Here is a 144,179-nt window from a genome sequence, read left to right on the forward strand (position 1 = left end):
CAACATCTTTAGTCATAAGGGAAATGCAAATCAAAACAACCCTGAGATTTCACCTCACACCAGTCAGAATGGCTAAGATCAAAAACTCAGGTGACAACAAATGCTGGCGAGGATGTGGAGAAAGAGGAATACTCCTCCATTGTTGGTGGGATTGCAGACTGGTACAACCATTCTGGAAATCAGTCTGGAGGTTCCTCAGAAAATTGGACATTGAACTACCTTAGGATCCAGCTATACCTCTCTTGGGCATATACCCAAAAGATGCCCCAACATATAAAAAAGACACGTACTCCACTATGTTCATAGCAGCCTTATTTATAATAGCCAGAAGCTGGAAAGGACCCAGATGTCCTTCTATAGAGGAATGGATACAGAAAATGTGGTACATCTATACAATGGAATATTACTCAGCTATCAAAAACAATGCCTTCATGAAATTCATATGCAAATAGATGGAACTGGAAAATATCATCCTGCGTGAGGCAACCCAATCACAGAAAAACACACATGGCATGCACTCATTGATAAGTGCCTATTAGCCCAAATGCTTGAATTACCCTAGATGCCTAGAACACATGAAACTCAAGACGGATGATCAAAATGTGAATGCTTCACTCCTTGTTTAAAAGGGGAACAAGAATACCCTTGGCAGGGAATAGAGAGGCAAAGATTAAAACAGAGACAGGAGGAACACCCATTTAGAGCCTGCCCCACATATGGCCCATACATATACAGACACCCAATTAGACAAGATGGATGAAGCAAAGAAGTGCAGGCAGACAGGAGCTGGATGTAGATCTCTCCTGAGAGACACAGCCAGAATACAGCAAATACAGAGGCGAATGCCAGCAGCAAACCACTGAACTGAGAATAGGACCCCCGTTGAAGGAATCAGAGAAAGAACTGGAAGAGCTTGAAGGGGCTCGAGACCCCTTATGAACAACAATGCCAAGCAACCAGAGCTTCCAGGGACTAAGCCACTACCTAAAGACTATACATGGACTGACCCTGGACTCTGGACTCTGACCTCATAGGTAGCAATGAATATCCTAGTAAGAGCACCAGTGGAAGGGGAAGCCATTGGTCCTGCTAAGACTGAACCCCCAGTGAACGTGATTGTTGGGGGGAGGGCGGCAATGGGGGGAGGATGGGGAGGGGAACACAAATATAGAAGGGGAGGAGGAGGGGTTAGGGGGAAACCAGGAAAGGAATAACATTTGAAATGTAAATAAGAAATACCCAATTTAATAAAGATGGAGAAAAGTAAGAAAATAAAAAAAAAAGAAAAAAAATTGTGTTCAGAAACAGAATTATCAACAGAGGAACCTCGAATGGCCGAGAAGCACTTAAAGGAAATGTTCAACCTTCTTAGTCATCAGGGAAATGCAAATCAAAACAACTCCGAGATTACACCTCGCACTATTCAGAACAGCTGAGGTAAAAATCTCAAGGGCCAGGCAGACAGCACATGCTGGCGAGGGTGTAGAGAAAAGGGAACACTCCTCCAGTGCGGCTAATGCTGTTATCCACCGGCTTGCTATCGTCTCTCCAGCCCCATGCCACCTTTTCTTCAAACAGAAAAATTTAAATGCTTTTTAGTGAAAATTTAGAATTTACTAAAGCTCTTAATAGCCTAGGAAAGTTCACGTATTGAATATTTTATCATGCTAACTGGTCTCTAACTATGAAAATATTTTGGGGTCTTGGCGATTGCTCAGAGTTCCAGAGCATGTACTGTTTCCACAGACCCCTGTGCTCTGTTCTCAGCCTCCGTGCCAGACAGTTCATAACTGGCTGTGACTCAACTCCAGTGATCTGAAACCCTCTGTGGCTGCCTCTGCACTGGTGTGTGTGTGTGTGTGTGTGTGTGTGTGTGTGTGTGTGTGTGTGTGTGTTTGTGTGTGTGTGTGTGTGCGCGCGCGCAAGCACACACACATAATTAAAAATCTTAAAAAATTATTTTAATTTGATGCTCACAGTCACACATTGATACTTTCTTGGTTCATTCTGATACGTTACCTTAGAAAAGGTGTTTAATAAAACACAAAAGATTTTACCTTAACCTTACTAGGGACCATAGATTGTACCTGAAAAAAATACAGAATGGAAATTCTTTAAATTAATTAGGATTTAAACTGAGTCAACAAAAAAAATTGAACTACAAAGGGTTCAGACAGAGGAGATAAATTACAAGTTCTTAGTGTTTTTCAAATATTATTGGGTTACACTTATTATTAAACTGGTTAATACTTATTGTTAAATTAACTACTCAAGAGTTAAATAATTTGTTTCAAGCCCTGCAAAGTGACTAAACTTTAAATATTCCACAAAAATTTACAGCTGAAACAGAAAGAGAATTGGCCCGGGTACACTAGAGATCACAAGATGCCTGTGTGGACAGATTAGACCATAAGCATGACTATTTTAACCTCACTCATTCTCCTATTGGAATAATTTTGCGAAGATTTAGAATTGATTTTTTAGCATAAAAACAGACTAAAAGATTAAAAACCTATGTAGAAAAAGTTTCTGAATTATTAAATGCAGACTAAGACTTTGTCAGTTGACAGGAATTGATCCAACAGATACTGTAGTTCCATATACAAAGGCTCAAATTACAAAATTATGGATGATTGATGATAACTGTTGGGCAGTTTGCAGTAATTACTAAGGAAATATTAACAATAACTAGACTTCAGTTTATAACTAAGTATCAAGGACATAGTGCTTTTGCCTCCAGATAGCTAAAAAAAATTACCAAATCCTTTGAGCTTTAACATTTAACACTGATGAAAATAAATTAGGAATGGCAGGTTATAAATCAGGGATCATAATTAAAGTAGTTCAAAATCTCTATTCTGTTCTAAATCTGAACTATATAAAATTCTTATGATATTAGGTTTTCCTGAAACTCTCAACATAATTACTGATTCTCAGTATGAGAGGGAGTTGTTTTACATATAGAAACTGCTGAATATTTTTCTGTTAACTCAGAATTAACCTTGTAATTTATGGAATTGCAACAGACAATTAGAGAAAGGAATTACCCATTGTATATAACTCATAATCACTCTCATACTGGATTGCCCAGACTAGTAATATATATGAAGTATATCAATTTTTAATACAAAATGTATCCAAAATACCAAGATTTCATGATTTATTTAATATCATGTATTAATAGTAAAGGTTTAAATAAATGTTCTCAGTAACATGCAAAAAGCTAAAGAAATTATTTAAACCTGTTTTAATTGTTCCTTTTATAATCAAATTCCTTTACCTGCAGGCAGTAATCTTAATTGTGAACAAAGAAATGAGATTTCAGAAATGGATGTATTTAACAGAACTTGGAAAGCTAAAAATATACATTGTACTATAGATACTTATTTAGGTTTTCAATGGGAAACCGCCATAAGCTCTGAAAGGGCAGATTCTCTAATCACCCACTTATTAGAAATGATAGATATGGGGATACCATTATAAATTAAAACTAATAATGCTCCCACTTATATTTCTAGTATCAAGCTTTTACATGATATAAAACATATTGCAGTTATTCCTCATAATCCTACAGGACAAGCAACTGTGCAAAGATGAAATTAAAAGTGATGCTTTTAAAACAAAAAGGGGGAATTAAATGCCTTCTTACCTTTAAATTTTTAAATGGTAATGAAACAAAAACAACAGCTGCTAAAAGGCATTGGATTATAGAAAAAATTGCTTAATTACATGATCTTATATATTACAAGAATATCTTAAATTAGAATCGAAAGTGGGGAAGGTATTCTGACAGCATCAATGTTATGTTTTTGTTTCTACAAGAGAAGAAAATTGTGCATCCCACCAAAACTAAAATTCGACCTCAGCAAGAGAGGAGTCATGGAGGACTTGGCTGCTGACATGAATAGCATGGGAGGTATTTAGGAAGGAGGTAGCCATGGAGTTTAGGAGAGAGTTGGCTGAGAGAGAGAGAGAGAGAGAGAGAGAGAGAGAGAGAGAGAGAGAGAGAGAGAGAGAGAGAGAGAGTTGGAGAGGAGATGGCTTGACTTTGGTTATGTTTTGTAATTGTGAGTGCAGGATTTGTTCAAGGTGTATAATGTTGAGGACTACAGGACAGTTAATGAATTCATGGGAATCCATTGGAAGTGGATGTGTGGCAGTCATTTTGGCAGAAGAAAAGTAGGAATGTGAGAAGAGATATGAGATTTGTGGGGAACCATTCATCTTGAGGGAACAGGAACCAGAGGGTAAGGAAGAGTCTTAAAAGTGGGGTGGCAGTTCCACAGGCTGTCATGTTGGTGTGACTTGTCTTTGCTGATAATGGGGGGGCTCTGTTGATGTCCAGGTTCTGTGGGATCATCTAATGCTAGGGAAAAAAATTAAGATTTTTTAAGCAGACGGTTGATCCTCCTACATGGGACAGCTTAAGAAATTGGCTGAGGAAGGAGAACAGTAGTTTGTCTGGAAAATCTGTGAACACTCCTTGTTTCTCACCACGATGCCTGTAATAACTGTACTGGTCATATGGACAAATCATACTAACTGGGATTGTATTGCTAATCCTCCAATTAACGGAGGAGTAAGTTGGGGATACATGGCTATTTTTGTGGTGACCAATAACTCTTCTTGGCTACCTTGTCGTTATGACCATCGTGGATCTTCTCAACCTGCACAGGAGGGTAAGGAAATGTAAATTATACTGTGAGAATAAAAGGAATTCCTTATTTTGGAAACGAAATTTATTGCTTAAGTATAACTTCTCAATTTGGTTATCTAGAATTGATCGTGGTACTACCCAGAATTCTTACAGAAAACTACATATACTACAAGCTTTTAGAGTTGAGGGACAAAAGATTAATGCCATTGGTTCCATAAATTTACTACTTGCAAACTGTGGATTACTAACAAGTAATCTGATTGGCTATATTGGCAGCCATGTTAAATAAGAAGTCATTGATTGATTGGAGCCCTTATGAATCCCCTTGATGACTGCGCTCTCAATCAGAATTGAAATGGCGATGGTCCAATCAAATAAAATGGTGGAAGTTGTCTCTGCTTTTAGAGACTCTATTGAGTGGTTATGTCAGACCCTCTATCACAATTTTGTAATTCTATTCAGACTAATTTGTGGAAATTAGCATGTTATTTTCACCAATTTGAAGCATGGGATGGAAAGTTGGAATTTTAATAACGATAAATCTCATTCGTCCTTTAATTTGGAACAAAATCACACTCTTATGGCTTGTATGCCATCACCTTGTTACTGAAAGGACCTGTGCAATGGCTCCCTGATGGTTACAGCATCACTGTGCAGGCTGCACTGTCTATACCTGTGTCGATTCTAATATGTCCTTGCATGTTATCTTTGAAAGCTTATGTATCTTTAGAGCAAGGCCAGCAATCTGGATACCAATGAGGTTGTCAAGGCCATGGCAAGACTCACCTGTGAAGGTGCTAATACGGAAGTTTGCTGGAAGAAAATATTAAGAATTCAGATGGTTGGGCTGATAATTTCTGTGGTCCTGGGAATCATCACATTAACTGCTATGACTACGGCAGCTGGAGTTGCTCTTCGCACAGAAGTTCGAGCTGCTGATTTTGTAAAAGATTGGCATATGCATTCTCATGAACTTTACACACACACACATACACACACACACACACACACACACACACACGCATGCGCGCGTGTGTGCGCATGCGCACACGCAAGGAAATAGTTGAAATAACTGAATTGAAACAAGCTCTAATGCTCTTTTGAGATCAGTTAGAACTATTGAGTGTGCAAATGAAATTGAAATACAATTAGAATATTACTTATTATATTACGCCTTTAAGATTCAATGAGAGCAAATGTGATAGGGAAAAGGTAAAAATGCATTTGTGAGGTCATCCCAATTCGTCTCAGGCGATTCATGGTTTACAGCAAGAAATTACAGAAATATTTCCAAAGAAGCCGCCTGATTTTCAAAGAAGGTCTTGAAGATGATGTAGCTTCATTTATTCCCATGAATACGTTTTAATACGTTTCTTGCTCTTGTGATTTTTATAATCTTTTTGTGGTGATAGCTTTATACATGTATGTATGCTGATCTATTTACCCAAAACTGTTACACGACTAGGTAGACCAAAGGCCATATTTACAACTCCATAAACTCCAACATTGTTATCCAGAAAGAAAGGGGGTGGTGTAGTGATGTGTGTAGTAAAGCCTTTGTGTCTGACATTGAGTGAAATGCTTTAGCAGTGCTTTGCTGGGTTTAGACCAATCAGTGGAGGCTGTGAAATTGTTCTGAGACTGTCTGAACCTTGAAGAAATAAATGGTGTCTCCCTGGGGAGTCTGCATAATGTACATATGTGATCTACACACAGTATATTTTATGTCCCCCTATAAGGGAAGTTTAGGATAACAAAACCAATAAGAATAGAGGTCATATCTACTTATTCAAGTAGTGAATTGTCAGCTTGAATTTCTATGCAATACCTGGGGTCCCCTCAACTAGTGTGAGTCTCTCTCACCTGAACTGAAATACCGTGATTGCCTGAACTGTTCGCAAGTCTTGATACCAGGCACCTCTATGAGTTTTGTTTGTTTTTAGTTTGTTTTCGCCATTTGTCCTAAGGAATGAAGAGCTCTCATAACATCAGACATATTTTAATACCCAGTGGATCTTTACCGTTTTGACAACATAAACAAGAAGAGTTTGTGACATGGCTTGTATAAATATGAAACATACATAAAATTGCTAGATTAAGAAATGAACTATAAAGTATTTCAAAAACACTTCTTACATAAAATGATTTAATGATAAAAATGCCTAGATTAAGAGATCCTACCTAGGGGAAAGTTATTAGTCTTTTAATTTACTAATTAAGACTTTCACACTATCATTGAAAGAAATACACTGAGACTGGGATGTAGTTGTTCTGGTGTACTGTTTGCCTAGCATTCACAAGGCCCTGGATTCAATCCCTGGCAACCCCATAAATTAGACATGAAAGCACACCACAGATAATCCCAGTACCTTTGAGGTGGAGGCAGGGGGATCGATCAGTTTAGGTCATCCTTCACTACATGGTGACTTGCAGGCCAGTCTGAGCTACCTGAGATGCTACCTCAAAACAATATTAACAAAGAAACAATAAAGCAAATTCTTATATTTAGTGTAGGTTGTTTCTTATGCCATCAATAGCTCAAATAAATAGTATGAGTCTACCTCCTATTTTCTAGGTTTTCCTTCATTGCAAATATAAAACTAGTATATTTACTAGTTGGGGTATTTTATAATAAACATACAAAGTACACAAAATCTCTGAATATAACAGCTAAAGGGTAAATGGATTATGTGTATTCATGTAGACATTTTGCATACCGATTATTGTATTTTATTTTGTACTGAATCAAAATTCTAACATGCTACTTTATAGATTATTGAGGAACTTACAAAAACAAAACAGAACAAATACTAAGAACGAAACCATACTAAGCTTTAAATCACATTAGTGTAGAAGACATTTTCTTTGCATAGGATTTACAGAGACCAGCACCTACATAAGTATACTATACTGACATTTTGAGCATTGAGTGCCATCTCACCATGAAGATGTTATAATAGGAGACCAAATCATCTCTGAGAAATTTCTGGTTTGTTACCAGGGAACAGGCAAATGATAATGAGTGGTTACTCCTAACAATGTCAACACTGATGCTGGTCGAAGTGGGCTGGGGGCTTGGTGGGTCTTTCCTGATGCTTGGTCTTAGTGCTTAAAACAGGCATTACTCAAGTACCAATGATGTAACAGTTGGTGTGTCAAGTCCAGCCACGTATAAAAAATAAGCCTACTTAAAAAACAAAATTGAAAATGGAAAGCAGAAAAAGGTGACTTATGCAATGTGATCGTATAGGGAAGAGGAACCCCTTACCCCACCGCCGCCCTTGTCTGTGTTTGGGGTCCTAATGAGATCTGTGGTCCCTGGGACTAACTGGACATCATCATCCGGGTTCATCTCATTCTGTTAGAAGCTGCTTTGACATTTTAAGACTGTTGGAAATCTCTTTCCAAAAGACAAGTTTCCCTTATGGACGTCCTCCTTTCCTTCCCTCCGCCTGATACTCCAGGGGAAACTCCCTTTTTTTTTTTTTTTTTATTTCAGAGGCTGATGCTGACAGACAAGCCATCTCTGGAAATACCTCCATACCTGTCGGGCTGCTAACAAAATATGCTAACGGCCAGCTCTCAGCATATGCCCTGGAGTCTCTGTTGAGAGCTCTAGTCGACATTTCAATGTAACATTTAACGCTTCCCATTTTGAAGGTACATCACCTCCGGCAATTCTAAGGGAAGGGGTGATTTAATCTTTTTACCGCTCTTCTCAACCCGAGGCTCCGTATTGTAAATTAGCTATGCCTCTGGCTATAAAGCACTGACTAATAGTGATTCGGGTCTTTTTTCGAGCCCATGGGCTGAGAGACGCGAAAGGTAACGCTGCAAACGCAAACTGGTTCTTTAGCTGGGGAAAGCACTCTAGCCGTTGTGGAGCAAGCCCACAGCTTCCGCTCCGCCTCTCGCGAAACCAGAGTCTCCGGCGAGATTTCGCTAACTACAATCTCGCGAGAACGGAAACAGGAAATGTCAGGCAGCCGTGGCCTCCAAGCAGGACCCGGAAGTGTGGCGTTTCTTTGTGTTCTTCGGCGAACTCTTAAGGAATAACTGTAGCTTGCGAGCTCAGGCGGGACCATGCTGACTCGGGTGAGGACTTCGGCGGTCGAGCGTCCAGGACTGAAGCCGCCGAGAGACAGGGCTGACTGGGATGGGGCCCACACTGCCCAAAGCCCGGAACCATGCTGAGTGTGGTCCTGGTGTTTCTCCTGTCCGTCCGCTTTCACTGCAGGATCTGGCCCCGGGGCTGGCGCTGAAATGCGGGTGACATTGTTCTCGGCCCTAGGTGCACCCGAGTGATGAAGGGAGATCCAGAAAGTCAGGGCGATGCTTATTTCCGTAACTAATATTTTTTTACGTTGACGGCAAGGTTGCCGAGGTGATATATATCTATAGTGTTACTTAAAACAAAACTTTTATGACTTCTGAATTCTTAGGATACATTCCCATCTAACCTGTGCCTTACTCTTGGGTAATTGCCACTTTGAGAAACACCAGTTTCATAAGTAGGTAGACTATGGATGAAGTAATTTTGTTACAAGTAAAGAATTGCTTCCATGGCAGGAACTGACATTTTAGAAAACATTTCTTTAAAAGCAGGAAGCCCCACTCCTGATTACCTAATGGCAGTAGCTTGCTGAGGCCGCAGGAGGGTTAGTTTATAGTATGGCTTTAGGGTATGGCTCCACGCACCCCTGTGTGTAGTAACAGCACTAATTGGTCCAGAGTGGATTTTTTAAAAGGATGTGAAGTTGGAAGGGGAACTTACAGGGAGTCTGGGCGGAGTTAGAGTGGTGTGGGAGCGTGGTTATCAAAATATGTTGTCTACATGAATGAAATCCTCAAGGAATAAATACAGATATAAAAAATTTAAGGGCATGTAAATGTCAAATTTCAATAAACGTGTGATATCACAGTGTGTTGTCAGCAATTTTTTTCTTATCGTAGCTGAAAGCAAAATCAGAGGGGAAGCTTGCAAAACAGCTATGCAGAGTTGTGCTGGATCAGTTTGACAAACAGTATTCGAAAGAACTTGGGGATTGCTGGAGTAAAGTAAGGTCAGTATGATTCATCCCTTGATATTTTGTGAGAGACCAGTGGAAGTATGAGGTAAATACCTCCTTGGTGAGAGCGGTCCAGCAAGAGCGTGGTATATATTTTACAGGTAAAGGAATCCCTCTCCTGCTTGAGCTGTAGAAATGAGGGACAAATCAAAAACAGAAGACATAGTGAAAGTAAGGTTGAATACCTTCTCAATTTTATCTGTAAAATGGGAATGTGCTATATTTTAAAACAATGCTGTAATAAAAATCCTAACTTTGGAGAATTCTAACGTTGTGAAATTCAGAAGATAACAAGTCCTTAAAGTCAGTGTTCTCTCTCTTGGCTAAAAGTCAGGCTTTATTGGGCAATTATGATCACCATTACATCTGTATCTGGAACAGGTGCACATGGACAGACCAATCTAAAAGCTAAGTGGCCTTCATGATGGCTGTGGTTCAAATGGTGGGGAGGGAAGGCAGTTGACGTTAGGTTGGTAGATTGTGGGTTGTCTTTTGACCTCCATGCTTAGCCATACTCTATCCCTGAAATAAATTCAACAATTTCTAAAGTGACAAATATGACTTGTGTTTCGGTGAGTTTTTGTTTTCGATCAGAATGGTAGTGAAGAGGGTTTTGTATGGGATGCATGATTGGTATATATGATACCCTCTAGAATACAAAGACAATATAGTCCTGTCTAGTTTACATAAGTCTGTTCATGGGAGAGGTACAAGGGAGGGGTACCTTAAACATTCCAGAAACATGCATCAATAATAGGGCATTTTATTTATTGCAGTGTGTGGGTGCCAGTGAAAGCCACTGGTGACTTTGGAATTAACTTGGCAAAAGGACCAGATATTCAGGGCTGAGAGAAGGTTGCCAATCTGTTTTGTACAGCTGAGATGAAAAAGTGGGATGACTGGATAGTCTGGAACTTAGACAATAATGTTTCAATTATACCATCTCTTCTGAGATGAACTCAGTAGGTATGTCTTTTCATAGAACAACTTAAGCATATTTTGGAACAAAGATGAAGTCTTAATAAACTCAAGTGGGTCAAAGATGATTTTAGGACATTAAGATATTTAGGGGGGTTGGGGATTTAGCTCAGTGGTAGAGCGCTTGCCTAGCAAGCGGAAGGCCCTGGGTTCAGTCCTCAGATCTGGGGAGGAAAAAAAAAAGATATTTAGGAAATAAAATGAAATGGCAACTATTATTTCAGCAATGCTACGTTTTCTATCGAACCGTGAATAGTGACATATATAATGAATTCATGAGGATTTTAATATGCAAAGGTATTCATTCATATGAAATATCTAAAGAACCACACACTTTCCATTTTTAGGTTTTTACGTTCAAATGATACCTACTTAAGTACTGTGTTTCTGGTTTTTCTTCTGGGGCTGTAGCATAGAGTTAAAGTAATCTGCCTAAATTTATTTAGCTGGTTAGTAAGTAGAGTTGGAAGTTCTGCCCACTCTGAGTCCCGATCTCCACTGCTGACGGTACTATGCCTCATACCTGGCATGTAATTAAGCATACTTGGGTGATTTAAAACAAAAGATTTACAAGAAGTATTTTTGTCTGGTCTTTTCAGTCACTTGGCTATTCATAACCTGTGATGAGTTGATTTTTCTACTTCATATACCCAGAAAGGTTTATAAATTACTATATGACCCTGAACAAAATGACCAGTGAACCTTAAAGCCATGTAATTAGCTGTGCCTTCTGCTCTACCTTTTTGGTAGGATTTCATGGTAATGTTTGCATAAGCATGTACTAAATTTGCCATAGGCAAAATAAAACTTTCTCAGAAACACAAACCATGGAAGGTAGCCTAGGGGAAATAGGAACAGAATTACATGTTTGTTTTATAGCTATTTGCAAACCTAATGTTATACTTCATTTAAGTACTTTTACTATCAGCATTCTTCTCCTCCCCCTCATCTAGAAGGAATTCACATTTCTCAGATTTTTGCAGCAGTGGGCAAGGCTTGGTTTCACGGTTTCCGTAATTGAGCATTTGCTGTACTTGCTTCCAGCGTGGTCCCTTCAGGGAAGAGTGTAGCAAACCTTGGCGTTTGCAGCCATGTGATATCATGTTACACTATGCAGTTCTTTTCGGACTGAGTGCATTGCTTCTGTTTTTGAGCAGTTACTCTTAGTTCTCCTGTTCAGGATTCTCTAGTGCATGTTATTACTGTCTGGTAAACCCATGCTGCTTTCAGGATTTACTTGGGTTCTCTCCTATGGCGGCATCACTGTGAGTCTCGTTTCTTCGCTCCATTATCTCTTTAGTATCTTTGTAATAAAGAAACTTCATTGGGAAGTAGGTCTGGGGTTTTCTCTTACCTCTTCAGAGGTGATCTCGGAGTCCTTGAAAATGTACTGATAATGATAAGAGTCAGACGTTTACCTGGGGATTTGTGCCACACCTGCTAGTCTAACAAGGGAGATGTCGACCACAAATAAGGGAATAACCTGCAGAAGGGTTGGCATCTAAGTAAAGGTGACTGGTCTGGATGGACAGTCAGTTAAGTCTCTGTGACAGAATCTCCAAAAAGAGCTGGGTACTTAGGTTTTGTGAGCATCCTTGGTTGGCATTATTACCTCACCCTGCTGTTACAGCGCTGTGTTCCCTCCCTTCATGGCATTGTGTCTAGGAGATTCTTCATTTTAAAACCAACACCACCCCTCTGAGCAGCCCTGTGAGGTACAGTCGTTTCCACTCACAGATAGTCAGATGGAGACACAGAAGTCAAATAACTCGTGAATGGGTACATATCGTATATCTGGAGAGGGAAAGCTTGTATGTTATTCTTAGTCATTCTGTTATGCTGCTTCTCAGTGCTGTCGTGCTTTACTGTGTTATCCTGTCCACCCTAGGCCACCTTCCATGGTCTGCCTTTCTATGGAACCTTCACTATGACGTGTTACACCTGAACCAAGAGTCTTAGAGTGAAGAGGAAGGATCCTCTGTGCCTTTGGTACTTGATGTTCTGCCCCCTCCTTCCGTATGCAGTTAAAGAGTCGGTACAAATCTCTCAGCACCTTGTAGCATGTAACCTAAATAAGGTATTGAAGATCTCTACCACACTGTCCTGGTCTGTAAAACAAGCAAAATAGTATATATTCCATATAGTTATTTCAGAAGAGAATTTAAATTTCCATAAATACACCAGTGATTCTTAACCTTCCTAATGTTGTTATCTTCTTAATACAGGTTCTCATGTTGTAATGAGCCCTAACCATAAAGTTATTTTTGTTGCTACTTCCTAACTATAGTTTTGCTATTGTTATGGATAGTAATGTAAATATCTCTGTTTTCCAGTGGTCTGAGGTAACCCTTGTGAAGCATTGCCAGGAAAAGGTGAGAAGCAGTTATCCCTTTGTTAAAATCTCTGAAGAAAACAGACGAAATGCCTTTGAAACAACCTCAGAATGTTTCCATGAATCCATTGTTTCTGAGCCAATCCTTAAAATGGTCCAGTGAACACCCTCTAGTGGACAGGGAGGGCATTAGTGTAGGGATTGGTTATTTTTGTCAACCCTAGAAATTCAAACTAATAGCTACTGTCACCTATGAGAAGGTTTGGTAGGGACCAGAATAACAGGAGAAAGAGTGTCACAGAAAAGCTAAAGATTGTATTACCAAATATGTCCAAATACGTAATTTTTCAACATTTTCATGTTTCAAGTGCTAGACTTATTAAAATAGTAATTACAGGGTTTAAGATATAACTCCGTGTTAGCATTCATAGTCAGTGTCTATAAGACCCTAGGTTTCGTCATGGATACCAGAAATAGAGTGAGAGGAATAGGGATGGAATCTGTGACTGATTCCTTTACATTATCCAGAAGCTTCAGCGAATAGTAGTTATTGCTAATGTTATGAACCCCGTACAACAGTCAAGCTGACGTAATGGCTGCTGCTCATGTGACATCACTGACTTTCTCAAAGATCAGTCATTCCTGTGTACAAGTTTAGTTTACTGTCTTTTAAAGTCACTTTACATAAAATTTAAACATAAAAAATCATATTGTAAATAGGTAATAGCTTATGGCTCAAGCAGAGTATTTCTTTAGAGAATGAATGAATAAAGCTTAGCAGGAAGACAATAATGACTTGTCATGTTGTAGTAAGAATAAGAAATGTGAGTCACAAAAACTTTCATAGGACAGGCAGTCACAGCAAGTCCCAACTGTCTCTGAGCCCTTTCAGAAGAATGCCCACCCAGCTCCCTAAATGCTCCCATCTCAACTTGCCTTTCTCTGGTTCTCCTGGAGTCAGAAAGAAACAAAAAAGGCAACAAAACAAAATGCACAGTTACACAATGTACCTTTTGGACTTCTAAAAAGCACTTCTTTTTTCTCTTTTAATATGTTTTATATTTATTTGTTTTTCTTGTATCAGCATTGCTAGCATTTGTGTTTATATATACCATGTGAATGCTTCCTGCCTGAGGATGTCAGAAGAAGGGACATCAGATCCCTGGAACTGTAGTTACAGGTCATTGTGAGCCACCATGTGGATGCTGGGAACCAAGCCTAGGTCCTCTGTAAGAACAAGAGATGCTTGAGAGCTCTTGAGCCATTTATAAAATATTTCCCTAGAATGTCAAACCCCACAGATGCCCAAGGCATGGGATATCAGTGCCAAGGCTTAGATAGGAATGGAGAATTGACAACTAAGTTTCCAGTGTGCATCTCCACACAGCCAGAGAGCTGCAGCTGACAGCTCTTTAATGTGCTTGGGTGATGAATCAGTAACAGTTCGGGAGATGCTGGAGACATAATTCAGAAGAACTCAAGGTGGGAAACATGAAAACTGTATTGAATTTAACAAAACATGTTGACTTTTAACTGACTTAAGTGGTAATTCCTGTTTTATAAAAGTGCAACATAGGTATAAAATTGATATTAAAGCCTGAATCATTCTAGGAAAAAGTAATCATGTATGGAAACAAAAGCTCCTTTCAATATGAGTTTCCTAATGAATCTTACTCTTTAATAAATATCAAAATTCAAGTAAATTTACTAAGATTATTGATAATGGAATCTAGAATTTACCATTTTTACACATACAGCTTTAAGAACACAGGGAAAGAAAACATAATAGTTATGTGCAGTGCAGGTATGAGTGTGCATGCCAGGGAATTGTGAATAAGATGGTGAACAAAAATGGTAAAAAGAATGGTTCCCAAGCATAAAAATATATTGAAGAAGTATTAGTACATGAGCGTTGAGTGGACAATGACAGATGTGGAGTCACTCCAATACTCATGTTCCTCAGGTGCATTTATTTATATTTGTTTCTGTTGTAGGGACTTTTTTTGGAGACAGGGTCTTGCTGTGTAGCACAGGCTATCTCAGACTTTGTAGTGTTGCATTTAAAGGAGTCATATTCCATATCTGCTCACAGATGCATTTAAAAATATTTGAAATTAGCATATATTAATTATAATAGGCTATAATATAGCATTTCCATACACATACATAATATATTTTGATCATATTCATACCCTTTGTTACCTACTGTCTCTTGTTCCCCTTTCCACTCCTGATAATAGAATTTTCTTCTCAACTCTGCCCACTTCTACTTTCATGTCCTATATGTATCTGTGTGTTTGTATGTGTGTGTGTGACCTGTGTGTGACCTAGTCAGTATCATTAAGGGTGACTATTGGAGCATGGGTTACAATTTACAGAAGCTTGGGCAGCTTACCAGTGGCTACAAAAATGAAGAAAGTGTTTATACCCACTAACCATTAGCTGTGTATAAGTCTTATGAGTCCCTTCTCCTTTAATACCAAGGTTCTGACTAGCCTGATCTTGTGCAGATCATGTGCATGTAATAACATTGCTCTGAGGCCAGGAATGCAACAGCCTTACCATGCCGAGAAGTCAGCAATCCACACTTTCTCTCTCTTCAATGTCTTCTTCCCAAACGCTCCTTGAGTCTTGGGAAGAGTGAAGTAAAGAAGTGCTATTTGTAGTGGACACCCACCAGTCATTTCTTCTCAGTACTCTGGCTCGTTGTATATGACTTTCGATATTTACGATGACCACCGAAAAGATTCAGCCTCTGACGGAAGATGGTAGCAACACTATTCTGGGTCTAGGTCATTGATTTTGAAGGTGCCAGTCATACTGGCTTCAGATACATTTTTTTTTCTCCTGACCTTAGATTATTGTTCTAGTCTTCTTCAGACTACATAGTTGTGAATCTTGGGAGGAGGCTTGGAACCCTGCTGTGTCAGTCTCCTTGAACTTTCTAATCCTACCTGTCCATCCATCAAAGCTGAGTTCTAGAAATAGTAACAGTTCTTGGGCTCTGAAGGAGCAGCATGTTCAGTGTTTTCTTGATGTGTGTGTTTGGTGGTGGTGGGGTCGATGTATGTGCCATGACCCCTGGATTACAATTTTTTTTTTTAAGATTTACTTATTTATTTTACATATATGAGTACACTCATTGTCTTCAGACACACCAGAAGAGGGCATTGGATCACATTACAGATGGTTATGAGCCACCATGTGGTTGCTGGGAATTGAACTCAGGACCTCTGGAAGAGCAGTCAGTGCTTTTTTTTCCTCCATCTTTATTAAATTGGGTATTTCTTATTTACATTACAATTGTAATTCCCTTTCCCAGTTTCCAGGGCAACTTCACCCTAACGCCTCCTCCTCCCCTTCTATATGGCTGTTCCCCTCCCAATCCTCCCCCCATTACCGCCCTGCCCCCAACAATCACGTTCACTGGGGGTTCAGTCTTGGCGGGACCAAGGGCTTCCCCTTCCACTGGTGCTCTTACTAGGATATTCATTGCTACCTATGAGGTTGGAGCCCATGGTCAGTCCATGTATAGTCTTTGGGTAGTGGCTTAGTCCATGGAAGCCCTGGTTGGTTGATATTGTTGTTCATATGGGGTCTCAAGCCCCTTCAAGTTCTTTCAGCCCTTTCTCTGATTCCTTCAATGGGGGTCCCATTCTCAGTTCAGTGGTTTGCTGCTGGCATTCGCCTATGTATTTGCTGTATTCTGGCTGTGTCTCTCAGGGGAGATCTACATGGGATTCCTGGGAGCCTGCACTTCTTTTCTTCATCCATCTTACCTAGTTTGGTGGCTGTATATGTATGGGCCAAATGTGGGGCAGGCTCTGAATGGGCGTTCCTTCAGTCTCTGTTCTAAACATTGCCTCCCTATCGCCTCCCAAGGGTATTCATGGTCCCCTTTTAAAGGAGGAGTGAAAGATCCGCATTTTGGTCATCCGTCTTGAATTTCATGTGTTCTGTACATTTAAGTTAATTCGAGCATTTGGGCTAATACCCACTTAGTAATGAGTGCATACCATGTGTGTTTTTCTGTGATTTGGTTACCTCACTCAGGATGATATTTTCCAGTTCCATCCATTTGCCTATGAATTTCATAAAGTCATTGTTTTTTTTTTTTTTTGTTCTTTTTTTTTTTTTTTCGGAGCTGGGGACCGAACCCAGGGCCTTGTGCTTCCTAGGCAAGCGCTCTACCACTGAGCTAAATCCCCAACCCCAAAGTCATTGTTTTTGATAACTGAGTAATACTCCATTGTGTGGATGTACCACATTTTCTGTATCCATTCCTCTGATGAAGGGCATCTGGGTTCTTTCCAGCTTCTGCCTATTATAAATAAGGCTGCTATGAACATAATGGAGGATGTGTCTTTATTATATGTTGGGGCATCTTTTGGGTATGTGCCCAAGAGAGGTATAGCTGAGTCCTCAGGTAGTTCAATGTCCAATTTTCTGAGGATCCTCCAGACTGATTTCCAGAATGGTTGTACCAGTCTGCAATCCCACCAACAATGGAGGAGTGTTCCTCTTTCTCCACATCCTCGCCAGCATCTGCTGTCACCTGAGTTTTTGATTTTAGCCATTCTGACTGGTGTGAGGTGGAATCTCAGGGTTGTTTTGATTTGCATTTCCCTTATGACTACAGATGTTGAACATTTCTTTAGGTGCTTCTCAGCCATTTGGCATTCCTCAGCTGTGAATTCTTTGTTTAGCTCAGAACTCCATTTTTTAATAGGGTTATTTGTCTCCCTGCAGTCTAACTTCATGAGTTCTTTGTATATTTTGGACATGAGCCCTCTATCGGTTGTAGGATTGGTAAAGATCTTTTCCCAATCTGTTGGTTGCCGTTTTGTCCTAACCACAGTGTCCTTTGCCTTACAGAAGCTTTGCAGTTTTATGAGATCCCATTTGTCGATTCTTGATCTTAGAGCATAAGCCATTGGTGTTTTGTTTAGGAAATTTTCTCCAGTGCCCATGTGTTCAAGATTCTTCCCCACTTTTTCTTCTATTAGTTTGAGTGTGTCTGGTTTGATGTGGAGGTCCTTGATCCACTGGGACTTAATCTTTGTACAGGGTGATAAGCATGGATCGATCTGCATTCTTCTACATGTTGCCCTCCAGTTGAACCAGCACATTTTTTCCATTGGATGGTTTTGGCTTCTTTGTCAAAAATCAAGTGCCCATAGGTGTGTGGGTTCATTTCTGGGTCTTCAATTCTATTCCATTGGTCTATCTGTCTGTCTCTGTACCAACACCATGCCGTTTTTATCACTATTGCTCTGTAATACTGCTTTAGTTCAGGGATAGTGATTCCCCCAGAAGTCCTTTTATTGTTGTGGATAGTTTTAGCTATCCTGGGTTTTTTTGTTATTCCAGATGAATTTGAAATTGTTCTGTTTAACTCTCTGAAGAATTGGATTGGTATTTTACTGGGGATTGCACTGAATCTGTAGATCGCTTTTGGCAAAATGGCCATTTTTACTATATTAATCCTGCCAATCCATGAGCGTTGGAGATCTTTCCATCTTCTGAGATTTTCTTCAATTTCTTTCTTCAGAGGCTTGAAGTTCTTATCATACAGATCTTTCACTTGCTTGGTTAAAGTCACACCGAGGTATTTTATATTATTTGGGACTATTATGAAGTGTATCGTTTCCCTAATTTCTTTCTCGACTTGTTTCTCTTTTGTGCAGAGGAAGGCTACTGGTTATTTGAGTTAATTTTATACCCAGCCACTTTGCTGAAGGAGTTTATCAGGTTTAGTAGTTCTCTGGTGGAACTTTTGGGATCACTTAAATATACTATCATATCATCTGCAGATAGTGATATTTTGACTTCTTCCTTTTCAATCTCCTTTTGTTGTCTGATTGCTCTGATTAGGACTTTGAGAACTATATTGAATAAGTAGGGAGAGAGTGGGCAGCCTTGTCTAGTCCCTGATTTTAGTGGGATTGCTTCAAGTTTCTCTCCATTTAGTTTAATATTAGCTACTGGTTTGGTGTATATGACTTTTACAATGTTTAGGTATGGGCCTTGAGTTCCTGTTCTTTCCAGGACTTTTATCAGGAAGGGGTGTTGAATTTTGTTAAATGCTTTCTCAGCATCTAATGAAATGATCATGTGATTTTTATCTTTCAGTTTGTTTATATAGTGGATTACGTTGATGGTTTTCCTTATATTAACCCATCTCTGCATACCTGGAATGAAGCCTACTTGATCATGATGGATGATTGTTTTGATGTTCTCTTGGATTAGGTTTGCAAGAATTTTATTGAGTATTTTTCTGTCGATATTCATAAGGGAAATTGGTCTGAAGTTCTCTTTCTTTGTTGGGTCTTTGTGTGGTTTAGGTATAAGAGTAATTGTGGCTTCATAGAAGGAGTTCGGTAGTGATCCATCTGTTTCAATTTTGTGGAATAGTTTGGATAATATTGGTATGAGGCCTTCTATGAAGGTCTGATAGAATTCTGCACTAAATCCGTCTGGACCTGGGCTCTTTTTGGTTGGGAGACCTTTAATGACTGCTTCTATTTCCTTAGGAGTTATGGGGTTGTTTAACTGGTTTATCTGTTCCTGATTTAACTTCAGTACCTGGTATCTGTCTAGGAAATTGTCCATTTCCTGAAGATTTTTAAGTTTTGTTGAATATAGGCTTTTGTATTAGGCTCTGATGATGTTTTGAGTTTCCTCTGATTCTGTAGTTATGTCTCCCTTTTCATTTCTGATTTTGTTAATTTGGACACACTCTCTGTGTCCTCTGGTTAGTCTGGCTAAGGGTTTATCTATCTTGTTGATTTTCTCAAAGAACCAGCTTTTGGTTCTGTTGATTCTTTGTATGGTCCTTTTTGTTTCTACTTGGTTGATTTCAGCTCTGAGTTTGATTATTTCCTGTCTTCTACTCCTTCTGGGTGTATTTACTTCTTTTTGTTCTAGAGCTTTTAGGTGTGCTGTCAAGCTGCTGATATATGCTCTTTCCTGTTTCTTTCTGCAGGCACTCAGAGCTATGAGTTTTCCTCTTAGCACAGCTTTCATTGTGTCCCATAAATTTGGTTATGTTGTACCTTCATTTTCATTAAATTATAAGAAGTCTTTGATTTCTTTCTTATTTCTTCCTTAACCAGGTTATCATTAAGTAGAGCATTGTTCAACTTCCATGTATATGTGGGCCTTCTTTCCTTATTGTTATTGAAGACCAGTTTTGAAGGCCTTTGGTGGTCTGATAGGACGCATGGGATTATTTCTGTCTGTCTGTATCTGTTGGGGCTTGTTTTATGACCGATTATATGGCCAATTTTGGAGAAAATACCATGAGGTGGTGAGAAGAAGTTATATACTTTTGCTTTAGGGTAGAATGTTCCATAAATATCTGTTAAGGCCATTTGTTTCATAACTTCTGTTAGTCTGTCTATGTCTTTGTTTAATTTCTGTTTCCATGATCTGTCCATTGATGAGAGTGGGGTGTTGAAATCTCCCACTATTATTGTGTGAGGTGCAATGTGTGTTTTGAGCTTTAGTAAGGTTTCTTTTACGTATGTAGGTGCCCTTGTATTTGGGGCATAGATATTTAGGATTGAGAGTTCATCTTGGTGATTTTTCCTTTGATGAATATGAAGTGACCTTCCTCATCTTTTTTGATTACTTTTGGTTCAAAATCGATTTTATTCGATATTAGAATGGCTACTCAAGTTTGCTTCTTCAGATCATTTTCTTGGAAAGTTGTTTTCCAACCTTTTACTCTGAGGTAGTAGTATCTGTCCTTGTCTCTGAGGTGTGTTTCCTGCAGGCAGCAAAATGCCGGGTCCTCATTCTGTATCCATTTTGTTAATCTGTGTCTTTTTATTGAGGAATTGAGTCCATTGATGTTGAGAGATATTAAGGAATAGTGATTGTTGCTCCTTTTATCTTCGTATTTGGAGGTGAGATTATGTTCGTGTGCTTGTCTTCTCTTTGTTTTGTTGCAAAATGATTAGTTTCTTGTTCTAGGGTGTAGCTTGCCTCCTTGTGTTGGGCTTTACCATATATTATCCTTCGTAGGGCTGGATTTGTAGAAAGATATTGTATATATTTGGTTTTGTCATGGAATATTTTGGTTTGTCCATCAATGTTAATTGAGAGTTTTGGTGGATACAGTAATCTGGGCTGACATTTGTATTCTCCTAGGATCTGTATGACATCTGTCCAGGAACTTCTGGCTTTCATAGTCTCTGGTGAGGAGTCTGGTATAATTCTGATAGCTATGCCTTTATATGTTACTTGACCTTTTCCCCTTACTGCTTTTAATATTTCTTTCTTTGTTTGGTGCATTTGGTGTTTTGACTATTTTGTGAAAGGAGGAGTTTGTTTTCTGATCCAATCTATTTGGAGTTTTGTAGGCTTCTTGTATGCTTATGGGTATCTCTTTCTTTAGGTTAGGGAAGTTTTTTCTATGATTTTGTTGAAGATATTTACTGGTCCTTTGAGCTGGGAGTCTTCACTCTCTTCTATACCTATTATCCTTAGGTTTGATTTTCTCATTGTGTCCTGGATTTCCTGTATGTTTTGGGCCAGTAGCTTTTTATGTTTTACGTTATCTTTGACAGTTGTGTCGATGATTTCTATGGAATCTTCTGCTCCTGAGATTCTCTCTTCTATATCTTGTATTCTGTTGGTGATGCTTGTATCTACGGCTCCTTGTCTCTTCCTTTGGTTTTCTATATCCAGGGTTGTCTCCCTTTGTGCTTTCTTGATTGCTTCTATTTCCATTTTTAATTCCTTCTCCTGTTTGATTGTGTTTTCCTGTAATTCTTTCAGGAATTTTTGCATTTCCTCTCTATAGTCTTCCGATTGTTTATTTGTATTTTCCTGCATTTCTCTAAGGGGGTTCTTTATGTCTTTCTTGAAGTCCTCCATCATCGTGATCAAATGTGATTTTAAATCTAGATCTTGCTTTATTGGTATGTTTTGATATTCAGTGTTTACTTTTGTTGGAGAATTGGGCTCCGATGATGCCATGTAGTCTTGGTGTCTGTTGCTTGGATTCCAGCGCTTGCCTCTCGCTATCAGATTGTCTCTGGTGTTACCTTGTTCTGCTATTTCTGACAGTGGCTAGACCGTCTTATAGGCCTGTGTGTCCGGAGTGCTGCAGACCTGTTTTCTTGTTTTCTTTCAGACAGTTATGGGAACAGAGTGTTCTGCTTTCGGGTGTGTAGTCTTTCCTGTCTACTGGTCTTCAGCTGTTCCTGTGGGTATGTGTCCTGAGTCCACCAGGCAGGTCACTTATAATAGAAAAGTTGGTCTTACCTCTGGTCTCGGACCTAAAGTTGCTCCTCGGGTCTGCATTTCAGCTCTCCTTGAGGGCAGCAACCAGGAGGGCCTGTGCTGCCTCCTCTGGGGTCCCTGTGTACAGGAGGCCCAGATGGCGCTAGGCGTTTTCCTCTAGAGTCAGAAATGTGGGCAGAGAGTATTCTCCTCTGGCTTCCCAGGCGTGTCTTCCCCTCTGAAGGTCTAGGGTCCAGGGAGCTGTTTGACCAGGTCCTTCAGATCCTGACAAGGTCTGGAACGCATCGTTCCTGCAGTTTGAGTGCCCCTAGCTTTCTGTTCCCGCAGTCAGTGCTCTTAACCTCTGAGCCATCTCTCCAGCCCCTACAAATTCTTTTTACCTGATCAATTGATTCCTAAAACTTCCTTATAATAATAAAAATCCAAGAATATCTTGATAAGTTCTGAAGAAAAGAAATACTGTGCCCGAGGCAGAATAGCAGACAAGTACCCCTGGTTTTGTTAAGAGATGCATGGTTGATATAAGCCGAGCTAATCCAGACTGTTGCACATGACTGTGAATACTGACCAAATTCCCATCTACTTTGGGGCACATGAGTGGTATACACATCCAGAATACTTATAATGACTTCCTCAATTTCAGTTTGGGACTCACGTTAAAGCTGTAGTTTCCAAAGTGTGGTCCTAGAGAACAGAGGTCTTTGTACCACCTGGAAACTAGTTAGAAACTTGAATTTCTGTCACTGGGTGGGATAGATAATAGGTCCAAGTGCTTGTTAAGCAAGCTTAACCTCAGCTCAGATCCACTGAATGCTACTGCACACATGTACAATCTCAGTAGTGCTAGAGCAAGATGGAGGAAGAATTGCTTGAAAACCGGAGGGCTGACTGGCATGGGGTACTAAATGCAGCTGCACAAACAAGAGAGACCCTGCCTCCAGTATGATAGAACAGGAGTGAACTAGTCCTCTGGCCTCCACAGAGGCAATGAAGTAAGTATATGTACACTTTCACTTATGCACATGCACACCATATATCCACACACATATAAATAACTCACCAGTTTTCTTTAAAAGAAACAAAAATTCCAGGCCCTATCCTCCTGAAGCAGTAACTCCAGGCAGCATCCACTGGCAAAGTAAATGAAATGGATGCACCGCCCATAGTAGTAAGCGGGAGACAGCAAAAGGGGAAGGCACTCCACATCACCGGAGTAATTGAAATTCACATGGCAGGGAGGAGTCACAGGTGTTACATTTCAATGCAGCCATTTCTCACTTAAGCAACTTCAGGGTGAGTAGCAGCTGAAATTTATTTAATTGACCATGGTTAATGAGGCTCCCAAAAACCTGAGCTGGAAAGGTCAGCTAGTAAATAAATGAAATGTTTCCTGCTGCATCATCTGTCATTTGATGTGAGCTTGTGATCCTCAAGAGAGCTAATTGTTGGATAGAATGCAAAACTCGGAAGGTGGGGAAGCGTGCATCATTAATCCGTAGCAATGTTTAAATCATCCTTGAATCTGTATCATCTGAGCCTCTTGTCAACTCATTAATTCTATTACTGCAGAGTTCCCCAAAGTTAACTTTGTAAACCCCAGTCGTTGTTGGAGAAGAGCTTAATGTTCATCCCTTCAAACACATTATTTTGGTGATAGTATTCTCTTCTATAAAGAATCCTTGGCTTCAAATTTCATAACTAAGGAAAACCCTTCTTTGTGCAAGTACTGACACACAAAACCACCTTTTCTGGATCTTGTTCTTTGAAAGATTGATTATTATTAATTAAATTTGAGCCTGCCTAGGTTATGCACATCACCTGTGTGCAGGAGCATTCGGGGACCAAAAAGGGACACTGGATTCACTTTTCGAATGGACTGTTGTGAGCTGTCATGTGAGTGCTGAAAATTGTATGTGTGTCCTCTGAAGACCAGGCAGCACTTGCAACCATTACTGAACCATCTCTCCATCTCCAATAAAAATACTTTCTGACAGATACAAACCTATGTAAATTCTAGGCATGTTGCTTCCAGAGGGCAAGACTTAAGTGATATGAGAGCTAAAGTAAGTGAGGCATTCCTCTATGGTGTACATTTAAGGCACCATAGAATACTGTGTGTGCGCGTATGTGTGTGTGTGTGTGTGTGTGTGTGTGTGTGTGTGTGTGTGTGTGTGATATCTTCGGTACATGCGTGAGAGTATGTGGTTGCACATGCTTGCACAGGTATGTGTATGAGTACACATATATGTGGAGATTAGAGCAGAATGTCAGGTGCATTCAGTTTTACAGGCTTGAGAAGGGCTCTCTCATTGAGCTTGCTGTTAAGTGCCAGGGAACTCAACTCCGTGTCCCTTCAAGGCTGGAGTTAAGGGATGCATAGGTTCCCTGACTTTATATCTGGCTGCTGGGTACCATGTTCGAAAAGCAACTTCTCACCCTCTTCCTTCTTCCCAGCCTCTTTGAAAACCTAATACATCAATCAAAAGTAATTTTACAATAAGCTAAGATGAATAAAATCATATTTTTAAATAAAGCCAGCGTGAACATCACAGCCTTATGAGACAAAAAGAAAAGTCAGGAAGACCAGTCCTGAATTAGTCAGATTTTTGTCTTGCTGTTACAGAGTTAGTTATGAAAATGATAAGTGATAGATGTATTTTGCTCATAGATTCAGATTCATCATGTCAGTTCATGATGAGCGGGGAGAATTTAGTGGAACAAAGTCACCCACATTGTCAGGGCCTGCGGATAGGAAAGGAAATGGGAGGGGCTGAGGCAAAATTTACTTCCCCAGGGCACAGCCCTATTGTGTACTGTCCCCCAGCAAGGCCCCACATCTGACTTTTCATCATGCCCACCCACGGTACAGTATATGAACCTGCCAGGGATTAATCTATTGATTAGGCAAAAGCCTCAGAAACTGGTCATCTCAGAGGAAAAGCCAGAGGTCTGCAGAAATGAATGCAGCTGTTCTCATCCCAGTCACAGCAGCAGTCCAGATTCACCATTACAGATCCTGTCTGAAAAATCGCAGGTAAATGAAGTGTAAACCTATGGCCACATGCACCCTCTTCATCTTCAAAATGTACTCGTTCCCGATGCTAACACTCATTTATTGCTCATTTTCTGTCCCAGGGATGTTCTGATATCTCCATCGCTGTGGCAATATGCTGTCCTCTTCAACCGATTCAGTTATCCCTCTGAACTGGAAAAGACCTTGCTCTTGCGGGGCTATCACACAGTCCTTCAGGACGCTTTGCCACATTATCCCAAGTCAATGAAGTGTTACCTCAGCCGAACTGCAGACCGAATGCCTTCAGAACGACATCAGCCGGGACGTTTGAAGACATACTACCTGCTTAATGCTGCTTCTCTTCTTCCAGTCCTGGCTCTGGAAGTGAAGGATGGGGAGACAGTCCTGGACTTGTGTGCCGCTCCTGGAGGCAAATCCATAGCTCTGCTTCAGTGCGCTTATCCAGGTACTGTCTGCTCTGTCCTCACCCACATTGTTCCACGATTCAGTGTTTCAGATACCTGGAAGGCAGATGAAAAGAGGTGTGAGAACGAGGGTGCAGGGTTAGGAATCCTCAGTAACAGGAGGACAGCGTGAGTCAGAGTGAAAACCACAGCTGAGGAGGGATGGGAAAGACCCCTGTCTGATGCAGAACTCCATTCTGGGAGCCCACACCTCCCAGAGAATGTGACTGAGTTCTCGGAAGCGAATTGAGGAGGGTTTTGAGATTTTCATTTGCTTTTTGTGTTTAGTTTCACTGGGGATGACACTCGGGGCTTCTCCGTCTGAGTAAGTGTTCTGCCACTGAGCTCCTTACATTAGAGAGGTTTGTCTGCGTGTTATTGTCATTGCTCTTTGTAAAATACACAAAAATCCACTTAAAACTGTTTCATTGTGCTCTTCCTTAGAGTGTACTGTTCTGTTCAGTAGAGGTATGCTAGGTAACACATACAGTTTCAAATTTTTTAATATTCTCATTTGAAAAAAGTAATAAATGGTGAAATTAATTTTTCAGAATACTAAGATAATGTCCCTAACTAAGGCACGTAATCATAACAGAGGTGCTAGATGAAGTATTTTATACTCTCGTTTTTTTAGAGGTCTTTACGTTATTTTCTTCCTAAAGCACTTGTCAAGTCCTCATGATCACATGTGGCAAGGGAAGATAGGATTAAGCAATGCAGTAAGTTCTTCTAGAGTGACAATGTTATGGTTAGTACTGGTGTAAAGTGTAGGGGCTGGGATGTGTGTCAGTCAGTACAGTGTTTGCCGCGAGCTTGAGGACCGAATAAGCTTGTATTCAGAGCAGTGCGTTTCAAAGACAGTACTGGGCAGATTGCTTTGTGTCTATCAGTGTGCTGCCTGAGGAGGTAGAGACACAGGGTGCTCTGTGGAGTATGCTGGAGAGCTGCGAACAAAGACAGATACCCCAAATCAACCTCTTCCCCCTCTACATGCTTGTTCAACTGAAATCTCTCTCTCTCTCTCTCTCTCTCTCTCTCTCTCTCTCACACACACACACACACACACACACAGACACACACACACACACACACACACACACACACCACTTCATTGTACAATTATATTGATAGAGGTGATCATTTTACACAAGAGCTCTTGCTAGCTGAGCCTTGTGTCCAGTCTCTTCATGGTTTAAATTAACTTTTTTGAAGTACTCAGGCTTCTAAACTGTAACACATTTTTCTTAAGATTAGGGGTGAGTGAAAAGCTAGTTTTTATTTGCACCTTGGCGAATGGCCATGTGGAAGGAGATGTTTTTAGGAAGTGGATGATCTAAAAAGTGATTGGTTAGATTCCCCAAGCTTTCCTGTCTCTTAGAAAGGCATTATTTTCCCCAGGACGTACATACAGCACTTTGTAGACTGCTAATTTATTTCTTCCTTTGAAAACCTGTGCTGTTGAAGTAAGCTTTTGGAAACATTCAATATGTTAAGTTACATTTTCGCTTGATACAGATATATTTGGCTCTGGTACAGATATATTGATATTTAGAGGAAAAAAACACCTAAACACCTAATATGTTTTACATCTTGGATATGATTTTGAAAATGAGGTTTTCTGTATTTTGACATAAGAACTAAAAATAAATAGGCTAGAATTTAGAATACATTATTATTTTTATAATCTGAGCTGTGCTTTTTGGAAGCATTTAAGGAGTATTTGTTTTTTATTCACTCTCTTATGTGTTCCTTGATGATGATCTTATATTAACTCTTACAAGATTATTAATTTTAGGTATAGAATTTTGAATATTGTAAGAGATGGAAGAGAAATATCTGAGTCCATTTCCATTTTGACAAGTGGTGTTTAATCTTAACCCACGTCATAGGTTATAGTACTTTACACATTTGTAGTGAGGACGATGACTGGCTCTGGAACTCAAAGGTAACTGATAACATTCTGGACCTGCAAGATGGGGAGAGCCTTCCATCAAGGGCCGTGAACTACCATCAGTGTTCCCAATAAAGGAACTTTCCATCTAAGTGGGACTATAGTAAAGGTTCCCTACAGGTGCTGCTGTCGTTATGTTGCTGTTTAAAGCCCAAATTAAGTTAGCCATGGTGTTCACATGCGGATGCAGAAGCAATGCTAGTTGCTGCTTATAGAGAAGCAAAATTTAAAACGATGGTAATACTAAGTGTGCAGTTTATACAGTGGTTTTGTTTGTTTGTTTGTTTTTTTTACATCCACACTGGATCTTATCCTGGGCAACAAGGTTGTGTCTTTGATTGATGAAAGGGTTTAAAATGATTAAAGAATTAGGCTACTTTTCTTTTTTTTTTTTTTTATAATTATAGTTTCTAAGGTCAGAGTTTAATACATTGACGAGAATGCTTAAATCGGTTCTTTGTAACAATTACAAGAACAAAAACACATGCCTAATCAAAGTCTATTTAAAAGTGGTTTGCTCAAACTTTATCTAAATATTATGTGTTAGTTAAAAGTACTTGACTGATGGGGCTAGAGAGGGGGCTCAGTGGTTAAGAGCACAACTGGCTATTCTTCCAGAGGACCCGGGGTTCAATTCTTGGCACCCACATGGCAGCTCACAACTGTCTAGCTCCAATTCCAGGGCCTCTGGCACCTTCACAGGCATACATGTAAGCAAAACACCAATGAACATAAAATAAAATAAATTTAAAAACAAATACCTGACTCACAACTAATTTGGGTGTTTAGTAACCATACTTGGAAGCCTATACTCATATGGTCAGAGAAAGAAAATCTTCCTTTGACATCCAAGGTCAACTAGGTTCCAGGAGAATATTAAGCATCTCTGGAAATGTTCGGTAACTGTGAAATGTCCTTTAGCTAGGATGTTATCTGTTCTCTTGTTCAGGAATGCCACGGAGACACACACTATCTGGTGAATTCTAACCAATGTCCAATCCACAAAGGAGGTTGGGGCTGGAGAGATGGTTCAGCAGTTAAGAGCTCCAACTGCTCTTTCATATATCCCAAGTTCAATTCTGAGGAACCACATGGTGGCTCACAACCATCTGTAATGGTATCTGATGCCCTCTTCTGGTGTGTCTGAAGACAGCTATAGTGTACTCACATATAAAATAAACAAAATCTTTTTTTTTTTTTTATTATTAACTTGAGTATTTCTTATATACATTTCGAGTGTTATTCCCTTTCCCAGTTTCCGGGCAAACATCCCCCTCCCCCCTCCCCTTTCTTATCGGAGTTCCTCTCCCCACCCTCCCCCCATTGTCCCCCTCCCCCCAACAGTCTAGTTCACTGGGGGTTCAGTCTTAGCAGGACCCAGGGCTTCCCCTTCCACTGGTGCTCTTACTAGGATATTCATTGCTACCTATGAGGTCAGAGTCCAGGGTCAGTCCATGTATAGTCTTTGGGTAGTGGCTTAGTCCCTGGAAGCTCTGGTTGCTTGGCATTGTTGTACATATGGGGTCTGGAGCCCCTTCAAGCTCTTCCAGTTCTTTCTCTGATTCCTTCAACGGGGGTCCTATGCTCAGTTCAGTGGTTTGCTGCTGGTATTCGCCTCTGTATTTGCTGTATTCTGGCTGTGTCTCTCAGGAGCGATCTACATCCGGCTCCTGTCAGCCTGCACTTCTTTGCTTCATCCATCTTGTCTAATTGGGTGGCTGTATATGTATGGGCCACATGTGGGGCAGGCTCTGAATGGGTGTTCCTTCTGTGTCTGTTTTAATCTTTGCCTCTCTCTTCCCTGCCAAGGGTATTCTTGTTCCCCTTTTAAAGAAGGAGTGAAGCATTCACATTTTGATCATCCGTCTTGAGTTTCATTTGTTTTAGGCATCTAGGGTAATTCAAGCATTTGGGCTAATAGCCACTTATCAATGAGTGCATACCATGTGTGTTTTTCTGTGATTGGGTTAGCTCACTCAGGATGATGTTTTCCAGTTCCAACCATTTGCCTACGAATTTCATAAAGTCGTTGTTTTTGATAGCTGAGTAATAATCCATTGTGTAGATGTACCACATTTTCTGTATCCATTCCTCTGTTGAAGGGCATCTGGGTTCTTTCCAGCTTCTGGCTATTATAAATAAGGCCGCTATGAACATAGTGGAGCACGTGTCTTTTTTATATGTTGGGGCATCTTTTGGGTATATGCCCAAGAGAGGTATAGCTGGATCCTCAGGCAGTTCAATGTCCAATTTTCTGAGGAACCTCCAGACTGATTTCCAGAGTGGTTTTACCAGTCTGCAATCCCACCAACAATGGAGGAGTGTTCCTCTTTCTCCACATCCTCGCCAGCATCTGCTGTCACCTGAGTTTTTGATCTTAGCCAATCGCACTGGTGTGAGGTGAAATCTCAGGGTTGTTTTGATTTGCATTTCCCTTATGACTAAAGATGTTGAACATTTCTTTAGGTGTTTCTCAGCCATTCGGCATTCCTCAGCTGTGAATTCTTTGTTTAGCTCTGAATCCCATTTTTTAATAGGGTTATTTGTTTCCCTGCGGTCTAACTTCTTGAGTTCTTTGTATATTTTGGATATAAGGCCTCTATCTGTTGTAGGATTGGTAAAGATCTTTTCCCAATCTGTTGGTTGCCGTTTTGTCCTAACCACAGTGTCTTTTGCCTTACAGAAGCTTTGCAGTTTTATGAGATCCCATTTGTCGATTCTTGATCTTAGAGCATAAGCCATTGGTGTTTTGTTCAGGAAATTTTTTCCAGTGCCCATGTGTTCCAGATGCTTCCCTAGTTTTTCTTCTATTAGTTTGAGTGTGTCTGGTTTGATGTGGAGGTCCTTGATCCACTTGGACTTAAGCTTTGTACAGGGTGATAAGCATGGATCGATCTGCATTCTTCTACATGTTGACCTCCAGTTGAACCAGCACCATTTGCTGAAAATGCTATCTTTTTTCCATTGGATGGTTTTGGCTCCTTTGTCAAAAATCAAGTGACCATAGGTGTGTGGGTTCATTTCTGGGTCTTCAATTCTATTCCATTGGTCTATCTGTCTGTCTCTGTACCAATACCATGCAGTTTTTATCACTATTGCTCTGTAATACTGCTTGAGTTCAGGGATAGTGATTCCCCCTGAAGTCCTTTCATTGTTGAGGATAGCTTTAGCTATCCTGGGTTTTTTGTTATTCCAGATGAATTTGCAAATTGTTCTGTCTAACTCTTTGAAGAATTGGATTGGTATTTTGATGGGGATTGCATTGAATCTGTAGATTGCTTTTGGTAAAATGGCCATTTTTACTATATTAATCCTGCCAATCCATGAGCATGGGAGATCTTTCCATCTTCTGAGGTCTTCTTCAATTTCCTTCTTCAGTGTCTTGAAGTTCTTATTGTACAGATCTTTTACTTGCTTTGTTAAAGTCACTCCGAGGTACTTTATATTATTTGGGTCTATTATGAAGGGTGTCATTTCCCTAATTTCTTTCTCGGCTTGTTTCTCTTTTGTATAGAGGAAGGCAACTGATTTATTTGAGTTAATTTTATACCCAGCCACTTTGCTGAAGTTGTTTATCAGCTTTAGTAGTTCTCTGGTGGAACTTTTGGGATCACTTAAATATACTATCATATCATCTGCAAATAGTGATATTTTGACTTCTTCTTTTCCGATCTGTATCCCCTTGACATCCTTTTGTTGTCTGATTGCTCTGGCTAGAACTTCAAGAACTACATTGAATAAGTAGGGAGAGAGTGGGCAGCCTTGTCTAGTCCCTGATTTTAGTGGGATTGCTTCAAGTTTCTCTCCATTTAGTTTAATGTTAGCAACTGGTTTGCTGTATATGGCTTTTACCATGTTCAGGTATGGGCCTTGAATTCCTATTCTTTCCAGGACTTTTATCATGAAGGGGTGTTGAATTTTGTCAAATGCTTTCTCAGCATCTAATGAAATGATCATGTGGTTTTGTTCTTTCAGTTTGTTTATATAATGGATCACGTTGATGCTTTTCCGTATATTAAACCATCCCTGCATGCCTGGGATGAAGCCTACTTGATCATGGTGGATGATTGTTTTGATGTGCTCTTGGATTCGGTTTGCCAGAATTTTGTTGAGTATTTTTGCGTCGATATTCATAAGGGAAATTGGTCTGAAGTTCTCTTTCTTTGTTGTGTCTTTGTGTGGTTTAGGTATAAGAGTAATTGTGGCTTCGTAGAAGGTATTCGGTAGTGATCCATCCGTTTCAATTTTGTGGAATAGTTTGGATAATATTGGTATGAGGTCTTCTATGAAGGTTTGATAGAATTCTGCACTAAACCCGTCTGGACCTGGGCTCTTTTTGGTTGGGAGACCTTTAATGACTGCTTCTATTTCCTTAGGAGTTATGGGGTTGTTTAACTGGTTTATCTGTTTTTGATTTAACTTCGGTACCTGGTATCTGTCTAGGAAATTGTCCATTTCCTGAAGATTTTCAAGTTTTGTTGAATATAGGTTTTTGTAGTAAGATCTGATGATTTTTTGAATTTCCTCTGAATCTGTTGTTATGTCTCCCTTTTCATTTCTGATTTTGTTAATTTGGACGCACTCTCTGTGTCCTCTGGTTAGTCTGGCTAAGGGTTTATCTATCTTGTTGATTTTCTCAAAGAACCAACTTTTGGTTCTGTTGATTCTTTCTATGGTCCTTTTTGTTTCTACTTGGTTGATTTCAGCTCTGAGTTTGATTATTTCCTGCCTTCTACTCCTCCTGGGTGTATTTGCTTCTTTTTGTTCTAGATCTTTTAGGTGTGCTGTCAAGCTGCTGACATATGCTCTTTCCTGTTTCTTTCTGCAGGTACTCAGCGCTATGAGTTTTCCTCTTAGCACAGCTTTCATTGTGTCCCATAAGTTTGGGTATGTTGTACCTTCATTTTCATTAAATTCTAAAAAGTTTTTAATTTCTTTCTTTATTTCTTCCTTGACCAGGTTATCATTGAGTAGAGCATTGTTCAATTTCCAAGTATATGTGGACATTCTTCCTTGATTGTTATTGAAGACCAGTTTTAGGCCGTGGTGGTCCGATAGCACGCATGGGATTATCTCTATCTTTCTGTACCTGTTGAGGCCTGTTTTTTGACCAATTATATGGTCAATTTTGGAGAAAGTACCATGAGGAGCTGAGAAGAAGGTATATCCTTTTGCTTTAGGATAGAATGTTCTATAAATATCCGTTAGGTCCATTTGGCTCATGACTTCTCTTAGTCTGTCTACATCTCTGGTTAATTTCTGTTTCCATGATCTGTCCATTGATGAGAGTGGGGTGTTGAAATCTCCCACTATTATTGTGTGAGGTGCAATGTGTGTTTTGAGCTTTAGTAAGGTTTCTTTTACATATGTAGGTGCCCTTGTATTTGGGGCATAGATATTTAGGATTGAGAGTTCATCTTGGTGGATTTTTCCTTTGATGAATATGAAGTGTCCTTCCTTATCTTTTTTGATGACTTTTAGTTGGAAATTGATTTTATTTGATATTAGAATGGCTACTCCAGCTTGCTTCTTCTGACCATTTGCTTGGAAAGTTGTTTTCCAGCCTTTCACTCTGAGGTAGTGTCTGTCTTTGTCTCTGAGGTGTGTTTCCTGTAGGCAGCAGAATGCAGGGTCCTCGTTGCGTATCCAGTTTGTTAATCTATTTCTTTTTATTGGGGAGTTGAGGCCATTGATGTTGAGAGATATTAAGGAATAGTGGTTATTGCTTCCCGTTATATTCATATTTGGATGTGAGGTTATGTTTGTGTGCTTTCATTCTCTTTGTTTTGTTGCCAAGACGATTAGTTTCTTGCTTCTTCTAGGGTATAGCTTGCCTCCTTATGTTGGGCTTTACCATTTATTATCCTTTGTAGTGCTGGATTTGTAGAAAGATATTGTGTAAATTTGGTTTTGTCATGGAATATCTTGGTTTCTCCATCTATGTTAATTGAGAGTTTTGCAGGATCCAGTAACCTGGGCTGGCATTTGTGTTCTCTTAGGGTCTGTATGACATCAGTCCAGGATCTTCTGGCCTTCATAGTTTCTGGCGAGAAGTCTGGTGTGATTCTGATAGGTCTGCCTTTATATGTTACTTGACCTTTTTCCCTTACTGCTTTTAATATTCTTTCTTTATTTTGTGCATTTGGTGTTTTGACTATTATGTGACAGGAGGTGTTTCTTTTCTGGTCCAATCTATTTGGAGTTCTGTAGGCTTCTTGTATGCCTATGGGTATCTCTTTTTTTAGGTTAGGGAAGTTTTCTTCTATGATTTTGTTGAAGATATTTACTGTTCCTTTGAGCTGGGAGTCTTCACTCTCTTCTATACCTATTATCCTTAGGTTTGATCTTCTCATTGAGTCCTGGATTTCCTGTATGTTTTGGACCAGTAGCTTTTTCCGCTTTACATTATCTTTGACAGTTGAGTCAATGATTTCTATGGAATCTTCTGCTCCTGAGATTCTCTCTTCCATCTCTTGAATTCTGTTGGTGAGGCTTGTATCTACAGCTCCTTGTCTCTTCTTTTGGTTTTCTATATCCAGGGTTGTTTCCATGTGTTCTTTCTTGATTGCTTCTATTTCCATTTTTAATTCCTTCAACTGTTTGATTGTGTTTTCCTGGAATTCTTTCAGGGATTTTTGCGATTCCTCTCTGTAGGCTTCTACTTGTTTATTAATGTTTTCCTGTGTTTCCCTAAGTGTGTTCATGTCTTTCTTGAAGTCCTCCAGCATCATGATCAAATATGATTTTGAAACTAGATCTTGCTTTTCTGGTGTGTTTGGATATTCCATGTTTGTTTTGATGGGAGAATTGGGCTCCGATGATGCCATGTAGTCTTGGTTTCTGTTGCTTGGGTTCCTGCGCTTGCCTCTCGCCATCAGATTATCTCTAGTGTTACTTTGTTCTGCTATTTCTGACAGTGGCTAGACTGTCCTATAAGCCTGTGTGTCAGGAGTGCTGTAGACCTGTTTTCCTCTCTTTCAGTCAGTTATGGGGACAGAGTGTTCTGCTTTCGGGCGTGTAGTTTTTCCTCTCTACAGGTCTTCAGCTGTTCCTGTGGGCCTGTGTCTTGAGTTCACCAGGCAGCTTTCTTGCAGCAGACAAGTTGGTCTTACCTGTGGTCCCGAGGCTCAAGTTTGCTCGCGGGGTGCTGCCAAAGGGCTGTCTTCGGCGGCAGCAACCAGGAAGACCTGTGCCGCCCCTTCCGGGAGCTTCAGTGCACCAGGGTTCCAGATGGCCTTTGGTGTTTTCCTCTGGCGTCCGAGATGTATGTACAGAGAGCACTCTCTTCTGGTTTCCCAGGCTTGTCTGCCTCTCTGAAGGTTCAGCTCTCCCTCCCACGGGATTTGGGTGTAGAGAACTGTTTATCCGGTCTGTTTCCCTCAGGTTCCGGTGGTGTCTCAGGCAGGGGTCCTGCCGCTCCTGGGCCCTCCCCCACGGGAGCCCAGAGGCCTTATACAGTTTCCTCTTGGGCCAGGGATGTGGGCAGGGGTGGGCAGTGTTGGTGGTCTCTTCCGCTCTGCAGCCTCAGGAGTGCGCACCTGATCAGGCGGTGAGGTCTCTTTCCCACAGGGTCTGGGAGCAGAGAGCTGCTGCGGGCCCGGGATCCTCGGGCGTGGGACCTCCGGCAAACACAGGACGTGCCCGGTCCTAGATGAACTCTGCCTCTGTGTGTCCCGATCTCACCAGGCAGCTCTCTTGCAGCAGACAAGTTGGTCTTACCTGTGGTCCCGAGGCTCAAGTTTGCTCGCGGGGTGCTGCCCAAGGGCTCTCTGCGGCGGCAGCAACCAGGATAGGCTACTTTTCTATCTGGTGATCCAGCTGCCTTCACCAGTACTCCAGTTATAGAGTGCCTTTCTTCCTCCTCCTCTTCCTCTTCCTCATCTTCCTCCTCCTTTTTCCTTCTTCCTCTTCTTCCTCCTCTTCCTCTTCTTATTCTTTTAAATTAAAAGAGCTATTGCGGGTTGGAAAGATGGCTCAGTGCTTAAGGGTACTGACTGCTCTTCCAGAGGTCCTGAGTTTAATTCCCAGCAACCACATGGTGGCTCACAACCATCTGTTATGGGATCTAGTATCCTCTTCTGGCCTGCAGGTGTACATGCAGAGAGAGCACTAGTATACATAAAAATACACAAATCTTAAAAAAACAAAACAAAACAGCTATTGCAGTATTCTAGTTTTTACTGAAAAAGAGCAAACAGTTGTGATTCTAATGTAAAACATGAACTGCTAACCAGAAACCATGCAATTTAGTAGAGTGTCATGGTCAAACTTCTCCACAATGGCTGTAACCCTTCTACAGTGAAATTCTCTTACTGCCAGTAGTGCAATTTAGACATCTGGTTGGCATTTGGTAGCAGGAAATATTAGAATTTCTAGTCATGTTTGCCCTTTAAGCTATGCCTTCATATCTGTAGGCAGTTTTCACATTTCTGTTGTTTTTAGTATTGTGTCTTTATTTAACTTTTCAGTACTTGGTCATAATGTACTTAAAGGTAAATCTGGTTGTGTTGGGTATGATGTGACCATTGCCATCTCTGTGGCTGGATTCTTAAATCTTGCTCTAGATTTAGGGAGACTTGTAGTGAAGTCTATTCTACCCCATTGGCATTTTCACTTCCTTCTCGAACCCCTGCAACTCATATAATTGCTTTTTTGATGGTGACATCAAATTCCCACAGGCTATCTTTATCCCTACCCCCTACTTTTATTTACTTCTTTTTTTCTCCAAGAGAATATTTTTAAATAATGCGTTTTCAAGGCAACTAGCATTTTTGTTGTTATCTGATCTGTTCTGCTGTTCCCGTCTTCTATTGCGTTTAAGCATTTGTTAGATGTTTTTAAGAGTAGCTTTAACGCTGGAGAGCTGGCTCAGTGGTTAAGAGCACTGACTGCTCTTCCAAAGGTCCTGAGTTCAATTCCCAGCAACCACGTGGTGGCTCACAACCATCTGTAATGGGATCCGATGCCCTCTTCTGGTGTGTCTGAAGACAGCGACAGTGTATTTATGCATAATAAATAAATACATCTTAAAAAGAATAGCTTTACTTTGATGTTTCTCTATTTAGGTATTAAGTTGCCTCTCTACACTTTCTTGAATCTTACCAAATTTCCCCAAAAGTACTACTTTACCTCTTTTCATCATGCTGCCTGTTTATATTGTTTTTGTCAGTTTTTGTCTTATTTTATCCATTAGATGTAGTCATGATTCTGTGAAGATTTCTTGTACCTGATATATGAAATAGTCTGTGCATAAACATTAGGTATTTCTCCCAGGTTTTATTCTGTGTCTGTGTCTACTGTTTAAGAAATTCTAAGGGGCCGGGGATTTAGCTCAGTGGTAGAGCGCTTACCTAGGAAGCGCAAGGCCCTGGGTTCGGTCCCCAGCTCCGAAAAAAGAAACAAAAAAAAAAAAAAAAAAAAAAAAAGAAATTCTAAGGTTTGCATGAATCTGTGGGCCTTTCTGGTGCTTCACCACTAGATGGCATCCTAAGTCTGGCTTTATTACAGTTCTGCTGTTGATTTTGTTGTTGCTGCTGCTGCTGGTGGTTCAGCTCCCTGATTCCCTAAGCCACATTTTGTCACTTATCTTTTGTAGGTATGTAGTTCACAATGAACTAGAGAAATGCCTCAATGTATAATTTGTCATTACAAACGTTACTCCAAGGTTCAAGTCAGCCCATGTGGCTCACCTCCAGTCACTGGTCTGTGGTCAGGTACTAGAGCTAAACCTGGTTTTGAGCCACACAGGAAAGGACTAAGCCAGGCTCTTACTTGGTGGCTTGATGCATCTTGGTACATAGTTCCCTTCTCTTTGCTTAAAGCTCAGCACCCCATTTACATCCATTTTCGAGTACGTGTGTATGGGAAGTGCACGAATCCACTTGGCAGGCACACTTGTGGATGTCAAACTATGACTAGCAGTAATAGCGATCTCCTTCCAGCATGCACATCCTGCCGGTCAACTTTCAGGTGTTAGTTGTGTCCTCCCTCAATGCCTCTATGGCTCAAACTCATGTTGTCAGGCTTTTGGGACATACTCCTTTACCCATTGACCATTTCAACAACCCAGTTCCTCTCTTTACTTGCCTTGAAGTAGATAGCTGTTCCCTCTTGATTTGTCAGGGAGGAAATAGAATTGGTAGTTTCATGGTTAAAAATACTGAAAATCAAGATTATACCCAGAGCCCACAGCCTACTGAGACCATCATAGCTTAGGGACACTGAGACCTACATTGTTATATACTGTCTGTTCCTTAATGGATTTATTTCCACCCATGGTTCTGAACATCTATAACCATCCACAAGAGATATTGGCAAGGTTAGAAGCTTAGCTGATGGTGGCATTAAGGCAGGTATAGGACCTCGATTCATAGGGCACTGGCCTATGGATTGGGATGGTTAGAATGTGCTCACTTAACAGCCTGGCACTGAGTTCTTGCATCAGTTTTAAAATGATATTAACAACCTCAGCATTCCTCAAATGCATTAAATAAAAGAAATCTAAACCCTGCCCTGGGAGCAGTTTTACCAAGAGCGAGCCCAGATTTGAACTCTCTCTTCTCTCTGTGTGTGTCTTCCATCATTTCCCCTGTCTGTAATCTGTCTGGGTCTAAACCTGTGCTTGCCTAACCATTTCCTGTCTTGTCTCTTCTGTGCTTGTGTCCAGGTCTGTGCCCCTAGTAAAGAATGTTGTTCTGTATTTATTTGAACAGCGCAGAAAACGCATGGGAAGGGAGGGGAATACAGAAATTTGAACAGGGTTTTACAAGGGATGACCCTTTACAATTGCAGCTGACCCCACTAAACAGTGCTGCAACCATTGTTGCAAACATGGTTGGCAGCCCACATCCAGGACACTTCCAGGATTCATTGGGAACAATTGCTTTCTAAGGTTGCTTTCAGCCTATTTCTATGTTTCCTCATTTATATAATACACACACACATGTGTTACTTGTAGGTGGGGGACATGGATGTCATATATTTTAAGATTGAAGCTATATATTTGCTTAGATTATAAAAGATGATCACATAGGAAGGCTACAAAACAGTTAAGACTAGTCATTACCCTTTTTGTGTTTTTCTTTTTTAAAATTTTTTAATTGCGGTTCTAATTTACATTTTAAATCAACTTTCCCAGTTTTCCCTACAGTAATCCGATATCTGTCCCCCTGCCCTGCTTCTATGAAGGTTCTCCCTCACCCACCCACGCACTTCTTTCCACCTCACCTCCTCACCCTGACATTCCCTACACTGGGACATCGAGCCTTGACAGGACCAAGGGCCTCTCTTCCAATTGATGCCTGACAAGGCCATCCTCTGCTACATATGCAGATGGAGCCATAGGTCCATCCCTGTGTTCTCTTGGGATGGTAGCTTAGTCTCTGGGAGCAGTGGGGCATCTGGTTGGTTGGTATTGTTCTTCTTATGCAGTGGCAAATCCCTTGAGCTACTTCAGTCCTTTCTCTAAGTCCTCCATTGGGGACTCAGTTCTTAGTTCAGTGGTTGGCAGCGAGCATCCACCTCTGTATTTGTCAGGCTCTGGCAGAGTCTATCAGGAGACAGCTATATCATTCTACTTGTCAGCGTGCACATCTTGGCATCCCCAGTATTGGCTGGGTTTGGTGACTGCATGTGGGATGGATCCCCAGGTGGGGCAGTCTCTGGATGGCCTTTCCTTCAGAGTCTGGTCCACAGTTTGTTTCTGAATTTCCTCCTGTGAGTATTTTGTTCCTCCTCCTAAGAAGGAGGGAAGCATCTACACTTTTATCTTTGTTCTTCTTGAGCTTCATGTAGTCGGGAATTTATCTTGGTTATTCCGAGCTTTTTATCCACTTATCAATGAGTGCATACCATGTGTGTTCTTTTGTAATTGAGTTATCTCACTCAGGATGGTATTTTCTGGTTCTATCCATTTGCCTGTGAATTTCTTGAAGTCATTCTTTTTAATAGCTGAGTAGTACTCCATTGTGTAGATGTTCCATATTTTCTGTCTCCATTCCTCTGTTGAAGGACATCTGGGTTCTTTCTAGCTTCTGGTTATTATAAATAAGGCTGCTATGAACATAGTGGAGCATGTGTCTTTGTTATATGTTGAAGCATCGTTTGGGTATATGCCCAAGATGGGTATAGCTGGGTCCTCAGGTAGTTCAATGTCCAATTTTCTAAGGAACCTCCGGACTGATTTCCAGATTGCTTGTACCAGCTTGCAATCCCACCAACAATGGAGGAGTGTTCCTCTTTCTCCACATCCTCACGAGCATCTGCTGTCACCGGAGATTTTGATCTTAGCCAGTGTCATTTGAGCTTTTGATCTTAGCCATTCTGACTGGTGTGAGATGGAATATTTTTTACTTATTTATATGAGTACATTGAAGCTGTCTTCAGACACAGCAGAAGAGGGCATCAGATCCCATTACAGACAGTTGTGAGTCACCATGTGGTTGCTGGAATTGAACTCAGGACCTCTGGAAGAGCAGTCAGTGCTCTTAACCACTGAGCCATCTCTCCACCCCTACTTTTTATTTTCTTAAATGCAAGTCAAACAGACAGGCTCAGTACCTTGTACTGAGTGTTAAGAACTTACCTTAAGTTACCAGTCTTAAGTAACCTCCAAGTGTATTGTTAGCGTTGTCTGTGGCTTAGCAAAAGGTAGTCTATTTTGCTGTGGGAGATTTGTTCACAGTAATGTATTGTCACAGTTCTAAGGCAAAGACCTTTGCCCCCTTTTTTGTCTTACCTCCTAGTGGGAGGGCCCTGTTTTTTGTGTGTTTGTTTATTTGCCCGCTAAGGGTGTATGTAGAAGGAGTGTAGTTAGTCTCTGGACTCTCAGGCAGTTTCAACACTGCCCCAAGGCAAAGTCCTGTGCTCAGTTTTCTGCTTGATTTCCAGGTGCTTAGAGCCTCATGTCTCCAGCTCTGCTTCCCAAGGGTGGAGAAGTGGTGCCTGCCTTGCTATCCCAAGTAGTAGCCTAGGTGTGAGGGCTGCAAGACTGAGTTTCTGGTGCATGGCTTCACTGGGGCAGGCCATGCTACTGGATGTCAGGTCAAAGTCTGGACTTTCTTCCTTTCCACTGCTCCAATGGGAGTCTCTCCTCACACTGTCTAGAATTGGAGGGATGTTGACAAGGACATCTCTTCTTTTTTCTGTTTCTTTGGTGCATCTTCTCATACTATGCGAAAATCAGACACTCTCTCCCCTGGCTCTCCAAGCCCTTCAGAGCAGTGTCTCTTTGGGAAGCCCACCATAGAAGAGTCTTCTTCAGCCACCATCCTGTCCTCAGTTTTCGTCACACTTAATCACAACAGCTATGCAGGTATGATCCCTATTTTACCAATCCCCATGAAGACACCAACACCAACACCAACACTGTCACAGAGCTAAGTAGCCTTCCTAGGCTCAGTTCTCTGACTGGGAGCTGGTGTCCTTACTCTTTTCTTTAAATATACACTGTATTACCTTTGTTCATTTAAAATGGATGCCTTCTACCAGCAAGGAACTTAACATACCTAACAGAATTCATTGCTTACTGTCAACAGCTGGTACTTCAGGGGAAAACTATGTGAGCTTCGGTTGTTCTGCATCTCTAGGAATCTGTACGTTTACAAATTAAACTTGACTGAATAAATGCAAGAGCTTCTAGGAGGGTGTGAGGCACAACATTGCACGAATATTTTATAAAGTATGTATTTATTTTTGTTTTTAAAGTTATCATAATGTTTACCTCTGAGCCATATCTCTGAAACATTGATTTTTCTGAAGTTTATTTGCTAAAGAGTAGAATTTGCCAATGACATTGCCTTGGAGTACTTCGGAACTTTTTAATCCTTCATATTTAGGTTATCTTCTCTGTAACGAGTATGATCGCCTGAGAGGAAGATGGCTGAGACAGACGTTGGAATCTTTCATCCCACAGCCTTTGAGAAATGTAATTAAAGTGTCTGAATTGGATGGCAGAGAAGTGGGGGATGCCCAGCCTGCGACGTTTGACAAGGTACTTTTATTGTATGTGGAAGCTGACAGACTCCTAGTGATCCGGCATTGTGCTGCTCTGTTGTTCTTCTCCTTCTGCTTCCCCATCGTACACTTTCTCAGGCTCTGGGAGATTCGATAAAGTGGATGTGCAGGCATTTTTCATTTGATGGTTACTATGGTTCAGTGGAAACAGTGATGTTGGGTTTGGGGATTATGGAAAGTTATTTTCTGGACCTCAAAGTCACTCTGGAAATGAGTTACCTTTTGAACCATTATAAGGAAAAAAATTGTACTTTTTACTTTAATTCATTAACATTTTATATATTACGGTATGATAGGTGAAGAAAGGTCATTTCAGTAAATTAAAATTGAATTTTTAATTCTTAAAAATAAACACTGACCCTGGGTTCAGTCCCCAACAGTGTAAAATTTACTAGGGCAGAAAAAAAAATACAGTCTCAGTTTCTGAAGATTGGTAACTTTTGTCAGTTTCATCTGTAGTCATGCAGAATATTAAGTACAGCCGGGGGTGATGGCACATGTCTGTAATCCCAGCACACAGAAGGGCAGAGTCAGGCGGATCTCTGAGTTCTAGGTCAGCCTGGCCAAGGCAACACAGAGAAATCCTCCCTTGAAGAACCGAAATAAATGAATAAACAAATAAATAAAATAAAAAAGAATGTCATTGCATTCCGTTAATAGCACCAGTAGGTGTTTAGTCTGCTCAATTCTGTCTCTCCACTGAGACAAACACTGAAATTGCAGAGTTTTCTGTATCGGGGACAAATACATAAAAGGACTTAGCACGTCCTATCCCGGGTCCCTACGGTGCTGGTTTCATTTACACACTGTTTGTCATATGGCAGCTCCACATACCTCCCCTAAGAATGTTTGCACTCTTTTTTCTCTAGGTGTTAGTTGATGCTCCGTGTTCAAATGATCGAAGCTGGCTGTTCTCCTCAGACTCTCAGAAAGCTACCTATAGGATTTGTCAAAGGAACAATTTGCCTGCCCTCCAAGTAGGACTCTTAAGGTGAGGACTGTTTATTCAAACGTGTATGTGGGTTCCCCATATAATTTAAATACCTGCAGTCAAGCGTGTCAGGAGGGCAAATGGAAAACTTCCTGGTTCTGATTAATTCTCCAAAAGATGCAAACAACAAACTCCAGGCGTCTGTTTAAGCTGTCACCCTGCACTGCCTTCTTTCTCAGTGTGTCTACAAAAACAGGAAGGGTTTGGCTGTGACTCAGTTGTTTTTCTGTCTAGGTTTGTCCCAGGCCAGGGGCTTAGCCTGCTGTTTAACCAAACTGGAGTAGTCTTCCATGGAAGTAGTATTGGACCACATCATAGTTCGGTAATTTCCTGGAGAATGAATCTCCTAGGAAGACATAAATACTTGTTCACATTTGTCTCCCTCAAGTTTTTCTTCATTTTTTCCTATGCTGTAAGCAGTGAGGTTTCCAGGGAATATTTTATTTCACCTCTCATGAAATTTCCTTCACTATGTTTTTTTACATATATATTTATTTATTTTATGTATATGAGTACACTGTAGCTGTCTTCAGACACACCAGAAGAGGGCATCAGATCCTGTTACACATGGTTGTGAGCCACCATGTGGTTGCTGGGATTTGAACTCACCACCTCTGGAAGAGCAGTCAGTGATCTTACCACTGAGCCATCTGTCTAGCCCCCACTATTTTTTTAAATTGTTTTATTTATTTACATTCTAAGTGTTGTCCTTCTTCCTGGTCTCAGCTCGAAGAGTTCTCCACCCCATTCCCCCTTGTCTTTGCCTTTGAGAGGGTGCTGTCCCACCCATTCTCCTCACCCACCCAGAGACTAAACCACCAACCAAAGAGCATTCACAGGCTAGTCTGTGGCCCCCGCCGTGTATGTAGCAGAGGGCTGCCTTTACTAATTTTCATTTCTGCCATTACCTAATCTCTTTGGATTTTCTACTTTATTTAATGCGTTTCTTCTCACTTTGTCTCAATTTATTGTTTTCTGTTTGCTTCAGTTTTACAAACTTTTTCTTATTAAAGCTCTAAAATATCCACTAATTGTTAAATGAATACTTTTTTATCTTAGTTTTACTCAACTCCCTCTACTTTTGAAATAAATTTGTCTGGAATTTGAATTTTTATTTCTTCTTGTGTGTGTGTGTGTGTGTGTGTGTGTTTAGGCATGCACATCGTGATGCATGGTATGTGTATGGAGGTCCCTGCAAGTCAGTTCTTTCTTTCCACCATAGGTTCTAGGTATTGAACACAAGTCATCAGGCTCGCATGGCAAATGCTTGTCAGACACCTCACCTGCTGAGATGCGATAGGATATTAAGGTTCCTTCTTTTGTTTCTTCCTTTCTTTGCTTTCTCACGGTTTGTTTGTTTTCCGCACTGTGTTGCTATGTAACCCAGCCTGGCCTCCACTTTTCAACCCAGTGCTTCAGGCTTTCCAGTGTTCAGATTATAGCCATGAGTCATCATGTCCAGCTAAAATGTGCTTTTAAGTATAATTATAATATCTGGAAATACCAATATTCTAAGACGATGATGTTAATGGTATAAGCCTCTTGGGCACACATCCAAGCACATACCAGGTTTCTTTAAGCCAGGTCTAACCACTGGACTTAAGTTTGTTTTAAGTGCCTGTAAACTTTCTGCATCAATCTCTGTGTATGTAAGTATATATAAAAATACATTAAAACTAGCCGGTGTTGTTGTGTGCATACGTACTGTAACTTGTAGTCTTATATGTAGTATTTCAGAGCCTCTGCATATATCTACTTTCTCAACTTCTGTGGACTAGAGGAACAGTCCATTGATTCTGCTTTCTTTTTCTTTCAAAAGAGTTTCTTTCTGCATACTGTCTTTAGTCGCCGTGGACTGCTATCATAGTATTTTTCTTGATTGAGTTTGAATTTTCTTCCAAAGTATATGGTGCCAGCCCATAGTCTTACTTACGGTTACTTTGGTGACTGCTTCCTCCGTCTTGAAATATTCTCTTCTCTTGACGTTTGTGATTATGGTTTCTTCTTACTTGTGGTTGTGTCCTCTCTATATTTTACCTTTCTCCTCTCACAAAACTTTGTTCCTTTAATCTGCTAATATCATTTTTGTCTGATAGTTTCAAATGATATAAAGTGCTCTATTGCAAATATATATCTAAATTGACATTTCTTCCTAGCTGTGCACTTGTGCACTCAGTAACCTACCAGATGCTCTAGAAACATTTGCCTCAGTTAAAACTCATATTTCTAATGCTTTATTAGTCCCACTGCCAATGGCAAGAAAATAAAAAATGAAAGCAGTCTTATCTGTCTGTTTTCTTTCTTAGTGCCGTTCTGCCATGTCTTTGCCTAAGTCTGAAGCCATCCTCAGCCCCTCCATTTCTCCATGTCCAATCAATCACTAAGACATTTCAGTTGTAACTGTCACACGTCTGTCAATTCTGTCCAGTTCTCTCAATTCTTCACAGCCTCTCCTAGATACAGCCAGTATCCATCACGGAAGTGACTTTAGCTGGCTTCTGACAGTCCTCCAGTGTGTGCTCTACCACTTCCTGGTGCAGAGAAGCCAAAGTGTTGCACCTGACATGGAACCTGAGCCCTTCCGTCCATCCGGGTAGTCTTCAGTACCTCCCCTGAGCCCTCCCCGTCCATCCGGGTAATCTTCAGCACCTCCCCTGAGCCCTCCCGTCCATCCGGGTAATCTTCAGCACCTCCCCTGAGCCCTCCCGTCCATCCGGGTAGTCTTCAGTACCTCCCCTGAGCCCTCCCGTCCATCCGGGTAGTCTTCAGTACCTCCCCTGAGCCCTCCATCCGGGTAGTCTTCCGTACCTCCCCTGAGCAGCAGGACTTCCAGCTCCTCAACACAGTAATCAAGGACACTCTTCATCACCCTTCAGGGTCTTAGGACTCCATGTAATGGACTCTGGAAAGCCACACCTCACGTGCAGCTCTCAGGGCTGAGGTCTTCATTCCCTGTTTATTTTGTGTTCTGGTTCTAACTTTTCCTTCCACCTACTGGTCTTCAGAAATCGGCTTTACTATGGCTTAAGCAACTCACGAAGACTAGGACTGATATCTCATGGTATCTTCACTTATTTGAAAAAAGATTGTGTGTGTGTGTGTGTGTGTGTGTGTGTGTGTGTGTGTGGTTGCTCTCCACTAGACCTTTACCTCTGCCTATCTCATTCTTTCAATAAGATTTACCTCTGCCTATCTCATTCTTTCAATAAGACTTTAAGTGTCTTGGAGAACAGAGTTTTATTCTCAACATAGTGGCCAACATATAAAGTAGCTCAGTTAATAATTGTTTAAAAACAAGTAAATTGTAAAATCTGAATATTTGAAATCCATAGGTATAATTACTCTGGCCAAAGTCAATCTGGTCAAAATAATCTTGTAATCATTATTGCGCTTCTAGGTAGGCATAGTAAATCATTTTACATAATATATTGATTATTATAGCTTTTATCTAGGCATGCACGCCTTTGCTTTGATTTTAATGTCAGTTTTTCCATGTACTGGATGTTGTGATGCTGTATCATTTCAGTCATTATGAAGATCATTCCATAATGCCAGTCACCTCCTGTGACACAAGAGCTGAAGCTCGTCCTTAGGTAGCAAACCACTCTCTGTCTTCTTAACTCTTTGAACAAGATGGCTTATGCTAAAATAGATTGACAGCGCACAAACGGAATGTCAGTTTTCAGGTCCTCATATGTCGCTGAGAAAGACCATCACTGCAGCTGTCATCCACGCTCTGCTCTGGGCACAGGCGTGCGGGTTTGTAGCCTTGCCTCCGATTCCTAAGCTGCTCTGGGGATAGACTGACTGGAAGCTGCTGATGTTGGTATCTGACTAAGTGATGATGACGGAAAGGGCAGAGAGACATAAACCATAGACACTTTCTTAAAAGGGTCTGATTTACTGATACAGAAAAGTCTTGGGGTTAAAAAGATAAAGCATACCACACACTCTTTCCTTATCTCATTTTCCACTTCAGAAAAGAAAAGGATTATGGTAATTTTTTATATCACAGATACCACTATCATTTGCAAAGGAGGGTCTTTGGCCACTGTTTTTAATTTTTTTTTCATTTTTATTTTTTAAAGAAAGTATAATCATTTTCTCCTGTAATACGAGATGAATGGATTTCTTTTTTTTCAAGCAAAAAAGCAAAAATGGTATTTATTCAGCCTTCAGGAAATTAAATAACAAAAGCCATAACATGACATGTGACTGAGCATGTCCAAGCACAATAGCACTTATTAATCGATATAAAAATAGAATTTATTATTCCTAGTTTCTCTTTTCCCAACTTTTACTGCATGGATGTTATTAGAAGCCTGAGCTACCCAGCCCTACCATGAGATTACGGTTCCACAGGGAAAAAGTTTCTATTCTTGGAGGCCTCATACGACTGGATCCCTCAGGACTTTTGCACTGGCACTTTCATGAGGAAAACAGGCGCTGTCTGTCAGAGCACAAGGTAACCTGGCTCTGGAACTCTTCAAGTTTTCTAAGCTCTCCACAGGACAACAGTTCTAAGCCATCAGTGATCCTGGCAGCCACGGCCCCATCGACCTCAGTAGTAGCTTCCTACACTGCACCAAAACTGGGACTAACACAACTCGGTCCGTTGGTGTGGGAAGATAAGGAGCAGCAGCTGCTAACTCTGCTCAGTGAACACCTTCGAGGAGTAGCCAAGTGTGCTGCCTGTCCTCACCCAGCAGCATACAACAGACCTGGAGCAAATGAGCAGGCCACAATGAACCAAGCCCCCAAAACAGAGGCAGATTTTAGTGAGCCAGGGCCACAGGTAGGCCCTTTCTGGGAGAATCTTATGAATCTCCTGAGGTACCCCTGCCCAGGGCAGAGAACAAAAGAAGCAGGCTTTCCAGCTACAACAATGTTGCATAGAGTTTAAGCTGTGCAGAAGACTACAGCTGAGAAGACAGCATCTCCAATATCTAGAGGGGCAGTGCTTGCCCGCTGGACCACACTCCTGGAGGACTTAATGCAGCTGTATGAGAGTTGCCCAGATGTCATTGCTGGGGAGCTGAGAAAGGACCCATCCTTGGGGAATGGAATTGCCTTTAGGATGATAAGACAGCACCAGGTACTGATCCCAGTCATGCCTTATCTGAATGAGCACAGGCAAGGAATGCTCAGCCTGAGGTAATATCGACTTTCAGAATGGCTGCAAGAGGTGAGCGAGTGGGAACTCATCTGGATTCCGGAATAACTTGGACTCGATTTCACGTTTCCGAAGTAGAAGTTTCTCTTTCTCTTTTCTCTGTTTCTTTTCCAGTTTTCTTCTCCTCTCTTCCTCCTGTTCTCCTTCTAGCATAACTCGGAGGGCTCTCTCTTCGGCTTCATACAGTTCAGAGCGCTTTTTAATGAGCTTTCTCAGCCACTGAAGATGGTGCTCAAAGTCTCATCTGATGCAGGAGGACAGACCCCTTTCCTTGCTGCAGTTTCTTTTCTCAGTTTTCTCAATTTCTCCAACGCGCGCGGAATGTCCACCATTCTTTTGGTGTCTGATTCCTTTTTCCTTACTTCAGCTAAGACCCCATCAGCAGCTGCTTTGAGTTCCTGTTCCTGCTTCCTTTCCTCCACTTCCTGCACGCACTTCATCCTCCAGTGGTCAATCTCCTGCTCTAGTTCCAGGGCCTGCGCGGCCATTGCCTCTGCTCAACCTCACTTTCCAGGGCCCTCTCTCAAAGATGCAGCCAGAAGGGGAGGCTGGGGGGGGTGGGATCTATGCAATTTACAAGAGAGTAAACGGACAGGATGAGTGTTGGCCATGCATAAGTCCTTGATTGCATATGTAAAGAGCAGTTAGGGCAAAAGGAAGCATTTGTACTATGGAGATAGTGCACTTGCCCTGTGCCTCAGGCTGGGATTCCATAAATAAAGAGGGCTGAAGCAGGAGGATGATACTTGAACTATCCATGGATCTTCCCAGAACTTTAAAAACTGATTCCTTAGATTTGCAATATTCATAGGGTGTAGAATTTTAGCTTTTGAGAGTTAATAGTCTACAGTCATATATTACCATTCTTTGATGTTGTACATAAATGAAAAGCGATCTTTTACTTAGTGGAAGATTTTTATCTTAATTTCTAAAGGGAACTATTAGTAGATGTGCAAGGCTTTTGGTGTTTTGTTTTGGTTTTTTTGTTTTGTTTTGTTTTTTATGTGGTGAAGATATCTTTTGGTGCTAAGATCAAACCCAGAACATGGATGACATGATACATTACTGCAATAAGATACCTATATTTTTGTGATAAATCATACTCTTCCATTAGCAGTTTCCCAACCCCAAATCATGTAAACTTCTCCTGCACAAATATCAGAACCACTTTCTAAAAAGATGTCATGCTTATCACTTTCAGCTATTTCCCCACTCCAGACTCTTCTGAATACACTGACAAGGGCTAGGCAAACCCTTTACAACTGAAGCGCTGTCTTCAGTTCTAATATTCTCTTATAAAATCTTTTGAAAGCAATTCTATATGCATTATATAGATGCAGTGTTATATGTAGTCATGACAATTTAATGTACTGTTTCTAGCATTGATAGCCAAGAGCATAAAAAGCCCAGTGATGGCAGAAGTCAGGTCCCAGAGCATGAGCTCACTGCAGACTGAGAAGGGACCCTGGCTTACATGAAAATCTCTGTTGGAATTTTCAAGGATGATGATCCAAGGTATACAAAATTCCACCACACAAACATCCCCTAAGCTATTCTTAGATTATCAGAGTGAAGAGCAGGAATTAAAGGAATAATTGAACATAATTCAATTTTAAAGTGTACCTCAAAATCATTTCTGAACCAGTAATTGCCAGTGTGTGCCATGTGTTGTACATCTATATGATAGAATTCTGTCACTCCAAGTACATGTCAGTGTATTCAGAAGAGTCTGGAGTGGAGAAATATGCTGAAAGTGATAAGCATGACATCTTTTTAGAAAGTGGTTCTGATATTTGTGCAGGAGAAGTTTACATGATTTGGGGTTGGGAAACTGCTAATGGAAGAGTATGATTTATCACAAAAATATAGGTATCTTATTGCAGTAATGTATCATGTCATCCATTTCCTAGAAGAAAATCAATCACACATAAAATACTGACCCCTTCTGGTTTTCTTTTCTTACTACTTGACAAGTAAAATTGAATTTAAGAACTCATTGAAAGAGGAAGCTTAGATTATTGGGTAATGTTTTGAAAATTTGTATAAATCATCCAGGTAACAAGTCTTAAAAACTGGTACACTGACAGCAAGAATTGTTTTAAAAGAAGCAATAAAAAATCACTAACGTTTATTCTCTGATGCCCTTTAGCTGGGCGGTGGGACTCCTCGGGACTCCTCATGACTTGGGAGTACAGGTCTTTATCATTTATCAACAGGGAAACCAAAAGTGCCAATCCAGATATTGGAAGAAGAATAATAGTCGTAGGCAGTATGGTTACATCAGTGTGGGAGGATTCTTTCACTGTTCCTGTTATGAGTTCCTATTCATCCACTTTGTGTGTTGTCAACACATGCTTGTTCATACATGTTTAGAACAGAAAATGGAAGCAGAGTATTCTGCCAATAACAGTAACACTGAGTTTCTCCTGTGTTCTGTTTTTTTCCTCCTCCTTTCTCTTTTAATTTTATAAGTTAGAGACCAGAGGTTCTGAGGTTGATCATCTATGATTTGACAAAGTGAACTTTGTTTTTCTTTTTGGACCTGAGTTCTAAGGTTCAGGCTCAGGAAGATATACCTTCTCGGTTCCTGCACTGCTCCTGATCCCTACACCCACATGCCCAGCCCTTGCATTTGCCCTTTTTACTGGAAGCTATCAGAATTCCATAGTAAATGGAATTATAGAAAGTTCAGGATCCCTATCCTTATGTTGCTCTTATGTTTCACTCACAAATGACAACTTTCTGTGGATTTTGTTACTTAAAGTGTCTGTAGTGCTATTAAATGCAATCTTAGTACGGACTTTATCAGTATTTATTAATTTATCAAGTATTTATTAAATATCTACATTGTATGGCACATTTGTAAACAGTAAAACATGTACTTCTAATGTCATGAGGGAAACGATGGAAAATGTAATAAAGATTGTACTAGAGAAAATAGCTAGAGAGCAGATGAGGCAAGTAAAGTAGTCCCACACACATACAAATGTGTGTGCACAGACACTCACACACATGCATGTGCAAATAAGTATAATTTTAAAAAGAAAAATGGGGCTGTAGCAGTGTTTACTATTAGTTTATTCTTTTCCCCCTTTGCTTGCGTTGTGCCACACGTGCAGGTATGGGGCAGATTATAAAGCTTTGGGTTGTAAGATAGAACTGAGGTTATCAGGCTTGATGGCAATAACTTTGCCTAGAGAGCAATCTTACTGACCTAATGCTTGATTACTCTTTGCCAAACTGTTTGTTCTACTCAGACTGCATACAGTTTTTTCTATTGTTAAGGATTAAACCCAGGACCTTGCACATCCCAGGCAAGTGTTCAACTACTGGCCCTTACCCTGAGCCTCTACTTATTTAAGTTAACTGCACCTTTGACTCATATTTAGTTTAAAAGTTGTATTATGTAACTGAAAATAACTCATTATTAGGAAACTCCTGAAGTAATCTTTTTCAGTAATGTGATTTCATTTTATAAAAATATTTTGTTAATTCATTCAGAATTTCATGCATTATATTTTGAGCATATTCAATCCCAGTTCTCTCTCTTATCTTCTCCCAGACACACCCCCACCTCCTTCCTTCTAAGAACTTCATGCCTCCTTTTTTAATTCGTAACATTCTGACTTCAGTTGGTGCTGCCCATTTACTTCTGAGGCCATCCACTGTAGCTTGGTTGACCTACGAGAAGCCATAACCTTAAGTAAAAGCTATCACTCTGCAGAAGCCATCAGGAGTCCATAGCTCCTTATTTAGGGGTCGGGATTCATGAATCCCTTCCTATACCACAATAGAATGTTAACTAGCTTGATTTGTGTGCAATTTCCTGCAAGCACCCACACTTTGTTTTATGTTTGGTTTTTGGGTTATTGTATTGTTTTATGAGAGACAGGATTTCTCAGTCTGGAACTTGATGTCCTAGAACTTGTCCTATAGACCAGGCTGGCCTAGAACTCAAGTATCTGCCTGCCTCTGCCTCCTGAGTTCTGGGATTAAAGGAATGTGCCGCCAGGCAGCAAGAGCTTGTTGTTGTGCATTCAAGAGTGCAGTGGTCATATCAGGACCAGAAGGTATAGTTTAGCGCTGGTCCTTCCCAAACTCTGGCTCTTACACTGTTGTGCATCTCTTCCTCCATGATGACCCCTGAGCCTTGGGAGAGCACATGTATTCATGGTTGAGCACTGTCTAGCACTTACGTACTTACTCTGTGGCCTTTGACCAGTCAGTTTCCGCATTCCCCATTCACTGGTGATGTCTGAGAGACATGCCAGTACATGGATATAGAAAAGGAAAGTTAGAGGCAGCAGATGCTGACAAGGATGGTTGCAAATAGGAGACCTTCATTACTTTTGGTGGGAGTAGAAATGAGTGCAGCTACTGTGGAAATCAGTGCGGTGGGTTCTCAGAAATGAGAAATTGGTCTATCACGTGGCCTAATTATAACTCTTTTGGGCATATCTAATGGACTCTGTTTCTTACTATAGGACTTAAATGCATCCATGCTCACAGCTGCTCTATTCACAATAACTAGTACATGCCTGCATATCTATCAATTGATGAATGGATAATAAAAATGTATAAATACAGTGCAATTTTAATTAGGTAGAAAGAAAAGCAAAATTATGAAATTTGGAGGTAAATGGATAGATCTGGAAATATTTATTATACAGAGGTAATCTAGACCCAGAAAGATAAATGTCATGTTTTCATTAATATTTAGATATTGTCATCTAACCTTTGTCAGTGTCTATGCTTAATTTGGAATATCTGTTAAACAGAGGAAAACTGAAAAAGATGGGGAATGGAAAAAAAATCTTGTTTGTTTTTGTTTTTTTTGTTTGTTTTTGTTTTTTGTAGTAAGGGGAGAATAACTAACATTAAAGATGTTTGAAACCTATTATTTTATAGACTGTGTGTGTGTTTGTTTCTCTGTGTCTGTCTCTAATTCTCTGTCTCTGTCTCTCTGTCTCCCTTCCCCCCGCTCTGTGTGTGTACTTTTCGTATAGAAAAATTTAATTGAGATAACCCAGAATAGGGGATTATGCTAATCCCAGAATCATAGGTTGCCAAGTAAAAATTTCAGTGATAAGTGTGAGATGCCTCCTCTTGAGATTTTTCGTCATCGGTATCCAAGAGAACCCCATAATAGAACAGGCTATTCCCATTGCTCTTAGTCATCTGCCAAAACTTGATATTAAAACCATATTGCTGAAGACCACGTATACTAGTCACAAGATATGGAAATATCAAATATGTACTGACCAGAAAATTTTCTCCCTCGTGGCTACCTCTCATAGGACTGGAAAATGCTATGTAGGCAGCTGGGGAGGGAGATGTCAATACTCTTATCTAACTATGAACTCCATGAACTACAATAAAGACCAACATGACAAGATATTATGCCCATGGTTATAGTAGTTGTACAAATGTTGTATGAGTGGCTACTATTAAGCTTCTTGATAGAATTTAAAGCACAGAAGGAACCACATGCCTTGTAGAGTAAATCTGTCTATGGATTCATGGTTGGGACCCTCAAAGGCCCCATGGGTGAATTTTAGAAAGATTTGTTCTTCCATGTAGAGGATAGATACTCAGGAGAAAACAGAGGAAAGTTAATTAGGAAGTATGGAAACTTTCAAAATGAGTGAAGATGATCAAGCAATTCAGTAAGGGACATAGGTCTTGTGTGCTCATCTATACTTGTGAATGTACATGCACCTATATGTCCTTATATGTAGAGGCCAGTGGTTAACATCAAGTAACTCTATTCTCTTCACTTTATTTTGGTACAGAATTACTAAACATAGGCTTTATCAATTCAGTTAGGGTGACTAACCATTGAGCTCTGGGGATTTACCCAGCACTTTTCCTTCAGCATTGAGGTCACAGAGCCATGCTACCATGGCTTTCACATGGGTGCTGGGGATCAAACTCTGGTCTTTATGCATATATGGCAAGCATCTCCGATTTCCACAAAGATTTTCCAAGTAGAATAGTAACTATGTAGCTCACCTTAATTTATGAAGCTTGTAAGATACTATTCGTATCAACAGAAGTTTAAGTTATGTTTCCATAGTGATTTGAATGCAGATTTGAACTTGAAGTCCTGACTCAGCCTTCTGTGTACCTGGGAGTACTGGTCTGAATTATCAGTATATGCTTGCCTTTTTCTGAGCATTCTTCTACTTCACTCCAGCTCTGGCTCTTGTATCCTCCATCCATTTGATTTTTAGACAAGGCCTTTCTGAGTTGCCTAAGCAACTGACCATTCTACGTGTGCTTCTCACGGGGCTGGAGAGGTGGCTCAGTGGTTAAGAGCATCGACCACTGCTTCCAGAGGTCTTGAGTTCAATTCCCGGCAAGTACATAGTGCCTCACAACCATCTGTAATGGGATCTGATGCCCTCTTCTGGTGTGTCTGAAGAGAGCAACAGTGTACTCATAACATAAAAGAATAAATTGAAAAGAAAGAAGCGTTGTCATAACTGTGCTGTACTGTGCCAGGCTTTGAATATTCTCAAGTGCAACTTGGTGTGCCATATTCTTCTTGAAAGATCTCTTTACTAGGAACACCTTTCTTTACCTGAGGGATGTGAGCAGATTAGTGCGCCCTGCTAATCACAGCTCCCTGAAATGCTTCTTCTGTCAGAGTCAGGCTTGGCACTTGACCCTATTCCACCCTTCACTATGGATACCTGACTTTTCCATGCTGTTGACCTAAATGGGTTCACTAAGATTCCATCACTAAAGTTTGCAGGCTTTTAATTATCTTATAATCTGGCCACTGCAGGAGTCAAATGACTTCTTTCTTTAAGAGGAGATCAAAGTTTTTCTCTAAAGAATTATTCAGGTCAATGTGACTCTCTGTTCTGTAAAGACATAGGGATTTCTACAGCATCGATTCAGGGAATGTCTTTAAAGACAGTGTTCTACATATTGGTTCAGGGAATATCTGTAAAGACAGGAATTCTGCATCACTGTGTGAGGGTATATCTATAAAGACATTGGGTTCTACAGCACTGATTCAGGAAACATTATATAAAGACAGGGTACTACAGTATTGTTTTAGAAAGTCTTAAACGAGTATGTAAGATGACCTTGAAAGCTCCTTAATCTGTGTAAATATTTCTGCCCGGATGGAAGCATATCCTGGGACTCAGAAGACCATTTCTTATTTGAAAAATAAAATTGGAAAAATAGTATTTCAAAATCATTGCTAAACAGTTCTGTTAACCAACATGTTTTGTCATGAATCCATTAGTTCTGATTGTTTTCTTATTTTAGAATGTTATACCTGTTTAAGAAATGCATTGATCAAATCTATACCTTTGTCTCCTCTACCGAACTCCTTCCAGAAACACAGATGCACACACAGAGACCTTCCCAGAAAAACTGTACAGTCACACACTCAAACACACACAATTAACTTTCTCAGATATACCCTATAGTCACACACACACACACACACACACACACACACACACACACACACACACACCCTCCCAGAAATACTGCACAGTCACACACTCCAATACACACACAATTAAATATCTCAGATATACCCTGCAGTCACACACACCCACCCACACAGAGGCACACACATACACACTCTTAATTTGCATACTTTAAAAAAATTTGCCTTTTTTGAGCACGTGAGATTTCATTTGGTAGATCAAAGACCCTATCTTGGAGTTCGGCAGATTTAATGGTGTCCTGCCACATTTAGATAATTTAGGCAGCGTAATCTTACATTTATTATATTTAGTTTTAAGCAGTGAAGTTTTAATACTTACCCCTTCCCCATACACATATTAATGAAGTAATTAGCTTTGCAAGAAATACACAAAATGAGATCTTCAAGTGGAAATTGGTAAGAAGTGTGCGAAAGTATGTCCTTTGTGATCTGCTTCAGGAATAGCTGATGCCATTGCTCTGTTCTACTAGCACTGTGTAAGAAATATCCCTTCTTCAAGGTAAAAAATTCCTGCCAGAAGAGATATGGGAATTATCTGTGTTTTCGTTTCTTATACTAACAAAAGTCTGGCCAGTGGGCATGGTGCTTTTGAAAATAGCAAGCTTGGTCGTGTTTCTTTCTCTTTCATAATAAACAGTTTCCTATGTAGAAATTTGATGAGTTACTATGAGCACAGGGAAGGGTACCCTCAAGACTTGTAAAATAATACTTTTAAAACTGATGATAGCACTGAATAGCTATCAACCTAGAAATTTCTGTGCTCTGATGTTTACAGTACCTGACACTTAATTTCAAATCTGCATTTATTTGACAGATTGCACATGAGCCCCAACTTTTCACCTTAATGCTTCTGTGGTAGCAGCGTATAATCACACAAGGGCATTCGACTTGCTTTCTTGCCTAGATGCTGTTTTCAGGCGGCAGCAGTAAACTGGTAGACAGGGAATGGGGGTGATGAGAAACAGGCAGTAGGGAAGGAAAAACCTGAGAGCCTGTGCAAAAGGACAAAAGCAGGAAGACTGGAAAGGAAAACTAGAGGCAAAGTGTATACAGACCCAGGCTAGAAAGGGAAAAATAAAGGAAAGAGCTCCTCCCCCAGTCCCAGGGTAAAACAGAGATGGGTGCAGATGAATTAGACACTTGGGCTGGAGGAATGAAAGGCACAAAACAGAGATTTAAAAGGGCTCATGAGAATCAGTTCTATAGTTTGACAGTTTTTCAAATTATAGAATAGTGATTAAATTGATTCTGTTATTCCATCAACTTAGGTATAGTCCTTGAAAATGAATTTATTTTCTCCCTTTTAGACCAAATTGCCCTCTCCACTATTTTTAAATATATTCTCTTAGATATCTCTTTTCTTTTTTTTTTTTTAAAAAACATTATATATATTTAGTATATATACACTGTAGCTGTCTTCAGACACATCAGAAGAGGGCATCAGGTCTCATTACAGATGGTTATCAGTTACCATGTGGTTGCTGGGATTTGAACTCAGGACCTCTGGAAGAGCAGTCGGTCTTCTTAACCGCTGAGTCTCCAGCCCCAGATGTCTCTTTTCTTAATAAAAAAACAAGACCTAAGATAATTGGTATTGAGTAATTTAATTGTATTTTCGGTACCACAGATCTCATTTTTAAAGCAATAATAATTTTTTTTAAATGGGGTCCAGTTACTTAAAAGAAGTTACCAAGTAGAGACTGGAGGGATTTCTCAGTAGTTAGGAATGAGCGCTGCTCTTGAAGAGGACTAGAGTTTGATTCTTCCCACCCATGGCAGATGGCTTACAACTCCTGATAACTCTAGCTACAAAGGATCTACCGCTCTCCCCAGGCCTCCACAGGTCCTGCTCATATATATTCAAATCTACAGAAAGTCAACCACTTAAACACATGATTAAAAGTAAATCTTTCAGAACAGCCACAATACCACTTTACCAGGAAAGAGGCCACGTTGCTTTAAGTAGTCCCCCCACCCTATTACTGGTTGTGTTACTTACTGTGGTACTCAACATTTTTCAGTTCATATAAATTGTTAGAAAAACCATTTTTTTTTCTCCAGGTGAAGCTTCTGGACTTTCTTAGAGGCTGCTTGAGCTGTGCTTTACTCTGACTTTTATGAATGGTTTACTGAAATTAAATTCATTCTTATGGTTGATGTTGAATATTTTCCTCATGGTCTCCCTCTTACAATTCATTCATATTGGGTTATATTTTAAAATTACAAGCTAAGTTTAGTGGCTTGCATGGAATCTATACCAGCCTGAATACCAAGGCAGATATAGTTTTTTAAAACAAGATGCTGTCTTGTAATAGAAGCAAAACAAATGCATGGGCACATGCAGAATGATTATAACATGAGGGGAAACACTGTTAATTAAGGTCTTATTGTACCATGATCACACAGGATCACTCCTCTGAGCTCGGCATAAAATGGAAGATTCCCTTTACCAGCAAGGCCTCCTGTTCTTTGACCTTGTCTGGGGAACACTACCCAGCCCCATACCCTCTACAAGAGAAAGGCCAAGTAGTCCTTGGCCAATTTACAAGTTCAACTTCCTCTTTCCCACCTAGCAAGTACCTGGAATTCTGGAATTTCTGGAATGTCTCTCCATACAATTGAGGCATTCATAGTACTTTAAACTCCAGCCATAGATTTCATTCCCTGTGAAAACTCCTTCCCACTTTCCAAACTTCATATATAGTCTTTCCCACAACTGTTCCAGCCTCCACTTCATCCTTCCAACTTCGTTTACAGCGGTGCCTGGACAAGGACATGGAACCACAAATGGTCCCCAACACACACACACACACATACACACACACACACACACACACACACACCACATTAACATAGTCATTATTGTTTGGAGAAAATATACTAGAGGATTTCATGGACAATACGTTAAGCTTTCACAGACTGCACATTTTGCAGTGGTTTATGACCGATGAATCAGTGTTCACCTAATTTAAAAAAATCCATGTTTTGGGGGAGAGGGTCTTACATATTCCTTAGAACTAAGCATATAATAAAAGCAAAGAAGTGTAATGTATATAGTTGTGGGACAGTATCTGTCTGGCTGCCTGGAAACATAGAAATTCTATGTTTGGTTAGAAAATATCTCCCCAAGTGTTTCTACAGATATAGTCCGAGATTTAAGTCTCATCCAGCTACAAAAGGTGGTTACATAGCCTCAAGCTGAGCAGCCTGACAGCACGTGAGATGGAAGATCCTATGTTGGTGAAGAAGGAGACTTCCGTCTTACTTATGGTTTCCATTGCTATGAAGAGAAACCATGACCACAGCAATGCTTATGAAGGAAAACATGTTATTGGGGATGGCTTACAGTTTCAGAGCTTATAGTTTATCATCATGCCAGAAAACATGGTGGCATACAGGCAGACATGGTGCTAGAGAATGAGCTGAGAGTTCTACATCTTCATATGTAGATAGAAGAAGGAGACTGTGTGTCACAGTGCATATAGCTTGAGCATAGGAGACCTCAGAGTCCCAACAATAACTTACGCCAACAAGGTCACACATCCTAATAGTGCCAATTCCTATGATTCCACTTCCTATGGGCCAAGCATTCAAACATATGAGTTCATGTGGGTCATATATGATCAAACCAACACACCTTCTCTGTGTTTCCAAATGGTGTATAGATCTATTGTTACTCTTAAGCTTCTACCTTTAATGGTGTTGGAGACCTATCGAGAATCTCTCTATACATATTGGATCCCTCCTTCAGTTAAATGGTTCAGAATTAGAAGTTGATATCTGTGATTCCAAGAGGGAGTATCCTAGAGGAAGTATGCACAGGCGCTGTCTTCTGCATACAGGCTGAACTAGTAGATCAGTAAATATGTGTGCATTCTAAGGAATCATGCCAATCAGATAAGTCTGTCAAGAGGTAGAGAATGATTTTTTAAAATAAAATTGTGATGGTATAGTCCAGGTCATTTGCCATATTAGCTAGGGTTCTCCAGAGAAACTATATGCAATTATGGAGGTTAATAAGTCCATAATTCACAAGGTAGACCAGCAGGCTGGAGACCAAGGGAAGAGTCCATACTGCATTTTCAGTCCAACACAATCTGCTGTAGTTTTTCTTTTTTAAGTGAGGTCAATATTTTGTTCAACTTAGTATTTCAACTAATTGTTCAAGTCCCACCATATTATGAAGTGCAGCCTGCTTTACTTGTCTCTCAATTCAAATGCTAATTTTATTTAACCTCTTTACCCTCACCAATATGCTCAGAATAATATTTAACCAAATATCAGAGCATAGTGATCCTATGACGTTTTAAAAAGTCACCAGTTATCCACGCTAGCATTGGGACTTGTAGTTTTGTAAACTTGTTCCTTAATACCTGCTTATTATACTGTTATTGCATTTTAGATTCTGCTATAGCAACTCCAGCGTGATACCTAACTCAGTATTAGTCAAGGTATCTTTTTCCTTATGTAACAGAGAAAAGACAGTTTATATAATAATGACTTAAATAATATCATTAAAAAAGCATAAAAAAGTAGTTCTGACAATCAATAGACAGCTAGGTTCCACAGTCGTAAGGACCGGAGCCTACCAGTGCAGTCAGTCCAGTTCTTACTGTTTAATTAGAATTCCACTTGTAGGAAGGTGTTAACAAGCATAACTAACATTGTGTACACTCTGGTTCTCAGGTCATTGCCTCAAACCTGCCAGCTCCTGGCTTCTCTATGTTAAAGTGCTTGAAGGCCTGCAGTTTTTCCTTTCCTTCCATAAGCTTTTGGTATGATAAAATGAATGTCTGTTGCATCCTGGGTCTTGTTGCCCTAGATTCCATACTTAGTTTAGCTGTTTTAAAAGAGCTCTTTGCTCTAAAAAGCAGTGGTGAGCTTTTGGCCCTGCACCCGTTTTAGCTTAGGTTGGCAGTCTGTGCATCTCTAATTAGCAGTGTGACTTAGTCAGAGTTTGTGATCCTTCATTTGATAAATGGAGTAAGACCTTTTACCCTATAGACTTTATGAGGTCTTATTAAGACTGCATATGTAGTGCTCTTTAGGCATCAAATAAAAAATAGTGTTACTACACAGACAGATCAGATGTCCTTTGCACAGTTTAGTTTGATACTGCTGATTGGCACTTGGGGTTCAGACTGCATGTTTCCAGGTTCTTGGCATCTTAAGAATGAAATGAAAGTGCACACAGACTATAGAAGAGCAAAAATACTTTATTCAGTTGATGGTTTGCATATGCTTGGCTCGGGGAGTGGAATGTGATGGTTTGCATGTGCTTGGCCCACAGAGTGGCACTATTAGAAGGTGTGGCCTTGTTGGAGGGAGTGTGTCACTGTTGGGATGGGGGAGGGTTGGACTCCCTCCTCCTACTTCCTCCTAGGATGCTGAGGCTGTTCCTGGTTTCCTTCTGGTGAGGTTGTAGAACTCAGCTCCTCTTGCACCTTGCCTGCCAAGATGCAGCCATGCTCCCACCTTGATGATAATGGATTGAACCTCTGAACCAGCCCCAATTAAATGTTGTCCTTTATAAAACTTACATTGATCATGGTGTCTGTTCATAGAAATAAAACTCTAACTAAGACAGAAGTTGGTACCAGGGACTAGGGAATTGCTGTGATAGGACTGATCATGGATTTGTTTGGAAGAATATGGACTTTGGGACTTTGGATTTGGAAAGCAGTAGAATGCTTTAAATGGGGCTTAATGGGCTATCTTATTAGCAATGCAGAAGTCTTAGTTACTGAGAATGATTTGAATTGTGCAGGCCTGGCCCAAGAGGTTTCAGAGGAAAAGAATTGCAGTATGTGCTATAAAGGCTGCTTTTGTGGTATTCTGGTAAAGAATGTGGCTGCTTTTTGCCATTGTCTGAAGAGTCTGCCTGAGGCTAAAGTGAAAAGACTCAGATTAATTGCATTGGCAAAGGAAGTCTCAGAAATGCCCATCATAGACTTTGTTCTCTGGTTAAGTCTCATGAAGAGCATTTTAATGAAAATAGGGAAGTTGAGAAAGGAAAAACAAAATTCATGGCTCGAGTATTAAAGGGACACCCAGAAGTGAAATGGAGCTGAATTCTGTGTTGAAGAATATTATATTGAATTAAGGGAGTAATGACTTTGGGGCAAGATCCCACCCAGCTCATTCAAGATCAATCTACAGAGCAAGATCCAGGACAGCCAAGTTTAGGCAGTGAAGGAGTTAGAAAAGAGGAAGCTAGTAATAATGTAATAGAACAGGGGAGTCATGTTCCAGATCCTGCAAGCAACAGAACTCTCTGGCTTTATATATAAGAGCAGAAGGAAACAATTGATCCTGGTTAGCTGGAGCTAAGAAAGAGATCAGCATCACTGAGGTGAATCTTCTCAGAAGTGTTTTTTGAGAACTGTGTTCCAAAGATGCCAAGGTCGTACTGAAAGATCCCCGAAGAGAGACCCTTACTCAAAATCGCGGACCCCAGACACAGAGAGACCATTTTGGATGTAATAAGCAAAGGCGAGGTTTATTATGGAGATCTATTATGGAGATCTCCGGGCCGACACGTATCCCACGCAGGAGACAGAGGTGTCGACCCGGACTTTTAGAAGCAAGGGGTTTTTATAGGGTGAGGAACAGGGGGATGGGGAGAGTTGGCATGGCTATAAGTGATTGGCTCATTCAAACATAGCAGTGAGATTACAACACAGCAGAAGAGTACATGCTGACTGGGGCGTTCAGGATTTTAGAAGCCAGGAGCTTATCAGGGTTTGAAGGACATCTGGTTAAAGTGTGACTCTGAGTAAGCTGGGGGAGATGCCCTCCTGTCAGATGGTTTGGGTCAGTCCTGATAACTCGGGCTGGTTCCTGCATTCCTTTTCTTTATCTTTATGATGTTAGTCCTAGCGGCAGGGCGGGCCCCGTCATGTCTGGACTTGCCTGGGCTTGTTTTTCACAGTGTCTAGCCCTGAGTCTGTGAATTTTGAAACTTACTCTTTTAATTTTACATTTTTAAACCTTAAATCTGTATAATTTTCCTTTCATTACCTCATGCTATGGCTGGACTTGGTAGAATGTAAGTGTCACCCAGGTGGTACTGGTTTTGAAGGCATGAAACGGTCATGAAGAACAGCTGAGGCTGGGCACTGTGAGAGGCCTTAGAAGGCCTTTGGTGAAGGTGCAGCCTTAGTTGTAATTGATGGCCCAGGACTGAAGGGATCATACAAAGGAGTTGAAGCTTGGCACCGTGAAGGGAGACTGTGAGAGGCTACTAGTGAAGTCTAGCTGTAACGGAAGACCCCAGTGTATTGGAGATGCCAGTACCATGGGATGATCCCCAAGAACAGCTAAGGCAGTGGAGTGGATCAACCTTAGTGCTATAGAGGACAGAGCTGGAGAAGTGAAGCCAGCCCTTTGGAGGATCATGTGTTGATCCAAGACATTGAAACAAGCTGTAACATTGAAGCTGCCTTGGAGACCCAAAGATGTTAAAGATGCCAGAGCCACAGGCTATCTGCTGAGGAAAGCTGCTAACAGGGAGTGGAACCAACTCAGGAGAAGGATGTTTGTTGCAGTCAACAAAGATGAAAAAGGAGTTTAAGATCTGAAGGCCGCTTTGACATCAGACATGGAGATGGCAGAGTTGGAGTTTGCCCAGCTGCTTGCCTGACTTCGGGGATTACAGTTAAGTGATTGGATGGATTTCAGAAGAGACTGAACTTTGGACTTTTAACATTTTTGATATTTCTATAGACTATGGGGACTTTGAGTTGGACTAAATGTACCTTTTTTATTATATCATGTTTAGGTATAGCTTCCATAGATTCATGTGTTTAAACAAGCCTATGGAGGCCAGGGAGTGGAATGTGATGGTTTGCATATGCTTGGTCCAGGGAGAGGAATTCAGAAAAAGCAATAGCACAGGTCATATTTGCTTCAAGAGAGCAGAGTGCCACCTGAATGAAGATGTGCCAAGGTCCTCATTATTCTGCGGGACACCCCAGAGAGTTTTGTTTGCAAGATCCAAGTTATTAAGAGCCAAATCTACATTTTCTTTGAATCAGGAATATTCTATTTTTTCCCAAAGAGTGAAATTGTCTTCTTGGGATGATATATACTAAGTGCTTGTTGTCCTCTGGAACGAGCTGTCGTAGCATTACATTTTAGCTGTTATCTGGGCAGCAGGACTAGGAGGCTTCTAGTTTTCACACTATCCTGGCCCATCTTCTTTTCAGCACAAGTTGCAAGTGCTGTAAAGTATAGGAATCCGGAATCTGAAGTAATGGTTAACCTTGACACAATTGGCTCATGTTTACTTTAAATGCTTAAAATAATTATACTTTTAATCCGGAATCTGAAGTAATGGTTAACATTGACACAATTGGCTCATGTTTACTTTAAGTGCTTAAAATAATTATACTTTTATTTGATTCTTTTTGTGTTTCTTTTTGTTTTTGGAGACATGGTTTCTCTGTATAGCCTTGGCTGTCCTGGAAATTGCATGATGGCCTTGAGTTCACACAGATTGACCTGGCTCTGCTGGAGGTCTGGGGTTAAAGGGGTGCACCACCACTGCCACTTTTACTTCATTGTTAGAAAGGATTTATATTTATGTTGAAAGATAAAAGTTTTAAAGTTGCCCCCCTAGACACAAAGTTTAGAGCAGAAAAAAAAAACAACAACAAAAAAAACCAAACAGGTTAGGCCCCAGAATTGTATGTTCCAAGAAGCCTCTCCTAGGGCTATAGAATGGATAATTACATTGGCCAGCTCAACAGCTTTCTCCCAGAAGCTAGCTGACCATAAATCTTAGAGAACAATCTTGAGAAGCAGGAAACAACTTCTCCTAGGAACTAGCGGACCATGAAGTTAAACAATCTGAGAAGTAGGAGACAGCTTCTCCTAGGAAACAATCTTGGGGGACAGAGTTCTTCCTTGTGATTTTTCACTGTTATTCTATGACGCCATCCCTGCCCCCTCGGGTTGTGGTTTCTCCCTTTAAATACCTCTTCTCCCAGCCTCTCGGGGTCGAACTCCACTGCCCCTGCGTGGGATACGAGTCTCGACCCCAGTGCACTGGTTGCTATCGATAAACCTCATGCGATTACAACAAGGACGGTCTTGTGTGAGTTCTTGGGGGGTTGCGTCATCCCGAGACTTGAGTGAGGGTCTCCCCAACTCCGGGGGTCTTTCAGTGTCTAAGTGTGTGTCTCTATCCCACATGGACAGTGGCATCAGAAATCCCTGAGCTGAAGCTGTAGATGATTGAGAGCTGCCCAGTGTGTGTACTTGGAACCAAACAAACCAATTTTGGAAGCTGCAAGTAACCACTGACTCTTCCTGACATGATTTTTTTAAGTTTAATTCTAAAGTATCTAAGGTGCTGTCTTAGTTAGGGATTTATTGCTGTGAGCAGACACCATGACCAAGTCAACTCTTACAAAAGCAAACCTTTAATTGGGGCTGGCTTACAATTTTAGAGGTCTAGGCAGATAGGCTGCTAGAGGAGAGAATTCTTAATTTTGATCTAAAGGCAGAGAGGAGAAGAAACTCCAACAATGACACACCGACTCCAACAAGGCCACGTCTCCTAATAGTGATATCCACTTCCAGATACCACATTATACATCTTGGCATCCCATGGGCTTGTTAAAACATGTAAGTCTATGGGGCCATATCTATCCATAGCATAATACAGAATACATTTAGTCCAACTTACAAAGTCCCCATAGTCTATCACAGTCTCAAAGTTCACCTCTTCTGAGATTCATGCAATCTCTTACCTTCAATCCCCTGTAAAATCAAAATCAAAAAGCAGATCCATAATTCAGACATCACACGATATATATTACCTTTCCAAAACATTCTAGCAAGAAAATTCTAGATCAAAGCAAGAACCAAAAGCAGCAGGGCAAACTCTATACTCTGTATCTCCGTATCTGATGTCCGACTCCTTTTAGCTTTCAGTGTGTGTTAAACCACACACTTCTTTGTCTTGGGCTGGTTCCACCTCCTGTTAGCAGCTTTGCTTGGCAGTTACCCCATGACTCTGGCATCTCGAACATCTTGGGGTCTCCAAGGCAACTCCAGCTTTATAGCTTCTTGTGCCAATGTCTGGGATCCCCACATGATTCTTTCAGACACCTTGGGTTACTTTTCCTGCTCTGTCCTCTGTAGCAATGTAGGGTCTAGTTGACTCTACTCCACTGCGCTGCTGTTCTTGGTGATCATCCCACGGTAGTGGAATCTTCAATTTGCTGGTGTTTCCCACTATACCTATGCTTCACTAATAGCCTCTCATAGGCGCCCTTCATGGAGCCAAGCCCCAACTTCTTTTGCATGACTTCTTTTTTTTTTTTTTTTAAAGTTTTAAGTATTTTTATTTTCTTTAGAGTCAATTCCTTTGATCAATCTTTCTTTTTTATTGGATATTTTATTTACATTTCAAATGTTATCTCCTTTCCTGATTTCCCATCCATAAACCCCATATCCCATCCTCCTCCCACTTCTTCTATGAGGTTGTTCCTTCATCAATCTCCCCACATCTTTCTGTCTCCCCACCCTGACATTCCCCTACACTGGGGCATCGAGCCTTGGTTAGACAAAGGGCTTCTCCTCCCACTGATGCCCAATAAGTCCATTCTCTGCTACACTGGAGCCATGGGTTTGTTTGTCCATGTGTACTCTTTGGATGGTCGTTTAGTCCCAAGTTGGACTGGTTATGGTCTGCCTTTCCTTAAGTCTCTTCTCCATCTTTGTCCCTGCAGTTCTTTTAATAGAAGAACAATTCTGGGTCATAGTTTTTGACTGTAGGATGGCAACCTCATCCCTCCACTTGACGCCGATCTTTCTACTGGAGGTGGACTCTACAACTTCCCTCTCCCTACCCTTACGCATTTCATCTAAAGGACTTTCCTTTGAGTATTGAGATCGTCTTATCTCTCAGGTCTCTGGTACTTTTAAGAGGGTCCTTCCACCTCCCACCCTACCTTCAGATTTCATATTTCCATTTATTCTGCTGACCCTCGGAGCTTCTCTCCTTTCTCTGCCCACAACTAGTCATGTTCCCCCTTTACCCTTCCCGCCTCACCCATGTCCCTTCCTCCCTCTGCTTCCCTTGAATGCTTTCTTCTCCCTCCTAAGTGTGATAGGAACATCCTCACTTGGGCCCTTCTGCTTGCTAACCTTCTCGAGTTTTGTGAATTGTATCCTAGGTATTCTAAACCTTTTTGGCTAATACCCACTTGTTAGTGAGTACTTAGGATGCATGTCCTTTGGGTCTGAGTTACCACATGACTTCTTTAGTTGTAGGCCATCAACTGCCACTGAGGCTGCACCTTCACCAGTGGCCTTTCCTGGCCTCCCATGGTGCCCAACCTTAGTGACCCTCCATAACCCCTTCATACTCTCAAAACCTGTACCACCTAAGTGATTCTTACATATTTCCATTTACAGCTGCCAGCAGGATGTTTATTTCTGGGACATGGTTTCTTTGTGCTCCAGAAAACATTTCCCAAAAGATTTTACCTCAGTGATGCTGGCTTATTCTTAATCACTGATAACTTCTTAGCTGTGATTTCTAACCAGCATCCAGGTAACCCTTTCTAATCTTGACTCTAAAGCCAGAGCCACATGGCTAAGCTGCTGAATTCTGATGCTTTCTGGGGCTAGAACACGGCCCCTTTGTTCTAGAATATCCTTCACAGACTAGGCTTGGCTGTCCTAGAATTTGCTTTGCAAACTAACCTTGAACTCAGAGAACTGCATACCTCTGTCTCCTGGGATTAAAGATATATACCACCATTCCTGGACTTAATCTTTTAATGGCCACTATGGCTCAGAATTCAGGTCAAAAGCCTGTGTCTTCCAGCCTCAAGATTTAGAGCACAAGTGTGCATTCCATTTCTGAATTGTAGTTCATTTCAGATTAAAAGTCCAAATGAAAACAATAACCAGGCAATAATAATACCTAACATGTTATAACTGCCCTTTGTTCACCTGCAAATGCATAAACAATTAACTATGTGGATCTTGCCCTGAGGTCACCACACCCTTATTTCCATTTAATATCTTTGAACACTGGGTTTAGCTTTATTCCACATTCTGGTGTCTCTTTACTCTTTGAAAAATACACTTTTTTTATTTTTTTCTTTGTCAGCTGGCTACACTTGGTCAAAAAGCTCTTCCTAAGAGTAAGGCAGAGGTCATAATAGACTAAACTAGACTTTTTAAAAACTTCCCTGGTCAGTACAATTAATCTAAGTCCCTTCACCTTAGCCTTGGGTAGACTCTTCAGACAAGGGCAAAATCAGCCACATTGTTCACCAAAAGATGACAAAACAGTCTCTAGGCTACATACTAACATTCTTCTGCTCTGTATCCTCCTGAGCCTGGCCACCAGGGTTCAAATCACCCTCAGCATCACTCTCTCGCACGTTTCTACTCTCGTACTCCATTAAGCCCCACTTACATTCCTCCAAATAAAAGCATCATCGTGCCTATCACAGCAATACGGTCCCTGGTACCAACTTCTGTCTTAGGGCTTCTTTGCTGTGAAGAGACACCATGACCAAGTCAACTCTCATAAAGACAAACATTTAATTGGGGCTGGCATAAATTTTGGGGATTTAGTCCATTATCATTATGTCAGGAAGCAAGGCAGCAGACATGGTGCTGGAGATGCTGAGAGTTCTACATCTTGATATGAAGGTAGAGGGAGCCAGGGGGAGGCTCTCAAAGTCCACACCCACAGTAACACACTTCTTCCAACAAGGACACACCTAACAGTGCCACTTTTCATGGGCAGACATATTCAAACTACCAAGGGTGGATAAGATTGTGTTCTGTCTGCTTAGTTGAATACGTGAGTTTCATTTATTTGTTTGCTCTTTGTTTATACTTACGTCCAGTGATATGGTATAGTTGCTTTAAAGCTATAGTGACAGTAGAAAGACATAAATAATATGAAAAACAGTTACAGTATTTTTCAGTCATCATCTACATTTTCAAGAGTAGTCTATTATTTCATTATCTATGCATCAGAAACTGGAGGTGAAGCAGGATATGTATCTTAACATACATTATATTATAGTGATGTCCTAAAAGGAAGTCACTTAGCTCCTAGCAAGTCTTGAGCAATTACTGAAAGAGGAAGTAAAACCATTTCCTTCTTTACCTTCTCTAGTCAAAAGATGGCACTGTTGCTGTGCTGACTGCTCTTTGTTTTGTTTTGTTTTTCCCCTATAATGTGATTTTTTGGTCCCTTTTAAATGCAGAAAACAGTTAAACGTACTGATATAATTAACAGTGACCCTCTCCACTGAATGCCAAGTTTTCTAATCAGGCATTAGAAGAATAGATGAGAAGGGGGAATTTATAGCTTTTAAATATTAGGTGGACTTAACAGTATTTACATATAGAACATTCTCTGAGACTGAGATTGGCCAAAGGGAAGACAAGACAGGACATCCTGTGTCATGTGTTAAATCTTGGCTGAGGCGTCCACTGTTTTTCTATTGTTTTGCTTTCCTAGCTGTCAGGGTTCTCAGTCTTCCTTGGTTTTCTAGTTCATTTTAGCTTTCCAAGTTCATGATGCGTGTGCTGTTATCAAAGCATATGTTTTTTCTTCAAGGATTTAAATTGAGCTTGCCTTTTGCCTTTGCTCTTTGTTCTCTGTAAATCATGTGTTGGTAGTTGGAATTCTGTGAGCCCAGCTAGTAACTTATTGATGAACTCTCTTGTGCTGAGAAGCACATTCTCATCTTGTTTTTGAGTCAGTATCTCAAAAACTGAGATACTGATGGTTTAAGCTGTTCTCTTAGTAGAGCCTTGAAGGATGATCAGCTTCAATGAAAAGCAGAGAATTTAGTTTTGGAAAGAAAAAGGGAATGCCTTGCCACTTGACTTCATTTAGTACCTTTAGGAAAAGTTCTGGTGGTTTGTTTTTGTTTCTTTTGTCGTTCAGTTCTTTCTTTTTTAATGCAAACACACAAATTAAAACACTTCGATGCCAAGGAGATGGAACCCTTGATCACTTGCAAAAACAAAACAAAACAAAAATGTAGTTTTTCTCCTTATGTTAGGATGGGAAACCACTGGTGAGCATCACAGGCTGCTTATTAGTACCTTGGTCAGTCTGATGATTCTTTAATTCGCCCGTGCTGACTGGGGATTGAACCAGGCATGCGTGCTGTGTGAGTCAGTGTGCTATTGCCGAGTCACATGCATCCACCCTTCTGATGCCTTTCAGAATTAACATTTCAGTTGTCTGCTCAGTGCATATATGTGTGGTTATTTGCAGATACATTACAGATTCTATTTTATAAAACTTCAATGAAGTTTATTTGAATATAAGGCAGAAGCTCAAAATCTGACTCAAGACACTTGAGGTATGGTGTTGTTTTCAGAACTCCTAGATTTTGATGGATGTTGAAAAAGAATACAGCCCATATTTGGCTGTATAACCATTTCTTCCTTGCAGAGTTTAGAGAGGCACTGTGTAATCTAACCGAACATGTTAACACTCAGAAAAACATGGAAATAGTTACACCATATGTCCGAGGTCTTGACCGTAAATAAATTTGTATGAATTTATTGCTTTTAGAGTAAAGAAAAGTTTAAAAACAAAAACATGTATGTTTCACTGCTTTTTGGCTTTCGTGGTAAAGTGCAAGGGAGGAGTCTAATTCAAATATACTTTATAAGTTTCCAAAGATACCAGAAGGATTTTGTTACATTAAGAATCCAAAAATCTTTTTCTGTGTAATGGCTTCCACAGTAGTAATATGTCTGGCTTTGTTTTCAGATGCATCATTAACTAGATGCTTAGGCATCAGATACACTTCAGCTTTTTCCAGAAGGCACTAAAAAGCAATCAAAGATTTGAAGAGAGCTAGATATTCTAGATCTGCAGTAAAGCACCCGGGCAAGTGGAATGCTGTTTGTGACTAAGTGACCATACTTTTCTGCTAGCAGTTTATATAAGGCATTTCCTACTGTGTTTTGTTCTATTACCATTAACCATGAGTGGCTTTGTTTGCTGTAACACTGCTCTGAGATAAAATTTTATTTTAATAAGCCTGATGAACATTTATATAGGAAGCTTCTGGAAGGCTATAGAAGCTTTAGGAAAATGAGAGAAAGATTATATTGTGGAACATTCTGCTTCTTTCAACAGGACTTCCCCAAATTTTATGTTATACTTGGACATCGTGTGTGTGTGTGTGTGTGTGTGTGTGTGTATACATTTATGTATATGTATCAGTTTTTATTTTAGAAATGGAGACTCATAACAGTTTTGAGTATTGGGTAAACACCTTTGATTCTATTGTAGTTAGCATGGTACTATGATGTCTTTTTCCTTCTTACTTTAGCTTGTAAGTAAGCCTTCCTCTTCTACTTCTCAGTGGTGAGTAATGTGTGTTAATGCAACATTATTTAGGATAATTTCATACATTTTGGTTAGTGGTTATTGTACAGGTAAATAATGTTACATTTGCCAAGATCTCGTTAACCTAGAAAACTTAGGATTGTTGAGAATGCAAGGTCATTGCTCCTTTGAGAAAGTTAGCATGGTAATTTAGTTTTCTTTCCTCTTAACAAAAACAGAAAAGAAAAACTATATATACCACAGAGATCATGTTGGAGGAAGAATGGAGGGAGAAGGCTGTTAATTTCACTCAGGGTCTTTTTGTTTGTTTGTTTTTAATCTGTTATTCTTTTGTCTTTTTATGTGCCCAACATCATACTGATTTGCCCCAATCCATTATTCAACTCTCTGGTCTTTAAATGCCTTTGCATCCAAAATTTTACCTTTGTAGTGCATCTGTTACAGCTCACCAAACTACATTGCTTAAAATCATACCTAAGGGTTGCCTGCATTGGAGGGCCTCCTTATGCTTCAAAAATGCTGTCTGTTCCTGAAAATTGTTTATCCATATTTTCTTTCTGCACTGAGTACACGTAAAGTGTTTGGGAGGTCTTCATATTTGATATCAGAGATGGGAATTATCAACAAGTTAACACCCGTGTGGTAAGAACAGTTGTGACTTGTATCCTAACACCAGAATAGTGGGAAAGTATTTTAGATTTGAACAAAGTATGATTCTGACACGAGGAGATTGTCCTGTATATCTCAGTGGGCCAGAGTTACCACATAGTTCTTTACACCTATGAGAAGGAAGCATAGAGGTAGACTAGAGGCTGTGATGACTTCAGGTTGGAATGACCTCATCACCTGGTGAAGGTACATAGATGTTAAAAAACAAAACAAACAAAAAAGCCAGGATTTCTCATGCAGAGTTCCCAGGGATAACGTTGCATAGAAACATATTGATAGGATTAATAGAGCCTGTTATAAGGGTTTATAAACCATTGGCTCCAGAGACCTGAAGGAGATTTGGCTCCAATACTTTAAGCTACTAATTGTGTTTTCATTTTACCAAAAATTTTCACAAATACTTATTTGTGATCATTTTTTATCGACTATGGCTGTAGGAGTACACTTTAAAAAAAATCCATTAGATAGTCATTGTGCACAAGATATATATAGTATTGAATGTAGATATCTTCAAACTCCCATTAGAAGGACTATTTCAGTCTTTTTTCTTTTCATCTTTATTAACTTGAGTATTTCTTTTTTTTTTTTATTAACTTGAGTATTTCTTATATACATTTCGAGGGTTATTCCCTTTCCCGGTTTCCGGGCAAACATCCCCCTCCCCCCTCCCCTTCCTTATGGGTGTTCCCCTCTCCATCCTCCCCCCATTGCCGTCCTCCCCCCAACAGTCTAGTTCACTGGGGGTTCAGTCTTAGCAGGACCCATGGCTTCCCCTTCCACTGGTGCTCTTACTAGGATATTCATTGCTACCTATGAGGTCAGAGTCCAAGGTCAGTCCATGTATAGTCTTTAGGTAGTGGCTTAGTCCCTGGAAGCTCTGGTTGCTTGGCATTGTTGTTCATATGGGGTCTCGAGCCCCTTCAAGCTCTTCCAGTTCTTTCTCTGATTCCTTCAACGGGGGTCCTATTCTCAGTTCAGTGGTTTGCTGCTGGCATTCGCCTCTGTATTTGCTGTATTCTGGCTGTGTCTCTCAGGAGAGATCTACATCCGGCTCCTGTCGGTCTGCACTTCTTTGCTTCATCCATCTTGTCTAATTGGGTGGCTGTATATGTATGGGCCACATGTGGGGCAGGCTCTGAATGGGTGTTCCTTCAGTCTCTGTTTTAATCTTTGCCTTTCTATTCCCTGCCAGGGGTATTCTTGTTCCCCTTTTAAAGAAGGAGTGAAGCATTCACATTTTGATCATCTGTCTTGAGTTTCATTTGTTTTAGGCATCTAGGGTAATTCAAGCATTTGGGCTAATAGCCACTTATCAATGAGTGCATACCATGTGTGTCTTTCTGTGATTGGGTTAGCTCACTCAGGATGATATTTTCCAGTTCCAACCATTTGCCTACGAATTTCATAAAGTCATTGTTTTTGATAGCTGAGTAATATTCCATTGTGTAGATGTACCACATTTTCTGTATCCATTCCTCTGTTGAAGGGCATCTGGGTTCTTTCCAGCTTCTGGCTATTATAAATAAGGCTGCGATGAACATAGTGGAGCACGTGTCTTTTTTATATGTTGGGGCATCTTTTGGGTATATGCCCAAGAGAGGTATAGCTGGATCCTCAGGCAGTTCAATGTCCAATTTTCTGAGGAACCTCCAGACTGATTTCCAGAATGGTTGTATCAGTCTGCAACCCCACCAACAACGGAGGAGTGTTCCTCTTTCTCCACATCCTCGCCAGCATCTGCTGTCACCTGAGTTTTTGATCTTAGCCATTCTCACTGGTGTGAGGTGAAATCTCAGGGTTGTTTTGATTTGCATTTCCCTTATGACTAAAGATGTTGAACATTTCTTTAGATGTTTCTCAGCCATTCGGCATTCCTCAGCTGTGAATTCTTTGTTTAGCTCTGAGCCCCATTTTTTAATAGGGTTATTTGTCTCCCTGCGGTCTAACTTCTTGAGTTCTTTGTATATTTTGGATATAAGGCCTCTATCTGTTGTAGGATTGGTAAAGATCTTTTCCCAATCTGTTGGTTGCCGTTTTGTCCTAACCACAGTGTCCTTTGCCTTACAGAAGCTTTGCAGTTTTATGAGATCCCATTTGTTGATTCTTGATCTTAGAGCATAAGCCATTGGTGTTTTGTTCAGGAAATTTTTTCCAGTGCCCATGTGTTCCAGATGCTTCCCTAGTTTTTCTTCTATTAGTTTGAGTGTGTCTGGTTTGATGTGGAGGTCCTTGATCCACTTGGACTTAAGCTTTGTACAGGGTGATAAGCATGCATCAATCTGCATTCTTCTACATGTTGACCTCCAGTTGAACCAGCACCATTTGCTGAAAATGCTATCTTTTTTCCATTTGATGGTTTTGGCTCCTTTGTCAAAAATCAAGTGACCATAGGTGTGTGGGTTCATTTCTGGGTCTTCAATTCTATTCCATTGGTCTATCTGCCTGTCTCTGTACCAATACCATGCAGTTTTTATCACTATTGCTCTGTAATACTGCTTGAGTTCAGGGATAGTGATTCCCCCTGAAGTCCTTTTATTGTTGAGGATAGTTTTAGCTATCCTGGGTTTTTTGTTATTCCAGATGAATTTGCAAATCGTTCTGTCTAACTCTTTGAAGAATTGGATTGGTATTTTGATGGGGATTGCTTTGAATCCGTAGATGGCTTTTGGTAAAATGGCCATTTTTACTATATTAATCCTGCCTATCCATGAGCATGGGAGATCTTTCCATCTTCTGAGGACTTCTTCAATTTCTTTCTTCAGAGTCTTGAAGTTCTTATTGTACACATCTTTTACTTGCTTGGTTAAAGTCACACCGAGGTACTTTATATTATTTGGGTCTATTATGAAGGGTGTCGTTTCCCTAATTTCTTTCTCGGCTTGTTTCTCTTTTGTGTAGAGGAAGGCTACTGATTTTTTTGAGTTAATTTTATACCCAGCCACTTTGTAGTTCTCTGGTGGAACTTTTGGGATCACTTAAATATACTATCATATCATCTGCAAAAAGTGATATTTTGACTTCTTCTTTTCCGATCTGTATCCCCTTGACCTCCTTTTGTTGTCTGACTGCTCTGGCTAGAACTTCAAGAACTATATTGAATAAGTAGGGAGAGAGTGGGCAGCCTTGTCTAGTCCCTGATTTTAGTGGGATTGCTTCAAGTTTCTCTCTATTTAGTTTAATGTTAGCCACTGGTTTGCTGTATATGGCTTTTACTATGTTCAGGTATGGGCCTTGAATTCCTATTCTTTCCAGGACTTTTATCATGAAGGGGTGTTGAATTTTGTCAAATGCTTTCTCAGCATCTAATGAAATGATCATGTGGTTTTGTTCTTTCAGTTTGTTTATATAATGGATCACGTTGATGGTTTTCCGTATATTAAACCATCCCTGCATGCCTGGGATGAAGCCTACTTGATCATGGTGAATGATTGTTTTGATGTGCTCTTGGATTCGGTTTGCCAGAATTTTATTGAGTATTTTTGCGTCGATATTCATAAGGGAAATTGGTCTGAAGTTCTCTTTCTTTGTTGGGTCTTTGTGTGGTTTAGGTATAAGAGTAATTGTGGCTTCATAGAAGGAGTTCGGGAGTGCTCCATCTGTTTCAATTTTGTGGAATAGTTTGGATAATATTGGTATGAGGTCTTCTATGAAGGTCTGATAGAATTCTGCACTAAACCCGTCTGGACCTGGGCTCTTTTTGGTTGGGAGACCTTTAATGACTGCTTCTATTTCCTTAGGAGTTATGGGGTTAACTGGTTTATCTGTTCCTGATTTAACTTCGGTACGTGTTATCTGTCTGGGAAATTGTCCATTTCCTGCAGATTTTCAAGTTTTGTTGAATATAGGCTTTTATAGCAAGACCTGATGATTTTTTGAATTTCCTCTGAATCTGTAGTTATGTCTCCCTTTTCATTTCTGATTTTGTTAATTTGGACACACTCTCTGTGTCCTCTGGTTAGTCTGGCTAAGGGTTTATCTATCTTGTTGATTTTCTCAAAGAACCAACTTTTGGTTCTGTTGATTCTTTCTATGGTCCTTTTTGTTTCTACTTGGTTGATTTCAGCTCTGAGTTTGATTATTTCCTGTCTTCTACTCCTCCTGGGTGTATTTACTTCTTTTTGTTCTAGAGCTTTTACGTGTTTTGTCAAGCTGCTGATATATGCTCTCTCCTGTTTCTCTCTACAGGCACTCAGAGCTGTGAGTTTTCCTCTTAGCACAGGTTTAATTTTGTCCCATATGATTGGGTATGTTGTACATTCATTTTCATTAACGTCTGTGAAGTGTTTAATTTCTTTAATTCTTCCTTGACCAGGTTGTCATTGTTCAACTTTCGTGTATATGTGGGCATTCTTTCCTCATTGTTATTGAAGATCAGTTTTATCCTGTGGTGGTCTGATAGGACGCATGGGATTATTTCTATCTTTCTGTATCTGTTGTGGCGTGTTTTATGACCGATTCTATCATCAATTTTGGAGGAAAATATGATGAGGTGTGAGAAGAAGGTATATCCTTTTAATTTAGGACAGAATGTTCTGTTAAGTCCATTTGGTTCATGACTACTGTTAGTCTGTCTATGTCTCTGTTTAATTTCTGTTTCCCTGATCTGTCCATTGATGAGAGTGGGGTGTTGAAATCTCCTACTATTATTGTGTGAGGTGCAATGTGTGCTTTGAGTTCTAGTAAGGTTTCTTTTATGTATGTAGGTGCCCTTGTATTTGGAGAAATTTTATTTAGGGTTGAGAGTTCATCTTGGTGGATTTTTCCCTTGATGAATGTGAAATGTCCTTCCTTATCTTTTTTGATGACTTTTCATTGAAAATTGATTTTATTCAATATTAGAATGGCTACTCCAGCTTGCTTCTTCAGATCATTTGCTTGGAAAGTTGTTTTCCAGCTTTTTACTCAGAGGTAGTATCTGTCTTTGTCTCTGAGGTGTGTTTCCTGTAGGCAGCAAAATGCTGGGTCCTCGTTGCGTATCCAGTTTGTTAATCTGTATCCTTTTATTGGGGAATTGAGTCCATTGATTTTGAGAGATATTAAGGAATAGTGATTGTTGCTTCCTGTTATCTTCGTATTTGGAGGTGAGATTATGTTTGTGTGCTTGTCTTCTCTTCGTTGCAAAACGACTAGTTTCTTGCTTTTTCCAGGGTGTAGCTTGCCTCCTTGTGTTCGGCTTTACCATTTCTTATCCTTTCTAGGGCTGGGATTTTAGAAAGATAATGTGTCAATTTGTTTTTTTTTCATGGAATATCTTGGTTTCTCCTTCAATGTTAAGAGTTTTGCTGGATACAGTATCCTGGGCTGGCATTTCTGTTCCCTTAGGGTCTGTATGATATCTATCCAGGATCTTCTGGGTTTCATAGTGTCTGGTCAGAAGTCTGGTGTAATTCTGATAGGTCTGCCTTTATATGTTACTTGACCTTTTTCTCTTACTGTTTTTAATAATATTTCTTTGTTTGGTGTATTTGGTGTTTTGACTATTATGTGACTGGAGGACTTTCTTTTCTGGTCCGATGTATTTGGAGTTCTGTAGGCTCCATATAAGTTTATGGGCATCTCTTAAGGTTAGGGAAGTTTTCATCTATTATTTTGTTGAAGATATATACTGGTCCTTTGAGTTGGGAGTCTTCACTCTCTTCTATACCTATTTGTCGCGTGCCCAATGTCCCGCCAGCAAGAACGACGCGCGGCAACAGGATTCTTCTGCGAACAAGCCTTTACTGTGTTACAGCTCTTCTTAGTGTTACAGCTCTCTTGAACAGGGACCCCGAGCAGCAAAATCGCTCGGCTTATATAGACAATAGTATGCTAATTATCTCTCAGGGATTGGTGGGGCTTGGATCACCCCATACTTGTCCTCCAGGGATTGGCGGAGAATGAATCACCTCTTTAGCATATTAATGGTCAACTAACACCTGGTGCATAAACAGCACATGTGCAGTACCGCTGTTCACCACTAGAGGGAGCCCTAGCAAGGGGACAAGCCTGCACATGCGCAGTAAGTCGTTTATATCCAGACAAGGCTGGATGTCGGCGCTATCTTTGTTTCGCCGCGCCGCTCTCTACACCTATTATCCTTAGGTTTGATGTTTTCATGGTGTCCTGGATTTTCTGTATGTTTTGGACCAGTAGCTTTTTCCGTTTTACATTATCTTTGACAGTTGTGTCGACGATTTCTATGGATTCTTCTGCTTCTGATATTCTCTCTTCTATCTCTTGGATTCTGTTGGTGATGCTTGTATCTACAGCTCCTTGTCTCTTCCTTTGGTTTTCTATATCCAGGGTTGTCTCCCTTTGTGCTTTCTTTATTGCTTCCATTTCCATTTTTAATTCCTTCACCTGTTTGATTGTGTTTTCCTGTAAATATTTCAGGGATTTTCGTGTTTCCTCTCTATAGGCTTCTATTTGTTTATTTGTGTTTTCCTGCATTTCTCTAAGGGAGTTCTTTATGTCTTTCTTGAAGTTCTCCATCATCGTGATCAAATGTGATTTTAAATCTAGATCTTGCTTTATTGGCATGTTTGGATATTCAGTTTTTGCTTTTGTGGGAGAATTGGGCTCTGATGATGCCATGCAGTCTTGGTTTCTCTTGATTGGGTTCCTGCGCTTGCCTCTCACCACCAGGTTGTCTCTGGTGTTACCTTGTTCTGCTATTTTTGACGGTGGCTTGTCTGTCTGATAGGCCTGTGTGTCAGGAGTGCTGTAGACCTGTTTTCCTGTTTTCTTTTGCCAGTTATGGGAACTGAGTGTTCTGCTTTCAGGCGTGTAGTCATTTCTGTCTACCGCTTTTCAGCTGTTCCTGTGGGCATGTGTCCTGCGTCCACCAGGCAGGTCACTTGTAGCAGAAAAGTTGGTCTTATCTCTGGTCTCGGGCCTGAAGTAGCTCCTTGGGGCTGTGTTTCAGCTTTCCATGAGGGTAGCCACTAGAAGGTCCTGCCCCACCTTCTCCCGGGTCCTTGTGCACAGGGGCCCCACATGGTGCTAGGTGTTTTCCTCTAGATTTAGAAATGTGGGCAGAGTAATCTCTGGCTTCCCAGGTGTGTCTCCCCCTCTGAAGGTTTAGCTCTTCCTCCCACGGGATTTGGGTGCTGGGAGCTGTTTGACCTCATCCCTTCAGATCTGGGCTCAGTCTGGACCGCACCGCTCCTGCAGCTTGAGTGCCCCTATCTTCCTGTTCCCAGAGGCCCTATACAGTTTCCTCTTGGGCAGGGATGTGGGCAAGAGTGGGCAGTTGCGGTGGTCTCTCTTGCCCTGCAGTCTCAGGAGTGCCCACCTGTCTGGACGATGAGCTCTCTTTCCCACGGGCTTTGGGAGCAGGGAGCTGTGGGCTGGGATCAGCGAGGTTCGGTCTCCAGCTGAAACTGGAAGTTTCTGTCTCCAGAGGAATTTTGCCTTTGTGTGTCCTGAGTGCACTAGGCAGGTCTCTTGGAGCAGAAAAGTTGGTTGTACCTCTGGTGTGGGGCCTGAAGTTGCTCCTTGGGGCTGTGTTTCAGCTCTCCGTGAGGGCAGCAAGTAGAAGGGCCTTAGAGACTTTTTAATGGGTATTTCTACACTGTAGAATGTGTATCTATCACACATCTGCTTGGTCCAGTTGTTATTTAATCTTAAAGTTACATTTCCCACAGTGGTACACCATGGCACAGTGTACTTGAGTGACAGGTGACAGACAGGCTGCACATCTGCCAGAGACACTGATAGGACTGGGTTAGACCTCACTCCATGATTGCAGAACTTCTTTTCCTGTTGCTTACATGTGCTTTCTCTGTAACTCTGTATCTAATTTTTTCCAATAATAATATCAGATAAATTTTATTAGTGTATCCTCTCCAATATTGGGTTTCAATTCAATAATCTCATTAAAGAGTCCATTTCCAAACTCAGTTCCATGGAAAAACACTGTGTGTTTACACACCTACACACCCCTGTAAAATGGACTCAGTCTGTTCATTGGCCTAGTCAGCTTTCCATAGACAGTCTCCCTGAGACAATTTTGAGAATATGTTATTTGTGAAAACAACAACAACAACAACAACAACAACAACAACAACACACACACACACACACACACACACACACACACACACACACACACACGCCGGTCTCTTATTTTTTGATAAATTTTTAAAAGTTCTTCTCTCCAGAGAACCAATTAATCCTATTAAACAATGGGATACAGAGCTAAACAAAGAATTCTCTACTGAGGAATATTGAATGGCTGAGAAATAACTAAAGAAATATTCAACATCCTTAGTTATCAGGGAAGTGCAAATCAAAACAACCCTGAGATTCCACCTCACACCACTCAGAATAGCTGAGATCAAAAACTCAGGTGACAGCAGATGCTGGTGAGAATGTGGAGGAAGAGAAACACTCCTCCATTGTTGGTGGGATTGTAGGCTGTTACAATTACTCTGGAAATCATTCTGGAGATTCCTCAGAAAATTGGACATAGTGCTACCTGAGGATCCAGCTATACCACTCCTGGGCATATACCCAAAAGAACCTCTAGCATGTAAAAAGGATACTTGGTCCACTATGTTCATAGCAGCCTTATTTATAGAAGTCAGAAACTGGGAAGAACCCAGATGTACTTCAACAGAACAATGAATACAGAAAATGTGGTACATTTACAACATGGAGTACTACTCACCTATTAAAAACGATGACTTCGTGAAATTCTTAGGCAATAGGATGGAACTAGAAAGTATCATCCTGAGTGGGTTAACCCAGTCACAAAAGAACACACATGGTTTCACTGATAAGTGGATATTAGCCCAAAAGCTCAGAATACCCAAGATACAATCAACAGATCATCTGAAGCTCAAGAAGAAGGAAGACCAAAATGTGGATGCTTCACTCCTTCTTAGAAAGAGGAACAAAATACTCACAGGAGAAAATACAGGGACAAAGAGTGAAACAGAGACTGAAGGAAAGGTCATCCAGAGACTGCCACACCTGGGGATTTATCCCTTATGTAGGCATCAAACCCAGTCACTATTCCTGATGTCAAGAAGTGCTTGCTGACAGGAGCCTGATATGGATGTCTCCTGAGAGGCTGTGCCAAAGCCCTACTGATACAGATGAGGATGCTTGCAGCTAACCATCAGACTGAGTATGGGGACCCTAATGGAGGAGTTAGAGAAAGGACTGAAGGAGCTCAAGGAGTTTGCAATCCAATAGGAAGAACAATAATATCAAGCAACAAGAACACCCAGGGCTCCCAGGAACTAAAGCACCAACCGAAGAGTTCATATGGAGGGACCCATGGCTCCAGTGGCATATGTAGTAGAGGATGGCATTGTCTGGCATCAATAGGAGGAGAAACCCTTGGTCCTGTGAAGCCTCAATGCCCCAGTGTAGGGGAAGGGCAGGGTGTTGAGGTAGGAGTGAGTGGGTGGGAGTGGGAGCTTCCTCACAGAAGCAGGGGAAGTGGTGGAAAGGGGATGTGAGAGGGGCAAAAGGGGGCAACATTGAAATGTAAATAAATAAAATATCTAATAAAAAAAGAAAAAATTCTTCTCTAATATATTACATCTCAACTGCAGTTTCCCCTCTTTCCTCTGAGAGATGTGGACAAAAGGGAAATATTTTAAATTATTTTGAGACTAATATAATGATAATATATATATATATATATATATATATATATATATATATATATATATATAATAGACTAATATAATGACATTATCCCTTCCCTTTTCTTCCCATAGCCCTACCTTGCTCTCTTTCAAATACAAGGCCTCTTTCTTTAGTTGTTTTTATATATCTCTATGTTCCTAAATTTAAAACATAACCTGTTCAGACTATACAGTGTTATTTGTTTATGTTTGTTTTCAGGGCAGAACATTTGTTATTGGATATAGTGTATTTTTTTCCCCTGGAGCTTTTTGAAACATGGTAGCCTGTCTGTGTAAACCTGGCCTGCTTGGTACTCACTATGTAACCAAGGCTGTGTGTGTATAAACCTGGCTTGCTTGGTACTTATTATGTAGCCAAGGCTAACCTCAAACTCACAGTAATTCTCTTAAGAGTTTCCAGTGCTAGAATTAGAGGGATAAGACATCCTGGTAGGTGTTTTAAATTGTTAGTGCTTAGGTTGTATATTATTCATTGATACATGTCCAATCCCTAGACAGTAACAGCATATAATTGGTATTACATGAATAATAATGAATGTGGTAGCCTCATGGATGAGTCTTTTCCCTGTCCCACTTCTGGAAAGTTATCTTTGTATTGTATCATTCAACTCCTCTTGTCAAAATTTTGTACATTATTTTCCCAATTTTGTTAATTTGGACAAACTTGATTGATCTTATTTTGACTTTACCTTTTGATGTACTTTGAAGATGAGGGGTCAGGGCTATGTTGACCTTTAACTTCCAAATGCTCCTACAGAATCTTCTTTATTTGGACAAACATATTAAATGCCTGTGAGCTGTATTCTTCCTGTTTTCCGTGATATTGAGTGATGCATCTTTGCTGATCCTTGTGTTCATTGTGTCATTTTGTTGCCTGAATTGAATTGTCAGTTTACTTCTAGACCATATTTTTACTGTTTTTCTGTTTTTTCTTATATATTGATTAATCATTTCTTGAGTATCTTTGGTTATTCCTTTTTAGTTTAGAATAAAACAACACTGTATTGTAAGGGTGGGAGCTTTTTCCTGCTAATATCACATTATGGTAAGCTGAGACCTTACTCTAAAGCAGTGGTTTTCAGCCTGTGCATCATGACCCCCCCCCTTGGCAAACCCTCTACCTCCAAAAATATTTATATTATGATTCATAATGGTAGCAAAATTACAGTTATAAAGTAGCAATAAAAATAGTTTTATGATTTGGGATCACCACAACATGAGGAACTGAATTAACAGGTTGCAACATTAGGAAGGTTGAGAACCACTGCTCCAGAGGATCACTTTAAAGTAGAGTGCAGAGGTCTTTGGTTTAAGGACTGGTCCACCACAGTGTCTTTATATCCTCACAAATTATTTATCCCTTCTTTCTAGGTGAATACCTTCTGATTTTACCTGATAGGCCAACCTGGAGTATATAGAGTAATATCAGTGATTTACTCTGTCTGTTTTCAATTAGAATCTTTGCTTCCTATTTTATTTCCATGACTCAAAAGGCACATTATCCATTTTCTTTCCCCTTCTCCCTATCCACAGAAGAACAAACAGTCAGCCAAACTCACTTCCTCTGCCTTTTCTATCTTGATTTATCTGGTTGCCATTTCCCAGTGATCAATGCAAACACACTATGACTAGGGTCAGAAAGCCACCAGCTACAGTATCCTGAGCCAGAGTGAGGCTGGTATGCAGTTTCCTTGAGTTGGATCCCTTACTTTGCTGCTTGTACCTAACTCATCTCTCCATTTCCCCATTACACACAGGTCTGCAATTAAAGCCTTACGTCCTGGAGGACTACTCATATATTCTACATGCACGCTTTCCAAGGCTGAAAATCAAGATGTGATCAGTGAGATCTTGACTTCCGACAGTAACATCGTACCCATGGATATTAGTGGGATAGCAAGGACTTTCTCCCAAGACTTTACATTTGCTCCCACTGACCAGAAATGCAGCCTTTTGGTGATTCCTGAAAAGGGCAAAGCTTGGGGTCCAATGTATATAGCCAAACTGAAAAAAGGCATGAGTACAAGAAAGTGGCAGGGCGAACTTTGTAAGCCATGCTGATGTGTAATTATATGCATATTTTCTGAGCTCACCACGTTAGTTGTTATGTATAACTTTTTGCTAGTCTGCCTTTGTTCCAGGAACAGGCTATGCTACCAGCCCCCACCCAGCTTCCCTTGTATCCACAGATAAAACGCACATGCACACACACACACACACACACACACACACACACACGCACGCACGCACACACGCACGCACGCACAGAGAGAGAGAGAGAGAGAGAGAGAGAGAGAGAGAGAGATCTCCTTTTTTTTTTAAAATTCATTTTATTTAAGAAAAAATATGAAGATGTGAGTAAGCTTATAACTGGCCTATGAGAAGTCACAGGATTCACAGAAACAAGTTCTGCACACCAGCTGCCCTCTGGCCTTTCCAAACAGGCCAGAATCCATTGTAGGAATCAAATCAGGAAGGCTGGCTGGTTCCCAAGGCTACTTCTATGGAAATGACCAGGTCTGGGCAGAAGGTCAAGCTCTCAAGGAGATAGGTAGGTCACTCAGCCTGCATTTATCATTTTGTTTGCGAATGTCTCCATAGGCAGGTGACCTCTGCCACTCTCTTCTTCCTTCAGGCAGGGTTAGGGGGAGTAGGAGGGATTTGAGACTTCTCAAGCTCAACCCCCCCCACATCCATAGTCTCTACTTCAGAGATCAGCCCTAGAGGCATCTTTTCCTCCTATCTCTGGGCACGCATCTCCTGGAGTTAGGGACCGCTGACAGAGGAGAGTTCAGTCTTTGATGGCTAAGATGTAGTGGCTTGCGAGTGAGTCTTGTTTGCTGCCCTGATCATCTTATCTAGTAGGTCCAGGGACTGCAGCTTTCCTGAGGGGCTGCATCCTGCCCGGAGCAGCACTGGAGGTCCTGCCTCAACCAGCACTGGTGGTTGGAAGATTTGTTTGCTGGGAAACAGGAGCTCTGTGCCCTATGGCACTTGGTTGCCCTTTCTGAGATGAGAGAGGATCTGGAGCCAGGGCACCTTTGCCAGGTGGTATACCCCACCCAGTGAGTGGCATTCGGGTGACAGGCTTGAGGATGGCTGAGAGAATGGGTGACTAGAACACTTGGCGGCTGCTCCCTATAGTGAGGGTGAACACTGGGAACTGCTAGCTGAGGCCTGTGGAGCTGGTCTGACAGGGATTGGCAGGCTTGCTGTTGTCTGTGTGCCGGACCCAGTTTTCTTCCGAGGTGGAAGAGTCGGTTTGCAAGAGGAGAGCGCCCTGGGATTTTGGATGCAGAGAACAGATTGCAAGTGGGTGATTCCTTCTTTATGCTGGAGGCTTCTTTCCAGCTGCCACCAGAACAGCTCTGGCTGACCCCTTTTTATCACTGCTCCGGAACTCAGGTTGGTTGGAGGTAGGGTGCTCCAAGAACTCACAGTGGGCAGCAAATCTCGAACAGGGCTGTTCTCCCGCCGGGGGCTGGGCTTCCCTCTGGGGCTGGGCCTTCCAGGTCCTGCACCAGCTCTGTCCTGATCTTTCAGGACATACTCCTATAGCTGAGGTGCCAGGCAGTAGGCTTCATCAAGGCTCTCCTCCAGCTTCTCTGGGCTGAGTGATTCAAGCTGCACCTCACACCCTGGAGGGCAGGGTCTACTTACTGCATTTGGGTTACTCCAATGGGAGAGGCCCTGTCAAAGCAGTTTCTCTGGACTAATACTGTTATGTCTTCTTCCTCATGATTGTCAGATGGGGACAGCCCTCAAGTCCAAGGTCTCATCCATGATGAACTTGCTATCCTCTTTCAAATCCTCCATGTCCAGCCAGCACAAGCGAGTCAGCTTAGAACTCCAGCGCATACTCTTTCCACTTCCCACCTCACCTCACGGGCTATGCTGGAAGCTTTTCTGGTTGTTCCTTTTCAACTTGCCTTCTTTCAACAATTACTTGGTGCTACTATCTCTACCTGGAAAAGCGTGTCCCTATCACTACTCTTCCCTCCACATCTTCCACCTGCCCTAAACTTCAGTTGCTCAACTCCCCTAACCACTGTCTTTAGGAGCAGCCTGTGTAGTTACTCAATTTTGAGAACTCACATGGCTGGTCAACTTTTCTCCATCAGAAGAAACTCTGTCTCTCCTCTTTGCATCTGTCTCTTTTCCTCCAGAGACCTGGAAGTCCCTCCTGTTCCTTCTGCCCAGCAATTGGTCTGTGGCTTCTTTACTGCACATCAAGAACCAATTGCAGAACAGGACCATTCCTACTATTAATATTTAAATACTTGCAAAGCCACTTTCCCTAGGACCATTTGGATCCTATTTAGTTAGTATTTCGGCCTCACTGAGCATAGGCTTAAGAAATTTTCAGGTATAATTTTGCTCCTCAAAATATATTTATAGTGATGATTTAAAGTTGGACAGATGGTGTTGGTTCAGTATAATAATTTTTGCTTTTTAATTGGGATTTTATAGTTAAATTAACTAGAATACTGAGTTCTATGCATAAAATGTTTAGGATCATATTCTATAACATGGGCGTTTTAAATCTTTCCCTTAAAAAATGTGTATTTGTCGACACTTTACTCTTTCTTCATCAAATCTTCAGATTCTTTTTGTAAGAATAATTGGTATTCCAAGGCGAATTTCTTAAGCAGCACAATTTCTAGTTCTAACAAAATAGGTTTCTTATTTGCAAAGTTGTTTGTGTTAAGGACTGTCTTCTGTTTACTGCAAAGGTCAGTGACTCTATTGACACCAGCTTTATTTCTCCCCATTTTCTTTTATTCACAAATACAAATTGAAAGGCTAAATTATGTTGAAAGGCCTTTAGAACAACAGATTCACACGCACGCATTTGACTTTCGACATTCAGCTTGTAGAATAATGGAGTCTATCCAGCAGGCTATAAAGCAAACACTTGAAACAAAACCAGAATGATTAATAACGGCAATAACTGAACTATATTTGGAGTGTTTTGTTACATAATTGCAGTCATAATGAGTACTACAGAATCTGATTATCTTACAGTTGCAATCTGGAGGGGCTCTTTATTTCACTTGGTTATAAAATGTTATATGAGAGTGTGATGTCCCATATTAATATAGAAGGGGAAGATGCCTAGTAAGAGTCATTTATTCATTACCAAAACCCCAAAACATTCAGAGTGGTCTCTATTTACACATATCCCAAAAACTTTTCTGTGTCTCACACACACACACACACACACACACACACACACACACACACACACTCTTAGGATTTTTTAAAACAATAAATTTTCTTTAGAAAATTTCAACTATTTTCAACTATTAAGAAAATTCATAGTGGCAGACATAACAATGCACACCTGTAATCACAGCATTTTTGAGACTGAGGTGGAAGAATTGTAAATTCAAGTCAGCCTTGGCTGCTTAGCAAAACCCTCCTTCAGGACAATGTAGGGAGGACAGAGGAAAGGAGGGAAGGCTAGAGCAGGAGAGGAAATTACAAGGGAACTTGGAAATTAGCCTTTTATTGTATTAAGATTTATTTATTTTTATCGTATTTATATGTATGAATGTCTTGCCAGCATGTATGTCTATGTACCAGGTGCATACCTGTTGCGTGAGGAAGTCAGAAGAGGGCCTCGGACCCTCCAGAATCGAGATGCATATGGTTGTGAACTACCATATAGGTGCTTGGAATCAAACCCTGGTCTTCCGCAAAAGCAATAAGTGCTGTTAACTGCTGAGCCATCTCTCAAGCCCAAAATTAGCTTTAAAATAATCAACTGTGGAAGCACAAAATTCCACTGACAGAAAATGGTATTATTCTGTTCTCTTCATTAAGCTCTTCGTGATATACTTTTTGTTTTGCAAACCTGTGTAACTGGAGTCAAATGAATGGACAGTCTAGGAAAAATCGTCCTCCTACTTTTGTTCTCTATAATATTTTAAAATATATCTGACCAATGTGTTTATAGTAAATGTTTATCTCTTGGACACATCAAATGTATTCAGTTAATACAGCAGATTAATGACAGAAAAGGGGTTTGTTTGTTAAAGTTTGACACAGTGGTTTGTTTTTCTGTTTTAATTCCTGTCTTTGGATTCTGTAGTTTTAAAAGTGCTTTTGTATAAGTTAACCATCATGTAAAATTTTATAATACAAGTGCTGAATGTGTTGAATGTCATTTTTCCAGTATAATGTCATGAAACTTCAAATGAACACTAGGTGTGGTATTGGACTTGTCTTGGGATTGATGGAAATATATGTACTTATTACATATATTCATCGACTTTATTGATATGATTATAACACAAGAGCAAACATTTATTGAGCATTAAATGCTTGATTGAAGTCTTTATGATGCCTTGTTTGATCTTTATAACTATAGCCAGGAATGGTGGTAATGGGCCGAGGACTCCCAGTGGCTGGTCACAAAGGGAGACACTGTCTCAAGCAAGCAACCAAATGAACAGTCACTGGTAATGAGTTTGAATTCCTCTCTGTAAACGAGGGAAGCAAAGCCCAGTGTTATCTGTTTGTCAAGGACACTGCCAACATAAGAAGGGAGCCCGGAGGTGAGCTGGCTCCATTGCCAGGCTCTGTCCTGTCACTGGGCTGTCACAGGCAGTGTGGATTGTACGATCTTCAAGATTAGTGGCTGCCCTTTGTGCCTGTTCTCCACTAGTCTGTTTCCTGGTTATGCACACTTCCCTATTCCCAGAGCTTCAAAGGCTTGATGAGTACTTGGGAAAGAAAAGTCTTTGAAATATTTCAGTCCTATTCCAAGGAAGTATGCCTTGTGCCTGTAATACTTACTCTAAGGAATCTCCCATGGAGTTGTTTGTGCCTCCCTCTCTATTACAGATGATGTGCTCAAGAATAGATATTTCAGCAGCCTTGCAATGTCAACCCAAAATTGAGGAACAATGGATGCTGCTTCCTATGGCATAAAGTCACTTTCAAAACAGCTTCATAAAATTTAGGTCACTTACCAATGCATTAACTGCACCCTGCCATCAGCACCCTGAACAGCCACTATATAGTTTTGCAAATAGACTAAGAATAAATGTAATGCATTTAAATGGTTTGTATTGAATTTTTAAAGCGTAAGATACTATTTGTGGTTTGGAGTCAAGGTGGCCTACTACTCTTTATCCTATTACATATATCCATTTAGCCTTATACTTAAAATACATATTATTCCCTTCATGGTACTGTAAAAAATATGCCTTCATATGTAGGTAGGTATAAAAAATGGCTACCTGAATACATGAATATGAATAAATAATCCAGGCCTAATAGACCTTTCTTCAGGAATCCTGCATGCCTGGTGAGAAGCTCAGGTCATCTGCATAGGCTAATGCAACTTACCTGCAATACAGGAGAAAATCGGAATGAATGGTGAGAATTGTATTACATGCCAAGAAGTCCTTTGATGCAATCGAATGGGACTACTTTCATTATGTGGTAGGTAAATTTGACTTTGGGGACAAATAGAGCCGATAGCACAATTTGTTTTCAACTCGTTTATATGGTTCAAATCAATGGTTTACAATCTCCCTTTCCCAGCTTATTACTGCACTGGGGTTGGGAGCAAAGATGAGGCCCATTTGTGATGTTCCTCTCCAGCCTGGCAATGGTACTTATGATATCACCCTATCCCAGGGGCACCTACAGAGCACCCAGAGGGAGGCTCCCAACGCAAATACTACATGCTGATTGTGTACTAGTGCTGAGAGGCCTAACACCTTCTGTCCTGAAAGCATTAACTGGAATGCCAGCATTTGCAGTGGTATCAGGCTGCAAAGCCAGCGAGAGAGTCAGAAACACCTCTTGACACAACAGATTCTACAAACATTACACGTGACATCTTATAATAAAATCTCAACTAAGAAAGTCTTGATTTGGGATTCTCATAAGGAACTCAAGCAACCAAGTAAAACTTAACACTCAAAAATGGACTTGTAATTCGGTGCTGATTTTTAAAAAAATTTTTTTCAAGTGAGTTTCATTAAATCTAAGGAAAATTAAGGCTTAGTAGAACATGTACCTCTTTAAAATTTAATTCAGTAACTCTAATATTAAACTTCATACCTCTGTAACTTTTTATAAATGGAGAAATTCATTTCCTTAGGCATGTAAGACCACACAGTCACCATGAAACCCTAGGATAGCATTTACTACCTCAGGGAAAGGATTCTTTGCCTCATTGGAAGCCATTTAATGGACTATGTCATGACTCAATTAAGCTTGCCATGGCTTGTCAAAAGGAATTTTCCACTGCATATTGCTACAGAAGAGCCTATTACATGTGACTAACTGCATCCCACAACAGGATAAACAGAGGCCAAAATGTATAGTTCACTAAAGCATAAGAAACAGGACCATAGCACCCAGCTCAATCTAGTTTTTAAAAGCAGAAGGGAATAAAATTGCAGTAGGCAAATGCCAGAGGCATTAGTGAGTCTAGGAGGGGAAAAAAAGAGGGACTAATCTTGTATTAGTTTGTAATTGTTTTTATAGAGAATTTCTTCATTTATCTATCCAGACAAGGTATTAACCACTTTTCCAAAATGCTACATGAGGATGAGGGCCAGAGAGTTGAGATGGCTAGAGGCTGTGGGCTGACTTATGACATGATACTGTTACCAGATTGCAGAGTTTACTGCACTGACTCACAAAAAGAGAAGCATAGGGGTATGGTGATGACAGTGGTGATGACCATTATCTCTCGTGTCATTAGAACGTACTCTGTGAGACATTTTTAGTCACGAATATGCAATATAATTGTATCATATGGCACAAGATAGATACTCTTTAATTGATCATAAAAAATGAGCTTGATTTCAAACCCTAGACTGTACCAAATGTGTTTCAAAAATGTGTATTTAAGTGAAGGTGTTCATGGAGGTGAGAGATATGGGATCGCCTGGAATTAGAGTTACAGGTGGCTGTCAGCTGCTGAATGTAGTTGCTGGGAACAAAACTTGGATTCTATGGAAGAGCAAGTTAAGTACACTTCACGACAGCACTGTCTCTCCAGACATGCATGTGCTCTTTCGAGCTACCTGGTTAACCTGTAGCTCAAATATACATTTACATATACAGCTAACTCGGTAGGTTCCTTCTCTATCCATGTTATTGAGTTGACAGAAGCAATTTGCCAGATGTAATGGGTGAAGAGTTGATGGCTGAAACAAGTTGAGGATCTGACTGTAGGTCTGTGGCAGAGTCTTACCTTGAGTTGGTAAAATGAGGTCTCAGCAGCAAGGGAAGCTGCAATAAAACAGGACTGATACACTACCAGAAGGTGATTATAGTTTCTAGTGCAAGTTAGGTGTTCTCTTAGCATTTGCATTGCTGTGAAGTGACACCATGACCAAGGCAACTCTTATAAGGACAACATTTAGTTGGGTCTGGCTTATAGGTTCCAAGGTTCAGTTTGTTATCATCAAGGCAGAAGCATGGCAGCATTTAGGCAGGCATGGTGCAGGAGGAGCTGAGAGCTCTACATCTTCATGGAGGCCACTAGAAGACTGGCACCCATGTGGTTAGGAGGAGGGTCCCATTGTCTACCCCCACATCGACACACTTGCTCCAATAGACCACACCTACTCTAATAAAGTCACACCTCCTAGTAATGCCACTTCCTGGGTCAAGCATATTCAAACCATCACAGGTGTGTATCTGTCTGGGCTCCTGTATTCACTGAGGGTTTTATTGTCGATCTAAAATCTTCTGAAAGCTCTTGGATTTAACATTTCTCTAGAAATGCTTTGAATATTCTACCTTCCTGATTCCTTGGTCTCATCTGGCTTCTATCTCCATTATACTCTGTGAATCGTGTCTGGGAATCCCTAGAACTTGGCATTATCTAAGTCATACTGTCCAGTGGCCCTTTCTGCATTCTTAACCTCTCACCTTTCTATCTGCTGTCTTACACCTCACAATTTACCATTTTCTTTTGCTGTGGTCAATGTGTCCTTTCTACAACAACATTCTTTTTCTTAAGTCTTTTTCAGTGTTTTGAGATTTTTTCCCTTCTTTTATTGGGTATTTTCTTTATTTACATTTCAAATGTTATCCCCTTTCTTGATGCCCCCTCTGGAAACTACCATCCATTTCTGCCACCCCTGTCCTCCATGAGGTGCTCCTCCACCCACCCACCCATTCCTCACAGCCTCCACACCCGTCATTCCCTACACTGGGGCATTGAGCCTTCACAGGACCAAGGGCCTCTCCTCTCATTGATGCCTGACAAGGCCCATCCTCTGCTACAAATGTGGCTGGAGCCATGTGTCGCTCTCTCCATGTATACTTTTTGGTTGGTGATTTAGTCCCTGGGAGCTCGGTGGGGGGGTCTGGTTGGTTGATATTGTTGTTCTTCCTGTGGGTTGCAGAGCCCCTCAGCTACCTCAGTCCTTTCTCTAACTCCTCCACTGGGTACCCCATTCTCAGTTCAATGGTTGGCTGTGAGCATCTGCTTCGTCAGGCTCTAGCAGAGCCTCTCAGGAGACAGCTATATCAGGCTCTTCGCAGCATCGACCTCTTGGCATCTCCAATAATGACTGGGCTTGGTGACTACATGTAGGATGATCCCAATGTGTGCCAGTCTCTGGGTGGCCTTTCCTTAAGTCTGTGCTCCATACTTTGTCTCCATATTTCCTCCTGTGAGTATTTTTGTTCCCTCCTCCAAGAAGGATTGAAGCATCCACACTTTGGTCTTTCTTCTTCTGGAGCTCCATGTGGTCTTGTAAATTTTATCTTGGATATTCCAAGCTTTTGGGCTAATATTCACTTAACAGTGAGTACATATCATGTATGTTCTTTTCTGATCAGGTTACCTCACTCAGGATGATATTTTCTAGTTCTATCCATTTGCCTAAGAATTTCATGAAGTCATTGTTAGATGGCCTGTGATTGATAGGTAAGCTAAATGAACCCTCTCCTCCCTAAGTTGCTTTTGGTGATTTGTGTAAGTGTTTTGTTACAGGAATGGAAAGCAAATGAGGACATCCCCTCCAACACACACACACACACACACACACACACACACACACACACACACACACACACACATTGCATTCTTTTACTTCCATTATCAAAATTTGAATAATTCTTCTGAACGTACTGAATTATTATGATGTTTAGTGTCCCTGCTCATTGACTGTGTTGCCCTTTAGACAATTTGCCATGTCCTCTGTATATATTAGCTAGACTCTCATAGGAAGCTTGATGTTATTTTTGCAAAAGGGTCTAGATATTTTTCTTTTTGTTGTTTCAATAAAACTAAATAATTATATATTTTCATATGCTATATCCTGACTATCATTTTTATCCCCTACTCCTCCAGGTTCTTCGTCACCTCCTCTCCCCCGGACACACTCCCATTCGGTCTCACGTCGGAAAAGAACAGGCTTCTTAAAGACAACCAGACATGTCAAAATAAAATATGACGAGGCAACAAATACCAAAAAATCTGTCATATCAGAGTTGGACGTGGTAAACCATCAAGAGGAAAAGAACCCCAAGAGCAGGCACAAGAGTCAGAAACCCACTTGTTTTCACAGCCAGGAGTCCCATAAAAATACCAAACTATTATCTATGATAAGTATGCAGAGGACCTGGTATAGACTCGTGTAGGCCCTGTGCTGCTTGTTTCAGGCTCTGTGAGCTCAAGGGGAAAGGGACCTCTTGTAATCAACTCAAAATATATACAAGCACTATCTAAGGACTTCAACCTGCTATCACCCTTGATGAGTGTCTTTTCCTGTTGCCCTCCATCCCTCTACCTTTCGAAATCTTTCCACTATTCTTCAGGAACCCTTTAGCTCTGAAGGGAGGGATTTGACAGAGACTTCCAGTCTAGATTTTTCTCACCATAATGTCTGGCTGAAGGTCTATGCAGGTTCAAATATTTTCGAATACATTTGTTTTATAATGTTAATGCTCCTGTGTGCCAATGATCCAAGTATCAATATTTAATTTTCCCACAATGAGTTAAAAGAATAGACTGCTTTCACAATTGTGTTCACTGGTCTGAGAGATGCAAATTCAATAAAAGAATCTAATCTATTAAGGACAAGCTTCGGCATGTATTCAGTGTGCTAAGGTTTCAACGTGAAATATGTTCAGTGATAAGACTGGAATGCCAGTGGATAAATCCATAATGTCTTCTGGATGATCCTTCAAACCTTCTAGGAATATCCAAGGATATTAGCTGTTTCAAAATAGAAAAGAGCTATTCCCAGCAATCAAGGACAGTGAGAAAAACAGGTCTTAAAGTACCATATGAAGAGGCTATAGAAAAGTCTTATTTTTTAATAAACAACTGTTTATAAAAACAACTGTTAATAAACAAATGTTTTTTTTAATGAAAACCACTATGATCATGAACTTCATTTATCTTTACATTTTTGTCTCCAAACTAACTGAACTTTAGTTGCCTAATCTTTAAAGTAAAACAGAATATATTTTGAGGTTGTTCCTATGTTCCAGGCCATTTGATAGATACTTGTGTTGGCTACTTTATTTAATCTGGTGTCTTCTTGGGACTGTTTTCTGAACTATACCTCAACCTGAGGCAGGTGGCTAGTGCTATATACAAAAGTCAGGAGAGCAGGGATATAGGTCAGCAGCAGGGGAATCAAAATAGCTCCAGGATTTGATAAATCATTCTACTGCAGTCTGAACAGGTAGTCAGGTTGACAGGAGCCAGTACAGGGACTAGTGTGAGGAGTGCCATCTATGCTAGGTCACCTTGGCAAAAATAGTCCTCTGGTTAAAAGGATGTTCCATTACTTCATGGAGGTAGAAAGCTTAGTTGATTTCATCTTTGTTTCCTTTCTGCAGTCGCAGCAAACCAGACTTTGTTTTCAAACATGAGGTTGTTTTTTTGTAGCCCTCTTTTGTAGCTAAATCTTTGGTTATATAAACCAGTCCATTTTTAAAAGCAGAACATTCTCCAGCCCCTCTCCTATATTTTGTTATATTACTTCTTTTACAATGTGTGTAAAATGTCATATGCATTGTCATTTTGTATGGCCCTAAAGTACACAAAGGTCTATAGAAAAGTTTTAAAGCCTAAATAATAAAATATAAATGAATAGTGTTAGATCATCCTAGTGTGCTGTTGAAAGGATATGGCCACGTGAAGTTGGAGAGTGGTTTTGTTAATTGGCTTTTTAAAAAGTCCTACCGTATGTTTAGGTTATATTCTTTTCCCTCCCCCTAGCTCCTCCTAGATCTTCTCCCTCTCAACCCACGCAACTTCATGTTCTGTCTCTCAAAAAGGAAAAGCAACACCAAAACACACTCATGTTCACACACACTCACACACACACACACACACACACACACACACATGCACACACATACACACACAAGCAATAAAACCATGGAGTCCATTTTGTATTGGCCAATTACTCTGAGGAAACCTGGAGAGTGGTTGATGTACCTACTGCCCCTTGGGGACAACTAATTTCCCTGCTGCTACTTTTTTCTAGCAGTATCAATTGCAACTAGCTTCTTGGTTAGGAGCAAGAGTTTGTGCTGAGCATGTTTTTAAACAAGTAAGAAACAAAACTTTGTAGATCAGCTGCCTCACCTATTCATCCTAGAGTGTCTCAGTTATTTCATTAGTGTTCCTATGGCTTGTTTGTTTTTTTCTAATACCTATCACATCATTTTGTTTCTAAACTAATCACATTACAGGATTTAATATTTTGTTTTCTTTTTCTTTTCCTTTTTGGGTATTTTCTTTATTTACGTTTTAAATGTTATCCCCTTTCTTGGTTTCCCCTCCAGAAATCCCCTATTCCATCCCCCTCCCCCTGCTTGTATGAGGGTGCTCCCCCACCTACCTACCCAATCTTTCCTGCCTTCCCGCCCTGGCATTCTCCTATACTGGGACATTAAGCCTTCACAGGACAAAGGCCTCTCCTCCCATTGATGCCCAACAAGGCCATCCTCTGCTACATATGCAGCTGAAGCCATGAGTCATGCCATGTGTACTCTGGTTGATGGTTTTGAACCTGGGAGCTCTTGGGGGGGGGTCTGGTTGGTTGACATTATTGTTCTTCCTATGGGGATGAAAAGCCCTTCATATCCTTCAGACCTTTCTCTAACTTCTCCATTGGGGACCCCATGCTCAGTCCAATGGTTGGCTGTGAGTATCTGCCTCTGTATTTGTCAGACTCTAGCAGAGCCTCTCAGGAGACAGCTCTATCAGGCTCCTTTCAGCATGTACTTCTTGGCATCCACAATAGTGTCTGGGTATTTTTATTTTCAAGTTCCTCCACAGACATTAAAAGTATGAGTCTGTTATGTTCAATAACAGAAACACTTGATTCTCTAGTGATCATTGAAAAGATCCAGATTACACCAGCATTCTGTACTTTAAGATGTAAAATAAGTACAATGATAAATCGTGCAGCACACAAATGTGCATTGGAAGCTCAGTCAGTGGAGAATCCTTGGGGACTTTGTAAGTCCATGAGGTTTATCTTCCCAGCACTGCACTGTTGTTTTCTAACACTCTTGAATATGAAAGCACAGTCTTTCTTCTAATAAGTGCATCTTGGTGGTATCTCAGCAGAAACCAAGTACTTGGAAACAATTTGGAAAAGACAAACATAGGAGATCCTTGGTATATAGCCCTGCCCTACAGATTTCTCTCTAGGTCAGGGAATGCTTTTATCCTCACTATGGAAAGAGTGATCATGTAATTTATTGTCCAACACCATATTTTTTAGAATAAAGGGGCAGGTTATTAATACCCAGACCTGGACAGGGTATACTATATGACCAGGGTAACTATATGACTAGGATGGGTTATGGAGAGGAGAACAGGGCCTTGTGCATCTAAAGAGATCAAACAAAAGTCATATATCAAATGGAACTCATCCCTGAGAAATGCTTTTGTCCTTCCTATACACTTTCTTTAGTTTGTCTTCTCAGAAACCTCAGCCCAAATAAATTTCCATTTACAAAATAGAAATACAAAATAGATTGCCTTTCCCAGTTATCTGCCTCAACTGCAGAAGGGAAAGGGGCCCCTTGCAATCAACTCAAAATATATATGAGCACTATCTAAGGACTTCAACCTGCTATCACCCTTGATGGGTGTTTTTGACAAGGTCCTAGCTGCAGTAAGATTGTGTACCATGGGTGATCTGAGACTGACATTCTCTTATTGCAAGCCATTGTTACTGTGAACCTCTTACCACTCTGTGACTGGTACTCACATGTAAATTATCCTAATTTGATTTCCTGTTACTGTGATAAAATGCAGACCAAAAGCAACTTGTGGAGGGAAGGTTTTATTTCCTCATATAGAATACATCTCAGTATTGACAGATGCCAATGCAGGAGGGACTTGAAGCCAAAGGTATTGAGAGATGTTGTTTACTGGTTCAGTCCCTCTTACTTCCTCCACTATTTTTCTTTCACAGCCTAGGCCCACCTGTCTAGGGATGACAGAGCCCACAGTAGAACGAGTCCTCCTGTATCACATAGAATTATGCAAATACTTCTCAGACAGGCCAACAGGCCAGTCTGAAAGGCAATTCCTCAAATGGGGTTCTCACATCCAATGTGACTTTAGTCATATGAAGTTGTCAGAAACTAAGCAGCATGGCCAGAGGGACCTTCCTACACCAATTATCATATATGCCCCTACAGACATGTTCAGAGCCTAATCCAAGCAATACAGTCCCTGCAACTATGTCTCTCTTATAGGGCCCTGTTGGGGGTAGCCCACACCTTTAATTCAAGCACTTGGGAGGCAAAGGGAGTTCGAGGACAGCCAAGGTTACACAGAGAAACCTTGTCTGGAAAAGCTAAATCCCCTCTAACCCATAAAAACACTCTCTTATGCAATCCTTGGTTGTATTAAGACGAGAGCTGAAAATAACTAGACATCTCTATCCCTTGCCAATTTGATACATAAACCTATATCACTTTAAATCAGAACCTTGTCTTTCTTGTCTTAAGGAAGCTAAAAGCAAGTTATGATGGTTGGAGGAAGTTGTAAGTTGGTAGTTTATGTAGGTAGTACAAGTTAGGATAAAAATTGAGTTAGATATAAAATTCTTAACTCATCAAGATAGGATAGATAGGACTTTCTCCAAAGATTACTAAATACAAATGGACTAGACATTGTGAGTATAATTCTTACTTGATAGTTCTTATAATTATTTTTATTGTTAAGAGAAAGAGTCTTTATTGGACTAAAAGGGAGAGGTGTTGGAGTACACTGTATGAAGTTGTGTCTCTGTCCTTTCTTACCTACGTAAGGCTTTCTCTGATTGGCTTTAATAAAATCTAAGGGCCAATTAGCTGGGCAGGAAGCAGAAGGTGGGACTTCCTGGGAGGGATAAGGGAACTCTAGGAAGAACAAAAGGGAAGGCCCCTTTGCTAGGAGATATGAGAGGAGATGGACATGCTGTGAGCCAGGAAGGTATAGTTAGTCACATGGCTGGATGGGGCTAGGTGGTCAGGTTAGTTTAGATGAGCGAGTTGAGAGTCTGCCCAGCTAACACCTAAGCTTTGAGATATTCAAATACTGTTGTGGTTATTTGGGAGAACTAGCTGGTTAAGGAATAACTGTTGTATTAATTTCCAGTATTACTTCATAGATACAGAATATTAATAATCTTTTTACACCTTGGCAACCATCTTTGTCTCTGTTTAATTCCTGTCTCCATGATCTGTCCATTGCTGAGAGTGGGGTGTTGAGGTCTCCCACTATTATTGTGTCATGAGAGAACTGGGTTCTGAAGATGCCAGGTGGCCTTGGTTTCTGTTGCCTAGGTTCTTGCTCTTGCCTCTTGCCATCTGGTTACCTCTGGTGTTAGCTGGTTTTCCTGTCTCTGACAGTGGCTTGACCCTCCTGTAAGTCTGTGTGTCAGCATTCCTGGGAGACCAGCTGTCTCCCAGCAGGATCCTGGCACATAGAGCTGTGGCACAGGGTCAGCTCAAGTACCAAGGGAAATCGGAAGGATCCCATCCCAGACTGCTCCTCAGCTCCTGCGTCCTGAGGGCTCTGGGCAGGTCTCTGAGTAAAAAATGGTGTTCTCACCTGTGATTTCAAATGTGTCAGCACTCCTGGGAAACCAACTCTCTCCCGGCGGGATCTGGGAACAGAGAGCTGTGGTACACCATCAGCTCCGGGTGCAGATGAAAACTGGAAGGATCGTGGCACATATTCTATTACCATTTTTTTTTATAAACACAAATGTGACTGTTTTCAATGAATCATTTGTATCTCAACATTGTTCTCATCATTAATATTTGTTTTTTCATTAATATTTTAATATGTAATTTCAGACCTATACAACTCCAAAATTATTGTTTGTTTTGCTTTACTCTTATGGCTCACTCATTTGTCTAGCCAGCCGTGTTTTAGCGAGCCCTTACCTAAACCAATTGAGAAGGTATTTGTACTTGAATTTACTCTGTAAATAAATGTGCTCTGCTCCATAATACCAATGTATTTATGATGATGAGGGATGCCTGATAAAAACCTCCTAGCACAGGCTTAACTCTTTAACACATTTGCAGTAACCCTCATAGGTAATCAAATAGACAAGGCAGGATACCAACAGAGATGAGAAAGTTAGAATGGGTGACACACATTCAAAACATGTTGCTATTCCAATATTCATAAACCAACTTCCTTCAATTCCCATCCAGCTCCAGAGGTCTGGATAAGGGATGCTGAAAATTTTGATGGAGGAAGTAAATAAATAGTTGGTTTTTGTATATGCTGAGTTTCAGGAGTGGGGAGCCGATCCTCAAACTGCTTTTCAGTCAATTGGACACATTTAACCAGAATTTCAGGCATATGACAATGGTGTATATCTAAATGAAACTTCATCGTAAGTAGGAATGAGTCACAGAGACAGAAAACGGAGGAGCAGTGATGGCTAATACTTGAGGCATACATGACTGACCAAGAAGCCCAGCACAGTTCTCAGGGAGCTTAGAGTTGTAAATAAGGCTGTAGGAATAGGCTGAGATGGGTGAGAAGCAGCCAGACACAGTGCTTAGGTAAGTGTTTGAAGGAAGAGTTGATCATTAGAATTAAATACTCCAGAGAGCTCAGGGTAACACCAGTAACAGAAAGAGATTGGGTTGAGTCATTCTAGCAATTGAGAGATAAAGAATGAATGGTAAGCTGCTCTCATAGCGGCAAGGGAAGTGAAAAAGATGCTATGGAAATCTTACAAGGGATGGCTGCAGACTTTGGTGGGTGTACTCATTTCTAGTTGATTCAAAGGAGAAGCAGCTAAGTATCATAGAACTTTGCAGCTAATCTGATCGTGCATTTTATCCACTTTGATTTGCCATTCAGAAAATTGATGTCTCTAAAGTGTTTAAGACTCTGAGAGTGGCCAGAGTTTAAGTGAGATCGTGAGAATGAGACATCCCTATTTAGTGCTTTTTCAGCTCTGAATACACAAAAGGGTCTGTAATGTGTTGTTGGGATGGTAACTGTTGTTGTTCTGGTGATGTTCTTTAAACAGAAGACAAGTTCCCAACCAACTCAAGAATAAAATGTCTCTGTCTCTGTCTCTGTCTCTGTCTCTGTCTCTCTTTCTCTCTCTCTGTGTTAGTGTATGTATGTGTATATAAATGTTTTCATAAAAACATATCTTTGTTTCTCATACATATTCTATGAAATATTCCTTATTCTATGGAAAATTGCACATTTGTGTATTGAAACTTTCAGTTAACCCAGTGAAATACCTCATTGTATCAGTATCTATGGCTCTTTCTATAAACTTTCAGTAGTTTTTCCATGTAATAGGACAATGAAGGAAGGTCATGAAAAAAGTGACAAAAGGAATTGATCCTGGCCCTTGGTTTTATATATTTTTGTATTATTTGAATTGTCTATTCAGGGGCAAAGGAATATACCAGAATTGCTACACTGATTCCAAATTCCAGTTCATAATATACCAGTCCTTAGCATGGCTCTAAATGTAATATACAAATATGTGTTATTTCAAGGCACATGCATAGGACTGTTATGGAATTCACCCTATATTATGAGAATCAACCAAATTCTCTCTTTCTCTTGCTCTCTTTATCAGCTCATAGCATGTAATGTCATGAGTTCCTAGTACTGCCCGATTGGGGCACTCTCAGTGGATTCTCTCACGCTTGATAGTGCTGTGTAAGCAGGTATGTTGCTGAAGGAACCTAATGGAGCACACTAAGTTGAATGACACAGCTGTCTCACTGCTGAGTCACCTTGACACATGAGGCTGTCAACAGCACTTTCTTCCCTTAAAGCCCTTTCCATTCTCCACTCTCCTCCCCTCTCCTTTTGTAAGTTTAAATTTCTGGAGCAGCAATCATGGAGCTCCTAGCTCCTATCTCAAGGTATCTACCTAAGGTAGCTTACACACCTTCATTAGTAGAAAACTCATCTCCCTGACTTGCCTTGTAAGCTACCCTGAGAGCACTCTGGCTTTGTTCTGTCTTTTGAAGATCAGGAAACGAGTTTTTGTACCTTTCTGCGAAAGTGTTTACACACACACACACACACACACACACACACACACACACACACACACGGGGGGGGGTAGGGAGAGGGAGAGGGAGAGGGAGAGGGAGAGGGAGAGGGAGAGGGAGAGGGAGAGGGAGAGGGAGAAGGAGAGAGAGAAGTCAGCCTGGCAAAACAAAGCTGAATAAGTGTGGAATAAACACAGTCTTCTTTCTTTTTTTCTTCACAGTGAAGAAGCGAGAAGAACAAAGGTCTTGGCCAAAGGGACAGGACAATGAAGGATGGCACCTGTCAACAGTGTGGCTGGAGGAGTGTGGCCTCCATCTACATGGTGTAGCTTGGGACTTAGAAACTGGAGAAATGCTTTTCACTTCTCCCTTTGGTTTGATGGGCTGGCCTAGGCCTGCTGGCACAGAGACAAGACTTGCATAGCCTACATGAAATTAAACTGAAGGTGAGGTTTTGTTTAAGCAAAAATGTCATCGTTCTCTTTTAGCTATCTAAAGAGAAAAGATTGGTGTCAGATTGTGAGGATGCATTTAGTAGGTAGTATATTTAGGTCATTATCACTTTCTAGGGTAGTAATCATGGAGTAACTATAAATGCAAATAAATAATTTTTTGATAAAGAATAACATGTGTTGAAATACCATTTATTAGGCAGTTTATCCCACTCATTCCTTCTGCCAAAGTTATGGATCATTTTTACATGATACATTTTCTGTTTGTTCATTTCTTGGGAGCATAGTTGATCATTTGCCACATCCTTTTGTCACACTCCCCTTTAGAAAAATCGCTTCAGGGACTTCTACTGCTCAGGTACAAGCCACAACAGTGAGAACAGATGAGTGATGCTCCTGTCAGTTGAACTGCCTCACTCCCTAGATTTAGTTCCCAAAGACCCATTCCACTGCCCCCCACCATCCTTCCCCACCACCCACTCTGATGATAATACCTCTGTTTCCGGCTCCTGCAGACTTCAGCTGTCAAGGTGCAGGCCACACCAAGCAAGAGAACTAGAGTAGGCGACTACAGTTTGAAGAACAGGTGGAAGCCAAGCAGGTAGGTGAACTCTCTGCTGGATCAGAGATCACACAGAAGGTCAGAACCCAGATAGAAAAGGACCAGTGGATGTCCTCCACTCACTCAGTGCCCCTCATGCCCACTCCTCAACTTGGAGAGAACCTCCCCCATGACTGTACTAATGACCAAGTTAGCCACCAAAAATCTAGTCCCCAACTTAGAAAGATACTCCCCTACCAGATCAGAGGACACAGAGGCCACCAGAAATCCAGGCTACAAAGATCATAAGACCAAAGAGGAAACAGAAACCAAGGGACAAAGCACCATCTAGTAGAGACAAACTAAGAAATCAGCACCTAGACTTGTGGTCATCCCAAACCCAAATGCCTAAATGCCGGTGTAAGAACACAATCAACAATAGCCAGGGCAACATGGCACCACCAGAGCCCAGCCATCCTCTGACAGCAGGACCTGAATATTCCATCATAGCTGAACTAGAAGAAAATGACCTTAAAACCAACTTTATGGAGATGATAAAAGTCTTTGTCTTAGGGTTTCCATTGCTGTGAACTAACACCATGACCAAGGCAACTCTTATAAGGGACACCATTTAATTGGGGCTAGCTTACAGGTTCAGAGGTTCAGTCCATTATCATCATGGCAGGAATCATGACAGTGTTCAGGCTGGCATGGTGCTAAAGAAGGAGCCAAGAGTTCTACATCTTGATCCAAAGGCAGTTAGAAGATTCACATCCTCAGGCAGCCAGGAGGAAACCCTCTTTGCCCACCCCCACAGTGACACACTTCCACAACTTCTAACAATGCTACTTTCTGGGCCAAACATATTCAAACCACCCTAGTATCTAAAGAGGAAATGAAAAACTACCACTTAAAGAAATCAAGGAAGAGGAAAACAAATTGGAGGAACAGTCCTGTGTCAAAAAGAAAAGAAAATAAACAAACAAAATCCCAACAACAACAAAACAGGTGAAGGAAAAAACTGTTGAAGACATGAAAATGGAAATACAAACAATAAAGAAATCACAAATGAAGGGAATTCTGGAAATGGAAAAATTTAGGTAAGTGAACAGGAATTACAGACACAAGCATCACCAACAGAATATAAGAGATTGGAGAGAGAGAGAATCCAATAAAAGAAATGGGTTAATTGCTCAAAGAAAATGTTAAATATAAAATGTTACTAACACAAAAATCCAGGAAAGTAAAACACTATGATCAGACAAAACCTAAGAAAAACAGAAATAGAAGGAGAAAAAGTTCCAGCTCAAAATCCTAGAAATTGTATTTAATAAAATCACAGAAGAAAAATTTCCTATTCTAAAGAAGGACATGCAACTTACAGAACCATTTTTGCTATGTTAATCCTACCAATCCATTAGTATGGGAGGTTTTTAATTTTTTCTTAAAAAGACTTGAAATTCTTGTCATATGGGTCTTTCACTTCCTTGGTTAGAGTTATACTGAGATATTTTATATTATTTGTGGCTATTGTGAAGGGTGTTATTTTCCTGATTTCTTTCTCAGAGGGCTACTGACTTTTTTTAGTTAATTTTATTTTCAGGCACTTTGTGGAAGGTGGTTATTGCTGTAGGAGTTCTCTGTTGGAATGCTCAGGATTGCTTATGTATACTATCATATCTACAAATAATGATACTTTGACTTCCTCCTTTTCCATTTGTATCCCCTGTGCTGGGGACAGCATACCATGATAGGGACTGCCAGCAGTAGGCTGGGGTGGAGACATCTCAGAAGCCAGAAGCAGCTCCTTTTAAAAAAGGGTGGCCTTTGGGACCCTGAGAAGCAGGAGACACATACCTCTAGGGGACTGCCATCTCAAATAAGAGGCTGCCAGAGTAGGCTGGGTTGGAGACATCTCAGTAGCCCACAGCAGCTCTTTGTAAAAATCAGTTGTTCCCATTTCTCCTAACCTTAGCCCTGGACAACGGCTGTATAGATTTCATTTGTGCGTGACTGCTTTTCAGTTGACCTTGCTGTGTATAATTATTCTATTATATCTGACTTTCCTACTTCTTTCTCCTTTTACTCTGATGAATTCTGTGAAACTAGATGTGTCTTGATGTAATGATTCTTTTTTTTTAAGACCTTACATATTTAATACAGTGTGTTACCCCTGTACAAATGGGAAAAACTTAAGTTCAACATTTCTAGACCAATATGGCTGTTAATTTCTGTACAGTGCCAACTCAACACAGTAAACGGGGATACTTTTTTCCAAAGTTGACAGCACAGGTAAAGTTTCAAAAAATTCAAATTATATATCTGTATGTATATATTTATATTTATATAAAAAGACCAATAATAGCAGTGTGTTATGCATCAACAGCAGCAACAGCTTTTCCAGGTTCTGCAGTCATCTGAACAAAACTGTAGAGACATCCAGCACACTCCATTAAAAAAAAAAAAGTAAAAAAACAAAACCCGAGAAAACAGCACAGTTCTGTTACTCTTGTGGTACCTGGCACCATTTTTTTTTTTAAATTAGCTTCTCAATCATCATCTGGAAAGAAAACATTCTGAGCAACATCATTAAAAACAGCTCTGATAAAGCACGGTCACTACTACGTATCATAAAGCAGGTACAAGCTATTTTACATCCACAGAGGTATGATACAGTACTGTCCTACATCTATAATACTAGAGGATACAATTTAAAAGGCATTATTTGAGACTTGATTCTACTTTTCCAGCAGAGGGCCCAAAGGATGGTGTGACACAGCTTTGTAAAGAAACATACTCTAGACAGGATTTCCTTTCACTAGTGGCACACTTCTAAGGATTCATTCTCTCCATGAATGTCAGCTAAAACCGTTATTAAAAAAATGAAATATCCCTAGAACAAAACCGTATAACCACCGGATTCACATGAAGATGACCTAGTGGAGACAAGCTGGACCTCACCTTACCAACAAGCTATCAAATCTGTTATGTTTAAACAGTGAGACCTCCAAGGAAGGAGATGCCAAGTAGTGCTTCAAAGCTTCGGACCGCAATCAAACACAGCATCCTTTTCAACAGAAGCAGAAGCTCATCTGAATATGCTCAAGGATGCTGACATCAACATTTAATCATCTCCTCACTCATCCAGGAAGAAGGGGAGATCAGTTACTACTGTACTTTATTGTGTTCAACCAAATCACCATGTTACAAAAATAGCAAGCTGCCATAATAAAAAAAAGGCTGCTCTATCCAGCACCAGATAGCATCATTTTACTTTCAAGCCTAGAAATTGCACACTTGTATATAAACCAACCGAAGATGAGGATTGAGAGTTCATCTTGGTGCATTTTTCCTTTGATGAATATGAAGTGTCCTTCCTATCTTTTTTGATGACTTTTAATTGAAAATTGATTTTATTTGATATTAGAATGGCTACTCCAGCTTGCTGCTTCTGACCATTTGCTTGGAAAGTTGTTTTCCAGCCTTTCACTCTGAGGTAGTGTCTGTCTTTGTCTCTGAGCTGTGTTTCCTGTAGGCAGCAGAATGTAGGGTCCTCATTGCGTATCCAGTTTGTTAATCTATGTCTTTTTATTGGGGAGTTGAGGCCATTGATGTTGAGAGATATTAAGGAATAGTGATTATTGCTTCCTGTTATATTCATATTTGGATGTGAGGTTATGTTTGTGTGCTTTTCTTCTCTTTGTTTTGTTGCCAAGATGATTAGTTTCTTGCTTCTTCTAGGGTATAGCTTGCCTCCTTATGTTGGGCTTTACCCTTTATTATCCTTTGTAGTGCTGGATTTGTAGAAAGATATTGTGTAAATTTGGTTTTGTCATGGAATATCTTGGTTTCTCCATCTATGGTAATTGAGAGTTTTGCAGGATACAGTAACCTGGGCTGGCATTTGTGTTCTCTTAGGGTCTGTATGACATCTGTCCAGGATCTTCTGGCCTTCATAGTTTCTGGCGAAAAGTCTGGTGTGATTCTGATAGGTCTGCCTTTATATGTTACTTGACCTTTTTCCCTTACTGCTTTTAATATTCTTTCTTTATTTTGTGCGTTTGGTGTTTTGACAATTATGTGACGGGAGGTGTTTCTTTTCTGGTCCAATCTATTTGGAGTTCTGTAGGCTTCTTGTATGCCTATGGGTATCTCTTTTTTTAGGTTAGGGAAGTTTTCTTCTATGATTTTGTTGAAGATATTTACTGGTCCTTTGAGCTGGGAGTTTTCACTCTCTTCTATACCTATTATCCTTAGGTTTGATCTTCTCATTGAGTCCTGGATTTCTTGTATGTTTTGGAGCAGTAACTTTTTCTGCTTTACATTATCTTTGACAGTTGAGTCAATGATTTCTATGGAATCTTCTGCTCCCGAGATTCTCTCTTCCATCTCTTGTATTCTGTTGGTGAAGCTTGTATCTACAGCTCCTTGTCTCTTCTTTTGGTTTTCTATATCCAGGGTTGTTTCCATGTGTTCTTTCTTGATTGCTTCTATTTCCATTTTTAATTCCTTCAACTGTTTGATTGTGTTTTCCTGGAATTCTTTCAGGGATTTTTGCGATTCCTCTCTGTAGGCTTCTACTTGTTCTCTAAGGGAGTCCTTTATGTCTTTCTTGAAGTCCTCCAGCATCATGATCAAATATGATGTTGAAACTAGATCTTGCTTTTCTGGTGTGTTTGGATATTCCGTGTTTGTTTTGGTGGGAGAATTGGGCTCCGATGATGCCATGTAGTCTTGGTTTCTGTTGCTTGGGTTCCTGCGCTTGCCTCTCGCCATCAGATTATCTCTAGTGTTACTTTGTTCTGCTATTTCTGACCGTGGCTAGACTGTCCTATAAGCCTGTGTGTCAGGAGTGCTGTAGACCTGTTTTCCTGTTTTCTTTCAGCCAGTTATGGGGACAGAGTGTTCTGCTTTCGGGCGTGTAGTTTTTCCTCTCTACAGGTCTTCAGCTGTTCCTGTGGGCCTGTGTCTTGAGTTCACCAGGCAGGTTTCCTGCAGGGGAAAAGTTGGTCCTACCTGCGGTTCCAAGGCTCAAGTTTGCTCGTGGGGTACTGCCCAAGTCCTCTCCGCTGTGGCAGCAACCGGGAAGATCTGCGCCGCACTTTCCAGGAGCCTCCGTGCACCAGGGTTCCAGATGGCGTTTGGTGTTTTCCTCTGGCATCTGGACGTGCACAGAGTGCAGCCTCCTCTGGTCTCCCAGGCGTGTCTGCCTCTCTGAAGGTTCAGCTCTCCCTCCCACGGGATTTGGGTGCAGAGAACTGTTTATCCGGTCTGTTTCCTTCAGGTTCCGGCAGTGTCTCAGGCGCAGGGGTCCTGCCGCTCCTGGGCCCTCCCCTATGGGAACCCAGAGGCCTTATACAGTTGCCTCTTGGGCCAGGGATGTGGGCAGGGGTGGGCAGTGTTGGTGGTCTCCTCCTCTCTGCAGCCTCAGGAGTGCCCACCTGATCAGGCGGTGAGGTCTCTCTCCCATGGGGTTTGGGAGCAGAGAGCTGCTGCGGGCCAGGATCCATGCGTAATGATTCTTTTTTTTTAATCTTTATTAACTTGAGTATTTCTTATTTACATTTTGATTGTTATTCCCCTTCCCGGTTTCCAGGCCAACATCCCCCTAGCCCCTCCCCCTCCCCTTCTATATGGGCTTCCCCTCCCCATCCTTCCCCCATTACCACCCTCCCCCCAACAATCACGTTCACTAGGTGTTCAGTCTTGGCAGGACCAAGGGCTTCCCCTTCCACTGGTGCTCTTACTAGGCTATTCATTGCTACCTATGAGGTTGGAGCCCAGGGTCAGTCCATGTATAGTCTTTGGGTAGTGGCTTAGTCCCTGGAAGCTCTGGTTGGTTGGCATTGTTGTTCATATGGGGTCTCGAGCCCCTTCAAGTTCTTCCAGTCCTTTCTCTGATTCCTTCAATGGGAGTCCCATTCTCAGTTCAGTGGTTTGCTGCTGGCATTCGCTATGTATTTGCTGTATTCTTGCTGTGTCTCTCAGTTCCTGTCGGCCTGCACTTCTTTGCTTGACGTAATGATTCTTAAACAATTGGAAATTGAGACATAGGGGCACAGCACAGCACAGCCCTAATGGCCCAGGTGCATGCTATGTGTTCTCATCTTGGAAACAATGTAATAACTGCACAATAGTAGTTCCAGATTAATGTTGACTTGCAAAGAAAGTTTGAAGAAATTATTAGAAAATGAATTAGAGCCAACATTGGGACCCCAAGAAAGGAAAAAGTTATTGAAGTTATGAAATAAATTTTGCATAACATTTGAGAGTGATTCCAGGATAAGGAAGTAGAGAATGCATGAAATTATATAATAGGAAAACTAAGTCAAAACACTGGGACTCTGAGGAGAGTCATTGTGACCAATGTAAAGGAACAGAAAGCTAGAGGAACTACTGAGTTAAGGGTTAACTTGATTCTTTCTGGCCACTGCCTGGCAGTTTTACCCATGTCATTTATCATTAGAGCTTCACAGGAAAGTGCAAGTAACTGACTTAACTCAGAGTTCTGATCTCTGAAGTATAATAAGTCAAAATTCAAAGTTTAAATAGTGATAAGTTTGCAATTATTATTTTGGCCACAGGACTGGGAATAGGGGAAACTTGAAACTTTGGGGGACAATTGTGATTCTTAATTCTTTGTAGGATGTGATTATTCTTTTGAATTTGATTTGGCAATGATTATACAATGTCTTTTATTCTACCTGCTTTTGGATTATCAATAAAAGACTGGGGCAAGAGAAAAGCTACAGAGTGAGTGAGAGAGGGGGAGAGAGAAAGTGAGGGAGGCATGAGAAGAGCATGTGAAGAGTGAGTGAAGAGCGAATGTGAGGTGTGTGAGAAGACTGCGTGTGTGAGGGAGAGTGCATGTGGTATGTGCGAGATATGTGTGAGGTGTGTATGAAGAGTGTATGTGACAGTGAAAGAGGAATGAACAGAGGTGTGTATGAGTGTGGGAGTTCTAGAAAAGGAAAGCACAAAGGAGAAAAGCAGATTGTGCAAGAGAATGCAGAGTGTGTGCAACCTCAAGCTGCAGACAAGCAAGCGAGATAGAAAAAGAACAGAGAAAGAGAGAAGAGAGAGTAACTTAAGCCTTGAAAACTTGCCTGTCAGTTTGTACCAAAAAAGTTGTCTGTGTATATTTATTATGCGCCTTCCAGATATCCCTGCTTCCAGCTGAGAACTTTGATCCTGTTTTGAGGCTGGACCCCGACACCCTTGATCCCCTTTGGTTGTCTTATTGCTCTGCAACATCAAGAACTATATTGACTAGCCATGGAAAGAGTGGAATGTTTTGTCTTGTTTGTAATTTTAGTGAAGTTGCTTTAATTTTTTTCTCTATTTTATTTGATGTTGGCTATTGGCTTTGTTATATTTATGTATTTGTCTTATATTCCTTATTTCTCCAAGATGTTTATTATGATGGTGTGTTGGATTTTGTCAAAGGCTTTTTTGTAGCATCTAATGAGGCGATCATGTGGTCTTTTTTCATTCAGTTTGTTTATATTGTGGATTACATTGACATAATTTTCATATGTTGAACCATCCCTATATGTCTGAGATGAAGCCTACTTCATCATGGTGGATAATCTTTTTGATATGTTCTTAGATTATCTTTGTGAGTATTTATTGAGTATTTTTGCATCAATATTCATAAAAGAAATTGGTCTGTAATTCTCTTTCTTTGTGAATCTTTGAGTGCAAACTAGTACAGTCACTTTGGAAATCAATATGGTTGTTTCTCAGAAAATTAGAATTTTATCTACCTCAAGACCCAGCTACACCACTCCTGGGTATATAGCCAAAGGGTGCCTCATTCTACCACAAGGACATTTGTTCATAGTAGCTTTATTCATAATAGCCAGAAACTAGAACCAAGCTAGATATTCCTTAACTGAAGAAGGAATAAAGAAAAATTTACATTTATACAATGGAGTATTACTCAGCTGTTGAAAACAATAACATCATGAAATTTGTAGGCAAATGGATGGAACTAGAAAAGATTATCCTGAGTGAGGTAACATAGACCCAGACAGACAAATGTGGTATGTACTTACTTTTAAATGGATATTATTTGCAAAGTTAAAGATAACCATGCTATAATCCACAGACCCAGAAAGGGTAAGTAACAAGGAGTGCTTAAGCAGGAGATGCAGGAATCTCCCTGGGAAAGGAAAAGAGAACAGATTTTGTAGGTGGACTCAGAGTGAGAAGGACTAGGAAAAGGAGGAATCATGTTGACGGGTGAGGGAGAAAATACTGAGTGAAGGGATTAGGGGTATTTGGGGGATAAGATTGAAACCTAGGGAAATGGAAATTCCATGGACTCTATGATAGTAACCCTAGCAAAGACTTCAAGTAATGGGGAAGAAGGAGCCTGAACCAGTCATTTTCTGTAACTAGGCAAGTCTCCAATGGAGTGCTTGGGATGTCAAACCAGCCACTAAACCTTCGACCTGCAATTTTTCCTACTTGCCCAGGGTTTTGGGACTGGAGCCTAGCAGAAGAGTCATCAAAGAGAACAGAGAGACTTCACCCAACAACTGAAGGAAGCAGATTCAGAGTACTGCAGCCATATATTGGGAGAGCTCATGGAGAACTAAAGAGGAAGGATTGGAGTAAGCAGGTAGATCATGAATACTACAAGAATATAAGGACACACACAGAGTCAACTGACTGGTACTCATGGGGACTCAGAGAGATCAGGTAGCCTATGTGGGTCTGACCTAGGTCCTCTTTTGGTATGTTATGGCTGAGTAGTTTGGTATTCTTGTGGAATTTTTAACAGTTGGGGCTGTCTCTGACACCTTTGCCTGCTTGTGGGATTCTAGACCTTCTACTGGGTTGCCCAATTTGAAAGCACCATAAGAAAAATGGAAGCTCATTCAATTCCATGAGTTGTAGATGTCTTCCTATGTGAGTGTCCCTATCACCAGCACCACTACCACCACCATTATTTCTTAGTATGTAGTCTCCAAGAGGGATCCTAATGCTCCTTGCTTTCCAACATTGATATGCTGTATAGTTGAGTAAGGAAGACCTGTGTAAGCAGTAGGGTATTATGATGATAATTATGTGGTGCTTCAGGTAGTGATGTACCTTGTTATACAGCAGCAGATAGCTATCACAATCATCACCATTCTCCTTGGGTGCCTCTCAGATACAAACAAGTTTTTTTAATTTATTTATTTATTTATTTATTTATTTATTTATTTATTTATTTTTATTAACTTGAGTATTTCTTATATACATTTCAAGTGTTATTCCCTTTCCCGGTATCTGGGCAAACATCCCCCTCCCCCCTCCCCTTCGTTATGGGTGATCCCCTCCCAACCCTCCCCCCATTGCCTCCCTCCCCCCACCAGTCTAGTTCACTGGGGGTTCAGTCTTAGCAGGACCCAGGGCTTCCCCTTCCACTGGTGCTCTTACTAGGATATTCATTGCTACCTATGAGGTCAGAGTCCAGGGTCAGTCCATGTATAGTCTTTGGGTAGGGGCTTAGTCCCTGGAAGCTCTGGTTGCTTGGCATTGTTGTACATATGGAGTCTCGAGCCCCTTCAAGCTCTTCCAGTTTTTTCTCTGATTCCTTCAACGGGGGTCCTATTCTCAGTTCAGTGGTTTGCTGCTGGCATTCACCTCTGTATTTGCTGTATTCTGGCTGTGTCTCTTAGGAGCGATCTACATCCGGCTCCTGTCGGTCTGCACTTCTTTGCTTCATCCATCTTGTCTAATTCGGTGGCTATATATGTATGGGCCACATGTGGGGCAGACTCTGAATGGGTGTTCCTTCAGTCTCTGTTTTAATCTTTGCCTCTCTCTTCCCTGCCAAGGGTATTCTTGTTCCCCTTTTAAAGAAGGAGTGAAGCATTCACATTTTGATCATCCGTCTTGAGTTTCATTTGCTCTAGGCATCTAGGATAATTCAAGCATTTGGGCTAATAGCCACTTATCAATGAGTGCATACCATGTATGTCTTTCTGTGATTGGGTTAGCTCACTCAGGATGATGTTTTCCAGTTCCAACCATTTGCCTACGAATTTCATAAAGTCGTTGTTTTTGATAGCTGAGTAATATTCCATTGTGTAGATGTACCACATTTTCTGTATCCATTCCTCTGTTGAAGGGCATCTGGGTTCTTTCCAGCTTCTGGCTATTATAAATAAGGCTGCAATGAACATAGTGGAGCACGTGTCTTTTTTATATGTTGGGGCATCTTTTGGGTATATGCCCAAGAGAGGTATAGCTGGATCCTCAGGCAGTTCAATGTCCAATTTTCTGAGGATTCTCCAGACTGATTTCCAGAATGGTTGTACCAGTTTGCAATCCCACCAACAATGGAGGAGTGTTCCTCTTCCTCCACATCCTCGCCAGCATCTGTTGTCCCCTAACAAGTTTTATAAGTGTTTATAACCCAGCTAGTTCCCAAATAATTGAAACTGATCTGTTATACTAACAACCTTTAAGGGCACAACAACTGAGCAGTATTACTCTATTTTAATCTTCTAAATTAATCTACCTCCAAGACAAAAATCCCTGAAATATTCACATTTTTTGGCTTTCTCTGCTCCAGATGTTTTCTGTGTTGTTTCCTGGACTCTCTCTGAGGCAAATCCCCACTTCTTCTCTTTTTTCTCCCTCTCCCCAGGCTGAGAGGAAGTCCAACCCTATTCTCTTCCCTACTTAGTCATTGGTTGATGAGTTATCCTTATTGACCAATCAGGGAATAATTCGAGAGCAATGTTTACACAACACTGAGACAAGTACAGAAATCATCATTTAAATATTACATGGATAATCTTTTTAACCATGCACAATAACATGGTGTCTACAAAACAGTATATAATTTCAATCTCATGCCAGACTTCTGAAGTGATAGTCACATCCTCATTATTGAAAAGAGAAAATGGGCACTTAAAGAGGTTGATTTACTTGTCTAGGGAATGGAGGATCTAGAATCTGAATGCTTTATTTTTATTTGATTTTACTATTAAGCACATTGTTTTCTTAATTGGTTAGAACTTCATACTGCATATGATGTGTTTTGATCAAATTCACTCCAATTTCCTCCTCTCCAGGTCCTATCACAACTCTATTACTTGTCCTTCCCAACTTTATGTCTTCTTCTTCTATAGTTGGTTCATTGAATCCACTTAGTGTTTTCTGTATATGCGTGGATGTAGGACCAACCATTAAAGCTTGTGAACACTTTATTTTAAAGACCGTAATACTAATGGTACTTTTAGCAGTAATCAAACACAGTATCTGAGAAACTTGGCTATCATGAGTCACTTTTCAAGAAATTTTTAAGATACAACATAGGAATTTTTCTATAGTTTCTTAAGATAAATGCAGTCTTTAACATAAAATAACAATCCTTAGCTTTTATGTTTTTGATTTAGCTAGTTTATAAACTAACTGACTCCTGGTTAAACACAAGGAACAAATACATAGAAAAACATCAGGAATGATGATCGTAAGAGAAATACAAAAAAGCATGATTGAAATTATAAAAAATAACCTTCATACTTTCACAAATACTTCAGGTCTTATCTGCAAAGGAAGGAATGGTTTCTTTAAAGGTAGGTGACAAACAACTTTGTTTTTCTAGATCAGTTTCTATAGCGTTCTGTCCTAAAAATTGGTTCTGCTCAGTAGCACAGGAGAGGATGTAATAATCACACAAGAATGTAAGAAACCCCTGGCCTGACTGTGATCCACGTCCATTTTCCTGTCATACTAGAATGCCTACCCAATTGGATCGAATATAATTATTCTCCCAGAAGCACCCCACCAGTGACATAGTCATATATTGTGACTGCTTAAAGTGCTTCCATGAGAACCAGCCACATTTCTGTCTGTTAGAAGAGACAGTTCTCTGTGAAACAGGTGCACGATTAAAATCTAACTGATGAGTGCTTAATGAGGACAGCCCAATTTGCTCAAATTTATAAACCACCTTATATTGCTGTTTTTTGAGCTCAATACTCCCATTGTCCTTTGTGTATTAAATCCTTTTGCTGACTCCCTTCCTGTGTCAGTTTCCCACAGTCAGCAGTCTTTAAAATTGGCTTATGATTCTGCTAGAGAAAATGCTGAAAAATCCCTTGCTGATTGTATGTGGCATGGACCCACATAAAAGTAGACCACATCACATTTTATTTTTGAACAGTGTTTCTCATAAGCATGAAATTACACTGGACTTGGGAAAACTATCTAGAGATGAACCAATTTGGGGGTGAGTAGTACATTCTTTTCTATGGGCACCAACACCTTGAACCTGACTCCATAAAAGAAGGACACAAATGTAGAAAAGAGGAGGCTGGGTGTCAGCACAACTGGCCAAATGGGATGTACATTCAGCAGGAAACTTAATGAACCAAACAGAGGGTTGTGGCAGCCAATAAAAGTAATGGGCACTAACAGAAGGATGCTGTCTAGAATGAGGAAGGTGACGGCCATCATCCACCAAGACATCTGGTAGGAAACTGTATTATATTCTACATAAAAAAATTGTTGAAGGAATAGAGGAAAGTAAGAAAGTTTAAGACAACAGACTGTTTTAAATCTATGCCTAGAGATATAATCAAGTAATTAATGAATTCTGTCAACTCAGGTTCATATTTTAGTTAAAATTTTAAAATAGGAAGGCTGAGGAGATGGCTAATTGGGTTAAAGCACTCCTGAGCAAGCATGATACCCTGAGTTCAAACTCCCAGGACCTATGCAAATAATCCGGTTAGTGTGTAGGTCTGTAATCCTGGCCTTGTGAGAGACAGAGACACAATGACCAAATCACTGAGACATGCTGGCTGCTAGCTTAGCTACAGGTTCAGTGAGAGACCCCGCCTAATGGCTAGAAAGCACAGTGAGGTAGAAGATAGACAACTGAAGTCCTCTTCTACAAGTGAGTGTGTGTAGACACTACACCCACACAAACACAAGTAAATACAGTCAGAGAAACAAAGGTTTCAAATTATGGGTTTAGAAACGCACACACGGACAAAGTCAGTGGGAACAACTTCTGTGGTGTGTTCATCTGGGGCAGGGGACGTGTAGTTTCTGTAGAGGTGTTGACACAGGGTGTGTAGATGATACAGGGGTGAGTGTGCCTGCTGTTGCATGATGATCCATGTGCATATGATCACCGGAGTCTACGAATAATGCAGAGAAGATTCATAGGTGTTCTTGATATGTTTACTGCCCAGTTCCCTTTCATTGCTATGTTTTGTCCAACCAACATCAGGGTGAAGATCAGCCAAATTAACAAGGTCTCAGTTCTCAGGTAAGATGTTACCTTGGTGTTCTGCAGAGGAGCGGAACTATAGAGCGAAGCCAGTTGCTAAATACTTCATGTCCTTCTTGATGTACAGTTGGTCAATTTTGTCTAGGAGAGACTTGGATAACTCAGTAAGTACTAAGAGCATTAAAACTGATGTCTAATGTTGACCCAACAGTTTCACTTTGAACAGTATGAAAGAAAGAATTTAAACCACAGAACGATCTAGTACAAGATTATTTCTAGTAGTAAGAATTCAAGCAATGCTTTTCAAGTCAGCTTCGTTCCTACAGCATTTACTCTGTAACAAGGTTTGGAGGAATCAACAAACAAATCATTGTCCAGCCCCCATGCAACCACAGTCCATGGGGAAGGATAAAACAATGTAAGTGTCATAAATGGTTGATTACACAACACAGTTTGCTAGCAGGTAATGTGTGCTATCAAGGAAAGTTGAAAAGCAGGATGAAAGGAAGGGGGTTGGAGTTCACAGCTGTGGAGTGAAGGGACGGTGCTTTGTGAAGATCATGGGACCAAAGATTTGGTGAGGACCTTTGCCATGCAAACCAGCTGAAAGGAAGTTAGCATGTGAATGAAAGCTGTCAGTCAGTAGAGAATAACAAATGATGATATAGGAATTATTTTTAATGTGCAAAAATTTTAACAGTATAATATTCAGTGTAACAAAAGAACTGGCAAGGAAGTAGACACAAATATATTTCTGTACAACAATTCTGGAATGAAATTTGCGAAATGTCCACATTGATTTTCCTTTTTTTGATAAGAATTATAGATAACATTGTTTTCCATGCATTTTGATGAGATGAGCATTTTCTAGAATACAGCCATACCTGAAAAGAGTTGATTTGTATGGTGCCTTTCTTTCAAGTGCTTATAAAAATAAGAATATAAACATGGGGTTTATTTCACTTGTGTAAACACACTTTTTTGGTATTTATTTCCTTCTTCTCAGTGATCCTGGGAGCTTAATAAACAGTCTAATGTGTAGAAGAAAAACGTCTGGAAGCAAGGCTCTGGTCCTACCTGTGAGACTAAAATGGTCTTTACCTCACGATGTGTGGTTAAACCAATCCACACTTTAGGCTTTTCTAAAATTAGGTGATGAGATTAGTTGATATATAATGCTTCTGTCTCTGGTTTTCTGTGGTTCTTTGGAAATTATATTGTCTTCTCTTAAAAGACAGATAATTCAGAAACAGACATTAAATTATCAATTCATTAGCTTATAGGGAAACTCATTGAAATCTGTTATTAATTCATAGTCTTAATGTAGTCACAGTAGGAATACCTTATTTCACACATCTTGGTGTGAAAAGACACCATGACCACAGCAACTCTTATAAAGGAAAATATTTAATTGGTGCTGGTTTATAATTTAGAGGTTTAGTCCATAGCATGACTGGAAGCATGGCAGAGTGCAGGCAGACATGATGCTGGAGGAGGATCTAAGAGTCCTTCATCTGAATTGGCAGGCAGCAGAAAGTGAACCGAGAAGCACCTCCTCAAACAAAGCTGCACCTACTCCCACAATGCCATACATTCCAATAGTGCCACTCCCCGTGAGCCTTTGGGGGCCATTTTTATCCGAACCACTACACACTCATTTGTAACTCTAGTTCTAAAGGATATGACTCCTCTCCTGGCTTCTATGGCACCAGAAATGCTCCTAGTGCACAGACATGCTTGCAGGAATAATACCCGTAGACATCAAATAGAAATAGAATGTTAAGGAATGAGTAAGTGAAGTGATTCATGGAAACCCCAATAACATTTTTGGAGCAGCATACAGCTATTGGGTCTAGGCTGAGCAACTTTTCCTCAAAATCTAAGTATGAGAACAAATAAAATTCACATGCAAAAGCAGTCAGGCATCTGGGCAGGACTTCTTCACAAAGATGTTATTTGTTATTACTGCCCCTAAAGAAAAAAAAATAACACCAAATACAAACACCAATCAGCTCCATAATTCACAGATGGGCATTATTAACAATGTGCACCATCTGGCATTTTCCCTCTTTTTGACTAATTTGTCTTGCTAACTAGGTGCAGTTATGGTTCATGCTGCTGAGAAGATGTTATGTGCTGTCAACATGTATATACACTGCATTTGAATACCACATGGCCTTGGCATCGCTACTTGAAAAGTTTCTTCTTCTAGGTTTCAGTTGCCCAGCCCTGGGTTTCATTTTGCTTTTACTCATGTACCCTCTCCATCTTCATGTTGGCAGGGAATTGAGGGGTTGTTTCATTTTTAAATGACCATTAGACATATCAATGGGATGCTAACACATTAAATATTGGAAAGACACAAAAGGCCCAAATTTCAAATAGCCTACTAGTTAGGTAGTTCTACAAGCTGCTATATGAAAGGCATGGGAGAGTTCGGGGTGATGTGGGCACATACCTGCTTGACCTTTCCAATCCGATTATTTTGCACAAGTTTAGAAGAATCTCTAGAGAGGCCTGAGTATCTCTTACTACAGTATGTGCTGACGATTCTGAAGGTAGCCCCATGCCATTAATCACCCCTTGCTTGCTGTTCAGTATCTCTTTCAGTTTAACTAGGAAGGAGAAATTATATCATCCTCCAGTTCACGCTGCTGTAGAATTGAAAATGAGCTCAATGACTTTCTCATTATGGCTAGCCCTCTTACTCTTGCCTATTGACAGATTGTCAGATCTTTTTAAGAAATAAGGAATAGACATCCATCTCCAAGCAGCCTAAAGGAAACATTGGTCTATTGATCCAAACCACATCAGATATGATCAGATCCCCGACTCAGATTGTGTTTCCATATCTGTACTCTGGCCCGTTCAGCCCTGCCTCTCCTTGCTTCTTTGCGTCTCACTCACTCCTGTTGGTTTTCTGTGTTTTTTGCTGGCATGAAAAGAGGCTGATGAGCAACCTCCTATCCTGTGGCAGCCAACTTAGCATCTCCATTTTCCTCACGATGATCGTGTTGCAATAAAAAGAAGTGACTCTATTGGGCTTGATTTGGTCACTTATCTTCCTCATAGCAATTGTTGTGTCCACATTGTTGTGGTAAGCTCCCTTAATTAATCCTCTACCACACTTGCAGGAATTTGCTTGCATTCTTCAAAGGAAAAAAACACTTGTATATTAAGCATACATACACAGTGGCTATGATGGTTTGACACACTGAGAATAAAAGCATATATATATATATATATATATATATATATATATATTAGACAAATGATATGACTTTTCTGGAGCAGTTGTGATTTCAAACATTTTGTTCCATTGAATGACAGAATACCTTTGAGCCCATCATTTTCTATGAGAAGTAAAGCCCTTTTTGTTCTTAGGCATGCCATTATTGACTCTCTTAAATGAATATTTTAATGGTTCTTATATGATTTCACCAGCACACCTTTTTAGTTGAAATTTACTAGAGTACAAATTCAAGAGAAACATGATCAATGATAAGAGATTAAAATTTTAAGATGATATTTATGAAGGGGAAGAGTAGTTTGCAGCTTTGGGTGAGCCTACTAACCTGGCTATCAAACATCCCTTACCGTACATAAACTTGTAAACTTCCAGAACTGACATTTAGGCTACTGTTTTCCTGGCACCCTTCAGAGGCTCATTAATTATGCTTTGAAATTTCACTTTAAAGACTACTGCTTCATAGTGAGGGAGCTCATTATTTCTTATTGGAAGTAGTTCATTGCCAAATGCTGCCATTTCATAGGAAGCAAGACAGGCTTTAATTCAAGCAGCAGCACAAGGCTCTATTACACCCTTCTGTTCCTATTGCCCCCAATCTCCTCTCCTTTCCCCTTCCTGCCAAAATAAACGTCTCTCCCCACCAGGCATCCACTGAACACTTGGAATTTGCTGCACGTACGGGGAGACCACACATTAATCTGTTCCGCCTTCGAGAACAGATGCCACACAGGTCCTGGGCACCCAGGCAGAACTCAAGGCGTTTTCAGTGTTCAGAGTAACCACAAACGCTACAAGCACTGAAAAGACATTCATTTTTTATTTGATTCACAGCTCTTGGCATGTTAGTAACAAATAGAGAGACAACCCCTTTTCTCCTAACCCTCCTCTACTGAAATACAGTGCTCTTTCAATAAACTCCAAATAAATCCAGCAACCAGATGTGACCAGGAAAACTGCAAAAGGCTATCACAAGGAATTGCCACCAAATGCCACCTAAAGCTCTGGTCCCAAGCAGCTGTTCTTAAGGTCACTTGTCTTCTGCCCTGGTAGACTATGGTGACTGTGGAAGAAGGTGTAGTAGCAACGGATAGATAAAAACAGTGCTAAGAACACTTTCAGGGAAGATTTCTTTAAAGGGACATAACTGTAGAAATACCTTTAATATAAAAGAATGTTTCTTGTCATCTTTATGCCATGACACGGTTAACAATATATCTATCTCCTTACCTTGGTGGGCAGGTGACACACCATCTTAGCCGTCCAAGTGGTTTAGTCATGCGACATTTTTTTTTTTCCAACAATTGGAATGAATCACGGAGATGGATGGAATGAGATTTTTCCTGATGTGCTAAAGGAAGCTAGCGAGAGGCTGAGTCACCGTTAATTTCTATGAGCCGACAAGAATTTCACTCCCTCCATTTAGGTGATACTTGTGGAATATGGAGACTAATGTCTGGCGTCTTATCAGCCTGCTATAAAGGCTGCTTAGACTCCTAACTAATGAGTCTCTGAAATGTTTTTAATGAATGATGGGGGTTGGGGGGAGAGTATGAAATGCTCTCATGTTTATTCATTTTCTCGTAATTCTGGCTGATAGACCGACTAAAAGATTGGGCACTTAAATAATTAACTCATTTAAAGTGTGAATTATGTGCATGATTTGCCTGACATGCGACTTGTGAAGTGGAACACAGAGTGAAACCGCTCAGTAAGTCAGTTGAGGTAGGGAGAGAAGAAAGTTATTTTAGGTTTGCTTCATCTGGAAAGGAACACTTTAATATAAAGACATCTGCAGGTGGGATTAGCAGTTTTCCAAAAGCTCTGGTGAAAGTTTTTCCATATAGAGTTAAACATTAAGGAGTTTGTGTTCTGCAGGCAACATGGGACTATCCCACGTAGTGAAAAACGAAGCAGCCGCAGACAGTATTTAACTGAGAGAACACGGTTATGCCGTGATCATACACAGTCTGCAAAACATCCATATGGATGTTTATGTTTATGTACTTTGATGTGCTCCAAATATTATTTTTTTCTCTTGACCTGCTTAGCTGCTTGAAATATAACAGCATCCTTAGGTTGCAGGCAGGACAGAGAACAGACCATGGTCCTGCAGGGGGCAGTTTCTATAGAAGGCTGATTATAAATGTTTCCATTTAGTTATGAAATGGCTGTGTCTAGGGCTTGAGGTAGGCTGTAGAGTCAAAAAACAGCACAGCATTAGGTTGAGCACAGCATTAGGTTGAGCACAGCATTAGGTTGAGCACAGCATTAGGTTGAGCACAGCATTAGGTTGAGCACAGCATTAGGTTGAGCACAGCATTAGGTTGAGCACAGCATTAGGTTGAAATGGCCTTTAGAGAACATTCCGTCTAAGAAGCTAGCTTTAATAACATCACTGGCCTTTCTAGATTACTATGAAATGCAGAAGGGTTTTATATAACAGTACTATATGAAAAGCATCATATGCTCGGTGATTTTCCTTGTGTTAAGATTTGTTTCTTGACTTTCCAAATCTGTTAACACATATTAGTTCTTTTCATTTTGTTAGACTAGGGAGACTGGTTCACGGCATTGTTCAAACTTTTCTAAAGCCATTTTTCTCATCACAACCTGGAGGAGCCTAGAGATCTCGTCTCAGAATAATATATTAAAGGCAAAGCAAGAAATATTCTTGCGTGTGATTGTTTATAAAGAAAACATGCATTAAAATGCATTTGTAGAGTTATGAGAAATTCATGCTCTGGTAACATATGTGTCTTTGTTAAGCCCATAAACAATAAGATCTAGGAAAGAATGAGGCATATAGACCATTTTTCCTTAAACTTTCAATTTCATGATTTGATGTGAAGATATCTTTGAATTATTTTGTGAGTAAAGTATACTTTTAAAATCTCACACAGTAATGATACATATCAATGCCTTAGGTTTTTTCCCAGTTGCTGTGATAAACTACTCTGACAAAAGGAACTTAGGAAAGGAAGAATGTATTTTGACTCACGGTTTGAGGTGTAGTCCATCACATTGGGGAAGGCAGTACTGCAGGAGATTAAGGCAGCTGCTCTTATTTCATCTATGATCAGGAAGAAGCAGAGAGAGAGAGCAGTGAATGCCAGTATTCAATTCACCTTTTCCTCCACATACTTCAGATTTCCAGCTTGGGAAAGGTACCATCCACACCAAGCATATCATCCTACTTTAATACAACTTGCATAAATATGTAATAAGCATAATATATAATAAACATATAACATATAACACATACTATATAATGTAAAATATAATGTATAATGTATAATGTATAATATAATGTATAATGTACAGTGTATAATATATAATATATGATACATGATACATGACATATGATAGAATACATAATATACAATATAATATAAGATATATGATATATAATATATAACATGTAACATACAACACACAACATATAACACATACCACATAGCATATAACATATAACATGTAGCATGTAGCATATAATATATAATATATACACAATATAATACATAATATATAATATGTGCTGTATGATATTTGATATATGATATATATGTAATCTTTATAAAATATAAATATCTTAATAAAAAGATAACCCCTACAGGCATGGTCAGAGTTCCATTTCCCACATGATGTTATAACTCATTATCCTGCGAATTAATATAAATTATCATCATAAGACAGAATGCTAAGGTATTACTTTTCAATGAGAAATGCAAATGTGAAACAGATCATCTTTTGCTTTTTTTTTTTTTAAAAAAACCACTTCAGTCTCTTCTTTATAGGTCATATGCTAAAGAAGTTAAGACAGAAGGAACTTGCTTCATAATCAAGGATTATTTCAAGGTGGTAAGTTGCATGATTCAAATGACCCGAATGTTCATCTTTGTAGGCAGAGAGACAAGAACAAGCATCCATTTTGGGGACTCGGTATTTGCATGAACATTTTCTGTATCGGAATTTCTAGATCATTTTGACGTGGTTACTCTAAATGACAGTCTTTATTTCTATCATGGTTTCTCTTAGGAAAACCTTCCCTTGCAGTCCCAAGAACTTTGAGAGTCCAATAGTGTCACTGTTGAGGTCTTATATGCTTCTCCAAAGTCCCTGTGATAAAGACTTGCCCTTCTGAGTGGCACTATTGGAAAAAGACAATGCCTTTAAATGGTGGGGCCATTGGAGATGTTTTGGTTATTGGAGCAATGTCCTTAAAGGGGAGTATAGAAACCTACCCTTCTTCTCCTTTCTGCTCCCTGGCTCAGGATGTGATGAGTACTCTCGTTTCTGTATCCAATGATGCTGTGATATACTGTGTCACCTTAGGCCTAAAAGCAACAGGACCAGTGTGAATCGTGATTAGAAACTCTGAAACCACAGAGCAAGATAAAGGAGATGATTATCTAGGATATTTGTTGGAGTCACAAAAACATTACTACAGGCACCCTGAATTACTCACAGAAAAGAACCCTCCCTTGTGCTACATAGCAAAAATAGCAACCTGTCTGGTAATTAATTTACTCTTTTTCCCTTTCCCATTCATTTCTTCCCTCCCTCCCTCCTTTTCACCCTTCTACCACTCTTTCTGCTAGAGTCAGTGGTTTATTACAGTGATTTCTGGCTTAATTGAATGATCTTCTTTGGCTAATGGAAATGAACAAATGGATATGAGAAGCACTTCACAACTTGCTTCTCTGCTGTTTGTGGTGGAGCTCGCCTCCTAGATTGTGGAAGATCTGGATTTCTATGTTATAAGACCTAAAACTATCCTACAGAATGCGACTTTTGCTCAAGCCACTCCAGAACACGTCTGCCAGAGACATTTCCTAATCAGTGGATTCTCTCAGCGGACACACAGTCTCCAGAGCAGCAAGTACTCATTGCTTCAAGCTTCTGAGTCACGTGACATCTTGTTCTGCACCCCAGGTAAACTCCTTCTGGTGTGCTGCAGTGCCTTTGTTCTCCTGTGCCCCGTCTTTCTGGTAGTATCATCTCCAAAGCTTATATAAATGCCACTGTGCCATGAATTCACATGACAGAAATCCAGAACTTCCCCCACCACTTCTAAGTATTATGTTCTCCCTCTGTGATGCCAGAGAAGCTGCCTCAACCGTCTCAAGATGAATACAGTATCATGTGTGGACACCTTAGTGCTCTGATTCTAAATGTGACTCTCTATTAAGAGGAAAGAGGATAACAATAGAATAAACTCCTTCTCCAGAGACACCAAATACAGAAGAGTAAAGAGAGCTTCCCACAAAGGAATAAAGGCTAATGAGTAGATTTCATGAGTCAGTTGAGAGATCATGGAAACAATTAATTTGCAGTACACACCCTAGAAGAAGAAAAAAAAATCGTTTATTAAGCTAAATGTCACATCCTCAGATAAGTTCATGGCCAGAGTGAAGGAAGACGTTGAGTTTGCTATGATAGGGAACTTAATGTGTTTTCTCCTTGAGTCCTTTAAGTTCAGGATTGACTCTTGAAAGTCATGCCATAATTTCAACCCTGGTCTACAGCATGTGCAGAGCATGGTACTTACCATTTTGTTAGGACCAGCACATGACACTGTCTTCTTTGTCTTGTTCATACAGCACAGATGGTCACAGTACCCACAGCCATTATTGTCTCTTTTGCCTTTTGTCTCTTTGATGCAACATGAGTTTTTTTCCTATTGTTACTTTTATTTTTGAGATTATAACGTAATTGTAATATTTTCCCTTCCTGTTTCTTCCTCCAAACCCTTCCATATATCCCTTCTTGCTTTCATATAAATTCATTTCTTTTTCATCATGTATATATATTTACCTATATATATGTGTGTGCATATATATATGTATATATAGATCTCTCTCTATATATCTCTATCTATATCTCTATCTATATCTCTATCTATCTATCTATCTCTATCTATCTATCTCTATCTATCTATCATCTATCTATCTATCTATCTATCTATCTATCTATCTATCTATCTATCTATCTATCTTATGTCTTTTTATTATGTCTTCAGGGCTGACCATTTGGCACTGGATAACCAATTGTTGTGCTCTTCCTTGAGGACAATGATTTCTACTTCTCCCAGCATTCCTTGGTTGACTGTAGCTCTTAATGTAGGGTGTGGTTCTCACCCCTTATCAAGGAAACTTCTGTTTACAACAGGAGCCATTACAGAAAAGTGCAAGCAATCAAAATGCGGACTTGTGGAGCATAGTCCCAGTGGATAGATTTACAGAGTAACTAACTCCCACTCCTAAAGCTCAGGGAACTTTGGAGACAAGGGGGCAGAAAGAGTCAGAGGATCCAGTAGTTTGGTGTGCAATTATGTCTCCTAGTAACAATAGAAGGGACATTAAAAAATATTACCAATATGACTATCTAAATGTGAACGATACAGCATGAGTTTTATTCAGGTTACAGGACAGAGAAATATGTTCATGAAAAGGCTCCTGTTTAATCCTGGGGGAATGAATTCTAAGTGTTCTGAATCAAGAAAATCTAAGTCCACTGTGACTCTCATGCCCCTTGTCAATGATTGGTGGCTACAGGCAGGTGATGTAATCATGGTGAATGGGAATTGGGGTACTCCTGGGAAGTTTCCTCAAAAAACCAAAGAAATACCCAAGAGGGACGTCCCTGGAATAGCAGAGCCCTGTTTGCAGATGTGGGCACTTCTGCTAATACTGTGAGAGGTGGATTGCTGACAGGCAGGTGATGGCGTCCTACACCCAGGTCTTTAGTGCCCCACTTTGACCTGCTGAACTAATTATTCATGGGCCTTATCTTTTGGTTTTCTAAATGTGAGGTAATAATTTCAGCTACCTTTTATCAAGTTGTTGTTATTTGGTGCTCAAAGCATCATAAAAAATAATGCAACCCAGAAATCTGAATTTGCAGAAGAATTTTTTTCTGGGGACTCTGCCAGTTTCTTAATGCTTTAATTAAACAGCATAAAAATATCTCCTTTCATTTCAAGCATAGTTCAAGAAACAGCAAACACGTTAGAGGACCTGTGATCTTATGAATCTACATAATTCAAGTTCTGTGGTGAGCTTCCACAGACCCAGGCCTGATATTAATGAATGCAGAAAGGAGCCTCCAACCTCTTGTTATGGAGATGACATCTTAGGCCGTGGGTTGGGAAACATATATACTAAAATGTATGTACTATTTAATCAGAGGGCCTATGGTTTACAGCTTGAAAACAAGAAAAGCAGAAAAGAGTTACAGGAAGATAGCGGAGCTCATTCACTTTCCATGGACTGAGAGACAGACACAGAATCATGATTTGAGAAAGTTCATCAAGAACACAAGTGACCAGGGGAGAGAGTCCAGCTGTTAAGAGTACCCACATACTGCTTTTGCAGAGGACCCGTGTTCAACTCCCAACACCCAGGTTGCCAGTCTCACAGCTTCCTCTAGCTCTAGCTCCAGGATATTTGACCCTTCTTGGGTCTTCAAGTGTATTTGTACACTTCCACTACCACCACCACCACCACCACCACAACAACAACAACAACAACAACAACAACAACAACACACACACACATACACACACACACACACACACACACACACACACACACACACACATGCACATGAGTTAAAAAATAAAAGAACAGGTGCAATGTCTGCTCAGCCACAGATTTACATCTAAAGAAATGTACCGCTCACAAAAACTTTACTTTGAAAGAGGTATGAAGAAAACAGATCTCAGACTTGCACATGCTTTTTAATCCAGGTTTATTTTTATTCATTGGATATTTTATGTATTTACATTTCAAATGTTATCCCCTTTCCTGGTTCCCCTCTTCTCCCATCCCCCAGGTTTCTTGACATGGCTGTTCCCCTTCTCTGTGCTGGAACAGGAAATTAGGGGATAGCCACTGAACTAGACAGCAGAAGGACAGAGTTCTAGAAAACATGAACGCAGGCAGAATGGAGCAGTGCACAGCTATAATACCAATGCTTGTGATGTTGAGGCAGGAAGATCCTGAGTTCAAGATCAGTCTGTGCTATGATGGTGAGATTCTGCCTCAAAAATGAACAAATGAATGAGGACAGGAAGACAGAAGCACAAGAACAGTAAGCAGAAGGACAGTTGAACTGTAAGGAATGCCCGGTAAGAGTGATCAGGAAGGGAAATGCTATTTGTTGGCCATCTTACCACATGACAGGCACATTAAGATTACCCCTTATCTTCTTTCCCAGCCATCTTGACAAGGAAATACCTTTGTATCCCCATTTCCAGATAAGTGAGCTCACCTGATTTGCCTCTCTAGAAGACTGAGACTCAAATTTAGATCAACTTGGTCACAACACCACAAGGAAAACATCTTTGAATTCAGAAATTGTGTTGTAAAGTCAATAAGGCAGCAAAGAAAGAAAACTTTGACAGTAAATAGAGCCTATCACTAGATTATTTTGAGAAAAACATACCCAAGCAAGATGACCTGAAGGGAGCAGGCAAGCACCTGAAATACTTAAGGAGATGGGGAAGACGAGGTATCGGGGGATCCATTTAATTGCAGATGTGATCTTAATTAATTTACTTTAATTGGAAATGGCTCTGCCATGAGACGGTGAGACAGAAACATCACATGCTACATATGTGCCGGCAGTGAAGGTGCTGATAAAGTTGGCATTGCAAATATTTTAGTCTCCGTAATGTTTCACTTGTTCAGAAGACATAAGTAGCAGAGAGCAAGCCTTGAAGGTACCCTGATTTTTATGTAGCCCCATCCTGCCAGTCTCTCTTGGTCCAGCATCTGTTAAAGATGAGAGAAGCTATTTGTTGAGAAGCACATTCCAAGTACAGGACGGTGCATGCTTCTACTTAGGTTCTCCGGGTTAGTGCCGCTGTCAGTAACGAAGCAGCCTTCAGAATGTGCCACATATTTCTGGAATAGCAAAAAGGTGGCTCTCAGGTGAACCCCATGCTTCACCTACCAGGCCATTAAGTCTAGATACTTCACAGCAATCCAGCATTCCATTCATCCCAGTCTCATTTCCTTTTCCTTTCCCTGCTTTAACCCTATATTCTCAGCCAGAAGTAGTGACATGAATACATGTATACTGGAAACCATGGTAACACTCTAGACTCTTTCCTCCTGATGCTGTCATTGTTCCTTGCAGCTAACCTCATCAAACATTCTAACATCTAACATCTAACATCTAACATCATGTGTGCTGCTACTGCACCTCCCCAAAGCTCATTGTACTGCATCTAGACCCTTCTAGTTGGGCTTTTCCTTCTAGCCTAGTCCATTTTAAGCTCCCACTTTGCATTGTTTGAAGGGAACTTTGTACCACCTTTTGACTTCTAGCAGCAGCTTTAGGATGGATAGAATTAAGCCCATGAACAGATCATGTGTCCCTTCAACAGTGGTTTCAAGAATGTTTTTATTGTTTCCGCCTTCTACTTTCTGCTTTGACTTTTCTATTAAGCAGTATCTAATGGCATCCGGTGCTCAGAACATACAACACTGGCTGATGTCAGCGGTCGTTTTCCACACTTAGATGCTTCTCACTCTTTACTGCCTTCCTAATGCTTTCCCAACCATTGGAGTACATTAATCTGTTTCTGTGCTCCTATAGAAACCTCGTTATTTCTTTGACCTATCATTGAAATTATGTTTGTGCATATCAGACAGTATGAATGCAGGCAGATGAACCATTTTTTACAAATTTCTATCTTTTTTCTTCCTTCCTTCCTTCCTTCCTTCCTTCCTTCCTTCCTTCCTTTCTTTTCTTTCTTTCTCTCTCTCTTTTTCTTTCTTTCTTTCTCTCTCTTTCTCTCTTTCTTTCTCCCTTTCTTTCTTTCTTTCTTTCTTTCTTTCTTTCTTTCTTTCTTTCTTTCTTTCTTTCTTCTCTTTCCTCTTCCTCCTCCTCCTCCCCCCTCTTCCTCCTCCTCCTTGTCCTCCTCCTTGTCTCCCTCCTCCTTGTCCTCCTAGTCCTCCTTGTCCTCTGCTTCATCATTATCCTAATCATCCTTTTCCTTCTTCTCTGAATCCTTTTGCTTCTATGTAGCAAACCCAGTTTGGGAGCCTTTGGTCTAAACTACCACATGAGATATGCAGCAAATAGTTGTTTATTAAATTCTTATCTGTAAATTGAGTTCAACTATACAAAGATTGCCAGAGTGCTTTTATTTCATTTTGTTTGTTCCTTAAAAAGGTAGGCAGAGCCTTGTACATTGCAGAATAAGTTTAAAGTTGATTGGATAAACTCGAGGCCTGTATTAGTTTGCTTTTCTGTTGCTGTGATAAAACACTCTGAACAAAAACAACATGGTGGAGGACAAGGTTTATCTTATATTTCCAGGTCACAATCCATCTTTGAGAAATTTGGGTGAAAACCTGTAGTGGGGGGCTGGGGAACCATGGAGGAATGCTGCTTACTGGGTCACTGTCTAGCTCACGTTTAGTTGCCATTTTATATTGTCTAGGCACACTTGCCTAGGGTTGGAGGCACCCACAGTGGGCTGGCTCTTTTCCCAACAATCTTCAATCAAGGCAGTCTCTTACAGACATGGCCATAGGACAGTTTGGTCAAAACATTTCTTTGATTGATATTTCCTCTTCCTAGGTAACTCTAACTTTACGTTAAGCTAATGAGAAAAACTTACCAGCATAAGTCTTTCACCAATTAAAAAAAATTTTTTTTTCTGAAAACTTCCAAGGTTGAATTTATTGTATAGGGTTGTCTGTAAGGTACATGGTTCTAGTGACTAAATACTAGAGCTCATTTAGCAGATGACATAAAACTCTTGTACTCTCCATGATATTAAAGATAGCTGAAGAACTGATTTTTCTAAAAAATGCATACTTAAATTATGTGGATTCTGTGCTGTAGGCATAATATTGAGGTGCTCTCATTCCATTTAGAAGGGCTGGTGTATGCTGATTTACTTCTGGCTTGTTTTGTAGCACATAGAAAACGTTGTATAGTGAACAGTGATTCTGCACGCAGAGTAGTGGGCATCCTGAACATCTGAGGATCCAATAAGCATTAGCGATTGATACTGCGGCTTCCATCACTGTGAGTGGGGATGTCTGAGGGATGGAAGACCTCATTGTAGCTCCAACTCTGCAGCTCATTAACCACATGCCCTAAAAGAGCCAGATGGATTCTCTGGGCCTCAGGTTTTTTATTCTGAAAAAACTATGGGAATTGAATTTATGTTCCCAGAATTCTTTTGGTTTCAAAATTTATGTTTAGTACCAAAATATTAAGAAAATTAATGACTCATCATCATCACTTTTCCTTATAAAATTTCTGCATTCCTATTTTTCTTTATACTTTACTAGATCAAAAATACAGTAATATATTAAGTTGGTATTACTAATCTTATTTAGCTATTATAGTTGCCATGCTATCAAGAGTGAGCCTATAAATGATTTCATTTCTTATCAAATACACACTGGAACTTATAAGTTATTACTCACATCACTTGCAGAAAAATTTAGGGCATACAAAAATGAAGTAACTTTTTAAAAATTAAATTTTAACTTTGCATACAAAGTAATGGGCTTTGACATAGAATCTTAATGTTCCCTCCTCTCCATTCTTCTCAATAGCCTCTTCTCTCCAGCGAGTTCCCTTTCTTTAACAGTTGGGCCCAATCTTGAAATAACTTTTAATGCACCTGTATAAATTACCAAACCAAGAAGTTAAACCCCATCTTTAAAGTAAGAGTCAACCATGCTGCTTCTGCTTAACTGACTTCAAAGAATTGACAATGCCATATGGGGTGTGTGTGTGTGTGTGTGTGTGTGTGTGTGTGTGTGTGTGTGTGTGTTTAAACACAAAGCAAGAGGATCTTCAGAATAAAAAGGACCAATTTCAGGCAACTAGGTGGATCATTAAGACCAGTGCTAAAAGGCCAAGATTAAAATGCTTCTAGGAAGCTTCTATATTCTATTGGTTAGTTTTTAAAGATCTGCCAGTGTCATAGCTGGCTGAAACTCCATTTGTCATCTGTTGTGAAAAATCTCCATCTTTCGTTATCTGTATGCAATCACGTAGTGTATGCAGGCGGCCTCCTTACTGTTGCAAGCTGAGACTCCTCAGACCACCAACCCACCGTCAATCTAGCTTTTCTCCTCACTGGTACCCAGTGTCAATAACAGATTTCCAGCAAAGCTCTGCAGTCTTGGCGTCCTACCAATTCACGCTGCCTGACTTTAATTGCTTCTTAATCCTTTCATTAATCTCTTGTTGATCCTCTAACAGTCTGCACATGAGCTATTTCAAATCTGGCCTCACTCCCAAGTTTCTGCTCTCACTCTTGCCTCTCATTTTGAAGTGGACAGCCTCCCTTTCAAGAATCAGAGACTGAGCATAATACATTTTTATATAATTTGACTTTCTTAATATGTTCTTTTGTCTTTTGTGTTTTGGTTTGTTTTATTTTTGTTTTGAGGTAGGGTCTCACTTTTTAGCTCTGGCTAGCTATGTAGACCAGGTTGCCCTCAAACTCACAGAGATCCACCTGTCTCTGCCTCCTGAGTACTGGGATTAAAGGCCAGTACTACCATACCCAGGTTTGGGTTTTGTAACAATGAAAAGCGTTTCAGTGCTAGGACTGCTGCTTCCACTTGAGCAGTAGGTGTCGTATTTCAGTCACCTCTCTTTCTCTGCCTCATTACTCTCTTCTCTATTGGATCTTTTTCTTATGCTAGAAATCACTATGTCCTATACTCTGAATCTCCTTTCCATTAAACACCTCTTATTTCTCTGCCTCCCCTAAGCGGCTACTCAATGCCTACACATTTGTAACAGCTACCAATTTCGCACCATATTGATTTTGCTAGTCCATATCCTATTGAAGCTTTTCTCATCAAATGTCTAACAGCCATTTTCTATGTCTAATGAATGACAGTGATATTTTATAATTCATATTCATTATCACATATCTTAAACACTAACCTTGGCTGACAATGCCCTTTCTCATGAAACATATTCTCTTCCCCCAAGATCTCACAACTCTGTAGAGCTTTTGTTTCCACATCCCACCCACATGCTATTTCACTCCACAGTGAGTGACTTAACTATTAGACAATAAGCTTGTGTTTCTTCTGTTTTTATTGTAAGTCGTCCAGATATTCTGTTAATTGTAGCACCATGGGTTTATTCCATGTGAAACAAGTTTTGTTCCTCTTATAATTGTTCTATTTTCTTATAGCTTGCATAATAGAACTGCAGCACCAGCACCCTGCGTGCTCCAATTCCTCTCAACTGAATTCAAAGCTGAATCCAATCAAGTACCGTTTGTCTGATTACATTAATTTTTTATGTTGTATAAGAAATTAGTACAAATTTAGTTCTTAAAGCAATTCAAAGTCATTGTATCACCTTTCCCCTGTGCCAGGATGCTAGGTACCCATTAATGACATCTTGTGCGTGCAATCTACAAAATGACTGCAATCGGGATGCTGGCTAAATGTTAAGTCATATCTAACAGCTCAACAGGAAAATGATCTTAGATTCTTTACATTGGTAGAAGAATCCTCAATTTAAAATATGTTAGTTTTATAAGTAATAGTTTGTGATTTGCAGGGGGTCTTCTGCACTGGATGGGTCTTCTAAGAGATTGATTGTTTACAGATCTATTTTCTACATTTTTTTCTATATTGGTTAAGAGAATAAGATACGGTCACTACTACCAAAATCCTTTAGCTAGAAGAAAGTCATAGCGACTGTTATTGTCACAAAATAGTAACTATGTTGGAGATGGGCTGTCTTAAAATTTTGCCTACCACACTGTTCTTTCTATGGGGTTTAAGCAAGAAAAAGGAATAAAAGTATTTCTAGAGCTAAGCTGAATAAACAAACAGAAAACTGAAATGGAATTCAATTCATTCACTCTCAGATGCCATATTACCTTGGTTTCTATTGCTAGGAACTTACACATGAATCCGCAGGAAGGAACGAAAATAGAGCCCATGAAGAAGGTTTGCTTAGCTTCCTTTTTATACACTACTGCGAGTGGTGCCACTCACTCTGAACCACATCAATCATTAATAAGGAAATGCCCGACAATTCAATCTGATGGAGGAAATTTCTCAGCTGAAGTTCCCTCTTCCCAGGTGACTCTGATTTGTGTCAAGGCAACTAAAATCTAACCTGCAGAGATGTTAAAGATTTGCTTTATAAAAACAAGAAGGAAGAACAGGAGGTGAGAATGGTTCTGATCAGGGCTTCTGGAAACGTCTTCCTCAAATAGTCTCATTCTGTGCTTCAGCCACCTGTTATTCAAGGCCTAATTTTTTTATTTGTAGTCATTGTTTTAAACGTATCCAATTTATACAGGGCCTGGATTTTATAAAAAGTTAACAAATGAGCAAGGAATCTCTTGGATTTACTGGAAAAGAAGAAAAGAGTTATGTAAAGTATGAGCCAGTTTTTTTTTTCTGTAAGCTGAAACAGACATAAAACTACCCAACAGAATGCTGTGAAAATTTCTAACTTGTTATTTAAAGGACCTGCGTTTATTTCATTGAAGATGGATAACATTTTTTAAACCAGCATTCCCTGATGTCCTTATTTTGAGCAGGATTGATCTAATTCACTTTCTCATAGCATAAATTCTCCAAGTCTATGATTACTATCCTTTTGCTCTAAGTTCAGATTTAGACTTCTTTTCTAAGCAGTTAATTCATTCACTGACAAATGTACAGTAGAGAGTTTACTGAATCCAGCGGCCGTACTGTGTGATAGAAAATGCTAGATGACTTGGTGACTACTCTTTGTCCATTATAGCCTCCGTATTCAAAAAATTCAAGCTCATTGCCTTCTCTCTGTCTTGTTTTCCTAGTTATGTGCTCAAGCACTTTCGCCCACTGTCTGCCATACTCAAAGATCTCGATTATCTATGCATCATTCAGATGTTTCCTTCCAAATTAGCTAAGTCAGTGGTTCTCAACCTGTGGATTATGTCCCCTACAGGGATCCCGTATCGGTTATCCTGCATATCAGCTATTGTACATTACAATTCATAACAGTAGCAAAAGTATAGTTATGAAGTACCAATGGGACAGTTTTATGGTTTGGGATCGCCACAATTTGAGGAACTTGGGAGGTTGAGAACCACTGGCCTCAGCTATCTACTTCTATACACCTCCACTCCTCAGTGCCGATTTCCAGGTAACACAGATGGGAGTTGTTCCAAAGAACCTTTCTAAATAGGTCCACTTCCCTTGTATCTTTTCTTTACCACTACCTCTGGTGGGTGGTGGGCTACAAGGGAGGTTAAAGCATTTAAGAACCCTCATTAAAAATAGTATTTAAAAAAATTAAAATTACAACATTCATTTCTAAGAAAGTAAGTCAAGTCCTGGGAAAAATAGATAACTGGAAAGATATTGTAATTAGGTTCTGTTGCCAAGGTGACTGCAAGATCAGAAGCAGATCAGCTTAGCCCTATCAAATGTGCTGGATTTGTTCCTAGACTATATATAGCAACCCTTTCTCTAGAATTTCTTCATCCTTCCATCATGAAACATCAACAACAGTTTTTAACTTTGAAAATTCAGTTTCATTGTGGAAATGGGGACGTTCAGTTAAATGTAATCATCTCTATTTTACAGCTCGACACCTTGGCTTTGTGACGCTCAACACTGGAACTCAAGGGAATAGTGAGAGACAGGACCAGGGAAAGATGTATCAACTAAAAGAAAGAAACAGCAAATGTATCGAGTTTGAGACAGGAAGTATAACAAGTCCAAAGAACTGCAGACAATCCTACAGGGCTTCAGCTATACTTTAAAGGGAATTCTCTAGAAATTCTAGTCACATAAGACACTGAATAACATGATAAATTGTCAGTTTACTTTAAGCAAGGCATGACCTAATGAGGCATAGAACTTAGAAAGGTCTACCTAAATGTGCTGTGGCTTATGGAGGCAAGCAAGAATAATGTTGAGGACACTAGGCAAACCTTTAGAGTGGTCTTAGGAAGAACTGTTTGCCCGAATTAATGTGGTAGCAGTGAGGGGTGGAGATGTATGGAAGTAGGCTAGCAGTGACAGCTTGATCCACTCACAAACACTTCACAGATACACCAGCAATCCAGTTTAGGAGTTGGGATAGCAAACAAGAATCAGCAGTGGTGGCCTACCTAGCAGAAACAGCCAGGCCTCAGCCTTAGCACAAGTCAGAAGGAGGGACCAGGAAGAATTTCAGGAAAAGTTCTCCACTGGGTCTCTCTCGGTGAATTGAAGATCAGTGAAGATGCAAGACCAACAAGCACTGATTGCAAGGTTAGTTTTATAAACAAGCCTACCTCGGTCTCCGTCACTGTCCTATTTATAGCCCTCAAAACATCATGTGTTCTCCATTGGTCTTTTCTCAGCGTCTGTCTTACCTAAGCTGACATCACTCTGCTAATCAGACTGAGTTTATGGAAGCAGCAAGAAACAGCAGCACACAATAAGAAGTGTTTTGTGTGTTTCTCTCTAGGGAGTCCTGACAAATGCAGTTCAACTAGGCAATGATAAGGTTGACAAATACATGCATATAGTTAGCAAAGAATCTTTCACCACATGTCTGTTCATGTTTGTTTAAGCACTTCTGTGTCTCCTTCAGTAAAATGTTCCTTCATGAGTCTGCCTTAGTCCTTCACTTGTGTCCACTTCAGCTAAACATACCTTCAATGTGTTTGCCCCAGCAAAACACCATCCAACCAGCTTTCCAAAGAACTCCTAAGTTTCCACTTCAGAATAGAAATGAATTTTGTGGCTTTCATTTTATATCTGTAAATATATCAAATACATCTCTGTTTAAATGCTTCTTTTTCAGGGAGAATCTCTTCCTCTTCCTCCTTCTTATCTTTCCCTGCTTTCTCCTTCTGTGTGTGCTGTGTAGTATATTAGAGGTCCTTGGGACTTCAGCACACTATATATTGCTCACCATTGAACTACCCCACAAGTCCCAATCATAGACAGTTCAAAAATCTAACTCCTGATGTATCATCATTATTTATTGATTGATAATCCAAGATATATTTGGCTTTATTTTTACCATGTTATTTTAAACATTTTCTTTTGTAAAATTTTAATTCATAAATAAGTGTATAGATTAATGGTTTCTCCATGTTCTATATTTCTCTCCATCCACATGTATTTTCTTTCAATACATCATCTTTTAAAGATTTATTTATTTTATGTATACGAGTATACTGTAGCTTTCTCCAGACACACCAGATCCCATTACAGATGGTTGTGAGCCACCATGTGGTTGCTGGGATTTGAACTCAGGACCTCTGGAAGAGCAGTCAGTGCTCTTAACCGTTGAGCCATCTCTCCAACCCCCCAATACATCATTCTTAATAGCCTTCCTTGTAAGTCTCTCTCCTTTCTTTGACTTTCTCTTTCCTTCTCCTCTTAGGTCCTCTGTTTATGTTCAGGTCATCAGCATTAAAAATAAGGTTAGATTCCACACTGGAGAGAAACCATTTGTACCTTACATTTCTATTTACTTTATTACACCTAACATCATGGCCTCTAGTTTCACCCATTCAGCTGCAAGTGTCCTGATTTTGTTCTTTATGGTCATACATACTTCTATCTATCTATCTATCTATCTATCTATCTATCTATCTATCTATCTATCTATCTATCTATCATGTTTATTATATGTACTGAATTCATTATTTCTGTTGAGTGGCATTTCATTGAGATTTTTGGTTGCACTAACCTGTGCTCCTGGCCAGTCACACTCTATCCACTGATGAACTATCTTGGATCCATGAATGGAAAGCGCGCGCGCACACACACACACACACACACACACACACACACACACACACACACACACACCAGTACATTTAAAATATCTTGACCACATCAACATCTGGACACTCCTAAACCTTCCCCTGTAACCTGAGGCCCAATTGAGGGAGTGACCAGTGGCCAGTTACCCCAAAAAACTCACCTGGTTGGTTGGCTTTATTTCCTGCAGCAACTGCATTTCCTTCTTCCTGCACAGCTCTCAGTGTTCTTCCCATGCCATTGGCCACTGGAATCTTTATTGATAGACCAAAAACCAATTGGGAACCAAGATTTTCAGCATCTGGACACAAAGATTCAAGGGTTAGCACCAATCTCCAAGCCATCACCACTTAGTAAAACTCATGTGATTCTACTAAGCCATATGGAAAGGGGCTACCTCCTTGGTATTAATAGTAGGGGAAGCATTGTCTTTCCAAGGACCAAAACTCCACAGTTTTCACTAGGCTTCAGGACACTCAGTGACTTAAGTTCTAGGTCACTTGCCTGGAGGCCAACTGAATGTAGACCTCTTACAGGTGAAAGGAAGTCTCAGCTCTAGCATCCAAACTGTTGTCCTAATGTAAATCATCTTCCTCAGTTTGTAAGAAAGTGAAGGTGGAGAGATAGGGTCTGGGTACTCAGATACACTTATTCCACACAACAGGGATTTTGTGAGAGAGAGAGAGAGAGAGAGAGAGAGAGAGAGAGAGAGAGAGAGAGAGAGAGAGTGTGTGTGTGTGATTTAAATGGAGACTTGTCCTTTCCCTGCCTTGAAAAATACTAAACATCTCCTTTCTCTCCTGTCAAGATTCAGCTCTTTCTAGGACCATACACTTCTATTATAGACTTCTGTCTCTGACTACACTGTGTTTTAAGTTAGAGATATACAACTGGAAGGGGTGTTGGGATCTTGCTTATGACAGCATTCTCAAGGTTCCTGTTCTTGACCACTTCTTGCATTTATTTGTATTTCATTCAGTATTTATTGCTAAGGGAGAAGACTTAAATTTTTAATGGCTTGGGTTTTGAGGAAGTTTTATTTTCCATCTTTAAGATTTATGTTTTTCTCCTTAGTTGGAGTTGGAACTAAATTAATTTTGTTTGAAAAAAAACAATAAAACCCAGTGGCTCAAAAGAATAATCTCATATTATTTATCATTAGTCTAAGAGTCAGCTGGTCACTTAGTTTTGCTGACAGAGATGAAGCTCACTGATCCCAGCAGGCTCATTCACACATCTGTGAAAATCTGGCAAGTCTGTGAGGGCTGCTGAGTCTAGGCTTAGCTTACTTATCCCTGGCTGAGTACTGATGGTTTAGTTGTTATGATGGAAGGAATTCTGGATATATGTCACCATTTAAACATTTGGGCTGGGTTTGTTCACACACTTACCGTGGCTCTCAAGGCAGAGAGTGGAGAGCAAAAGAGATTACAGCTCTTGAGTTCAGAATGGGCACACTGATCCTTCTGTATTTGCTTAGCTATAGCAAAGGTGACCAAGAGAATGGAAACAGATACTACCTTTGGAAAGGGAGGCTCTACCACATAGTACATGAGTAAAGGGTTAGAAGCTGTGCCATTATGGTAGCCAATCCTTCACAATTTTTATATTTACAGGCTTTCTACCAGGTAGATAGAATGTTGAGATAGGTTTTGGGGGCCAATGTTTAAATACATTTACCAGACTACCTACTATATATATTTTATAGATTCTTCCAAAAAAGTAAAAGTCAAATGTAAACCATTTTGTTGGGAACATTTCTTCCAAGGAGAGACATAAAAAATGTTTATTCTAATGGAAAACCAAAATGTAAGTTCACTAATGTTCACTTTGGAGAGTCAATGAGTCCATTTCATGTAATTGTAAGATTATATGTATGGGATTACTGTTAAGCATGTTGGCTATCCCAAAAGCAGTCACATTGGAAAGTCCATTCTCAGTATGGATGATGGGTCCTCTGTATCTGAAACAGATGGAACCCCCTTCAATTACCACCACAAAGACCTCAGGCAGTCAGAGTAGAATTATATACAAATGGCTGGGGAGAATGACTGAAATCTTAGGAGCAGGGCCAAACACCCACCCCATCTCTTCCTTCCATAAGGGTTAACAAAACCCATCACAATGGTCTCTGCTAGTATGCACAACTGATTTGATTTTACTCAAAGGACCCCAGTTTACAACACCAAAGATTGATCTACACCAAAGGTGTAGACATTTTTCATGTTGTCCTCCATGGCATCCAACAGGCTCTCAGAATACTTGCTGGGTGAATTATACGAACTGACAAGCATAGCACATGGAGAATCATGCTCAGATGTCCTATCCTACGTATGTGGCTTGAAAAAACAGGAAAGCATGAATTCAACATGTTCTCTCAGTGTTTTCTGGATACTTACTTAATGTAGAGAAAGAATTGAACCAAATTATAATTTAGATCAATTGCTAACAGTCACTTGATACTTCTGGGGAAGAAACAAAGACTGCTTTTTTCAGATAGTTAGAATTTTGAACACAACAACACAGAGATGAGGCAAAAACAACCACCAAGGGCATTACAGAAACCAGAGGCCCTACCTATTCTGTGTCCTATGAATGAAGCAAAAATAGCCAGAGCAAAAGGTTTGTTATCCATACATGGGGAAAACAATTGTTCATTAAACAGTTTTATAGTTGCACTAAGTTAAATGATTAATAAAGGGTTGAACTGCCCTGTTTGTGAAAGCATTTAAATCAACTATCCAAATGTAAAGCATAGATTAAAAAAAATAGGTAAATTATAAAGATAATCTACCCTTACACACAGAAGTTGTGAGACAGCCTTCTGCTAGAAAACTTGGTTATGAATCTGAGTTTTTCCTTCATCCTTTTCCACTCAGGATGTTTTATCCAAATGTGTGTACAAGTAGAGAGAGAAGGCGTAAGAGAAAGAAAAGAGGAAAACTTCTTAGCTCTTGATATTTGCCTTTTGCTTTGCAAATGTAATTCTGTCAACATTCAAAAGTAGGAAGGAAATGAGATAGATGTATATTTTAAAATAAGTGACTTTGGAAAAAAATGGGATGGAGGAGCAGGCTTTTCTCAGATTTTACTGTATTGCTGTGTTCTTTGTTTGCTTTAAGAGATACTGTATTTCCTCCCATGCTATTTTCTTTTCAGTGGAAGGTGATTGGAATTGTTTCAATTAACTTTGAATATGAAGACTTTGATTTCAGTGAAGCACAGCACACTGAAGAAGGAAAGAAAAATCTCTCTCATGGGCTATATAATTATTACAGAGTAGGGATGCAATCCAAACAATTTTGGATGTGAGAGGAATAAAGAGGTGACATTGATATAAACTACTGTATTCGTAAAAGTTCCTCTCCTGTTTTTTTAATACAGGCAGTCAGGTTGAGGTCTTATAACCTCAAATTTATATTTTGCTCAAGCAATCCAGATCTTATTACATTAGGCAAACACTATTCAAGAGAACAGTGGATCATGTAAATACCTCTAATATTATTCATGAATTTCACTCCTACTGTATGTTGGAAATATGCTACAGATACTCTGTTATAAATGACCTTTTTTTAGCTTCTAATATTGCTTTTCTTCACTTTTCCATTACATTTTAAAGAGGCTTTGATTTACCACCTGACCGTGGGCATGGAGTTCTGTTCTCAGTATTTGCTTGATTTTTTTTCTTCTTCTCTGTGTTTACTGTTCTGTCTTTTGTCTCCTGTTGGCACCAATTCATATCCACAGTCGGGATTGCACATGAAAGCTAATACCTCTAGCTTTAGACAGCATGGGGATTTTAATGGAAGTGTGTTTTTAATCAGTCTGTAGTTTACGGCTACTACACAGCGTGGCACCCACTGGCAGAAAGGAGAGCTTCAAATACTTGTTCAACAGGGCAGACTTGCTAAGCAGTGCAAGCTCGTGTTATAGGACACACATCTCAGGAGAATAATGGGATCTCAGAAGAATTAAAATAATACACAACATTAAAAAGTAGATAAAACCACTTTAAGCCTTCATATATTATATTAATATCTAAAGTAGTCTCGGTAAGTAGTGTTTCCAGCTTCCCATAATAATACTGAAGCAAGCTGAGCACACATAAAAATACTGGGTCAGAAATGGGAGTAAAAATATGAAAACAGGTTTGAAATTTTATTTGGCTAATCTGTAATAATATATGTCCATTCTATGTATTTGTTTAGGCGTTTAATGAGCATTTATTGAGTATCTCCAATGTTCACATTGCATAGAAGATAGGGCTGAACAAAACATTTTTTAAGTCTCTTTTAGTAAATGCTAGAAGAAAAATAAATCAGTAGGAAGTTACCCACTGACAGATGTGATTTTAAGTACTTTGTTGTGTTTAATCACTCAGTAAAAATGAAGGAAATGAATGAAGGCCTGTGTGGAAGAGACAGTGTACTTTATGAAGAAGTGTGCATGGTATGTTCAGTGAGTGTTAGGTTATATTGTGTGAATGTGTCTTTGTATATTCAATTGTTAATTCTGTATCAGCAGAGAGCTAAATGCTGGCAGGATCTTGGTATTGCATGTCCATGGTCCATTACCAAGTTTTCTATTTGTAAATGTTCATTCTTCCTTCCCTGCCTAAGGCAATGTAGAATTGAATCTGAGTGGCTATAATGAGAGCTGATAGCCAATTGATGGTGAGAAAGTGGGAGTTTGAACTTCGGGGGTGGGGGGAGTCGGGGAAGAATTGGAGATGAGAGATTCAGCCATTCGACATTGAGGTGAGCTGATGGACCAGTGCAGAGCAGAGAGGTTGATCTGGCCACGTGACACGAGGTAGTGCCAGGATTAGTTGGGATAGAGTAGGTGGGAGACTGCCATTGCATCATTATTTATATTGTTGGCAAGTCTGAGTTAGTCCCATTGTAAGGGAGGCTTAGGAAACCAGTTTTAAGGTGAGAGGATGAAGAAAGGAGGGTTGGGAAGAAACAGGAAAGATGGGTGCAGAGTAGTACAGAGCCTTTATCGAGAAATGGAGAAAGTTTATGCTGAGTTCTCATGGGATAATGGAGATGACTCGACATTTCATTGAGTGCATCTGAAGTCCTTAGTGTCCCTGGCACAGAGAAAGATTGGAAAATGTTTTGAACTGTGTAGCACTGAATAGAATTAACCATAACCATATTGTATCAATAAGTTTAAAATTTTCTTTGATAAACAACTTCCCTACACTCTCCCAGCCCCTGTCAGCCCCCCATTCAACTTTACGACTCAGAGAGCTTTAGATATCTTGTCTAAATGGGACCAAGTAGTGTCTTCTTTGTGCTTGGCTTAGTTGAGATGAATTTTATATTTTGACTTATTATAATACCTTTATGTTTTGGCTCCCATGACTAGGGGCATAAAACCAATAAGGAGCAAACAGTGGAGCAGAGGTGTCACTTTGGATGCTGTTGCACTGTTGGAGATGGGATTACAGTATTATGAGGAAGTCTGCATAGATGGATACAAGTAGAAAGAATTTGGGAGATGATGAAGGTAAGGCTGATATGATTGCTAGTGTTCTGGGCATGCTATGTGAGGCAAAGGAGACTGGATGTGTTTTGATATATAGAGAATTTTTTTGAAATCACTTATGCCTTAATATTTATTCATCTCTATAATGACTTTTAAATGCCAAATAAACAATCATGTTCCCTCTAGTTCTGTAGACAACAGTAGCTTACTTGATGAGCTAACTTTAAGCTTAAGTTTTTAACACTGGGGATATAGCTCAGTTGACAGAGTGCTTGCTGTGTATTCATGAGGGCATGTGTTTGGTGCTCAGCGTTCTATACACTGGTAAGAGAGTGCTTGCTCCTAATCTCAGCCTTCTGGAGGTAGAGGCATGAAGGTCAAAAGTTCAGGGTCATTCTCAGTTATATATCCACTTTACAGATGGCCCGGCGTTACAGAAAACCCTTGTCTTAAACAAAACAAAATCAACAACAAAACAATGAATGCATACGTATTTTCATCTGCCTGGGAAACAGAGGTGGGCATTGTAGAATGTAAAGTTGGAGCATATCAAGGAGTATAAGAAATAAGAAATACGACTGGGTAGGGCACAGAGTTAATGAACATTTTCTAAAAAGAGAAAAAGAGAATCCGTTTTTACTATGAGTCAACTACATGCTACACGATATATTGAAATATTATATGAGCTATATGCTGCTGCTTCTTTTTTCCCTAAGAGGCCTGCCCATCATTCTTAGAGCTGGAGATGAGCTTGCCCAATGAGGTCTCAGTGAAGCTACCTGGATAATTGGGAAAGACAGTGAGGAGAGAAGTATTTTAAAAATAAGTTCTGTGTATATGTGTGTGGTCCACGTGAGCACGTGTAATTGTGGGGGTGGATAACTGGATTCCTTGGAATCAGAGTTGGGTGGCACCAGTGTGGGTTCTGGGAACTAATTCAGTTCTTTTTCAGGGCAGGGCATGTTCCTCAACCACTGAGCTATGGTTCCATCACCAGATCCTTTTTAATCTCTTGATTTTTTTAAATTGAACATTAGAAAGACAAGACAAAAAACCCCAGAATTCTAGAGACAGAAAAATTTCTCAATACAAAGAAGTACTGAGAACAGCAATTGAAGAATATTCTGAGTGCTAAAACTTATTAGTGCTTCAAACGCCACAACGAAAACCTAAAAAAAAAAAAAAAATCCATGACTTGAGTTTTTTTTAAAAGAACTGATTATTGCAGTATGCCACATATTTTATGAGACTCTAAGCACTGGAATGGCAGGACACATGGTCTTCTAAGCTGTGCTGCTTAGCTTCTCATTCTGTCCCGTATTTCACACGCTGACAAGAAGAGAAGTGGCAGTGTGCGTTGCTAGCTGATGCTGGCAGTGTTTCTTTCTTTCTCTCTCTCTCTCTCTCTCTCTCTCTCTCTCTCTCTCTCTCTCCCTCCCTCCCTCACTCTCTCTCTTTCTCTCTCTCTCTCTCTCTGTCTCTCTGTCTGTCTCCTACCCCCCACCCAGACCCATTACCTCTTCTTGACCATTCTTAAAGCATGTCAGGCAGATTTTTTTTTTTTTTGTAATTAACTGAAAAGGCACGCAATTCAGTTTCACTTTGCTGAACCCAATCTGGAGGATTGACAGCGCGTCTTTAATAGATTCCTTCAGTAGATAATTAAACCAGTTTAATGCAAGCGCTGCATGAATTAACATTTGCACTTGGTATGAATATTCAGGGCACCTAAGCTTTCTGGGGTGTGAGCTGTTTCTCTGGGATCTGCAGAAGTGCCTGTTCTGGGCTTGTAGCGTATTGATTAGTGCCGAATGGCACAAATTAGAGGGTTGGGGCACATCCCTAGTGTCAGAGATGAGATGCTTATGGGTAGTACTTACAGTTTTTTTTTTTTCCTGTAAACTCTAACCCAGACAGCCTGCTTCCACTAGTCACATGCTTGAATTTTGCTTGAAATTGCTCACGGAAAACTATGAAGTTTCCTGGAATCCTGCCATCTATTCATGCTCCACCCTCTATGAGGTTTTTCATCTGTAAGATTAATCTCAAATGTTATAAATATGATAACAATGATTGAATAAATAGAGAATCATCAGCCCACTGGAACTTGCCTTTTGTAGTGATAAAATTGCTTTGACACAGCTTGCTAATATACTAAACAGTGGTGCAGAACTATATTTGTGTGGGTCTAGAAATCTCTAAGAACTTTATGCCATTTAAAAAAAAAATCAACTTTGATTATATAAAAACTCAGATGTGTGTGCCTTGGTAATAAAATACTTGGGGAATTTGGAGGTGTCCAGGGCATTAGATCAAAGAGAATAAATCAAGTTAATATTTTGATGTCAGGACTTAAAGAAAAAAATGAAGTTTAATATCTTCTGGAAACAGAGAGGGTTTATATTGTAGATACTGAGTCATGAGTTGTGAAAGAGTGTTTGGGTAGGAGCTGTTCTTAAGCAGGAATGAGCCATGTAATCCCCTAGGATATCTCTGTCCCTGAACTAGAAATGCTGGCAAAAATGGCACCTTCTTGCTGTGAGGATTATTGGCGTTTATTATATGCAAAAGCATTCAGAAACACCACATAGCACTGAAGGTTTGCTCTTTATTGTACGTGTGTGTGTGTGTGTGTGTGTGTGTGTGTGTGTGCATGCTTGTGCACACATACCATTTTGTAGTGGTACATTGAAATGATTACTTCTAAAATCAATAAAAACCACCAAGAATGAGCCTATAGTATTCTGAACATTTCCTGCTAAGAAGTGACAAAAATTCCCAGCAATGAAAGGTCAGGTCTTGCTCCTTTTCCAGTCTGCAAGTTTCTGAGTCTTCCTCTCCACTCTTCCTCACTTGAGGTGACAGACACTTAGGAGGCT

General features: G+C 40.3%; 1 protein-coding gene and 1 pseudogene across 19 annotated transcripts; one reads left to right on the forward strand and one right to left on the reverse strand.

Moving 5' to 3' along the window:
• Positions 1 to 8,634: 8,634 nt before the first annotated feature.
• Nsun3 (NOP2/Sun RNA methyltransferase 3) lies at positions 8,635 to 93,403 on the forward strand. 19 transcript variants are annotated; one of them, XM_087575197.1, is made up of 10 exons: positions 8,635 to 8,752; positions 9,611 to 9,720; positions 9,828 to 9,897; positions 12,593 to 12,693; positions 13,038 to 13,076; positions 25,193 to 25,322; positions 25,424 to 25,767; positions 41,552 to 41,706; positions 42,599 to 42,720; positions 82,796 to 87,379. In XM_087575197.1, the coding sequence occupies exons 6-10, from the start codon at positions 25,246 to 25,248 to the stop codon at positions 83,097 to 83,099; spliced, it is 1,002 nt and encodes a 333-aa protein (XP_087431323.1). In that variant the 5' UTR covers positions 8,635 to 8,752; positions 9,611 to 9,720; positions 9,828 to 9,897; positions 12,593 to 12,693; positions 13,038 to 13,076; positions 25,193 to 25,245; the 3' UTR covers positions 83,100 to 87,379.
• Psrc1-ps1 (proline and serine rich coiled-coil 1, pseudogene 1) lies at positions 83,893 to 84,854 on the reverse strand (annotated as a pseudogene).
• Positions 93,404 to 144,179: the final 50,776 nt, after the last annotated feature.

Source organism: Rattus norvegicus, chromosome 11 (assembly GCF_021556685.1).
Source record: "Rattus norvegicus strain SHRSP/BbbUtx chromosome 11, alternate assembly SHRSP_T2T, whole genome shotgun sequence".
NCBI classification, from domain to species: Eukaryota; Metazoa; Chordata; class Mammalia; order Rodentia; family Muridae; genus Rattus; species Rattus norvegicus.

Excerpts from the sequence above, each read along its gene's own strand:
- Nsun3 (XM_087575194.1), top strand. Across the intron at positions 9,721-25,423 it reads GATTGCTGGAGTAAAGTAAG|GGATGTTCTGATATCTCCAT; the intron begins GTCAGTATGATT and ends TTTCTGTCCCAG. Across the intron at positions 41,707-42,598 it reads AGCCTGCGACGTTTGACAAG|GTGTTAGTTGATGCTCCGTG; the intron begins GTACTTTTATTG and ends TTTTTTCTCTAG.